The sequence below is a fragment of the Lepisma saccharinum genome, chromosome 24, assembly GCF_977018435.1.
Source record: "Lepisma saccharinum chromosome 24, izLepSacc3.1, whole genome shotgun sequence".
Taxonomy (NCBI): domain Eukaryota; kingdom Metazoa; phylum Arthropoda; class Insecta; order Zygentoma; family Lepismatidae; genus Lepisma; species Lepisma saccharinum.
This window is the reverse complement of record NC_139252.1, coordinates 20,872,122-21,016,300: the sequence shown is the minus strand read 5'-3', so window position 1 is coordinate 21,016,300 and position 144,179 is coordinate 20,872,122. Positions and strand designations below refer to the sequence as shown.

The following is a 144,179-nucleotide window of genomic DNA, read 5'->3' as shown; positions in this document are numbered from 1 at the left end:
CACTGGAATTCCAAATGATGAAGGCCCTCAGCAGCACTGAACAAAAGGAAAAAATGACGATAACTCATAACTGAAGTACAAACTGGTGGCGGCCACCTCTTTCACCGGCGGAACAATCATTTATTGACTGCAACAATCTTTACTCGCCTCCGCCGCACAAGAAATGAAAATGAAAAGAATAACGTGATTCACATAATTTTTGTCTCACTTTGCTCGAAATAAAATTATTTCTTTAAGATAGGGTGACCATTCGTCTCGTTTTGACCGGGACAGTCCCGTTTCATAGGCGTGTCCCAGTTGTCCCGTCGATAAAAAAAACACTATTTATCCCGTTTTATAAAAGTCAAGGAGTTAGCTTGAAAACCAAGTTCCTGTGTCTTGACAGAAATTCAAAAGACAAATCCCGCGTTTCGTGTTAGATATTGATAAGTGATGCAACTTTTTCAGGGAGTTCTGCAAATACTTCTGGCACTCGTCTACTTCAGCGTAGGACTAACATCAAAGGTTGATCAGAAGAGTCCAGAAACACTATGTAGTCAAACCGGGATTATAAAAATTAATAGCTCTAGACAACGAGAGCTCATATTTTACATATATATTGTTCATGATAGTAGTGTAAGTTTATTGTTTCAACGCAACACTTGGTACGAGTGCTTTTTTAGCCTCTTTTTTTATCAATTGAATATCACTTTTTGACATATATTGACAATTTTTTGTCGATGTTTTAGCGCTTAGCAATGTTTTAGCAAAATTTCCCATTTTTCCCACCTCACACTTGGTACGAATGCCACGATCTTACGTGATATAACTTAACCTATCCTTTTTTATTACGTGCTAAACTACACGAGAGCCTCTACTAGTAGTGTAGGTGCACGGATTGACCAACCTTAAGTGAGGATCAAAAAAACCTCAAAAACTCACTTTCTCTCCACGTTCCGCGCCTCGTTTATTGCGCTGACGATGTTTCGCAGCGAAGAAAACAGCACCAAAACATCAAAAACTCACTTCAATTCACTGAAGTGAGCCACAGTGTTGCAAAACCTACGAAAATTTCATCAAAACCTCAAAAACTCACTTTCTCTCCACGTTCCGTGCCTGACGAAGGTTGGTATGGTACGTTCTGGAACCATCCTTTTGATCTACTTTTTTTTAATTATTTTACGATGTTTTACGGGTTAATCTAACCTACAATGAGAGAAAAGTGGACAGAAAAAAAAAGCTCTGGCATCACTTTTTTAAGCTCCTCCTGCAAATTTTTGCTCTTATGCTACCTCGTCCTTTGACCTACACTTTTGAAATGACTTACGACATTTTCCTATAAGTCTGCTGTCTGCTCTTACTGTAAGGTCCCTCAGTGTAATCTACTACGACCTTGTGCTCTCAGCGTAATCTGCTACGATGTTTTTGTTTTTTTTTTAAACTCATGTGTGATCTTCTGCGGTGTGTGTGTGTGTGATAATCAAAATTATTTTTGTTAAGACCCTCAAAAAAGAATAAAAAATATCCCGCCAGAGAGGGGTGCGTGGTGCCCAACACCAGTTCTAAATGGTCATGGCTTCGATAGCCATGCATAGCATAAGCACATACCTCCGAAAGTAGCTTGACTACTTTTATCCGTATACATAAAAAAAAAATAATAATCGTTCTATGTAACCATATCTTGTATACTGTTTAGTAAATAAAATTCTTTGTATCATAAAAAAAAAAAAGTGGTATGCAACGTTAATTTGATCGGAGGTGCCTTAGCGGCTGGATCGTCGTCGTTTTGCAGTACCGTCGAGGTGAAGTCCAAATCGTACACGCGCTTGCCGAAATGCTTTCGTATGCGCGGAAGGGTGTGCTCGGACCAGTGTTAAAATTTATTTTTCGCACCACCACCGAGGTTGGTTGCGAGAGTCTTCGTACTCGAAGTGGTGTGCGAGGGGCTTGTTGTGGCCGAAGATGTGTCCGTCGTGCTGGCGATGCTCGTCATTGTGGTGGTATCGTTTTTAATTCGCCGATACTAAGGCTTCGATCAAAAACGGATTCAAAACAATTCTGTCGGGCTGGCGCAAATCTAAAACTAATCCACTAGGGTGGTGAATTAATTGTAAATTTGCAGCATCGACGTCGGACGACGACCTAAACCAGGCGCGGCATTTTTGGCATATTTTGTAATTGTTCGTGATGGGTTGCAACGAGGAAGGTTCGGTGCCTACGAGTATAACTTTCAAATCCGAAGAAATGAGCGTCGGGGTTGTGTTGGTCAGCGTTTGCAGGAAACACATCGTGTGGCAAAATTCGCAGCACGAGTCCGGTACGTCGCAGCAGGAGAATTCGATGCGAATGTTGCCCGGGATGAAATGGAGCAGGCACGCTTCGTTCTCCTGCATGTCGGTCTGGTCGAGGATCAAGCTGAATCCCAACTTTGGAGAAATGACCGCTTTCACGGTGTTGTTGTTCGCCTCGGTTCCAAATAATTGCCGGGCTCCGAAATTGCGATCTTTCATGTGAAAATAAGAAAAAAAAGCGTTCGCACGACTTCGACCCACGGTGCGGGGACCTTCACCCAGTTCACGCGCTCGATACGCTCCCGAACGAACGCGGAATCCTTTTTCGGAAAATAGCGTTCTTTGCTCGCGTCCAGGTTGAGAGAATCGATGTACGCGGCCCACGACCACACTTTGTGCTCGCTGCCACCCTCCACGATCTGGTGGAAACGAAAATTATCGGGCAGGATCGTCTGTTCGAAGGTTTTGTACTGGTTCGATATTCTTTTTTCCGTCCTCAGGAGGCGCAGAAATTGAGTTTTCAACGCGTCAGTTTCGGTCACGTCCTGGTACAAATCTTTCAGGACGTTCAACTTGTTTTCCAAAACAGTGTAATGCAACACCAGGTAATTAATGTTGGAGTGTATGATGAAGAACGTCGGGATGATGCAGCAGAATCGATAGATCAGACCCCAGCCGAGAAAGTAATGCGTGTGGAAACGATGCTGGGTCGTCCACGTGAATTCGTTGAGAACGTGGCCGTCGCAGACGGTGTTCGGAAAAATCGTTCGCAGGTACATGGCCGGATCCTTGCCGAAAACCTTCTCGAAAACGTGACGCCAAGCCAGAGCGTTGATGCAGTCACTCTTGAAACTAGCCAGCTGTGGGGGCTGACAGATCGAGCTTCCTCCCCAGATCGAATTGAGTCGCGTGCCTTTCCACGAACTCCAAGTAGGCCTTCGCCGTGGGCCACACGATGCTCGTGACGATCTGATCCCCCGAGAAATTGTATATAAAATAACATACCTGAAATTCTATTCACAGTATAGATTGAATTTTTTTTTTTTGAGTTTTGTAATCACCCCAAGAAATTCTATATAAAATAACATACTTGAAAATTGTATTCACAGTATAGATTGAATTTTTTTGAGTTTTGTAATCACCCCGAGAAATTCCATATAAAATAACATACCTGGAAATTATTTTTTTGGTTTTTGTGATCTGAGAAAGCATAATGGAATCCACCAGTTTGATCGAATGTGTTACTTGCAAAAAATTAATATCTAAAACTAATATTAGCAAGCACAGGGCAAGATGTAGCGAAACAGGTTCGAGAATTAATCGTTCGTTACCTTCTAAGTCTTGTGCTCGATGCGGAAAGATGATCAGCATTGCACATTTAAGTAAACACCTCAAAATTTGCAAACCATCGACCGGACAAGCATCGAAAAGAAAAATCGATAATGTAGATACGGAAGCTTCCACTTCCAAGCAAATTAAATTATCTAATGAACGCAAACCAATTAGATCTGCATTCAACGACCAACTCCAGGATTTTTCAATTAAGTCAGATCCAGGCCGTGACATTCTAAGTTTCTTGGATGAAACGAAAACATCTGTACTAAATATTTTAAAAGATAAACTTGAAAACAACTCTATAAAAGTATACGTTGTTCTGTTTTCTGAATACGAGAAAGTTGATGGCACAACGAGTATTTTTTATCATCGTACAAAAACCAGACTCTTCATTTGGCGGACGTCGAAAATTTAGACAACTTCTATTATAAAGTTTCCAACGAGCTGGTTAAGAAACATGACGGTTTCGAGGCTAAAGGGTCGGGATGGTCTCTGTGTGGAAGTCCTCACACGTTAACTGTTTACGTGAACAGATTCTCGCCTCTTCGCGCTTCCAGCTACGTTACACCAGACGTCAGATTGCTATCGAGAAACTTGCCGAACATAAAATTTATTGCGGTGACAACAGACCGACTCGCATGTTGATGCCGAAATCAAAAGACGTCGAAGAATTTAGGATGCATAAGGCATTGTTGGAGCATCCCGCAATCATCATTGCTGATTTTGAGTCTTTTCTCAAACCGTTGTCGTACTGCGAACCAGACCCCGAACTTTCATCCACAACACCGTATCAGTTGCACGAAGCCTCGAGTTTCGGATATGTTGTCGTGCGACAGGATAGGATAGATGAACCGTATGTTTACTGAGGACCAGACGTAATCAAACATTTTTTTGAAGAGATGGTTGAAGAGGTTGAGACCATTGGCAGCCTCTTACGCGAATCGAAACCAATGCTTCCATTATGAACTTCAATCTCACAATAACATTGAAACGTGTCCGGTGTGCGATCAATGTTTCACCGACGAGAACCGGAAAGTATTTCACCATAATCACTTCACCGGAAACTACATCGGTGGAATCTGTAACACGTGTAATCTAAAGATCCAAAAACCTACCTTTGTCCCCATATACCTTCATAATGGCAGTGGTTACGACTTCCATCTCTTAATACGGAATCTTGGATATGATAGACAAAAAATAAATATTCTAGCAGAGAATGAAGAAAGGTACATCAGTGTCAGCAAGCGAGTATTGATTCCGGGAACAAACGAAACTGTGGAGATGAGATTTTTAGATTCTTACAGATTTTTATCTGCGAGCTTGGACGCTCTTGCCAGCAAACTTTCGGCTGAACAATTTAGAATAACGAGAGCTAATTTTCCCAACGTAGACATAGAAATGATTAGACGTAAAGGTATTTATCCTTACGAATATGTTAGTGATAATTCTAAATTTAACGACGACACTCTTCCACCTCAAAAAGAATTTTACAGTCGACTCAGAGAGAAAGGAATCACGGACGATGAATACGAACACGCGCAACGGATGTGGGACAAATTAGGATGTAGGACACTCGGCGATTATCACGATGCCTACTTAAAACTCGACGTGACAATACTCGCGGATGTTTTTCAAGCATTCAGGAAAACGTCGGCGAATATTTACAAATTAGATCCTGCATATTTTTACGGTCTCTCGGGCTTAGCGTGGTCTGCCATGTTATTACAGACAAAAATAAAACTCGAATTGATACCGGACGTGGACATGTTATATTTTATCGAGAGGGGGATACGAGGTGGAATGGTGCAATGCGTACAGAGACATGCAAAAGCAAATAACGTTCACATGACAGAAGAATACGATCCTAACGAACAATCGAAATACATATTTTATGTGGATGCAAATAATTTATACGGACATGCTATGATACAAAAACTTCCTTACGGCGGGTTCGAATGGGTGGATACCACTTCCATTAACATTCATAATTTCAACGACTGTGAATTTGGCTTGTTTATAGAGGTGGACCTCGAATTCCCCGACCATCTACACGATTACTTCAAAGATCTACCTCCTGCACCCGAACTAAAATGTTCGCCTGATTCAAATCAACGTAAGCTTCTGTTAACATTGGATAGGAAAGAGAGATACGTTCTCCATTACAAAAATCTTCAATTCTTAATTGAGAAGGGAGTTCAAGTAATAAATGTGAGAAGAATAATGAAATTCAAACATTCCGAGTGGTTAAAACCTTACATTGAAAAAAATACGTATCATAGAACACGCGCCACGTCAGATTTAGATAAAGATTTTTTTAAACTCATGAATAATGCTGTTTACGGAAAAACAATGGAGAATGTCAGGAAACACGTGGACGTGAGATTAGTTCCCGATTCAAATAAATGTAGAAAATTGATAGCAGCGCCGACATTCAAATCACGAAATATATATGATGAAAACCTGGCCCTGTTTGTGATGGATAAAAAAATAATCAAGTTCAACAAACCAATCTACGTGGGGGCGACGGTTTTGGATTTATCTAAACTGCATATGTTTGAATTTCATTATAATGTCATGAAACCTTTCTATAATGAAAATATAACACTTTTGTACACGGACACGGACAGTTTTATTTATTCCGTACAGACATCTGACCTCTACAACAATTTGAAACAACCGAAAATGATTGATCATTTCGACACATCTTCCTTCCCTCAACCAAACAGATTTGATCTCCCTTCTCGCAATAAAAAAGTGCTTGGTAAAATGAAGGATGAATGCAACGGAGAAATCATTCTGGAGTTCGCCGGCTTACGTTCCAAAATGTATGTGGTGAAAACAGAAACCAGCATCACCAAAAAAGCCAAAGGTGTTGGTAAAAATACCGTGAAAAACAAGCTTGTGTTCGAGGATTACATCAATTGCCTCTATTCACAGTCGAGGATTCTACGTTTGGAGACAAGGATACAAAGCGTTGACCACGTGCTTACCACAAACAAAGTTAAGAAAATTGCGCTGGATCCGCATGACGATAAAATATGTATTTTGTCTTGTGGAATCCACACGTTGCCTTGGGGACACTATCGTTTAGAAATTAGTAAAAATTGTAGGCAATGCAAATAAAAAAATATAAACTTAAATAACTATAATTAAAATAAAAAAAAAACTTTAACTGTCTCACATACACAATAAATAAATAGCAAGGACAATGAATCTCTTTGGTTTCCGAAAGCAAACAATGGAGACTGTACACCGCACGACAGATCATGAATTTCTACCTTCCGTGTTAACTAAACTCAACGGTCTGTTGATCATTCACCTCAACAGCATTTGGACGAAATTGGATGAGGACGTGGGCAAGATTTTTTAAGTCTTCAATAACAATTTACATTTCTACGAAATTCCGATCGACGGGAAACTTCGGATCACCGTGAATCCCGAGAACGTAGGCGAAATCAAAATATCTACCGGCAAGAACATTTTTCGAATGAAGCACGACAAGGTGCTTTCTAACATGGCGTACGATGTTTCTGCAGGAGATTGTTTATACGTGGAACTCCTCGGAGATTACGACAAACTCGTTCCTCTCTTCGTAGAATTACGAATCGTCTATCCTATTATAAATAACCGTTAACAAAAATGCCTAACGACATTTTCGGCCACACCAAGCGTGTAGACCACGCAGAAGAGATTCTCATGCTGGACGTTCGAGTTAAAAAGTTGAGGAGCGATTTGATCGCTTTGCAGGAGACCTTAAACAAAAGTTTAGAGTCGGAGATCGCTACGCTCCAAACGCAATGTCTCGACCCCATTCTGAAAATCGATTCCGAACTGAAAACACTCATAAAAAATTATGTCGACGTACCTTCTTACGACAACGTTCAAAATATACAGTTGAGCGTGGATTCGCTTCAAAATGATTTGGCCAAATTACAGCAATTTCAATCGAAAAATGAAGATTTGGAAAAATTGAAACTCGAAATCGAAGAACGAACTTCCGCAATCGAAAAGAATTTCTCTGAACTTCAAACCGTCGTGAACGATATAGTAGATGTAGAACGCTTGCATGTCGTCGTTTCCAAATTACAAGAAGAATTCACCAGCACGTTGGAAGAAATTAAATCCAAGTTGCAGACTTTGGAAGATACAATGACAAACCTACCATCGTCGGACGAACTGCAGGTCATCGGTAAAAGCGTCGCGAACATAAAAATTCAATTGGAGGCTTATCGAGATTTCGAACACATTCAAACCACCATCGCTACGCTTCAGGCGTCTCTGGAGTTGATCAACGAAGAAATTAAAAATATTCACGTTCAAGCGAGCGCGTTGACGAGCATACAAGACACGTTAAGCACGGTTCAGCAGAAGATCGAATATTTAGAAAATTTGAACGTCGAATCCAATCTTGCTCATTTTCATCACGTACTCGACAACATACAGGGTGACTTGGAATCGTTACGGACGAGCGTGCCTTCGAGCGAAGATTTGGAAAAATTGAAAACGGCGGTGACGGCACTATCCGATTCGAGCGACATCAAAAGTTCGTTGAGCGATCTGGAGAGTAGGGTGGCCAATCTCCCCACCTCCAAAGAATTACACGCTTTGAAAAGGAACATATCACGTATGCTGAAACGACTGGAAACGGAAACGGCGAACGTGGAACAGATTCGAGACGAACTTGCTTCGCTGGTGTCGACGCTGCCCACTTCGCAGAGCGTCGCGGATCTTCACACGCAGTTTACCGAGATGCGAAGCATCGTGAACGATCTTACCGAGAAAAGTTCGAAATTGAATCAAGTCGAGAACCTTCAGAACATTGTCGTCAACATCAGAGATCAAGTTGGAGTGCTGGAATCCACGCAGGAATCGACGCTGACCTCTTTCGGTGCCAAGTTGCAAGAACTCAACGAAAACTACAAGCAGTTGAACGTGGAAGTGAAAATCAAACCGTCCTTTTCTGCCGTAACGGATACCATAGTTGAGCATTTGCTGCCCATCGAAAATAAACTCGCTCACGTTCACAGTAATCTGCTCGGCGTCGACACTAAATTCGCCAAATTGTTCACCTTGCAAGCCATCGAAATCAACAGCGTACCCAATCAGCAGAGAATCTCCACGTTCGTCGAAGGTAACAAACTGTACATGTTACATCCTTATCATCCGTACTACAAGTTTCTCCTCGATGGCACGATTCAGATAAACGAATTTTCGTACTGGTCTCACGGCAGAAAAGCTAGCGTCCCCACCATGACGTTGATATCGAATCGTGGTGTCCAGAAAGCAGGAAACATTCCTCTGGCACGTTGGAACGAAACGCGCAACATATATGAAATACACGAAGACGAAGATCTTACCGTTTTCGACGTGAGTGCCGGCGATAAGCTGATCGTTCAAAACACGAGCGAGGTGCCACCCTCTTTGAATCCCATCACGCTGGTGCTTCTCTTCAAACGTAATCTCTAAAAATGTCTAGGCAAGCCATCGTCCAAGAATTGCATAAACCTGCACGCCGCAACTACGAACGTTTGGCGGTGGTAACCAAGGGCATCGACGACCTCTGGGAAAGTGACCTCGTGGAGATGAGTAGCGGCAAGTTAAAAAATGTACATAAATTGAACAAGGGCAACAAGTACCTCCTCACCGTCATAGACACATTTTCGAAATTCGCGTGGGCTATACCTTTGAAGGCGAAAACAGGAACATGCGTCACGGAAGCATTCAAGACAATTTTTCGCGAAAGCAGCGGCAGACGACCTCGGTTTCTGCACACGGACAAAGGGAAGGAATTTTACAATGCCGTATTCCAAAAGTTTATTCGGAAACACGACGTTCATCATTACTCGACCTTCAGTGACGTCAAGGCCAGCATCGTGGAAAGATTCAATCGCACTCTGAAATCGCGCATGTGTTCACGCTTCACGCTTCAGGGAAGCTACAAGTGGGTCACCATTCTTCCGGAACTCGTTAACGACTATAATCACACACGGCACAGAACGATAGGCATGAAGCCAGCTGACGTTACCAAGTCCGACGAGCAACGTTTAATTTCTAGCGTTTACTGTCCAAAGTACACACCCACGACAAAAAAAGCTAAATACGAAATTGGAGACCAGGTGAGGGTCAGTAAATTGAAGCGAACGTTCGACAGGGGTTTCACACGAAACTGGAGCACGGAACTTTTTACCGTGGTTCGAGTTTTACCCGGAAACCGTCACACGTATATAATAAAGGACAGTGGCGGTGAAATTTTATTGGGACGCTTCTACGAGGAGGAACTCTCTAAAACTAAATACCCCGACACGTACCTTATCGAAAAAGTTTTGCGTAAGAGAGGCGACAAACTTTTGGTGAAATGGCTGGGACTTCCGGAAACAAGTTGGATCGATTCGAACGAAGTGATTCTATGAGTACGTGGAATGTCGTGAAACGTTTACCTGATTCTGAAAGTCAAACGAAGAAAAGGAACGGCGAATTGCTCCCCGATAGCATACGGTGTCTGATCGTAGGACCTTCGGGGTGCGGAAAGACGACACTGCTCATTGATAATTTTATCCTCGCACCCAATTGGTTAGACTGGGAAAACAGACACCTCTACGTATTTTCGAAAAGTCTCGAACAAGCGAAATACCAGCAACTTATGAAACTGTACGAGGGACTGGGCATTGCAACTTTCGCAACTGAAATCATTCCATTGGACGATTGTCTCGAGAATTCCGTTGTGGTGTTCGACGACATGATCTTGGAAAATCAAAACGAGATTCGTAATTTTTTCACTCGAGGTCGTCACAAAGGATTGGATTGTTTCTACCTGGCACAAACTTTTTCCAAGGTTCCGAAACAACTGCTACGCGACAACGCTAATTTCATATGTTTGTTTCGACAAGACCACACCAATTTAAAACACGCACACGATGATTACGTAGGGGCTGAAATGAATTACAATCTATTTTCTAAATTCTGCTCCCACTGTTGGAACCAAGGTGATTTCGGATTCGTGACCATCGACATGACTCGAAAAGCAAACCATGGAAAATATAGAAATAAAATAAACGTTTATCTAGACGTCTCAAAGGCTAACAAGAGGACGATTTCAGATTTGCAACAAGAAGAAAAAAATCCAAAAAAAAAATCAAAAATCGAGAATCTAAAAAATAAAATTTGAAAAAACGTTCTTTTTTTTCAAACGTCTGACAAGCATATATAAAATAACCATTACAACAAAAAGTGAGTGTTAGAAAAAGTGGATAGTCTCAAGAGGGTGACAGCAGAAAACTACGAGAACAGAACGTATAGGCTGAGAATTCGACGTTTCAAAAACGTTTCAACGTATATAGAAAAATGTCAAAACGTCAATTTCAAGAAGACGAAAATCTCAAGTTGCGAGAATACCTCGTGAAACGCTTCAAAGGTTGGAAATCCGAGAATCGCGGATCCTACGAAGAGAAGAAACGTCAAGATCAACCTGTGATCGATGCCATCAGCGGTCTAGGTAAAGAAATTAAAGGTGTCACGGAACAAAATAAAAAATTGATCAACGAACTCGTACCACTTGCAGCTAAAAGTTATGCTGTACCCACGCCCATTTCGAGCATTCCTTCGACGCCGTTCGAACTGAAGGATGTACCGGCACGACGTCGAGCCATAGGTAGCACGTCGTCGTCTTCGGATAAAATCGAGTTGGGGCCTTTGGCACGAGACTACCTGAGCACGTGGAAATTCGACAAGGATGAAGTGTTCGGATTGTATCCGAGCATGGAAAACAACGAAGGCGGTGGTGTGGTGTGGAAGATTGGAAAATCGAAGGTGACCTTCGAAGGCAACGACATTAAAGTTAATTTAGGCGAGAAGGATAGTTGGACCAGGTATCCGGGTACGGTGGGACTGTGGGAACTTGTTGCCAAAAAGCAGCCGAAAGATTACACCGACGAAGATTACCAGAGTTACAAGGAAATTTTGATCATGACGGATGCCTTGTACCAAAACAACGATGCCTCGCAGAATAGGGTGAAATCGAGCAGCGGCGAGAAGTACAGGAATCTCATCAAACCGATTTGGAACCAGGTCAAAACAGGCAGCGGCGTCAAACGCTACAACACGTTACCCAAAGAATTCGTTTGGGTGGACGACGTGAGGAAGCTCGTGGACCGATTGTTGGTGATAGCCGGCGAAGAGAATGCAGGTAATCGTAATTTCCACAACGAGACGGTTGGCATCGTGGACATGATCAGCACGAAACTTTCCAACTTCATCGTGAACGACGACAAGGGCATAGGTTACCTGATCAAAATCATCAACACGCTGCCTCCGAGATTCTGGAACGTGGCCGAAGGAAAGGGACTCGTGAACGACATCATCAACAAGTTACCTTTCGAGATGCATTTACCTGGCTACCAGTACTGCGGACCGGGTACCAAACTCGAGAAAAGATTGGAGAGAGGAGACAAGGGTGTGAATCCGTTGGACGCCGCATGCAAAGATCACGACATCGCCTACAACACCACGCAGACGGATCTGGATGCACGTCACGAAGCAGACAAGAAATTGGAACGTGCCGCTTTCGAAAGATTCGTCAGCAGGGACGCATCGTTGGGAGAAAGAGTTGCAGCACTGGGCACCACCATCGCCATGAACACGAAACAAAAATTTGGGTGGGATATATAAATAAATAACATACAGTAAAAAACAACATGGCTTGCATAATTGATTTGCCGCACGAACTGCTTAGAAAAATATTCAAACAGGCAGTAAACGGAGATTGTGAGGATATAGGGAAACTTTTGATCATAGCTAAAACGACGCCGGCATTTCGAATCCCATGTGAAATGGCTGTCAAGGACCGTCTTTGGGAGATCAGTGGCATGAGGTGCGGTGATCTCGATACTCTTCTTTCGGCCGCAGGGGAAAAATTAAACGAGAGAATGGACGAACTGCACGAGGCGAGGCAGGGGAGAAGACGATACACGGATGATTGGCGCAAGTCTAAGCAGGAAACTGAAGATATTATTACGCACATCATCGCGTTGTCGGAAGCACGGACTTTCTTCCTCTGTTAAAAAAAAATAATAATATATACGTGTCAAAAAAAAAAAACTTGATATATAAATAACACACATCGTGAAAAAGAAATAATCTTCGGTATATATAAATAACACACATTGTGAAAAAAAAATTAAATTTCTCTAACACTCTGAAATTTCTCCTTCGATATGAGTGAAAAAAAAATGACTGATCTCCAAGCATTAAAACAAATGCTAAATTTGTCAGTCGAGTATGTAAAAATTCAGGAATTGGAAGTCGGCAAACCTTACACGATAACTTCCGGTTCAATCGTTTCTACCCAGTATGGTCCCAAGGTGCGTCTGTTGCTCGACGGACAATACAGTCTATTTTTACCAGATCGATACGCTAACATGTTATCCGACGAGAAGCTAGCTATCTTAATCGAGAACAAAACTCGAATCGTGTACAAGGGGACAAAGGAACTTCTTGGTAAGAAAACGAAGCACGTAATAGAATTTGTGTAACGGTGCTGTGCGGAGTATATATAAAATAACATACCGTGAAAAAAAAAAATTACACGAAACAAAAAAAAAATCTCGAAACATATTTATATATATAAATAACATACCTTGAAAAAAAAATTACGCGAAACAAAAAAAAATCTCAGAACATATATAAATAACATACCGTGAAAAAAAAATTACACGAAACAAAAAAAAATCTCGGAACATATATATATAAATAACACCTTGAAAAAAAAAATTACACGAAACAAAAAAATCTCAGAACATATATATAAATAACATACCGTGAAAAAAAAAATTACACGAAACAAAAAAAAAATCTCGAAACATATTTATATATATAAAGAACATACCTTGAAAAAAAAAATTACGCGAAACAAAAAAAAAATCTCAGAACATATATAAATAACATACCGTGAAAATAACACATAGAGCATCAACATGAAGCCCAAGGGTGTCGTGTACCAGATACCATATTCGAATCTAAAAAATCTAGGTGCCCTCGATGGGTTACTCACCAAGAAACAACGCGAGAAGAAACGTTCTTGCTTGACGAAAGGACACGGAATGAAATTGCTGCTCAGCACACCTCAATTGAGACGCTTGCAGCGTTCGCGGAAACAGCAAAAGATCGGAGGTTTCATATTCAGCATCCCGGCCATCCTGGCAGCATTGGGGGCCGTTGGAAGTTTGGTTGGGGGTAGCGCCGCCATCGCGAAAACCGTCATCGACTCGAAGAAGAACAAGGCGGAATTGGAAGAACAGAAACGTCACAACCTGGCCATGGAGAAGAAAGGGGGGAAGGGCGTGATGAAAAAGTTTAAAAAAAAGAAACAACAGCACTCACCAACCGAGACATTGGATCTCTGATCAAGCCATTACAAATCAAACACTTCAGAGGAGTTTTCATGTCCGACTCGTTACCTTCAACCGTTAAAAATAGAGAATGCGGCGTAGTCAACTTGGACGGTCAAGAAAATCCAGGCACGCATTGGATATGTTACCACAAAAACGACAACAACAAAGCATTTGTTTTCGATTCTTTCGGAAGTGTTCCACCTACAAATTTAGTTCATTATCTGAAAACGAACAATCCTATATACTACAACGACGAACGCATTCAAGATTTCGGAGACGTGAACTGCGGTCATCTCTGCCTCTCCGTGCTCGCGTTTCTCTCTAAAATAAATAAGCCTACGATCAAAGATTTCCAGAAAGCATTGTGGAACCTCAAACATCATTACTAGGATGGGCGTGTTCCATCTCACGAGCGAATCTTCGATCTTGAAACTCACGCTGCACGACGACATCGTCTATCCTAAATCCGTAGCTCTGCGTGCATTCTACAGCATGTACCTCATACCTAACGTCATGCAGCACAACAACAAAATTAGCGTCGGAAGTGAACACATCGTCGTCACGCCAGGCCAATACAATCTTTCCACTTTGCAAGCTCAGTTACCCAAAGGCACGTACCTTTCTCAAAATTCGGTCACGCACAGAGTCGAAATCGTGTCGGCGACGGAGACCGTGGACCTGGGCACCATGGGAGAACTTTTAGGTTTCGAGAACGACACAAAACTCGAAGCTGGCATCAAGCACACGGCAGCAAACATTCCTAAATTTCTAGCCATCGAAACTCTGAACGTTCACTGCAACGTGGTGGAAGGCATGATCACGAAATCCTCGGACGGGGGGTTGCTGGGAAGTCACAAGCAGACGGGAATCATAGCCACGTTCAAACCCAGTTCCGAATTCATGGAACCGATCATCTACACACCTTCTTCGCCGATCTATTTTCCAGTATGTCGCAACCGCATAGACGACATAGAGTTGGTGGTGACGAACGAGAAAGGAGATGTGGTGGATTTCGCAGGTGCCACTACGACGGCCATCGTGGAGATCAACGTATAATAAATAACCATACATCATGGAGCAAATCGAAAGTTACGAATTGCAATCTTTTCCTCCCAACCGTCGCACGTTCGCCAATCTCAACGAAGCGAACCGGGAAATCGAATACGACGTGGACGTAGGGGACGGGTTCGTTCATCCTCACAGAGCGGACCTCTACCTTCAATTCGACGTGGTGAAGAAGGAAAGCGGAGACGCGTTCCCCGCAGCAGCAAATTTGATACTCGTGGACAACTTCGTGCCTCACCTGTTCTCGCAGGTGGAGGTGAGGAAACACGGTACCGTCATCGACAGAATCGATTATCCAGGCATCACGTCGACGGCGGTGGGAACATTGAAATTATCCAAAATGGACGCGGCATACTATCAGGCGGGAGGGTTCGAAGCGGGGACGAAAATATCGACGAGAAGTCACACGGTGCTCTTTCCCATGCGTCTGCTGCCGGGATTCTTCTCGGACTGCAAGGAGATCATGTGGAAGGGAGGACTGAGAATCACGTTTCGAAGAGCGGCCAACGACAACGACGCACTGATGCGATACGCTACTTTGGGTCCGGACGGCACCACGCCGCTGCCCAACACTTTACCCGAAGCAGCCAAGTGCGTCATCCGGAGCATGGAGTTGAGAATGCCGATCGTGGAATACGAAACAAACTACGCCCTCAAGTACAAAGCCGAGATCTTGAAGAGTCCGCAGGTGCCGATTCACTTTCACGGTTACCAGTGCGTGCAGAAGTTGGCGTCGGGAAGTCACATGGAATTCGACGTGACGACGCAGTTCAACAACATACAGTTCGACATGCCAGATTTCGTCGTGGTGCTCTTTCAGACCGGGCGCGATAAGAATCAGGAAAAAGATTCCAGCAAATTCGACGACTGCAAGATCAAGAACATTTATCTCAAGAACGGTAGGAACGAAGTGTTCCCGCGCGAGAATTACAACCTCGACATGACCAAAAATGATTACCTCAAACTTTACGAAGCTTACACGGCTTACAAGCGCGTGACCGAGGGAAACGTCGACGTGTACTACACGCCCAGCGAATTCAAAGCACGCAGGCCGATGTTCGTCATCAACACGACGAAGAGGAAGCAGGTGGTGGTCAACGATCGCACCAACATCAAGATCGTCTGCGAGTTCAACAGTCCGTTGCCCGAGGATACTCTATGCAGCGTCATCCTGGTCGCAGAGAAGTCCTTCGTCCACGACGTGAAGAACGAGAGGGTGACGGAACAGTTTTAAAAAATAATTCGTAAAAAAAAAAAAAAATTGCCACATACTAAAAAAAAAATCAACAAGATTATATAAAATACAATGTAAGTTAGTTCGATGCGCAAATAAAAAAAAATAATAACTCGTGAAACTCTACAGAGGCGTGGCTTCGATAGCCATGACCATTTAGAACTAGTGTTGGGCACCACGCACCCCTCTCTGGCGGGATATTTTTTATTCTTTTTTGAGGGTCTTAACAAAAATAATTTTGATTATCACACACACACACACCGCAGAAGATCACACATGAGTTTAAAAAAAAAACAAAAACATCGTAGCAGATTACGCTGAGAGCACAAGGTCGTAGTAGATTACACTGAGGGACCTTACAGTAAGAGCAGACAGCAGACTTATAGGAAAATGTCGTAAGTCATTTCAAAAGTGTAGGTCAAAGGACGAGGTAGCATAAGAGCAAAAATTTGCAGGAGGAGCTTAAAAAAGTGATGCCAGAGCTTTTTTTTTCTGTCCACTTTTCTCTCATTGTAGGTTAGATTAACCCGTAAAACATCGTAAAATAATTAAAAAAAAGTAGATCAAAAGGATGGTTCCAGAACGTACCATACCAACCTTCGTCAGGCACGGAACGTGGAGAGAAAGTGAGTTTTTGAGGTTTTGATGAAATTTTCGTAGGTTTTGCAACACTGTGGCTCACTTCAGTGAATTGAAGTGAGTTTTTGATGTTTTGGTGCTGTTTTCTTCGCTGCGAAACATCGTCAGCGCAATAAACGTGGCGCTGAACGTGGAGAGAAAGTGAGTTTTTGAGGTTTTTTTGATCCTCACTTAAGGTTGGTCAACCCGTGCACCTACACTACTAGTAGAGGCTCTCGTGTAGTTTAGCACGTAATAAAAAAGGATAGGTTAAGTTATATCACGTAAGATCGTGGCATTCGTACCAAGTGTGAGGTGGGAAAAATGGGAAATTTTGCTAAAACATCGCTAAGCGCTAAAACATCGACAAAAAATTGTCAATATATGTCAAAAAGTGATATTCAATTGATAAAAAAAGAGGCTAAAAAAGCACTCGTACCAAGTGTTGCGTTGAAACAATAAACTTACACTACTCATGATGTATCATTTATGTGATACATACTATAATAAATAATAAAAAAGGTAAAGTGCTCCCCTGTGCTTTGCACCATGCCATGAATGCGTATAGGGGGTGTGGAATTAGGGCCCCACACTTTCTTGATCTCGGCCGAAGCTTGGAGTGATGTGATCAGCACCACACCCCTGGCCGCCTTTACCCCCCAGAGTTTCCTCCAGGTTTCCACTCTATACAACGCTGGGTGATCGCCGGAGCCTCATGAACAGGTGGAAAAAGTCCCGGTTATCCCTCACCGGGGATCGACCCCGGGCCTCTCGCATGGTAGTCAGACGCCATACGGACTTTTTTATACGCGTATATAATAAAGGAATACCCCTATTCGGTAGTCTCCCTCGTCATTCACACACTTTTTCTCAACATTCATACATATCAGTTTTTCCCTTAATTCTCGGTTTCTCTCAAACATGCAAGTCCTAGCCGGGATTCGAACCTGGGACCCATGGCTTCGTAGCGTGCTATGCTAACCACTCCGCGAATACCGACTGAGCTACCGCGGCTACTATAATAAATTATAATTATAATGATACGTTAATGACAATTAATGACAATAATTTTATAATTAGTCCTAACCAATTTTTCAGGAGGGGGTAAAGTGACCGCCTTGGAATGTCTCGTTCTTTGGTCAAAATATTACGGTAACCCTACTTTAAGAGCAACATCAAAACATAGTTGACCATGTTTTTATGTTTAAATTTTTGCAGCTTTTAAAAATTACGATATAACTACTATTGATGAAATCCTATGAGCAATACTTGTAGTTTCCTCGACCACTATAAATTTTTAATTCACCATACTCCTAAAAACGTGTAAAATTATTGCTTTTTTATTTTATGTTATTTATTTTATTTTCTTGAAGAGTGTCAATTGTCAATTCAACCTGTATGTGGAGTGAGTTGACTATATGTTCAGGGTCGGTTGACAATACTTGTCAACTTACTTTTGAAATGCCTTAAAATTACAGATTGCAAAAATGTGATCTAATGAACAGCATAAATGTTCCAAACCAGGGTTCGAAATCCGGGAGGACGGGGGGGGGAGGGGAATTTCCCCCACCAACGATCTTGTCCTGAAATTTCCCCCAATTAGTTTGAGATTCGAATATACATGACTGGAATAATATCGACAACATACAAAAAGAATGACAACAAAGAGCCTTATCTCTAAGGACACTGAACCCAGCAATCCCCAGAACACAGAAATTGGACCGACTTGCTACTTCTCCATTTCTCATCGTCTTTCGTTAGCAACCACGAAGTATATAGATATATTAATAAGACACGTAATAGCATTTATATGTGAATTTTATACAGGAAACTATTATCTTCTTAATATCTCTTAATTCTTGTCCTTCCTCCCTTACGCAAATCATTGTTCGTCAATTTGCAATTACATTTTGAATGAAAGACAGTATATTTTATAATATAATTTGATTACTTAATAATTGACACACATTTAATGACATTATATAGTATATTGTGTGTGTGTGTCTGTTTGTCTGTCTGCTCCTTCCCCCCACCAATCTGCAGTGATTTCACACCCTGTTCCAAACTAAAGAAAAAAATAACGATTACTACTCAATATTTTACCCAGTGTTTTGACGCATATTCACAGAAATCTGCAATGTTGCCCATTCTCGTCTGGTAGGAAAAGGACACAATTTGGAAACTCACCCCAGTCTCCCCCACCCCCTACCTACTGATTGATTTCATTTTTGATTTTGATTTGCTTTATTTTTCTTCGCTTTTTGTGCCACTTTTGGCTAATTTGCGAAGATGGAGATGAGTGATGACATGATGAAATTCATGAATGGACACACTGACTTATAGAAAACACTAGAAGTGATAATTAAATGAATGAGCATTTTCTGCAAAGGCAAAACTGTGAAATAATTGGTAATCATTTTTATGAAGTTGTTTCCTGCTATAGCTGTATTTATTACGAGACAAGAAGTATTCTCATCATTGATTATTATAATAATAATCCGTTGCGCAACAGCCCATGAAGGGCCTAGGCATACCTACCGACTGCCGATCTCCCTCCCACGCTTTCCTTCGTCACCTCTAAGCGTGGAGATCTTCAACCAGTATTGGAATAGTCGGGGGGTCAGCCCGACGTATCCCCAGCCGTTATAGTAGGTCTCCGTGACCGGATTACGCTCACTCACTCATTCGGAGCTCCCCGATTTCCTCACGATGGTGGGTTGCCACCGGCCCTATACGTAGGCCGAATAAATTCCGACCAGAGCCGGATTCGAACCTACGCCGTCCCACAGCGAACGATCTCAAGACGAGTGAACGCCTTAACCCGCTCGACTACGGAGGAGGACTTGATTATTATAGTGTCAGTTATTAAATAATACCTCGCTGTCGTATCAAAACAACTCACAAAGAAAATATTACAGGAAAAGTTGTTCTCCTTGATGTTGCCTACGAGTTGAGAGAGTTCAGTTATGTTGTATTCTGCATACGTCGCTTAAACGTAACTTTAAAACTAAACTAAACTTCGCGACGCAACAGCCCTGTACCCGGTGGAGTAACATAGTGGTTCGGATATATCTTTAAACTGTAGGTCCAGTCCCGATTAGCCTACCTGTGTATAAAGTGGAGTTACTCAAACTCAATCAACAGTCCTGCTTGGGCTATGGCTGCCAGAGCGTTCTTCTGTTCATTCGCTGATGCGTGGTCAGCTCATCGAGTCCCATCCCCGCTGTTTTCTGTTATATTATTATTAATAGAAAGCAATAGTTAAATAAAATCTAATTCTTATTAAAAACATTTAACCTATCGTTTGATTTCTTGACATTTTAAACCAGTTGCTAAAGAAATAATATTACTGATTTACATGAATAAATGTACGAAATTAATTTCTTTATAAATATTTAATTATTTAATAATTGATGTATTACATGACTATACCTATAATATACATAGTTTCGGGCTTGGCCCACCTCCTAAAAAATCCTGGATACGGGCCTGACGTAACCCCTCCCTTAAGTAAATCCTAGGCACGTCACTATTCTTTACATTATGAAACCAAGATTCCTCAATGACTGCAATACGAAACCAACCATATAAGGTAGCATTTAGCGTTCCATCCGCACCGCAAGATCTGGTCCCTTTTCGCCACCACTGAGCAGAAGGACAAAAAGACTTTGATTTCTTTCTCCAACATCGGGCTTTTCTGCAACTGATGTAGGTCCAGCCAGTCAATGTCTCAGGCTTAATGAATGTCTTAGGCTAAACCCCATGGTTTCAAGTGCCGGACCCTGTGGCTGAGTGGTTGCCGGACCCTGTAATTGTAAACAGGAGAATCCACTTCACAGCAGAATCGTTGCTAGGTCTTTTGCCAAAATATTGCCTGAAGTACTTTTAACAGATAGTGTTATTTGTCCAAAACAATCAAGATTTTTTTTATTTTTATTTTAAAATTTTGGGTGCGTCAGCACTAAGGCTATTTTGCACCCGTCACACTATACGGGGTCCAGCCCCTTACCGTTTCACATAACAACTCTAACGTTGCTTAATTAAAATCATAAAATATTAAAATGTTCTGACTTTCGTTAAAAGCCGAGACTGCAAGGAACACTCAGCACAAATAAGGACAAAACACAGGACAACACAAACAACATTATACTGGCCATGGGGCCAGTCGCCAGAGCCTCGTTAGTCTTCAGTCCAGGGTGTACTAACGTGGAAGTGAGGTTGACATTTGGGTGTACTACGTGGAAGGTCACCCCTTACACCCCAAAACACTCAAGAAATTAAGTGTAATATGATTAAAGAGATTCTGTCAATCGGAATATATTTTACTGCTACTTTTCTTCATTTCTATTTGTACTTGTCTTGATCATAAATACACACGGGGTGCGACCGTACAACAGTGACAACTTTCACAGCGTGTAGAGGATATGAAGGTGAAACAATTCTGAAAATGGCATTTTGTATCCCCCATGCATGCAATCCCATTCAATAGCTTCTTGGTTGCCACTGTCATTTATTGTTACTGTAGAATTAGATTCTAAAAGCGAAAATACACCATGAAACGTTATTATGCCAACGCACACACTGCCAGAAAAATTCATTTACAGGGGTCGCACTGGCCTGAAAATCCTGGATAACTGGAGAAGACAGGAAAACAAGGCTAGGAATGAGATGATCATTGGAAACACAGAAAATTTATTATAAGCGTTCGAAACCTGGACTCGGGGGAATTTTTATTGCCATATTTGGTAACCGAAAATACATTTCGTTTTATCTTACATAGTGATTAATATATTTACAACATTAATGAACATAATGTCCTTCCCCAGAGAAAATTTTTAAATTCCACCTATGGGTCTGCCCCCTCCCTCCAAAAAATCTTGGGTACGAGCCTGACCCGTGCCGTACCTACCAACTGACTGCTGGCCTCACTCCCACCAGAAGTTGGATATCATCCAACCAGTTACGGGGTGAGGTGTGAATTGAAATTGAAATCGTAATTTTGGGTGCGTCAGCACTTATGTTATTTTGCACCTATCACATTATACGAAGCCCAGCCCCTTACCATATATAAAATATAACTAACATAACAATACTATAATGTCGGAGGACTAAAATATTCTTACTTGAGTTAAAACAGGGCAACACAGGATTTATACTGGCTGTAGGTCAGCAAAATGCGGTCCAGGGTATATTACGTGAAAGTGAGGTTGGCAATTGGGTGTACTACGTAGAAGGGGTGACGTGTGGTCAGCACGACCAACCCCAGTCATTATCGTAGGTTTTAATGACCAGGTTACACTACTCGTTCGTTCAATTTCCTCACGATTCTGGGTGGGTGACCACCTGCCACGACCGAAGGAGATGCGTCCAGCTCCAGACGCGTGCTCAATGGGGAAGGGGGCTTGGTGTTGGTGGATGTCAAAATATAGTGCAGAACTACTAAAAAAATAAGATGAAACACCTTTCGAAAACCCTGGGCACAGTGGCGCAGGAACGGGGGGGTACAGGGGTACATTGTACCCCCTAAATTTTTGAAGGGGGGTACTGTACCCCCTAAATCCGTAAATCGAGTTGTACCCCTTGTACCCCCCATGTTAAAAGAACCTATTTTCAGTTCGCCCAATAAAAAAGTGTATATTGTTTATATCAAATAAACGTTATCTTCCTTAACACAGAAATTCAAACCATTCTAAACTTATTCTACTATGGTGCGACCACAAGGAAAAAACCCTGGACGAAAAGTCCCCGCTTTCTCTTCTTCCTTTCAGCTCGGGCAGTAGTATAAAAGTATATAGGATAAACTCGAGAAATGATGAGCCCCCCTGAGGCAGATTTGGCTACACTTAAAACAAGCTCAACATGCCCATATGAGCTTTTTGCTCAAGTGTGGAACCCTGTCTAATCCAAGATTTTTGTAAAAATGCCCTCGGGAATTTCCCGTGAAATGATGACCCCTCTCAGATTGATTTGCCCACACTTACAAAAGTTGCATCAGCCAGATTGTTGTCCATAAGCTTGTTAAAAATATGCCCCTTTTGATATTGTTTTGGATACACTTGAAATTAAGCCAAGATGCTCATAAAACCCACACCCACCCACACCCACCCACACACACATACACACACACACACCCACACACACACACACACACACACATATGTTTACTTCTGGTTTATTTCTATTGCATCATGTTGTGCAACAAATTATTATCCAATATTATGCAACAAATTATAAGGCAAGAGCTCTTGCATCATGCTGTGCAACAATTTATTATCCAATATTATGCAATAAATTATTATGCATGTGTTGTTTTCTGATTGGTTAATTATGACATAATGTGATGATGTGTTATATTCTGATTGGTTCATTGTTTCAGAAGTTTTAATCCGTGCTTAGGGTATATAAAGAGATTTTGCATTACATATCAGCCAGTATTGTGAGAGTGGCTGAGGAGTACAGATGTGTTGTTACAGTGCTTCTCATACTACAGGCCTGTTTGGTTTAATATATAACATTTCTTATTATTCATATTAAATATATTTCTGGTATATTGAACAAAAGGGCTTATATTTTGTATAAAAAATCTGATATTTGTTACATTCAGCTTGTTTGTTGTAATCCACTCATATTTAGAGTCAGGCTTATATCTGCCCAGCCTGTTATACAAAAATCAATACATAACACACAGTGTTAGGTCATTGCCTTTCTAGGACATGCATGTCTGTGCAGGCATTTGTGGAAGGTCAGTGTAGATCAATATTTATTCTCTTTTTCCACTTGTAGGCTATTAGCTTTACAACCTGTCATAGTAAGCATAGAGTTTTGATTAAAACCCAAGAAATTTTATATAATAAACCGAGGATAAAAATTAATAATAATATTAATAATAATTAATAATATTAACATTAAATATATACAAGACATATACAAAGCACACTGCTGAACCCAACTTATATTTTTTATTCAGTATAAAGTTTTGAATTGAAGCCCAGGAAATTTTATATAATAAACAACAACAAAAATGCCGAATCAAAAATATTGTAATCAATGCAATAAAAATATATCCAGCCCCAATTGGGCTAGGCATCAAAATAATTGTGATCTAGATAAATGCAGAACCCCTACAACAACATGCCCCAAATGCCATAGAAAATATAGCATGGAATACTTCACTTATAAACATAAGGGTACTTGTTCTGCACAGTCATCAACATTGCCCCCACAACCATCTACATCTGGTCTGAAAAGGAAGCATGAAGCACCTGTTAATGCTAGACCGGCAAAGCAGCCGCGCTATGAACCCATCCATAGCAGTTTTAATGGCCACCTTAGGGATCACCGGTTTGTATCAGAGCAAAAATGTGATATTAAGAATTTTTTGAACAGTATAAATCCTGATGTGCAGGCAATTCTAAATGCACAAAATGGCTCTTATAAGCTGTCCCTCAAATTGTTTACACAATATAAGAAACCAAATGGCACAAAATTTACACAGCCCCACATAACAGAAACTGTAGCCGTATATTCAAATGCAAATTTAGACAAAATAATAAGCAGTTTGATAGATCAATTGAATATTAAACACTCTGAATTTGCTGGAAAAGAGTCAGGATGGAGCCTATGCGGATCTCCACACAGGCTCTATGTTAATATTTCTGAATTCAGCCCATTACAAGGATCTACATATCTGCCATTACCTGCCAATATTAAAAACAAAAGAGCCGTGGTTAACATAGAAAATACCGACCAGCAATGCTTTCTGTGGTGTATTTTAGCTGCTTTGTATCCAGTTTTAAGGAATCCTCAGAGAATAAGTTATTATAAACAGCATGAAAATGATTTTGATGAAGCAATGGAGGGCTTAAAATATCCAATGTTAGTTCAGAATATTGATAAATTTGAAAAAAAGGCCAGGGATATCAATGGTAAACAATTATCTATTAATGTATTTATTTGTTCCACTGGTCGTGGCAATTGCTTGATAGCACCTCTCAGAATCAGTACACTTGATGATGATTCTGCTGTTCCGATTGATCTGCTCTTAATTGAAAAGGATGGCACATATCATTACACTTTGATACACAGTCTTGAAGCTTTAGTCAGAAAACAACTAGACAAATCTAATACAATATTCAAGTTGTGTAGAAGATGTTTAACTGTATTTGATGGTAAAAAAATAATAAATGGGATTAGTGAAGTGAATGCAGAAATTGCTAAAAACAAGTTACTTGAGCATCTGAAATACTGTGGCAACCATAAACCTGTTCATATGGTAATGCCTAATCCAAGTGAAAATGCCAAATTCAAAAAGTTTGAAGCCTTGTTGGAACACCCAGCATATATAGTCTGTGATTTTGAATCAAATCTCAAACCCCTTGCATTCTGCAGCCCAGGCCCTGATGAATCTTCAATTACATCATACCAGTTACATGAACCTTCTAGTTTTTATTATGTGATTGTACAGGATGGTGTTGTTAGTAAAGAATATTTATACATGGGAGCAGATGCCATCAAAGAATTTGCACATAGAATAGAAAATGAGTGCCATGACATAGCATCTAATGTCTTATTAAAATCAAAACCCATGTTGCCTTTAACAAAGGATCAGATTGAAGATTTCAACAATGCAGAAAAATGCCCGGTATGTGATTGTGAATTTTCAGATACAAATATCAAGGTACATCACCATTCTCATACAGATGGTAAATACAAAATGGCCCTGTGTAATAGCTGTAATATTAAGATCCAGAGACCAAAATTTGTCCCTATATTTTGCCATGGTGCATCTAATTATGATTTTCATCATTTGATCAGGTACGAGGGGTTTGACAAGCAGAATTTTAATATTTTAGCTGAAAATAATGAGAAATATATTGCCATTAGCAAGATAATTAAAGTTAATGGTGTTCCTATTCATTTAAGATTTCTTGATTCATACAGAATTTTATCGGCTAGCCTGGCTACACTGGCCACTCAATTATCTGATGATCAATTCAAAATCACATGTGCTTTGTTTCCAAATCAGGACCTGAAATTAATTAGGCGGAAGGGTGTATACCCATATGATTATATTACAGATTTTTCTAAATTTGATGAGTGTTCTCTGCCACCACAACAACAGTTCTACAGCAAACTCAGACGATCTGGAATCACTGATGATGATTTTCACCATGCCCAGTTGATGTGGAACAATTTAAAATGCCAGACATTTGGTGATTATCACAAGGCATATTTAAAACTTGATGTCACTCTCTTAGCTGATATACTTCAGGCATTCAGAAAATCATCGATGGAAAATTATAAACTGGATCCAATGTATTTCTACAGTGCTCCAGGCCTAGCATGGTCTGCAATGTTTTTAAACACTAAAATGCAATTGGATCTCATTCAGGATCAGGACATGTATCTGTTTATGGAACAATGTATAAGAGGAGGGATGGTGCAATGTTCTCAGAGATATGCCAGAGCAAATAACAAGTATATTCCCGATTATGACCCAGCACTGCCATCAAATTATATACTTTATGTGGATGCAAACAGCCTGTATGGTTATGCTATGATGGATAAATTGCCATATGCAGGGCTTGAGTGGGTTGAAGATTTCAACATTGAAGATCTTCAGGATTTTGATGACAATGACTATGGGCTGTTCTTAGAAGTTGATCTGACAATTCCTGATGATTTACACAACACATTTTCTGATCAGCCCCCAATTCCTGAGGTTAAGTGTTCACCTGGCTCTAAACAGAAGAAATTGATGATGACTCTAGAGCCAAAACAGGATTATGTCATATATTACAAAAACCTCCAGTTCCTGATGCATCATGGTGTTAAAGTGACCAAAGTTGGCAAAGTTTTGAGGTTCAGGCACTCAAGATGGTTGAAGCCATATATTGATACAAACACAGAGCTTCGAACATCTGCAATGAGCCAATTTGATAAAACTTTGTTTAAATTGATGGTCAATTCAGTGTATGGCAAAACCATAGAAAATGTCAGAAAACATACTGATGTTAAAATAATTACTGACCCCAGCCGGAGCAAAAAATTGATTGCAAAGCCTAATTTCAATTATAGAAGAATTTATGATGAAAATATGGCACTCTTCAACATGAAAAAAACAAAGATTAAGTTTGATAAGCCTATTTATGTAGGGGCTGTGATATTGGAATTGGCCAAATTACACATGTTAAAGCTCTATTATGATGTGCTCAAACCTTTTTATGGTGATTGTGTAAAACTGATGTACATGGACACAGATAGTTTTATCCTTGATATTCAAACAGAAGATGTTTATAAAGATATGTCCCAGCCTGCATTGCTTGAATATTTTGATACCAGTGAACATACAAAGATTCAACCCCACAACAAAAAGGTGCCTGGCAAGTTAAAAGATGAGACACTTGGTGATGTTATTGTGACATTTGCTGGGTTAAGGGCCAAGATGTACAGCTTTGAAACATGTAGTGGTGCTGTTGCAAAAAAGGCCAAGGGCATTGGCAGAGTAACTGTTGACAAAGAGCTTGAATTTGAAGATTACAAAAATTGCCTCAAATCATGTAGCACAATCAGAACATCAGAATGCAGAATTCACAGTGTGGATCACTTGTTGACTACAAATGTTGTAAGAAAAGTGGCTCTGGACCCACATGATGATAAGAGATGCATTTTGTCATGTTGCATACATACTTTACCATGGGGTCATTGTGATTTGAAAAGTGGCAAACAATGCCCAATTACAGAGCATGATTTGAAATAAATAAACATGCCTATGAACTTATTTGGGTTCAAAAAACAGGCTATTATGGACCTGCCAACACCATCACCCTCTTCTGATATAATATCTAAACTAAGTGCTTTGTTAATTATTCATCTGAACAGCATACTTACAGATGTTGATGATAAAACAGGTAAAACATTGTACATATTTAACAATAATTTAAATCATTACCAATTACCTGTAGGTGGTCAATTACAATTTATTACAACCCCCGAGGGTAATGCCAAGATTTCAATAGGGAGGAATATTTCTAGAATTAAGCACTCAAACATGATTTCTGGCACTGTTTATACTGTTTCTGCTGGTGACTGCTTATATATTGAGGTCCCGGGATCCTATGACAAGCTTATACCTTTTTTTATAGAATTAAGAATTAGATATTCAATAATAAATAACCACTAAAACAAAATGCCTAATGATATATTTGGCCATACAAGGCATGAAGATCACAGTGATGAGATTCTGATGCTTGATGTCAGAGTGAAAAAATTAAGAAGTGATTTACAAGCTTTACAAACCACACTCAATGCCAGTCTTCAACTAGAAATTACAAATTTACAATCACAATGCATGGACCCTCTTCTTAACATTGATTCTGAACTCAAATTGCTGCTTCAGAAATATACTGACTTGGCCACATTGGATAATTTTCAAAGTTTAGAGGAGGCTGTAGCAGCTCTTCAAGCCAAATTTAAGACCCAGACCATCAACTCTGAGCAATTGAAACAACAATTGGAAGAGCAGATAAATAATGTCCAGACACAGCTCCAAACAATTGTCAAAAGCATAAAATCACAAGAAGATTTTGATCTAGTGATTTCCACTCTAAAGGAACAGATTCAATCACTACAGATACCTAATCTGGACCCTCTGAACAATGCCATAGCCGAGGTTAAAGAAAAAATTGAGACACTTGAAAATTTTATGAACAACTTGCCATCTTCTGATGCTTTGAGTGCTATAACTCGTAGTGTTGCCAACATCAAGCTGCAACTTGAAACATATGAAGATTTTGGAAAAATTCAAAGTACCATAACCCATCTTGAGGGTACAATAGCAGCAGTGCAAAGTGATTTGACAAATGTACAAGAATCTCTAGAATCCCGCTTGCCTGGTATTGTAGACACCCTTGTCAGTGTCCAGCAACAGATCACAAAACTTGAAAACCTCAACACTGAATCTGAGCTATCTCATTTTCATCACTTGATCGATGATATCCAAACAAAACTTGAAATTTTACAACAATCAACATCTACTCAGGCAGATATAGCCCTGCTCCAAGATGCTATGCAAAGTGTGGCTGATGCTTCTGAATTAAATGATGTGAAATTGGCACTTGAATCTTTGCAGAATACTGTATCAAATCTGCCTACATCACAGGAACTTTAAAATATTAAGAGAGCTGTGAATCGCATATTGAAATCAGAAGATATCAAGAATATCCAGACAGAGATCAAACAACTCACTCAGACAGTGGCCACTCTACCAACTAGTCAACATATTAATGAACTGCATGCCCTGTTTGAGGATATCAGAAGACAAGTCCATGATCTTACTGCTCAAAATTCAAAATTGGCAGTTGTTGAAAATTTACAGCAAATTGTAGCTAATATCAAGCAACAGCTAGGGACCATGGAATCCAATCAAGCAAATGCTTTGTCTGTTTTTGCCACGCAGCTACAAGAAATTGTGCAACAATACAAAAAACTTGTTGTGGACATAAAGATCAAGCCAGGCCATGATGATGTTGTTAGGACTATCAATGAGCACCTTGAATCTGTAACAAGTAGATTGCTTACAGCAGAAAAAGAAATAACTGGCATAATCGAGAATCCTAAACATACAGTAATTCTTGAATTGTACAGTATCCCCAACAAAGAATATGATTCACCATTTACACCAGGCGGCAAAATATATATGCTGTCCCCTGCACAATTTTATTACCAATTTTTTGTTGAGGGCACACTTAGACCAATCAAGATCAAATATTGGCTACAACCACAGGCACACCACTACCCTACCTTATCAATAACAAATGCTGATAACAAAGCAAAAATCACCAGTGTAGAGTTAGAGGATTTTACAGATCCCAATACATTAGAAACATCTTATGCTGAAGATGATGGCTCTCTGGAATTTTATATACAAATAGGAGACAAACTGTATTTAGAAAATCCTGTAGTATCAGCTGCTGAACACCCTATAATTGCAATATTCTTGTTTACATATTATGTCTAGACAGGCATGTATCCAGAGGGGGGGCTCAGGGGGCTCGAGCCCCCTCCGAAATTTTTCGGTTTACACTAGATAAAATGAGGTTTTTGGCTTGTGTATGTGAAATAAAATATTGTGATTATAATTTGAGGAGGGATATAATTATCGAGGAAAGGCAGAGAATGTTCTAGAACCCTGAGGGATAACCCTGTTATTGATGATATTGTATGTAAACTTTTCTTGCTCTTTCGGTGTTGTCACAACGAACGTGAACATTTAAAGATTTGTCAGCATTTGGAAGTTGCACAACAAAACACTGTTGAAGGTAGTGCCATGAGTCGGGCGATTCGTTGCATTACTCATTCTCTGAAAAGCTCGAGAGAGAACGTTCTTGATTAGGAGGTGGAGTCGAACTACTGGCAGTATTAACAAAACATTTTATGTGCGGAACATTCCAGAATATATTATGGATATAAATACGTGGATTCAATTTCACGGTTGGTCTGTACAACAGAATCATTCAATAAGACTTCAGGAGTAATAGTGACAGTCGATTAGTGCCCATTGACAGTTTATAAGATGTAGAGATTCGGGGGGTGGGGGGAGGACTAGTGACACATTTTCCTGGAAAGTGCTGAAGTCTACTACTAGTACCAGTTCGGGCCCAAAGCTGAAGACATTGCCGACAGTGGAGCCTCAGTGTAGTGCTAGTTTTGGGTCATGAGTCGAAGAGATCGAAGGTCTGTAAAGTGAATATTTCAGCAGTAATGGGCATTGGAGCATCATTTTTTTCTTCTTTTTTTAAAAAAAAGGAATAAGCTGCACAGATCGACTGAAAATCTAAGTTTTGAGTGACGATTTATTAGTGACCGGATCCAGTTTCGTGTATGCAGTCCGAGAGTTTCGTGGGGTAAAAAGCACTTTTAAGTCAACTGTTTTGGAAACACACTCAAACACTAACTACCACAAAGGGGCAGCCATGAAGGCCGAAAATTTTATGAATGTCGAGAAGAGAAAGCAAGAAGAAATTGCATATGTGGAAATTTTAGGGGAAAAAGCAAGCTCGACCATGACCCCAAAACCAGGGTCTCTGGCATATACCGTGCCATTCTTTGTTCTACCAAGTGAGCTACCAAGTCACCCTTGGCTTCGCTTGATCTTTTGCTGTTGCTGTAGAGCAATGTAACAGTATGCCTGGTGAAGCCTGCATTTTCAGCTAAAATTTCTGCATAGCACATCTCTTGTGTATGCCCAACCGTAAGATGTTGCCTGTTTAATTTTTTTAAACATATTTTGAAATAAATAAAGCCTGTTTAATTAACAAGCACAGAAAAAAGAGATAGAACAAAACTAAGGGACATTCAGGCCCGTAGCCAGGAATTCTTAGTAGGGGGGGCAAAGTCAGTCCTAGAGGGGGCAAATTTTTAATATATTGTGTTGCATTGACAGATATAGCAAGGTACAAAGAGGCACTTGCCTCCCCCCCTCCTCCAAAAGTAATAAGTAACAGGAAAGGGATGTTATCTTGAAACTCCAACGAACAATAAAAGTTCAAGCAACATCAAATAGCAATATTTCGATTATAACCTTTCGGACTACCAAAGAATACACAGATAAAGTTTAACATAAATAGGCTAATCGGGACTGTATCTATTTTTATATTTACAGGTCAATAATGTTAACAGATGATTAATATGTACCAACAACTTTGGGCTTCTCTGCAGAACTGATTAAGGAAGTCATTTATAAATCGTGCTTCATAATGTTTCCCACTAGTTTCCAGGATGCAAGATTTTTACGCACAAAGGAATCTAACGAGAATCCGACAACACCATTGTGTTGTGTTATGCAAGAAAAATCGAATTAATTAAATAACAATGGTTACATATTATCTAGACTTTGATGAATTGTGTAAAAAATTGTAATACATTTTTTGTAGGCCTACTTGCTAAAACATTGAAACATGGGTCTCTTACTCCACCACGGATGCTATTTGCTTCAAATGAAAGACTCTTGCATCATTACAGACAATGTTTGCCTACTGGTTACGTTAACCATTTTGCAAAATATTGTGTTGTTGAAATACATGTGTTTGACACCCGACAAACAAATAGGAATCCCTTGATTGATCAATGACTTCTTGGATTACAGTGTCATCATTAATATTTCATATCAAGTTTTATAGAGGGAAATTTTGTATCCTCTTTACATTATGAAAAATACCTTCCTTAATGACTATGGTATGAAACCGAACGATATGAAGCCTCCTTCGCCTTACCCCATTTCCGCGGCACGAGGTCTCTGGGCCGCTTATCGTCACCACTTTTTGAGCAGAAGCGTACAAACCCCAAACATCAGTTTCTTTATACTGATACTCTTCTCAGTCACTATTTACTTGTCTAATTCTACTTTCGATGTTACAAACAATCGAAATATGGCATCTTCTGTTCTTAATGTATGCAATCCCATTGATAGCTTCGCAGTTGCAAATGGCATTAATTTATACTGCCGTTTAAAATTCTGAGAGCAATATATAACATAATATGGAAACGATATCATGCAAACAGTAAGGGTTAAAACTTAAATTTTCTTTCATAAAATGGATATCATAACACACACCTATGTTGCTTATCATATTTGATGCGTTTGCATAGAGAAATGATTCATAAGATTTGAAATTGATATTTACACTCCATAAGATGCTTAGTGTAACTCTTATCAAACTACAAATTTTATAGTTTTCTAACCGAAATAATAAATGTGAAACACTATCACATTTTCATCATGTTTGATAATAATTTGAGCCAGTAAGCTGTCCCACATCTTTCATTAGCCGACCTCCATCATAACACACTACGAAGCCAGGGGGTTCCAGGTTCGAGCCTGGGCATGAGTGTTCTTTGGGAGCAGACGCGAAACCACAAATTTTTATCTGGAGAGGGGGTCAAGTACCATGACAAACGTGCCAATAATAATAATATTAATATAGTGGTGGTAGTGGTAGTAATAATAGTAGCATTAAAATATGTTATTATCGTCATAAATCATGCAAAAGGGGGTAGAAGTCGGTGCTAAAGCATTTGTGTTTCAACAAATTATGAGAAATATTAGTCCAACACGTTCAATTTCATATTAGCTAGTAATGGAAAACAAGCACGCAAACTGTATTTTTCAATGACAGAATATGCATGACGGAAATTATTCTATTTGTACATATGACACGTACAGTATAACTTCCATGTACACTTCATTCAGATCGTTTTGGTTCCCAAGGCTGACTTCCACCACCCCCTAGCTATGGCTCTGAACTTGGACTATATGAACAGTAGGTATTTTGCTTGCGAGCGAAGCGAGCAAGAAAATTTTACGAAATATACTTTTATTTGTACAAAATTTGAAATCGAAGGTGCAATTGCCCCTCTGTGCCCCCTGCAAGTGCCCTTAGCCGTCTGGAAGAAAAGTGCAAGAAAGACTTGAAAATTAATTCCATCTCGAGTATCCATTGTCCTGCTGTTCTTAGATTCTGCTAGTCATGTTTCTTTACTTCAATGTTTGCCCCCCCCTAGATTGGACTTCCGTCCAAGATTGGGGGGACAATGCCCCTGCCACCCTGTGGTTGCAACACTGTTTGTGAGTGTCTCTTCATCAATTTCACGTCATCACTCATTGTCACGATTAGCTAGATGTGGCAGAAAAGCAACGCTAAGTAACAAAAATCAAATATCCCCTACCTCTCTCTATCACATGAATCGCTATTACCAAAAGGTAGACTTGGGAAACAAAAAATTATGCAGTTCAAACCTCATAGCAACACATCCAAGAAAAACATCCAAACACATTAGGCACCTTTAATACAAGACTACTAAAATTGGCACAACTGTTCTATATACTGAAAATTGCGAAATCATTTCCCGAAGTCTGAAACTGGAAGGGAATTATTTCTCCCCAATCCTGATACGACATTATATGGAATCCACCTTCATAAATCACAAAATCAATAAATGTTTTTGTTATGTTGCTAGAGTAATACAGAATATAATTGTAAAGATTAGTGAGAATTCCAGGTAGGAATATGTTCTGTATTTTTCACAGGGGGGCAAGGCAGGCTCTCAGGGGGGGCAGTTGCCCCCCCTGCCCCCCTCTAGCTACGGGCCTGGGGACATTCCCACCGGTTGAAGATATATTTTTCTTCCGTGGTCAACACGAGCTGCCGTTTCAAGGTGACAATGAGATTGACCTACCGAGGGAAGTTTTACACCGAAGCTACAAGCCGCTACGGTGTGAAAAGTTTCTGTTGATTGGGTCATTGCAAACGACGTGTGTGTGCCTTCGGTCTGAATTCTTCCTAAATCTTGAAGATCCAAGTCACAAGGATGGAAAATTAGGATTATGTTAAGGTTACGTTTCGAATGCAGGCGACAACACCATAAAGGATCATATCCAAACCTGGGAGAACACATTCGAATGGATTGTCCATTGCATAACAGCTTCGTGAAACGGACACACATACACATACTGAGATCGTTTCGGCATAAACACAACGTTCGTACACTGCAAACAGAGGAGTCGAGTGATAAAAAATGTCCCGATATCATGTTCTGAAAAAAGAAAAACAGTAGCTTAAACAGTGGCAGATTTAGGAGACAATTGCTCCTCATTTTTGGCCCCGCAGTATGGCTTTTTAATGTTAACCTTTGTCTACCAAGAGAAAGTAAACTTTTGTTGCCCCCCCCCCCTTTTTGGAACTGGATCGCCACCATCGACCTTAAACCTTGCGAGGTTATATCTATACCTCTTTAAAAAAATTGTTTAGCCCCCCCCCGAAAGGAATTTCTGGATACGTGCCTGTGTCTAGACAAATTATTGTTGATGAATTACACAGACAAGCCAGACATAATTATAAGAGACTGCCAGTGGTTACAAAAGGCATAAATGATTTATGGCAGTGCGACTTGGTTGAGATGGCAAGTGGACAGCTGAAAAACTTAGACAAAATCAACAAGGGCTACAAGTATCTACTCACTGTCATAGATACATTTTCAAAATTTGCCTGGGCTGTGCCACTCAAATCCAAGACTGGAAAATGTGTTACAGAAGCCTTCAGGACAATTATCAATCAGAGTGAAAGATCACCGCACTATTTGCAAACAGATAATGGCAAAGAATTCTATAATTCTGTGTTCCAACAATTTATTAAAAGCCAGTCAATACAACATTACTCGAGTTACAGTGATCTCAAGGCCTCAATTGTAGAGAGATTCAACAAAACCCTGAAAAATCATATGTATAAACAATTTACACTTCAAGGTAATTATAAATGGCTTAATATTCTTCCAGAACTTCTGATAAATATAACAACTCTGTCCATTCCACAATCAACATGAAACCCTCTGAAGTAACTTCATCTGATGAGCAAAAATTGATCAGAACTGTTTATTATCCTAGATACCAGCCAACAACAAGAAAAGCCAAATACAAGGTGGGTGATCAAGTAAGAATCAGCAAATATAAGCACTTATTCAAAAGAGGCTTTACAAGAAACTGGAACACTGAATTATTTACAGTGGTTCAAATTAAACCTGGGACCCTTAACACATATATAATAAAAGATCACCGAGGAGAAATTCTCAAAGGCCGGTTCTATGAAGAAGAACTCAACAAAACTAAACAGCCTGACACATATCTCATAGAAAAAATCATCCGCAGAAAAGGCAACAAGTTATTTGTCAAATGGCTAGGACTTCCAGAACACAGCTGGATCGATGCAGACAAAGTGATACTATGAACACCTGGGATGTTATAAAGAGGCTGCCAGAACCTGAACAGCAGATTAAGAGAAATGGCAAGTTGCTGCCTGATAATATTAGATGTCTTATTGTTGGGCCATCGGCTTGTGGTAAAACTACACTAATGATTGATAATTTTTTATTGGCACCCAACTGGTTAGACTGGAAAAACAGGCACTTGTATGTCTTCTCTAAGAGCTTAGAACAATTAAAATATCAGCAGCTGATGAAGCTATATGATGGACTGGATATTGCCACTTTTGAATCAGATGTTAAGCCACTCCATGACTGTCTTGATAACTCTGTTGTTGTGTTTGATGACATTATACTGGATAATCAAAACAAGGTTAGAAATTTCTTTACACAGGGCCGACACAAAAACATAGATTGTTTCTTCCTGGCACAGACTCTTTCTAAAATACCGAAGCAGCTGATCCGAGACAACAGCAATTTTATATGTGTGTTTCATCAAGATCATACCAACCTCAAACACATACATGATGAATATGTAGGTGGGGACTCGAGCTACAATGATTTTTCTAAGTTTTGCAGTAGGTGCTGGAACCAGGACAGTTATGGCTTTGTCACAATTGATATGACAAGAAAACCCAATAATGGTAAATACAGAAATAAAATTAACAATTTTCTATACATTGAAACATATATAACATAAATAACCATGAAAAGGCCAATCTTTGATGATCTTAAATTAAGAGATTATCTTGTAAAAAGATTTAAAGGATGGAAATCAGAGAACCGAGGAATCTATGAACAACACAAGCAAACAGAACAGCCTATTATTGATGCTATTAGTGAATTAGGTAAAAATATCAAAACTGTTACAGAGCAAAATCAAAATTTGATCACAGAGCTTGTACCTGTAGCTGCTAGGAACATATTAGATTATCCAATCACCCCACTTTCTAGTATTCATACACCTAGTCCTGTTGCTCCTCGAAGAATTGAAGCTACTCAGGATCCTATTGAATTGGGTCTTCTTGCTCAAAAATATTTAAGCACACCTAAAGACAACAAAGATGAGGTCTTTGGCTTATATACTGACACAGAGCGTGATGGTAGCATCATACATAGAATTGGCAATTTCAGAGTAACATTTATGGGAGATGATCTAATTGTATATTCAGAATCTCATCTTGGAGAAAAAGGTGGTTTTGTTAAATATCCTGGCACACCTGGATTGTGGGAACTGATGACTAGGAAAAGGCCTGGCAGCTATACAGATCAAGATTATGAGCATTACAAAGAAATATTAATAAAATCAGATGCTCTATACCAGAACAATGATCCCACACAAAAAAGAGTCAAGTCTAGCAGTGGAGCAAAATACAACAATTTAATCAAGCCCATATGGTCACAGATCAAGACTGGTAGTGGAATCAAACAATACAACACCCTGCCTAAAGAATTTGTGTGGGTTGATGATGTCAGGAAACTTGTAGATAGGTTGCTGGTGATAGCTGGGGAAGAAAATGCTGGCAACCACAATTTTTACAATGAAAAGGTTGGAATTATGGACATGATAAGCACCAAATTGTCTAATTTTATAGTGAATGACACTAAGGGGATTGGATATCTTATAAAAATTATTAATACTCTACCACCTAAATTTTGGAATATCTCTGAGGGTCGGGGGTTGGTTAATGACATTATAAACAAGCTGCCATTTGAATTACATATTCCAGGTTATCAGTATTGTGGTCCAGGCACAAAACTAGATCATAGATTAAAGAGAGGTGATCCTGGTGTTAATCCCCTAGATGCTGCTTGCAAAGACCATGACATAGCATACAACACACATTCTGATCTTGACAAGAGACATGTTGCAGACAAGAAATTAGAAGAGGCTGCATTTGGTAGATTTGTAAGCAAAGATGCTTCTTTAAGTGAAAGAATAGCAGCATTGGGGACCACCATAGTATGAACACCAAACAAAAACTGGGGTGGGGGTTGTGATTATATATATAATAAACCTAGGATGAAGGCCAAGGGTGTTATGTATCAGATACCTTATGCAGGTCTTAAATCTCTTAAAACTATTGATAGTCTTTTAACCAAAAAGCAGCGCAAGAAAAAAAATTCTTGTCTTGCCAAGGGCCATGGTATGAAATTGTTACTTAGTACCCCTCAATTAAAAAAATTACAACAATCTAGAAAAAAATCACATGTGGGTGGATTTATATTTACTATCCCGCCCATCTTAGCAGCACTTGGGGCTGTTGGGAGCTTGGCTGGGGGATCAGCTGCTATAGCAAAAACAGTAATAGATGCCAAAAAAATAAGGCAGAATTAGATGAATTGAAGCGCCATAACCTGGCCATTGAGAAACAAGGCAAAGGTGTTAAGAGAGCCATGAATAAGTTTAAAAAATACAAGAGCCGCTTACAAACCAAGATATTGAAGCTTTAATCAAGCCACTGGGCATCAAAAATTTTAGAGGTGTGTACATGTCTGATTCTTTACCAGAACAACCACTCAACAAAGAGTGTGGCATAATTAATTTGGATAAGTACAAAAATCAGGGCACTCACTGGATCTGTTATCTTAAATATTTAAAAGATGAGGCATTTGTGTTTGATTCATTTGGAGGTGTTCCACCTGAAAATTTAGTAAAATATCTAAAATCAGCTAATCTTTATCACAATAATGCCCGTGTTCAAAATTTCAAAGATGTTAATTGTGGACATCTGTGTTTATCTGTTCTTAGATATCTGTCTCAAATAAATAAACCATCAATTGAAAATTTTCAAAAAGCCTTGTGGTATTTAAAACATCATGGGGGTATTCCATCTCACCAGCCAAAATTCAATATTGAAACTCAGATTACATGATGATATAGTGTATCCCAAAACAATAGCTCTCAGAGCATTTTATGGCATGTACTTGATCCCTAATATTACACACCACAACAACAAGATTGCAGTTGGGGATCAAAAAATTGTCATCACTCCAGGGCAATATAATCTGTCCACTCTAAATGCTCAGTTACCCAGAGGTATAGTATTAACTCAAAATTATGTCACTCACAGAGTAGAGATTGTATCTGCTACAGAAACAATGGATCTGGGTACTATAGGAGAGCTGTTAGGATTTGAGAACAACACAAAACTTGAACCAGCCATCAAATACACTGCTATTAATATACCTAAATTCTTAGCCATAGAGACTCTGAATATTCACTGTAATGTGGCCGAGGGTATGATCACCAAATCAAATAGCATGGGCACTCACAAACAAACTGGCATCATTGCAACATTCAAACCTAACTCTGAATTTATGGAGCCCATCATCTACACTCCATCACCAACATTATATTTTCCTGTATGCAATAATAGAATAGATTATATTGAGTTGATGGTCGCTAATGAAAAAGAAGAATTAGTTGATTTTGTTGGAGCCACAACAACTGCAATCATAGAAATTAATATTTAAATAAAAATACATACAATAAAAATGGAAAATATTGAGAGTTATGAGCTACAATCATTCCCCCCAAACAGGAGGACCTTTGCAAATTTAAATCAACCCAACACAGAGATTGAGGTTGATCTTGATGTAGGGGATGGCTTTATACACCCTCACAGAGCAGATCTGTACATCAAATTTGATGTTGTAAAGCTCGATGGTACAGATTATCCAGCAAATTCAAATATAAGATTGGTAGACAATTTTGTGCCACATCTGTTCTCTGAAATTGAGATCAGAAAACATGGTGTTGTTATAAACAGAGTGTATTACCCTGGCATTACCTCCACAGCTTTGGCCACACTAAAATTATCCAAGACCGAGGTTTCTTACTACAAAATAGGTGGATTTGAGGCTGGTGATAAAATATTATCTAAAAGCCACACAGTACTGTTCCCTATGCGCCTGTTACCTGGATTCTTCTCAGATTACAAAGACATTATGTGGAAGGGTGGTTTAAGAATTACATTTAGAAGAGCTGCCAATGATAATAATGCTTTGATGAGGTGCAGTACATTAAACTCTACAGGGGAAGCTCTGCCTAATACCCTACCTGATGAAGGCAAATGCTTTATTCAGACTATGGAGCTAAGAATCCCGGTTGTTGAATATGAAGCCAGTTATGCTCTTAAATACAAAGCTGATATCCTAAAAAATCCACAGGTTCCTTTACAATTTTATACATATCAATGTGTACAGAAGCCTGCCACTGGTGCCTATTATGAATTTGATGCTACAAATTCATTCTCCAGTATACAATATGACATGCCAGATTTTGTGGTGGTACTGTTTCAGACTGGAAGACACAATAATCAGGAAAGAAATTCAAGTAAATTTGATAACTGCAACATCAAGAACATTTATCTTAAAAATGGCAGAAATGAGGTGTTCCCTAGAGAAAATTATAATTTAAACATGTCCAAGGATGATTTCCTCAAATTATATGAAGCATTTACAGCATACAAAAGGGTCACTACTGGCAATACTGACATGTATTACACACCAGATGAATTCAAAGCACAGAGACCCATGTTTGTCATCAACACTTCAAAAAGAAAACAAGTTGTGGTTAATGACAAGACGAACATTAAAATTATCTGTGAATTCCACGATACACTCCCTGATGACACCATATGTAGTATTATTCTCATAGGTGAAAAATCATATGTTTATGATGTAAGAAATGAGAGAGTCACAGAGCAATTCTAGAAGGCCTCTGCATATTATATTGTCTTAGTATTAGATATATGAGTTGAGCCTGGTGTCCAATTAAACTTAAACCAGAAGTAAATATGTGTGTGTGTGTGTGGGTGTGGGTGGGTGTGGGTTTTATGAGCATCTTGGCTTAATTTCAAGTGTATCCAAAACAATATCAAAAGGGGCATATTTTTAACAAGCTTATGGACAACAATCTGGCTGATGCAACTTTTGTAAGTGTGGGCAAATCAATCTGAGGGGGTCATCATTTCACGGGAAATTCCCGAGGGCATTTTTACAAAAATCTTGGATTAGACAGGGTTCCACACTTGAGCAAAAAGCTCATATGGGCATGTTGAGCTTGTTTTAAGTGTAGCCAAATCTGCCTCAGGGGGGCTCATCATTTCTCGAGTTTATCCTATATACTTTTATACTACTTCGGGCCATAAGTAAGCATGGTCCACTCTCCCCCGCCCCTCCTCGCAGGAGTACGGTGTACAGGAGTCGCAGGTGTGCGCAGGTTGTTTTGCTTATGGTTCCACTATACATTGTGGTTGCTACTAGTTAGTTCATTGACCTAAGTTCTTGGGAACCTCTTTAAGGAGATGAAAATTGTTTAAAATGTGAATGGAACGATGGAATCAGATTTGCTCTCAGAAAATCACGCTGCAGACGAATGCACATTTTCTAAAGAAATCTTCGAAGATAAGATACAAATCTTCATCAGAAGGGTATATGACTGATCCATTTTCTTTTGAATATTTAAAATGGAATTTTCCAAAACGAAATACTTACACGAACGAGACGAGACACTACAGACCAACTTGGGGGGTACAATGTACTGCTGTAACTCACCCATATTTTTGATAACTTTGAAAGAGGGTGTTCGGAAACTATACTTAAACCTATATATTAAGAGATTTTGAAAATAGAGTCCCGATTAGCCTATCTGAGCATGAAGTGAATCTAGAATAAGTTTTAATGACTTCCGAGTGGAAACCGAAACAAAAATTAACACAAACAAGAACAAGAAGGACCTCGCCACACAGGAGACGAGATGAGGCTGTGACAATTTTCTACTCATTTCATCGCGATATCATTCCTAGGTAAAATGAAATTTTTCCCAGACATTAAAACAAGGTGCAATTTGCGATATTATCAGAGGGGGGAATTATTTTTACTTCAATTAATACAAGACGAATTGGATTGTTGATCATAGGAGTTAATTGCTAGGTAAGTATTGTGTTCTATTGTTGTGTATGTCAATTTCTATGGAGATAGCAGAGAACCCCAACTGCCTCTCCAAATGATGATCAATGGAGTCATCAGTTTTCTCACCTTAGAGTACAATGATGTTGAGAGGAATGTCAACAACTTGCCTCTAATGATATAGCCTACACCACCATAAAGAGAAGAAAGCAAGCAGCATGTGATTAGTTAAAGGTTGGTTTGAATGTGTTAAGCACCGTATAGCTTTATTAAAAAAAAGTATTTCGGCTACTTCTTTATCCAATGGTGAAATAGAACTTTTGTTACATTGAGGATAATATATGTGTATGTATAGCATATGTAGTATTGCTTATATTATATAATCAGAATATGTAAAAGAAGTTAAAAATAAGAAAATAGTCGCTCTGGCTACAAGGCATGTTGAGTTGTTGACTAGTAATCTCGCAAGAAAGGTTCTGGGATCGAGCTCCTGCTTAATGGATGGTATTAACTTTTGAGTGTTCCTTCTTCAATTTCATCTAATCACGATTCATCCACATCATAGTGATTGACCTAAAGAGGAAGAAAAATGACATAAAATATGAAAAGTACTAAAGAAGGCCATAATAGAAATTTACACACACATGTATTGTTTAAGGATAAAATATAGCCAATAATTGACGATCTGGTTGGCAAAAATAGAGAAGATAATTAAAACTAATAACCAATATTGATTCTTGCAGAGATAAGAATATAAGCTGACATTCGTGAGTATTTGTAGCTACTCAGACATTGCTCATCTAGCAGTATATATGTTCTATACTTTGTTTTTAACATTGGAAAGATTAGGAGGAATTATGGAAGAGGGTAGTTCGTTTCCTGCTCTAGCAGAAGAAATAAATAAAAGTGGTGTCAAATTTCACTAGCTAGCGCTTGAAAAGCTGTTATTTTGATTATCCTCGTTTGTTAATAATGACAATTTTTCCTTCTGAATTTTAATTTCTCAAATAGGTTTTCAAGTGTTTATGTGGCCACGGTGACTCAGTCGGTAACGTGTCTGACTACCATGCTAAAGGTCCCGGGTTCGATCCCAGGAAAAATCCGGGAACTTTTCTAACGTTGGAAGCGGCCTCGGCACCCACCCAGCTTCGAATAACATGGGTACCTGGGGGAAACCCTGGGGGGTAAAGGCGGTTGGGGCATGATGCTGATCACATCACCCCCACTCATGACCGGATCAAGAAAGTGTGGGGCGTTACCCCCACACCCACTATATCTGTTTGCAAAGATAGGTGAACGAAGCAACATGGATTCAGTTTTCATAATTTGCTCATGTTCATATATGTGCTTTCTTTTAGGTTGGAAAGATGTGATCAGATATTTATATATATATATTAGCACCATCTGTATGATGAAGTAAGTATTTCTTTTTATTTTATATTTTTTCTAGTACGAGTGAACCAGCATTGACCTCTATTTGCAGGAAGAAGTAGATTCATTTGTGAACAATAACAAAAGAACTAGCATTCATATTTTATATTTATATTGGGTGTCAATTCAACACAATACAACTAAGATTAGAAATTCACAAACGCAACTTTAACTTCCTCGGATATTGCTGTGTATTCAATGTCGCTGATTAGCATAAGAACAAATTTATTTACTACAAAGGGTCAGAAAGACAGCTATGATATTCAGTCAATAATGAAGACGAATGATATAATCACTCATTTCTTAGTATTTTGCTTATGCTCCATACTGTACCGCTGCACTAAATTCTTGTACTTATGTATTTTGTTTGGATGCTACACTATTACAAAGAAACACACACTTTCTTCATCATTCCTCCAGTAGTTCTCACTAATGTCATATCAGACACACATCACGTTTCCTGTCTTTATCTTCACCAGAATATCTTTTTTCAAAGGTAAAACCATATGTGCTCCTTACTTTGAGCAATGAACTAATCATACATGTTCATTCGTCGGTAATTTTTATCCTATCTCTCATCACAAGTTTTGCAATAGTTTAAGCAAAATCCAGATCATGATCCAGTTCTTCCTCCTCCTCTCTTTTTTTTGTCTCCTATATTCCTATTGTATCCCGAATTACCAAAATCTGTCATAATATATCTAGTACACACAAGATGCAAACATGAAATTTGGGGTTTTTGAACTTTTATTTTGTATGCAAATGCATATCACATTAGAATTTATCAGGTATAAAATAATATTAAAAAAATACTTTTGGGGGTTTATTGTTAAACTTGCACTCTTGGTCGTTAAGACTTCATTTAGTAATGGTACAATTGTTTCAGGTAATTTTACTGCAAAGATGGGTGTTGTCTGTGTAAAAATATAATGTTTCATATTTGACCACATTTGATAAATCTGCTGTGAGAAATATAGGAGAGAGGCTAAGATAGATTCCTGTTTGATACCAGTCATCCTGTGGCAGTATATTGGGGAGAGGAGAAGTTGTTGAGTTTGTGAAAAAAACTGTCAAATGCTTTAGCCACATGAAATAACACCAAATTTACTGCAATTCTCTTTTTTATTGAATTTAGTAAACCATCAATGACTGTAAGCAATGTTTTTGTTGTGCAGTTTAAATCACTGACATGGTTATGAATTTTCCTTTGTATAGGAACAACACATGTTGTTTTCCACATAACTGAGGATTGTACATTTAGGAATGAAAATTTTATGTATTTCAGGTGACCTAAGATGTGTGGCAATAAGAGTCTGATCATTACCAGGAGTTTTCAATCATATAGGATTTAACTTAAATTTGATCATTCTCATAGATTTCTTGAAAGTGTTGTTAAATTCTTTATGGTTAATTTAATCAGATATTTTATTTAGTGCTTCTTTTGAATAATACATTTTACTACAGACACTTCACATAATCCGAAAGGTTAGGTGGGAGAACAGCATTCGCTGAACCTCGATCGCTAAATAAGGGTACTATTATTATTATTATTATTATTATTATTATTATATCTATTATTGGGATTCTTACCACAACTTTCTCAAGTTTTGATGTTGTTGGTATAGAGATGCAAACAAAATACCTTGTGCTGTAGAACAAAGCCATTGTTAAGATTTTCTCTTGGAAAGGAAGGGGGGGGTAATGAATGTATGGAGGCAATTAAGTTCAGAGAGATAATTTAATTTTTCAAAAAGACGTTGATTACCACAGTTACGTAACACAGTTTAAGTTATCTTTTTAATAAACATAAAGCAAGAATTGACATATTCCATATTATGATTCACAAAAGGAAATGTTCAAGTTAAAGACACAATTTCAGAAACTTGACAAATAGCACAGCGTTGCATGGAGAGAGGAAAGTCCAATCAACTCTTATTGTCCTTTATTCATTTTATCCCACTCATTTATTTCCTTCCTGAGGTCTGCTTTCTATATCTTGTGCCTGCTGATTTAACTTTACTGGTTGCTGCCTCAGGTTTCTTCAACTTTCTTGTACTCTTAGAACAAACACAGTGGCCTCTTCTGCCAACTTGCTTCTCTGAGTAGTGGCTTTTTACTCGACATTTGCCTTATCTACTTCCCGTTTTGTGAGATGCTTGCAGCAGTTCACACCAGCCTTGACAAGAGTTTTCTTACTACCTCATTGTTTAAGCTGAGCAGTCCCATGCATTGTCATTGTGCTAGAAATGGAGAGTCAAGCATGCCATGATGCAATGTAGGAACATATGCTGTGAAAGCAAATCAGAAACAAAGGTGAAAAAGTGGTCAAATATGAACGAAAACTGCATATTTTGCTTGACATTGTGAAGTCCTTATCGCCTCTCTTGGGTCAGCTCCTGCTGTGGGGTTCAATTTTTATTTTCCCTCATCAGCACTATATGTAAAATTTTGTAGGAATTTAATTCAAACACTTATTGTGGAAATATTCAGTGCCCAGTTTATAAGCTTGAAACATGTAATGTGTGAGAACATTTATGAAATGTAATGAAATGTTATTAAATAAACTCATGAATTCCTTACTCTACCATTCTCTGCCTTAATAGGCAGGTTTTTCACTGCACCCTCAAGACATTTCAATCTTGCACCTTGCAGTTCGATATACTCTATAGAGCAACCACAAACAAAATAACCTTCATCTAAAGTCATTTGTGCACCTTCCTCTATATTCATTCAGCTTGGCCCATAAGGAAGCATGCTCCACTCTCCCCCTCCCCTCCTTGCAGGAGTATGGTTCACAGGAGTCGTGTGTCTGCCCAGGTTTTTTGCTGGCGGTTCCACTATATCATCTGATAGTTTCTCCTTCCCCAGAATCTTTCATCATTAACCATTCCTTCCAGTGCATCCATTAGCACCCAGTTCTTTCTCAGTCAGTGTCTCAGCCATTTGTTTTCTTTACTTGATCACTTCCAGAATTGCTCAATCACCAACTCTTTCCAACACAGTTTAATTCCTTACCTTGCCCATTTCTCATCTCGATTCTTCACCATAACAACATTTCTAAAGTATCTAGTTGTTTTCAATCACTTCTTCTTAGCATACAAATTTCTACACCATCTCAAGTAACCACAACCGTTGGGTCAACATCTGTTTTTACGTGGGAAAAGTTGGCTTCACATTTGTTGGCAAATTGACGTTGGTCTTACGTTGGACCAATGGTGGTTGCCAATGTTTGCCCAACCATGGAAAAGTGAGTCAGTCAGTTTTAAAAACAAATTTTTCATGTAAAGACAATTTTCAGGTGTATGCTGTAAATCCTAGAGTGTAAAATAAGTGACATGTAATGGTGTTTCCTTTCGAATATTTCAGTCACAGCACATATTGGAAATATAATATATTTTAATGAAATTAGAAGCTATTTTTAACTTGCAGTCACTCACCAGTCACTCACCAGTCACTTGTCAGCCACCATGGATGAAAGATGTGTTGGTGATTGCTTATTGTTTGTCTCTTTAGTTGTAGTAGAACGAGAACATTCTTACAGGTATTCTTGTGAAGGTGGTTGAACAATGTTATGTGCAGACTAAATTCCATGAAAGGTGGAAAATTAAGTACATTCTAGAAAATGTTTGTGCTACCACTTGAAGGTACGGTGCCTAAAAACAATGATACCATGTAAACTGAGAAAGTGCGTATTTTTTTTTTCATAAATAACTTGTACTATTGTTTACATTTGCCCTAACAGTAAATTATAGAGTCTATAACCCAGAACACAAACCTATCCATTCTTTAGTTTTCAGTACATTGGGCAAACGTAAAACCATACGTTGGCCCAATGTAAAAACCATGTGTTGGGCCAACTTAAGAACTACGGCCATAATTGCCATTGCCCAAAAGTATGTTTTTACATTGAGCCAACCATGGGTCAACCATTTTCAGTACAGTTGGCCAAACGTTGGGTCAACCACTTTTGAATAAATGGGATACAACACTATAAAACAAACAAAACACTTCATTCGTGTCATTCTCAGTTGTTTGTTCAAAGGTACACGAAAACACAGTTCTTCTATTAAAGGCTACCTTAAAGATTGCTATTCTCACTTTGACTTCCTGCTTGTGATACATCCCAGGTATCTGAATCTCTCAACTTGTTCAATACTTTGGTCTCAAATTCTAACATTAATTTTCCTTGCATTCTTCCCAATAACCACTGTTTTGGTATTCTTCACATTTACTTTCATCCTGCAAATTGAGCATATATGTCTCCTAACATCCTAAGCACTGTCCTAGCATATTCTGCTAACAAGACCATGCCATCCGCAAATCTTATACATGTTATTCTTGAAAGAGTTAATGGAGGTCATAGGCAGAATTCTTGTCATACCCCTCTCCCAAATCACTTCTATGTGTCATTTCTTCTCCACTCTCTCCATAGCTCCATATTTTGTGAACAAATTGTTTAAGAGTTTTCTCTCTTACCAATCTACATGTATCCTTTCCAGTATCTTTGTAAGTTTTATCCATTTTAATCTAGGTATATTTCAACAACTGTCTGCAGTAGTCCAATTTCATCTCTTGTGCCCTTTCCCTTATTGAGATCAAACTGCTTTCTTCTAATTCTCTGTCAACCTTACAGCATAAACATCTATTTAGTACCCGCAAGAGAATTTTCGTTGTGTGTTTGTAATGCTGATATTCAGTACATTTCCTGGCAATAATTTTCTTCCATAGAAGCACCAGAACCGCCATGGTGAAGTATTTCGGCCAATCGACTGATATATTTCATTACATGAATGTACAATTTTCTTCTTCCATTCACTTTGACACTTGATTAGTTTGATCAAGATTTCATCCACTCAAGTTGCCTTTCTATTCATTTCCAGTGCTTGCTGGAATTCCTCTTTCAGGATGGGCAACTCTTTCTCATCTGCAGGAAACTGTGCAACAACACGTGTTGCTTTTCGGTTCAAACAATAAAGCATATGAATTTCAAGCTGGATTTTAAGAAGCAATATGTGCTACATAATGAATACTGTATATACGCTGTATGTTAAATTTTACTCCATTTATAACTTACAAAAGACTTCTATAGTTGGTAATTTTGATATTTATGAAAATTATTGAAATGCACATATTACAACAAGCAAATGAACATATTCAATTGTACAGTTTCAGTATATGTTGATTTCTCAAACCAAAATTCATCAGTACAGGTATTTGTTTTTGCAATCAATAAATGGCATAAGTATATGAAATCATAACCAATGCACAGAGGATATTCTAAGTCTTTGTAACAAATACATTGTAATCATTTAATTTTGTAAAAAGTACATTACTGTCAGTTAGCTACGTATGCAGAATTTTCTAATTTTCTTAGATGTACATAATTACCTCCACGTAAAAGTACCAGACAAAGATGGAAAGTTCATATCACATCAACATTAACAGTATCATAATCTCCATCCCAAATTTACGTAAGAGATATGAAGACAAAATTTATATCATTTTTCACTCATTGAGCTTATATTTTTTGTAAATAACATTATCATTTCAAGTCACTAAGAAAACAAGATTGAATGTTTATCTCATTACTAAATTAGAGAAACAATATAACGAATTATGTTGTTCCTGGTTTCTCACTGACAAAATATAAAATTGTCACAATGACATGGTTACAAATTTTACATGAATGTCTTAAAGAAGGAAATAAGTATATGACAAACAAATATATTTAAAATAAGTCATTACTCATGAGCTACCACACTATGGAAATATTAATAATATATCTGGCACTTCATGACTAGGAATTAATTAATATCAATTAAAATAATAATATGGGTTCATGGACAACATATTACAAGAGAGTGATAAAGTATAAATTAGTATTTTTAATACACAATACACTAGTGAGTTACAACATTAAGAAACCCTTCTGTCCTATCTTTGATTGTACAGGAACCACTTGCTTTGCAAAGAAACATAGGAAACTCAACCAGATATAGAGATGCGCCACCAATGTTGCTGAGAGGTTAATTCTATGGAGCATGAAGACCATTAAGAAGCAGAGAGAAGATATCATCATCATGAGAGATCACTGACGTGAAAGGATAGAAGAACAAAACATGTTTGGTAAGTAATACTTTACCTCTTCATGCACTCTTACTTTCTACTTCCCCAATTCTAACATGACTTTCCTACAAGTATCTTATTCTTTATCCCAAGCCTTAGGCTCCCATCTTACCATTATCACATCACATTCATATTCACCTGTATTTTCCACGATGGCCCTGCTCCCTAACTCCTTATATCACCCTCCATTCCTTTTGGAGGCTAGGCTTCCTCCTACATCCCTCCCTACTCTTTATCTGATCCTCCATTCTCCTTGGAGGACTAGCTTCTTCTATTTCCCTCTCTACACCTTATGTCACCCTCCATTCCACCTGGAGGGCTGCTCCTAGATCCCTCCCTACTTCATTACTCACCCTACATTCTCCTCGGAAGACTCGCTTCCTCCTATTTTGATGCCTACTCCTTATCTCATCCTCCATTCTCCATATCTAACCCTGCATTCTCCATATCTCACCCTGCATTCTCCTCAGAAGACTCCCTACCTCCTATCTCCCTTCCTTCTCATTATCTCACCTTCCATTCTTGTTGGAGGGCTGGAATCCTTCTACATCCCTTCCTACTCCTTATCTCACCTTCATTTTTCCTTATCCCACCCCCATTTTCTTGAAGGGCTGCCTTTCACCTACATTACTTCATTTCTCCTTGTCTCACCCTTCATTCGCCTTGGAGGTCTTGCTTCCTCCTATTACCCTCCATACTCCTTATATCACCCTTCATTCTCCTTGTGATGGCTGTCTTCCTCCTTCATCCATCCTTACTCCTTATCTCACACTCCATTCTCCTTGGAGAATTCCCTTCCTCTATTTTTGATGTCTACTCTTCATTTTACTCTTCCTACTCCTTATCTCACCCTCTATTCTCCTAATCTAACCCTCCATTCTACTTGTTAGCTAGCTTCCTCTTACAATCCTCCTTACTCCTTATCTCACCCTCCTTTCTCCTTATAGGCCTGCCTTCATTTAACATTTCTCCTAGTCTTCATCTCACTATCCATTCTCCTTGGAGGTTTCAGTTCCTCCTATTTGTCTCCCTACTGCTTACCTCACCTTCCATTCTCCTTGAAGGCCGGGCTTCCTCCTACATCCCTCCCTACTCCTCCTTAACAAGCCTTTCTTTCTACTTGAAGTGGTGACTTCTTGTATTTCCCTCTCTACTCGTTATCACACCCTCCTTTCTCCTTGGATGGCTGGTTTTTCCTACACCCTTCCCTACTCACAATCTCACCCTCCATTCTCCTCGGAGGTCTCAATTCCTCCTATTTCCCTCCCTACTCCTTATCTCAACCTCTATTTTCACCAACCAACCTTAGGAGCTTGTTTCCTTCATACTACTATTAACTCCTGGAAATCTTCTTGCAAAATTGGTTTCCTCACATCACCAACTTCTTGTAGATCTTTCTATCTCCTTTTTCCACTTTTTTCTTCATCATTTTTTGATATTATTTTCTCCATACTTTTATACCAGTTCTCATTCTTAAAGGCACGAGAGACAGTTTCCACATCCTGCCAGTAGTGAGAACCCAAAACTGCTTCTCCTCCCCAAGATTTTCCTGTGGTAAGCTGGGGAAAGATAGATCTGTGCACTGGATGGTTGTGGGAGGGGGAGAAAACTTAGCATTATGCTTATAGGAGTATTGTTTAACTTGTTCTCTTGGGAATATCAAACTTACGATTATGTAGAAAAACACATCAACAGAAACAGGACACTTTGAAGATCATGCCTGTGTTAGGTAAAGTAGAAAAATAGGAGGTAGAGAGGACTCCAATGAGAATGAAGGAAGATATATTTTTGAAGGAGACAGAAGGTAGACGGGTCTCGAAGGACAATGGAAGATACGATGAGAAGTAGGGAGGGAAATAGATTGAAGTCGAGCTTCCAAGAAGAATGATTGGTGAACTAAAAAGTAGGAGGGAACTAGGAGGAAACAAGTCCTCCAAGGAGAATGAAGGGTGAGATAAGGAGGAAGTGAATACTCCTAGGAAAATGGAGGGTGAGATAGGGAGTAGGGAGGCATCTAGGAGGAAGTGAGTCATTCTGAGAGAAAGGAGAGTGAGGTATGGAGTGAGGAGACAACAAGGAGGAATCGAGAAATGGATGGTGCTATAAGGAGTAGGGAGGGAACTGGTAGGAAATGATTCATCCTAGGAGAATGGAGAGTTAGATAAAGAGTAGTGAGGGAACGAGGAGGAAGAAGTGAGTCCTCCAATGAGAATGATGAGGAATAGAGAGGCAACTAGAAGGAGGTGGTGAGTTCTCTGAGAATGTAGGGTGAGGTAAACAGTAGGAAAGCAACTAGGAGGAATTGATTTCTCTTAGGAGAATGGAGGGTGAAATAAGGAGTATTGAGGGAACTAGGAGGAAACGTTAGTCCTCCAATGAGAATTGTAGGTGAGATAAGGAGTAGAGGGTGTATGAAGAAGCCAGGCCTACAAGGGGTATTGAAAGAGAGATAAGGAGTAAAGAGGCAACTAGGAGGAAGTGAGTTCTCCTAGAAGAATAAGGAGTAGGGAGATAACTAGGAGGAAGCGAGCAATGAAGGATGAGAGAAGGGTAGTAAGGCAACTAATTGGAAGTAAGTCCTCCTAGGAGAATGGGGTAGAGAGAGAAATAGAAGAAAGGAGTGAGTCGTCCAAGGAGAATGGATGTACGATAAGAAGTAGGGAGGCGACTAGGAGGAAGTGAGTTCTCCTGGGAAAATAGAGGCTGAGATGAGAAGTAGAAATGCAACTAGGAGGAAGAAGTGAGTCCTCCAAGGAGAATGTATTGTGAAATAAGGTTTAGGAAGGCAACTAGGAGGGAGTAAGTCCTTCTATGCAAATGGGTTGTGAAACAAGTCTTAGAGAGGCAACTAGAAGGGAGTGAGTCCTCTTAGGAGAATGTAGGGTGAGATAAAGAGTAGGGAGAGATATGTATTGGAGAGAAATTTGGAATAAGACAGACATCCCAGAAGAATAAAGGGTGAGATAAGGAGTTGGAAGGAATGTAGGATGAAACCAGCCCTCCAAGTAGAATGGAGTGTGAGATAAGACGTAGGGAGGGAAATAGGAGGATGAGAGTCCTCCATGGAGAATCGAGGGTGAGATAAGGAGTAAAGAGTGATGTGGGAGGAAGCCAGAACTCCGAGAAGGATAGAGGTTGAGATAAGGAGTAGGGAGGGAACTAGGAAATAGTGAGTTCTCCAAGGAGAATTGTGCATGAGATACAGAAGAGTGAGGGATGAAGAAGGAAGTGAGCCTAACAAGCATGATAGGTGACAAAATTTGTAAAAAGGGAAATGGAAGAAATTGAGTCCTCCAAGGAGAATGGAGTTTGAGACAAGGAGTATATAGTGAGGGTGATAGGAGGAAACAGGATCTTCAAGGAGAAAAACAGGGGACTATGAATGTGATGTTAAAATGGTAAGATTGGAGTGTAGGATAAGGGATAAAAAGGAGATAGAAGTAGGGAAGTCGCGTGGGAATTGGGGCAGGAGAAAGTAAGAGTATATGAAGAGATAAAGTATTACTTACCCAACATATGTTGTTTTTCTAGCCTTTCATGTCAATTATCTCTCATGATGATGATATCTCTTCTCTGTTTCTTAACGGTCTTCATGCTCTGTAGAATTATCCTCTCAACAACACTGGTGGCATACCTCTATATCTGGTTGATTTTCCTATGTTTCTTTTGCGGAGCAAGTGGTTCCTGTACAGTTGAAAATTAGGAAAATAATCACTGATTTGAATCACTTTAAATAAATAATTTATAGAATAATGTACATAAGGACTCTGTAGATATCAAAATAACTTTTCGTGAAAGTACAGTAGAGCGTCGATTATCCGAACGTCGGTCAACCGAACGACCGCTTAACCGAACTGTGTACTCGCTCACTTTCAGATATCTGTAATGAAAAAAGTACGTGACTTAGCTGCTCGTAAGTGTGTAGGCTTGCTTAGACAGACCAAAATAAAGGATTTTTTTAAACGTTAATTTTGTGTACTGTGTGTATTGTTCATGCAAAATGCGTATGTAATATGTACATATTTTTGTTTAATAAACTGTACCACATACTATATATTCCTACTAAAGTTGCCTTTGTACGTTACTTTGTAATACATACTTAAAGAGATGCCTGTTTTTATGAATAAATTTACTGTACAGTACTTCTTTTTGGCAAATAAACATGTACAGTTCAATTATCCGAACAAACCAGTTTTCCGAACACCCATGTCCCCCAATTAATTCGGATAATCGACTCTCTACTGTACATTAATTTTGTAATTCCTTAATGGTGTTTATTAGGTCCAAGAAAGCAAAAGAAAGGAGACAAAATATATGTACTGATGGCGTGAAGCTCATAAAAAGGAAATGTAATATGTAAACTGTAAACACACTTACATTTCTCTTGATAATATTCTTCAATAATTTTATGGTCAAAAATAGCAAACATTTTGTGTAGAATGAAACACAAAATACTACTCATGTTAAACAGTAAATATTGTCATTATCATTAAACTAGAAATAAATATGGCAGCTGATATTTTACTAAGAAAAAATCTGAAAATATTTTAAGTTACAATTATATAGTACATCCAGAATGTTTTATTTTCACTGGAAGAATATATATTGAAATCATTATAGTTTTATTAACACACTCAACAAACATTTCCATAGTAGATTCATATATAGAGTATCAGAAACAGAAAAATGTGTATTTGCATACATTTTTTTATTTGCTTTAATCAAATTGTTCAAATATTTTACAGGGCTGTTTACTATAAAATCACTTTCTATAAAAAAATATATCTGTGTATATGTCCAGAAACCATGCATGCAATTTTAAGATCTCTTTTAAAAGAAATAAAAAAAAAATCGATTTAAATATAAGAAACCAGAATAGTGGTGGAGCCTTGTCAAGTCTTCATCTCTGTTTCTTTGCGATTGAGGTAGAAAGGGGATGATGAAGAACCAGATATTTTTCAGCTCAGTTTGACATTTGTGAGCCAAGCAGACGACAGAATTCCGCTCCTCCAGCGACAGGCAGTTTGTTGAAGAGATGTCCAGCTGTACGTACTACTGTTGCCAACTTAGTTCTTTGGTGCAAGGTTTGTCCAAATCACGAATTGCACCAAAGAACTACATCCGCTACAAAATGACTTCAGACCTCATAACAAAAGCACAAAAGATACAGAAAATTCATGTGAAAAGCTATTATTTCCATTCCGTAAAAAAAAGAACATTCCATGTCAAATATTTAGGCTTCGTTTCCATGGAAACCTTTCTAAGAATGGAAAGTTGAATCTCATTTCTAGCCATTGTTGTTGTTTCCATGAAGATGATTTGAAATAAACAATTACCTAATTAAGATAGAGAAATTATTTTATGCACAATGGATTCAGCTCGATGCCATCTATTGCATTCCGTAGAAAATTTCATTCTGTGACCAATATTTAGGCTTCGTTTCCATGGAAATCTTGCTAATAATGGGAAGTTCAATCTTATAGTTACAACTTAAATTACTTTCGAAGTCTTAGTGATTCCATGCCCACGTGCATCCAAATGGTTCTCAAAAGTAAAGGCAACATGTCTCCGTATGCATTTTTGCTGTATCTAATAGCTTAAGAGCCCGTATCACCGCTGGTGACGATACCTAAAAAGTAGGTTCTTGCATCGACCTTCTGTGCTCGAACAGTCAAGTGTGTGGCATTAAAATTTTACTGAGTTAAAGATCAAATATGAAATTAGTTATGTCGCGAAGCCTTTTTTTAAATACATTATTTATTACGTAGTTTTCCTTATCTCAAGTTCGTAAAATTCACTTGCTCGCCAATTGTACGTAATAACTTCAATCAACATTTTAAAGCACAAGAAAGCTTCAACTGTTCTTCTACAGCAAAGAAATGAGACTGATCTTACAGAATTTTCCTTAGAATGTCTGTAGCTTTTCGACGTACAGAGCAATGTATGTAAATTTTAACTTCGACTTTTCTAAGCTGGTTGCGCTAGCTGTTTCCCCCTCTGTACCGCTGGCGCTCCTATTGAAACCCCCTCCTCACTCCTCGGCCGTCCCTTGTTTCTTTCACAATCTTTCCTTCCTCAAATGGCAAGAAAACCGCATGCTGAGAGCTAGGAAAAAAAAAAGAAGGCAGGGAAAGGTTTTGGGGGAGAATCAATGGTTTGGGCGATGCTTGTAAACAGTTCTTCACTACGAGATATCCTCATACTAAATCACGATGGGGTTGTAGTGCAATGACAACAGTGAAGGACGGTGGATTTCCCCAGTATATTGTTCACAAATGGGAAGGGCTGATTGCACAGACTGAAGTATACCTTTACAAAAGGTTTGCCCGCGAAAGAAAAATTGTGCCAAATTATAACTTTTTTTGTGTGAGAACACGAAAGTTCATTACCAAGGGATTTTTTTTAGGGTGAAGGTGACTTTACCCAAAGTTTTTAGGTAAATATTGTGTAAATTCTATCTTGTGGTGGATTATCAATCAGTCACGCAAATGAATGACTTTGTAGCTGTCGATCATAAATAAGTTCAATGAACGTTCATTGTCAGTTTGAGATATTTCTGAGGGTCAATGGTAAAAAATACTTTATGATCTGTTATGGAAATAGTGCTATTTTTAAACATTTTGAACGTCCGTTCAATTTAATTTCGAATTTGACTCCTTTCATGATTTGTAAAATATATTTACTTAATACTTTACTGCATAATTTTTCACCAATTACATATATATATTACAGTCAGACCCAAAGATAAATCACAACATAAGATAATTTTGTGTCATCATATATAAAAAAGTACTTTTAGGCATAGGTCTTAGTGGCCGCGGTGGCTCAGTCGGTAACGCGTCTGACTACCATGCTCAAGGTCCCGGGTTCGATCCCCGGCCGGTTCAAATCCGGGAACTTTTCTAACGGTGGAAGCGGTCCCGGCGCCTACCCAGCGTCGAATAACATGGGTACCTGGGGGAAACCCTGGGGGGTAAAGGCGGTCAGGGGCGTGATGCTGATCACATCACCCCCACTCACGACCGGATCAAGAAAGTGTGGGGCGTTACCCCCACACCCCCTATACGCCTTCATGGCGTGGTGCTATGCACAGGGGAACACTTTACCTTTTTTTAGGCATAGGTCTTATGCAAAATAAAATACATTAATTATATGTTGTTTTTTTTCTTTTCCAAAGACATTATTTAGTGGAATAATGACAGACTTACTATTGATAATGACCATACAAAACACACCATAAAAATTTCATTCACTTTCAACTTTCTAGAGCCGGCCACCGTGGGGGAGTGGTTAGCACATCGTGCTACGATGCCAGGGCTCCTGGGTTCGAATTCCAGCTTGGGCGTGGATGTCTGTGAGTGTCAATTCATCACTCATCCCCATCTTCGCAAATTGGCCAAAAGTGGCACAAAAAGTGAAGTAAAATAAAGCAAATCAATCAATCAATCAACTTTCTGGATATACGATAAATAACACTATGTAATGTAACACTATTTCTGTATAAGGAATTTTAGGCATGCTCAGATCCTCTGATTATGGGGAGCAAGAGCCTTGATAAAAGTTTAGCTGACGAAATAAAGCCCTCATTCCATCTCACTGTTTTATTACATTGATGGGCACGAAACAGGGTCGTGCATGTCCCGATGCACCTAAAATCATTTTATTAGATGAATTTCAACTTCAGTAGCACCAGTGTTCTCTGCTGGCGCTTTATTTTCCATCTCTGTTGTTCAAATAATAATTTACGTATAAAAGTGGTTTAGTACCGCAAATTCAAAACAACTACACATAATTTATTAATGTGCAATATATGGACAATTTATTCTGCAGACACATACAGATAATAGAACTAAAGAATAAAATATGTGGAGGTGTTAATAAGAAATTTGCTAGTGGGAGAGTCCAATTACATAGGAAGTAATACATTACCCTTCTCCTACGTAGTTACTTGGAACTTTCGTCGGTTTGAAAATAGTATTTATTTTTATTTCTATAAAAGCATAATGATGTTTAAGAACGGTTATAAGATTCCTCTGCACTACATTTCTAAGTGAGACTATTAAGCAACTTCTCCCTCCCCCCCTCATTTACGCAGCGTATGCAAAGAGTGTGAATACTTTTTTGCTGAAAATGGAAAATGAACCACAGCAAGAAACTAATGAAATACGTCTGTTTTTATGAACAGCTGCAGAATTATCTAAATTAGCTTGTACTCATTGGACAAAATACATAGAGCCAGGGATGGCGCTACAAAGAGATTAGGGGGGGATGAAACACCCACAACAGATCTAAGCTCCCTGTAGCCCCCAGATTTTTATAGTACGGTAGACACCTTTCGATTGAAAATAAAAAAACTAGAAGCTATCTTACGTAATATTTTCCATTATAAAACTTCCCTTAGGGCAAGGCCATTGCAATGTTCAAGTACATTTCCTGCTTTTATAAGATTGCAAGATTATTACAACGTGTTGTACGTAAAATCGTGGTTGGAGGTGGCAGCTGCAGATCTGCATGGATCAACAATGGACATTGATTATTTAATACGTACTAAGTGATTGTTAAATCACAAGTCTCCAAACTTGCCAAAAAAATTTACAGATACTCTGCTGCCTATCTGGTAGGTGGATGTGTTCAGTGGCTGTGGGATTGCTGTTTGGTTGCTGAAGGGTCAAACGATGATGATAATACGATGCCTACGAAGCTAAATGTTAACAATTATTATCCTATGTAAATCATGTCACTATTTTTGGAACGAGTGTGAAAAATTAATTTTTATAAGTTGATTGATTGATTGATTTAGTTTATTTTACTTTGTGTTTTGTGCCTCTTGGCTAATTTGCGAAGATGGGGATGAGTGATGAAATGATGAAATGATGAAATTGATGAATGGACAGTCACAAACAACCAAGCCCGACTGGGATTCGAACCCGGGATCCTTGGCGTCGCAGCGCGATGTGCCACTCGGCCACAGGGGCAATTTTTATAAGTTGGAGGATGTTACTAATTCTATTGCGAAGGTAACACTGAGAGAACAAACATATTTTCAGTGCAAATTCACCTACGCTATGAGACAAAAGCATTGACTATCAATATCATTGACATAAATCAATGGATACAGTTGCAGCTCTCGCACTGGGCAGAAGTGATTGGTAGTGAAAATAACTACCAATAGTTTTATATGTGTTTCACATCTGATTCTTCTCCATGGAATAGTAATTGGCTACTCGGCATAAATTATTTTCCAACATCATAAATAAGAATTTATTAACATGTAGACTTAGGCTTACGAGGAATAAAACTGCCCAAGCTTGCTGATTTTTGCATTGAATTGCAATTTAGTTGCATAATGGCTAATTGGGACAAAACCTACAGCCTATAGTGGAATTCGAGCCACTTGATCAAATGTGCCTAACTGTGTATCGAACTCGTGACCACTCGATTATAAAGCATCATTATTACTGCTAACCAAGGCAGGGAGGTTCACTTATAATCTTTCCAATTCTTAACATTTAAGAGTTAGGTAGTTTCTGTAGTATTTTAATTCCTTAATGTCGTATTTTTGCCTCTCGTATGTTTTCAATAACAAAAATAGATGTAACGATGAAAGGATTGAGAAAACATCACTGACAATTATATTCATTGCAAATACTCGAATGATACTACAAATACTACAATCAGAAAAGCTGCCCTCGTGGCGGAGTGGTTAGCACATCGCGCTACGATGCCAGAGGTCCTGGGTTCGAATCCCAGCTTGGGTATGGGTGTCCATTCATCAATTTCATCATATCATCACTCATCCCCCATCTTCGCAATTAGCCAAAAGTGACAGAAAAGCAGAAAAGCAATGTAAAGTAAACTAAATCAATCAATCACTACAAACCGGAAAATAAACTTGACGGTTCTTGAGATGTTGAACGTCCTCCAACTTTCAAAAATTCATTTTTCACACTTATTCCGGAAATTGGAAACACTATTTCTAGAGGATAATAATTGTACACATTTAACTATATATGTATAACCTATAGAACCAAATAACAATCTCACTGCCACTGAATAAATCCACCTACCAGGTAGACAGCAGAATATCATGTCAATTTCATGACAAGTTTGGCGACTCATGATTTAACAATTTCTTAGTATCAAATAATCAGTTGCCATTGTTGTTCCAGGCAGATAAGCAGAGGGGCAATTGTCCCCTCGAACTTTAAATTTTATACAAATAAAAATACATTCCGTAAAATTTTCTTTCTTGCTTCGTTCGCGGTACCTGCTCTTCTTGCAGTCTTGTCAACTTCCGAGCCATAGCTAGGAAGTAGCAGGAGTTGGCCCTGGGCGCCGAACAATCTGATTGAGAAAAATTGTAAAAGAGAATGCCGTGGCATCCCATGAAATGTTTTGCACCCTATTAAATCAATGCTGTTTTCAACTTTCAAAAATTTGGATCGAAAAATTTTCTTGCTCGCTTCGCTCGGAGTTTCACAGTTGCTGCTATAACAGTTTGGTTTGGAGGAAAACGAGCACTCACATTTCAGAGACAATTTATATAATTTTTGCTGTTGGTTTGTTAAGGGGCGGATGAATAGATTACGTAATGTATTTAAATAATATGTTAATACCTAGGTATATATATTTACTGTATATATAATATACACGCGTGCACGCGAACACATCCATATATACATGTATATTACATCAATGCAAAAAACTAAAACAGTGAGATAAAATGAGTTTTTCTTTCCCGATCTGATTTAATTTTGCTGTTGCCCCCCCACCCCCCGAAACTTGTCAGAGGGTCTGCGTACGCCTATGATGTTGGTACCTTCTTCTAATAATAAGAACAAATTAAAATAACTGTAATATTAAATTAATAATATTCATTAATATTGTTATTATATGAATGGGAAAAAGACAGCATAAGAATAGGAATAAAACAGCACGTATTCATTATCTAGCTCATGAATAGTTAAGATTGCTTCAATTTGTATAAAAACAACTGCCCTGGAAAGGTGATTGTGAAACAGATAAGGAATCGAATATTTATTGAATAACGAAAAAGGATGTTAGATCCATTTGACGAAAAGTAAAGCTCTTAATTTAATATTTAAGCATATTATTTAGGTAGTGGTGTGCATAAATCTTCTTTGATACAGTCATCCAAAGTTGTATGACCCCAATGTAATCCTTCCCTTACAATACGTTTGACACCTCTCTCGATTATATGACAGATGCTAAACAAAACAAGCATATTTACATTATTTAATTCTAGTACTTCGTAAGTCTCTTGTGGAAGATTCGGACTCCCTGGACACCCCACCCCACCTCCACTAAATAGTCCTTGGCTCTATTACATATAAGTTGTATTGCAATGTTCGTCAATGTGTGTTTCTCTTTTTTTAGACACTCGGAAATAGTTTTTTCTTGTCACAGAAACTCTCTCAAAGTTATAAACGTGGGGGCTGAAAAGAAAGGTCCGTTATGATCAGACTCTGACCTGCATGAATGGGGGGAGAGTAGAGGACAGGGAACCTTGTCATCTGCTTCTTTCGACAGAGCAACCCTCCCTCCAGCAAAGTCTCAATGGGTCTCCCATGCAATAGATTTGCATTCGAAGGGGGAAATGGAATCAATATTGGTAAGACTAGGAAGAATAAATGACATTTGTCCAGTGCCTTTTTCGAGTGACACTAATAAGGGGTTTTAATAATAGCTTATCACATATATTTTTTGTATTTTTTTAATTTTTTTTGCTTTTGTTATGAGGTCCGAAGTCATTTTGAGGTGGGTGTATATTTTCGTCTTTACCTAACTGGTTTCAGTTGTAGTTAAATCCAGCCTTGGCTTTGCATTCTAGCTCTAGTTCTTTCAGAGAAATAGTATCCCATATTAAGTACAATTTAGCTCTTTTCTACGAATTGGGTGTGACAACACTTGCCTGTACTGGCAGACCTAACTGGTAACTCGACCCATTAACTAGCATATGAAGAACCCTGTAGCAGACTGTTCTAAAGTTTTCCCCCACTCTTCTCTGGCATTGGCACCCTCTCCTTTTGTCCTCTGCAATAGACTCGGATGACAACATTGTTGGTTAACGTATTTAACGATGTTTTTATTTCATTTAAATAACTTTTTAATTTATCACATTTTGTTGTTTTCTGAGGTAACACTGGTTACATGGACAACACACTTCTGGACATTGTACAGTAAGTTGATAAAATTATTAATTTTTACATCAATGTGGTATATTATTTTCAGGAGAACAACATGTGACTGTCATCTTTTTATAACATTCACAATTAAGTTGCATTAATGATAAAAATCTTTGATAAGAAGAAAGACATTTCATTATCACTGTTACTGTTCTAATTATGTATTATGGGATATAGTGTAATACATACCAATTCGTAAGTAGATTTCTGTATTTTCTTTCATAAAACAAATAATATATTTTTACTAGTTGCTAATACAAAACTAACAGCAACAATTACGGCGACCTTCAGCCAGGATTCGTGAATATATAGTGTGGAAGTTATCTTCTGATTACTTTAAATAATGGATCGGAAGCAACATTCTTACAACTTAAGAACGGGAGTTTTCTTAAGATCCGATGTCGTCGATAGTTTCAGGGAAAATGAAACTATTGAAGAAAATGCTGACCCAATGAAGAATATTATTTGTTGCAGTAACATTGAAGCAGATTCCCGTCTTGTGAAGTGCAATGGCTGCAATAAATGGGAACATTTGGAGTGCAGAGGTTTGACTGTAATGCACTGGGTAATATTTAGCTCTTCTAACGAAAGCTATTTCTGCAAATCTTGTAAACCAGATTTTGATCCATTTTTGTTAAAATCTTATACAAGTACAGTGAATCCCAACTTGGACAAGATTATTGCTGCATTTCAAGTTACGGTTACCCAAAGTTTGCAGCAAAATAATGAAAATCTTCAAGAAAAGTTGCAACAGAACATTCGCTGTGAATTGCAACAAAATAATGAAATGTTGCAAAAGGAGTTGCAAAAGGATATGCAACAAAATAATGAAATGTTGCAAAAGGAGTTGCAAAAGGATATGCAACAAAATAATGAAATGTTACAAAGGGAATTGCAACAAAATAATGAAAATCTGGAAGAGAAGTTTCAAGCCATTCGAAATGAATTACAGCAGCATAATGTTAGATTTAACGGCCGGCTTGATCATATTGAACATTCGTTACAAGATGTTGCCCAAACTTGTCAAAATGTTAGCAGTGAGTTGAGGTGTAAATTGGATGAAGGTATTAGTACAATGCATGTCGAAGTTTCAGTTATTCAAGAACAAATGAAGAGTCATGATGGAAAGTTGGCAAGGTTGGAAGTCTGCAATGAGGAAATTATGGAGAAATTTACTCAACATGAGGTTAGGTTTGAAACATTAAATGCGGAATTAGATAGAATGAAGGTAGTTCAGACTGCTACATGTAGCTCTGAAACCTTGGTAAATGACCTTAGAGATAAGGTTATTTCTTTGGAGCAAGGCAATGCCATCAGCAACAGTGTTGCTAATGAAACTTTGAATGGAAGACGAGAACTGAGCGAAGAGGATGGAAATAGTAAACAAACTGAGCATGTGGCTTGTCAAACAAATAACGCAAATTCAAATCGAAGATCACGAAATGTTAAATTTCGGGATAGTGCTCGAAGTGACAAACGTGGTGTTGGTTCTTCCGGTTATGATTCATCTGATATTGATGTACCTGTAATTACTAAACGTAAATCAGATCAGAACGCTTCTTTAGGAACTAATTTTAACTACAGGCTTTCCAATACATCTTATTTGTGGGATCCTCCATCACGTGACGAATCACCTGCTCATTTCACTACACATCCGTTGGCCAATAGGGACTTCGCACTTTCGGATAATACAAATAGAGTGCATTACAATGAACCTTGTTCTACTAACCATTATGGTTATGGAAGTCCTCTGAATGCCAGTTTTCATAATGAAACTCAGTGTTGTACAACGAAAGCTTATTCAAATAATCCAATTTCACAAATGTGTTTTCAGCATACACCTTCATGTGAGAAGCCATTATATACTGTGGCTGGTAATACAAATGCTACAACTTCAATGAGTCCGATGTTTTGTAATCAAAATTACATTCCCAGAAATGACATTTTGAATGATCCAATTAACATTGCTTCTAAGAATTCTCAGTCTCCAAATTTTGAATCAAACCAGTTTTGTAAACCTGCGCGTGCAGAATGTAATACAAATATTTCTGCAAGAAACCAATTTGGAGAATGCCCGGGTAAAGTTATTCGTGTAAATGAGCTAAGCCAGTTACCACGTTTTGGAGGTGACGTCTCGAAACAATCAGCTAGGGAGTTTATAGACCAGCTGACAACAATGTTAAATTTGATTGGTGTATCTTCTCAATATCGCCTGCAAGTTATTCACAAATGTTTCTACAATACTGCAGCGTATTGGTTCAATAGTGAAAGACGGAATTTCTCATCATATGATGATTTTGTGTGCAAGTTTCTTGAACAATTTGCTTTGAATGATTTGTTAGAAAGCCAACTGACAGTTTTGCGTTCTCGTAAATACAACACATCTTCTGGTTTATCATTAGAAGCGTACGAATTGAAGGTATATTCATCTTATTGCAACCTTGTAGAAAAGCCTAAACAAGCTGAGATAATAAGAGTAATTCTGAAGCAATTGCCAGAAACAGTTTCTAAGAATGTGGGTTGCCACGAAATTTCCAACCTTAAACAATTAACACAAAAACTCAGGGCAATAGACTTATATTCTAGTGATAAAACCAAATCTTTGTCACTACCTGGTGATTATATAAGTGGGGAGTACAACTCGAATAGGTTGGAAAAATCTAGGCATTTTGTAAGGCAAGTGTCTATGGAAAATAAGTCATGCAGCGATTCATCTACCCAAACAGTAGCTTCAGAGAGACTTATGGGCCAACCAGCTGCTAGGAATCCCAGAAACAACTATAGGCAATCTGGAGCTAGTCAAGAGAGCTATAGGCGACAAGGTAACGATCGAAGTTTGTACTTTCATAATAATAATCGAAGAACAAACACTCAAAGGAACGCTAGTAATAGCAATAATACAGATGCACCTAGATACAACAGGAATAGAAGATTTCAAAGTCCGACCAATACAGAATTGCGAGGTGACTCCATTAACACTAACTCAGAGATTTCAGCAAGGAACAATGGAAATTTCCGAAATGGAATGAATTGCAATGACATTAGTTTAAATCAAGAATGTTCCTCAGTAACTAATGCTACTAGTGGGAGCCCTCCGAGAACATTAAACTACTAAGGCGGGGAAATGTGCTCCAATTCGCCCTGCCAAAGGATGACCACATGGAGCTTACTTGTAATTATGATCCTTACCTTTTGCATGTTAAGTCTTGTCTCGGTGACTTTAATAGAGTTAAATATTTAGGCGTTGATAAAGAAGATGTTTTACCTGTTGCATTTTTGCTGGAGAGGTTTGATTCAGAGCCTGAGTGGACTCTTACAGATAAAGGAACTCCTACACCTTTACTTGAAGCACCAGAAATACAGGGAAGAATTTGTGACCTGTTTCTTAATTGTTTAATTGACACTGGTAGTCAATGTAATTTGTTGGATTACAAGGTTTGGATCACTCTAAGTTCTTTATTACCAAGTATAAAGCTGGAACCAATAGAAGGAATTCAGTTGGCTTGTTTCGCTGGTGAGCAACGTATAAAAGTTGTAGGTTTTAAATATGTCATTATGCAGTTGGGAGATGAATTTTTCCACGTGGGTTTATATGTAGTTAAACAATTACATGCCGATTTGATCTTGGGAGCACCATTTTTGTGGCAGTACAAGGCTATAATTAATTATCGTATGTCTACTGTTGAACTAATTCATTCAAGTGGTAAGGAAGTATCAGCTCCTTTTGTTCCGAGTTCCACAAATAATATTTGCTCGCTAAATTCCGTAATTGAATCTTGTAAAACTTTGACATTTGAATCTTCTCATGTTAATGATTCTGCTTATCTAGCTTCTGAAGAAGATATCCATAAGAAAGTTTATGGCAACGAATATTGTGAAGCTGGAGTTGCTGATAAGTTATTTAATTTATTACTGAAGTATCAAGATGTGTTTTCGGACAAACCAAAGGCAGCCAAGGTGGAATCTTATGACATACAGCTAGATACGAATGAACCTATAGTGGCATCTACGTACCCTATTCCATTCGCTAGGCGAGATGATATGGAGAAAGAATTAAAGAAATGGAAAACGTGGGGAGTAATTCATGAAAGTACTTCTCCATACCGGAACCCTCTCCACATAGTTCCAAAGGCAGGTGGATTGTGGCGTCCTGTTGTTGATTTTAGGAAGCTGAATGAACATATAATTTCACCCATGACACAGGTTGAACCTATATCTGAACTTTTGCCTAGGTTGAGAGGCGCAAAATTCTTTTCGACGATTGACCTAACTTGTGGATATTTTCAAATTCCACTGACACCTAGATCTTATAAGTTCACATCTTTCTCATATCGTGGTATTTTAATGGAATTTCATTTTTTGCCTTTTGGTATTAAGAGTGCTGTTAGTGTTTTTGTCGACAGAATGCATAAAGTGTTTGGCAATGATACTAGTTCATTTCTTATAGTGTATGTGGATGATATTCTTATATTTTCATCATCACTGCAAAGTCATTTAAAACATTTGGACTACGTGTTGAAAACTTTGAAAGAAGTAAATATGTCCATCAAATTATCGAAGTGCACATTTTGTAAAACTGAAGTGAAGTTTCTTGGTCACATAGTATCAGGTGAAACCATCGCTGTAGATCCAGAAAGAAATCTAGCAATAACTGAATATCCTACTCCAACAAATAGACAAGCGTTAAGAAAATTTTTAGGGATGGTAAATTGGAGGAGAAAATTTGTGGATAAGTTTGCAATGATTGCGGCTCCTTTAAACGATTTACTTAGAACGAATAAGAAATGGGAATGGAATGAAGCACATCTCCAGACATTTATACGTCTGAAGGAATTGGCTTTGTCTCCGGAGATGTTAGCTCAACCTAACTTGAACAACACTTTCCATGTAAATACCGATGGCAGTAAAATTGGAATCGGTGGAGTCTTATGGCAATATTCTGACGATGGTGAAACTTTGATTATCCAGTATGCGAGCAGAGTTTTACGAGGTTCAGAATTAACATATTCTGTGCATGAAATAGAATGTCTTGCCATTCTTTTTTCCGTGGAAAAATTTCCAATATATCTATTGGGCAGACCATTTGTAATACACTGTGACCATCAATCACTTTCTTGGTTACATTCAGCAAGATCGTTAAATCCAAGGCTTAATAGATGGGCTTTGAAATTGCAAAATTATGATTATACAATTCAGCATGTTAGTGGTTCTGCAAATACAGCCGCGGACGCGTTAAGTAGATATCCAATTAAGTCACAAAACAATTTGTTTCCTTCCACTTTACATGTAAACTGCACAGATATTGATTTACTTGAAGAAGAATACTTTTTGTATTGGATGAAAGTACAACAAAACGATGAATTATGTCAACGAATAATTTCTATGTTAGGCAAGGGTCATGACCATTTCGAAATTAAGGGAATATTTAAACTACATAAAAATATATTGTTTTATAGATCTACCAACTCGAATCATTGGAGAGTTTTTGTACCTGAAGCAGCTGTCAAGAAAGTTTTGTATGAACAACATGATTTGGCTGGCCATTTTGGGTTTTCTAAGCTTTATAAGAAGTGTTCTAAATTCTATTTCTGGCCTAAGATGAGAGGAAGTGTCAAGTCATATTTAAGTGATTGTGTGGAATGTGCAAGGACGAAACAAAAAACACAACATATTACCAAAGAGGAGCTTCACGTGATTTCTTACAAATTACATCAGTTCTTATCTTTAGACTTGATTGGTCCATTGCCATTATCTCAAGGATATCAACATATTCTGACTATTGTAGAATTAACCAGCAAATATGTTATGGCTTATCCTATCAGGAAGGCTACAACTCGAGAAATTATCAACAGAATTAACTTAGGTTATTTCCATCATTATCCTATGTGTACAGTTATGTTAACGGGTAATGGATCACAATTTAAATCCAATGAATGGGAAAATTTTTTGAAATCAATTGGTGTAAAGCATATTCTCACTTCACCATATTCGCCTCATGCGAATCCAATTGAGAGATATAATAAAGAGATCATTCGTTTGCTTAGACTCTTTTGTAAAACCAACCACAGATCTTGGTCCAAAGTTTTAACAAATGTTATAAAATTACTAAATTACTCATATAACGAGGTTGTTGGTTTCACTCCGGCTGAAATTTTTCTACACGAGGAAGTTCAAGATAAAATAACTTCTGTTATTGACTGGCCAGAAGAGATGAACGAATTGTCTTGGAAAGCTAAATATATTCAGTTAATTGAAACAACTAAACGTTCAAAATCTAGAAAGAAGATTCATTTAAACGCAGAAACCCCTACAATTGTTCAAGGTGATTTGGTTATGGTTAGGAATCATGCAAGAAGTTCTGCCTTGAACAAAACTATCCATAAATTTTATGACTTATATGTGGGGCCATTTTTGGTGGAGGAAGTGAAGAACAATTTCGTGAACTTGGTGTCTTTAGATGGACAACAGATAAAGTGTAGACACAATTTACAAAATATCAAACCCTTTCACTGTTCATTGGAGAAGAAACACAAGTTGTTGTTGAATGTTAACAAATAGGTGCGCAAGGGTAACAACGTAGTTTTGAATTGATTGTCATTCTTTGAAAGATTTGTTATAGTATTAAATGTTGTTTTGAATGTTGAATATTTTAAAGTTATGTAACTGTTCGATGTGTATATTTAAAATCTTGTATCCTTTTAAGCCATCAAAGTATGATGTCTATATTTTCTTCACCCCAGGAGGGGAGATTATTGTGACTGTCATCTTTTTATAACATTCACAATTAAGTTGCATTAATGATAAAAATCTTTGATAAGAAGAAAGACATTTCATTATCACTGTTACTGTTCTAATTATGTATTATGGGATATAGTGTAATACATACCAATTCGTAAGTAGATTTCTGTATTTTCTTTCATAAAACAAATAATATATTTTTACTAGTTGCTAATACAAAACTAACAGCAACAAACAAGAACAAAAATTGTAATGTTGAAAGTTGCTTAATCATGAATTATTATTCATCTGGAAATCGAGAAAACAAGGATCGCTTATACATTGTAGCCCAATTGAATCTACTGAAGTGAAAAGTAAAATGTAGGGGGAAAATTGGTATACTGTAACCATTTGTATAATAATTTATCCTATTGAAATGCATGGCATCACCATATAACACCAACAGGGATGAACATTTTCAAATACAGGGCTACTATAAATGATTCATTCGATTTCAAAACACTGTATTTTCCAAAGTATTGCACATACAGATATGAATGATTACATGAAAAGAACTGTAAATTCACCAAATTTGCATCATGACACACCAGTTGACAGCACGAGCCTGTACAAAATGGCGAGAAACCGAGAAAAGAGTATTTGTGTGTTGGAATATGCAAGAAGTTCATTTGTTATTGCAGTGCAGTGTGTATTCAGAAGAGAGATAAAGAAAGAACCATCATGTAAAGAAAGCATTTCGTTATGTACCTCCACTGCCGAGAGGGAATACATCAATGCTTCTTTGATGACCATTGTCAAGGGATTGCTACAAAATGTATGGACCGAAATCAACTTGGTGAATTTACAGATATTTTCATGTATCATTCATATCTGTATGTGCAATACTTTGGAAAATACAATGTTTTGAATGAATCATTTATAGTAACCCATTTACTTAGAACATGAACTTTTGGAAATAAATGAATACTAGTGGCAAATAAACTGACTAAGAAGACACATGGTGACAAGAGGTTAATGCTGACAAGGACATTTCCTATTCAATGAAATGTATCATTATCTTACCTGCACATTTCCTTTCTTTGTCATTTTGATCTAAGCCTGTATAGCTGTAGAGGCTAGGCAGTAGGCATTGTCTAAAACATGGACACTTGACAGTGGTAACACACAAGATATCACAATGTGATTAGAACAACGCATTCTTATTCTTCTTCTATTCTTGACTTCATTGATGAAATGAGAGTAGATTTTGCTACCAGTCCTGTGGTGAAAGTATTAGTAAATAATGTTCACTGATCACCTGTTCTACATTAATTGTGTGCACATAATAAGATTTTCAATCACTAATGGTAAGGAGTACAGCACAACAGTTAGATCAATTTGAGAAGAGATATCAAGTATAATCACTCTCATATCCATGGTAACACAAACAATTACTTCCTAAGGATAAACGTTACAACAATGGCATATGAAGTCAGTCGATTTTAGTAAGTTTCCTAATAATATACACTGGATATGATGCACATAATACAATAATGTAATATTAGTATTCTGACAAGACTAAAATCAACCAAATTTATATAAATTTTGAACATGACAAAAGAAAAAGAAATGAATGTAGATAAATAAGTGATTATTATACTGAGATTTTTAATAGTGATATCCGAGGTTTCTTTGAATTTATTACATTGTAAGCAACTTTAGGATAAAATAATAATAGTATTATCAGTTGAAGTTTTAGCAAAAGGGCTTGCTTCAAGTGCCATACATCACCTGTAATCAGAAAAAAATACCACCGCTGGTTACATACTTTATGGCCACATTGTATTAGAAGCTCTTCAACCTATGAAAACAGTACTGCACTATTAGCTTTTCTTATAAAATAAAAATGCTCCCAATGGCTTCTTTTTTACAATAAAGTTTTTTGTGTTCCTAATCCTTTGGTCATGATGATCCATACCTTCTAAGGGCACCTAAAATTCATTTCAACATCTTCCTAAAATTCCTCAAGGATAAAAAAAATTTATAAAAAATATTTCCCTCAAGGTCACTCATTTTGAAAATGCTAGACAAAATGCAATACATCATGACTTGATTTGATTGATTTTATTTACTTACCATTGCATTTTTTGCCAATATCTGCATATCATGACAATGAGGATGAATGGTAGTAAGATGAATAGATGTAGGGGCAATTACAAAAACACATAAACAGAACCCAACACAAGCCCACAAAGGATTTATTGTTTATAAGTCCAGATGCCAGAACCTTCCTAGTCTGTAAAATGCCATCCATGGTGTACTATGTGGAAGAGAGGTTGATATTGGAAGTCTACAGAAATGCCAACCCCTTAGTCTTGCTTGTCATGGATATGTATCTGAAATGATTTAATCAAAACTGCTTTGTATCGAAGGATCAAACTAATTTCCCAAATAATAAAAAATGTAATAAATTTTATTTGTGTATAGAGATGAGATATTTAAGAAACTGCTCTCTCTCTCTCTCTCTCTCTTCTCTCTCTCTCTCTCTCTCTATATATATATATATATGTGTGTGTGTGTGTGTGTGTGTGTGTGTGTGTGTGTGTGTGTATATATATAAATCAAAGAAGGAGTTAGGAAACACTCACCAGACAGTGGAAAAATTCAGAATTTTTGCTAACTTTGTAGCATCTTTGGTGTGAGAAGAAAGAGACAGAACCAGTTTTCACTGTCCGGTGAGTGTTTCCTTTCTCCTTCTTTGATTTTTATTTAGCACTTTTGGCCCTCATTGCATTTATCTGTCTCTGTGTGTAAAATACATAGGGGATGAGAGTTGGACGAAAGCAGTTCATGAATTCTCCCTCGAGAGAAGATTGTGTATTCCAGATTACCATTATTTCTACATTCAGGTCAAATTTAAGTAAATTATACATCTTATCAATTCAACACATTTTTGCAAAATATAACAAAATGGAAATTGATAACAAAAAATATATGATACATAATTTGTATTAAGCAAAATTAAACAATCAACAACAAATTTAACTAACAACTTAGTCACACACTGATGACAGATGACCAAGTGGAGATAATTCATCTTTGTATACAAGAGGAATGGATGATGAGGAAAGTGGTACCAAGTTCAATAGGAGAAATTGAGAGAGTTGTGTAGTTGAAAAATTGCTAAATATATTGTGAAACAGGATCAGTTTACAATATGCAGTGTTGTAGCGAACAGTAAATGAAGGACCAAAACTGCAGTGCTTGCCAAGATTCCTACCCTTTCTATGAGATCAGTGAGATGCACCAAAGCATGCTGCAGATTTTGCAAGTAAAAAATTCCATCTGTACAAGTTGCAGATTCTGTAGCATCTAATGGAGGATGAAGTTGACCACAGGGTTCAAATGTGGGAATTCTTCATGCACAAAATCGAAACATAGCTGTCTTTCCTGGAAGGAGTGATGTGGTTCATGGGATGTGAACAACTTCGAATTGACTGCTTGCAGAGAAAATATTGGGTGATGAAATGGAACCAGGCCTTGTAACTGGCAGCCATTCTGAATGGTTTATGCAAGACTTGGCACCACCTGATTATGCAGAAAGTGTACATGACTGGAGGGACATGAAGTTGGGAGAAAAGGTCCTGTGGAATGGGTACCATGGCCACCTTACTGTAACTTTGCCATATGGGAAATTTTAAATCAGGGGTGTATACTGTAAAAATCTGGGATCTGCATAATTTTCAGGAAATAATAACCACTACATTGGCTGTTCTGGGTCCTCACATTTTGAAGAAAACTCAGAAATGTTGAGTTGGTGTTTTAAGTCCACTTTATGCACAGTAAGGCTAATTGGGACTGGACCTACAGTTTAACCTTCCGTAACCATTTTTAAAATTTTGATTTTTTTCTTACCCTTACCAGTGCAATAATTGTCAGGAAAGCAGAAGGTATCCTATCTACATGATTCCCAAAAAAACATAGAGGCATTCGTGCCTTTTTTCTGGCATTCTTTCAGTTGCTTACACGCCTCTGAAGTGACTGGTCCTCCCCTTTCGCTGCACGCAGTACCGCATGTTGGAATTTTTCCTTCCTTAAATCATAGCACTCCAGCCATGTACTTGGCGGAAATAAGATAAATAAAATTACAGTATGTTGTTCGGAATGCAAATTATTTGTATGCAGAAACCATTGCAGTACACATACGAAATCTCAGACTTGTCAAAATAACGATATTGGAAAGTGATAAGATTCGGTTCCTTTTATTTGAGTCAGCATTTGCTTTTTTATTTATGTATACCTCATACAAGTAGGATATTTGAACATTTTAAAAATATTTTGTAAATTTCTTCGAGTTGTATTTCATGCATTTGATTGCTTTTTCTGTGAGTCAGTTAGATCTTGACATAGAAATTTGGAACAAATAGCTCCTTTCTAAGGCCATATAAGTTGTACAGTTTCAAATCGTTTTGGAAAATACGTTGAATATTTTTGAAAAATGACTTACTTTGACTTATTTCCTGTTACTCTGCTATGGAGCATAGGGCCTCAATGAAGCATCGCCAATGGACTCTGCTTCCAGCCATCTTCCTTATCTCGTTGCAGGTCTTTCCTGCTTCCCATATTTCTTGCTCAATTGTCCATCTCCAACTCATTCGTGGTCTTCCTCTCCTACATTGTCCTTGTGGATTCCAGCTCAATGCTTGTCTCTCTATTGCCGATGGATATTTCCTCAATGTGTGGCCAATCTACTTCCACTTTCTTCTTTTGATCTGTATTGCCACCGTTTCCTCTTGTGTACGTTTCCATAGATTTTCATTTGAGATAATATCTGGCCAATATATTCCCAGAAGATTCCTTAGGCATCTATTTATGAATGTCTGTAGGCCTTTAGTAATTTTCTTTGTTACTTTCCAAGTTTCACATCCATAAAGGAGAACTGACTTCAAATTAGTTCTAAAAATTCGCAGCTTAGTTCTTATTGAAATTTCTCTGGCTTTCCAAACTTTATATAGCTGAATAAATGCAACATTTGCTTTCCTAATTCTTGATCTAACATCATCTTCTGTTCCCCCTGTATTTGTCTCCAAACTCCCCTGATATGTAAACTCCTTAACCTCTTCAAAATTTTCCTCATTCAAGTGGAAATGTTCCATCTTTTTTACATTTGTGCTTAATGATTTCGTCTTTCTACTTTTTATCTTGAAATCAACTCTTTTCCTTTCCTTATCCAAATCTCCTAATTTCTTTTCCATATTACGGTATGTGTGAGACAGCAGCCAAACATCATCTGCAAAGCACAAGTCTTCTAGCTGTTGGGTGAGACTCCAATTTATACCTCTCCTTTTTCCTTCTGTTACCCTCTTCATTACTTTATCAATTACCATCAGAAATATTGTTGGTGACAAAATACATCCTTGCCTTACTCCTGAAATAACTGGTATTGAATCCGTAAGTATTCCCTCATGACAACTTGGCATGTGGAACCATCATAGGAGTTTTTAATAAGATCAATCATATGTGCTGGAATGCCATATTCTTTTACAATTGTCCACATTTTCATTCTATTTACAGAGTAAAATGCTTTCTGGAAGTCTATAAATATAAGGTACAGTTTAGAGAAGTATTCCATACTCTGTTCTATAATAATACGCAGTGTATTTATATGATCTATACAGGAACGGTTGCTTCGAAAGCCTGCTTGTTCTCTCCGGATCTTTTTCTCAACACTTCCTTTAATTCGGTTTAAAATAATTCTACTTAGAACTTTACTAGGAACTGAAAGTAGTGTTATGCCTCTCCAGTTATTGCAGTTAGTAATATCTCCCTTCTTAGGTATTTTTACTAGTAAACCTCTTTTCCAGTCTTCTGGTATTGTTTTTGTTTTCCATATTTTTGCAAAAAGTGGTTGTAATATTTCTATTGTCATCTCCATGTCTTCCTTAAGAATTTCTGGTGGAATGTTATCAATTCCAGGTGCTTTACCACTCTTTTGTTCTCTCAATGCTTTCTTAATTTCTTATTTTGTTGGTTCTTTAGTAGTTATTTCATCTTCTATTTCATATTCTGGCATTTCTTCCGGTATTTCAAGCAAATATTCTGTCCCTTCTATGGTTTGGTTTAATACTTCTGAAAAATGTTCTTTCCATCTATTGAGCTGATTTTCCTTATTCGTAAGGAGTACTCCATCTCTATTTCTCACTGGGCGATTCCGTATGGTTTTCTTTTGAGACAAGATCTTTGTAATTTGGTATACGTACTTCCTTCATATTTCCCTCATTTACTCCTTTTTGTGCCTTCCCGGCTAACTCTCTGGTCCATTTTCTACGGTCAGCTCACGCACTATATTTCACTTCATGATCCTTTTTCCTATATTCTTCTTGTAATTCAGCTTTCTTTTTCCTAGTTTTACACATATTCATCTTCTGTTTCATGTGTTTCCTTTCTTCTATTTTTCTCCAAAATGCGTTGAAAATTTTTGTAGAATACTTTAAATTTTTTTGTATTTATTTAATTTTTTACTTCCTTCATTATATGGCAAAGTTCTAATTATTTTTAGAATAATATTTTGGTGCATTTGCTTCAAGAGTATAAGCTTGTAACTCTATGAGACGCTTTCTTTCATTTCTTAGTTTATTTCCTTTAATAGCTAATAAAAATGTCAAAAATGGACGTGTTTTTGTTCATATATATTTCGCCTGATTTCCAGTACGTGCTAGTGTAAATCAACATCGATTTGCATTAATAATTCATGTAAATAATTTTGGCTTTGATAGGGCGGCACTGAGTGCCGCACGCAGGATATTTGTGCTACTATGAGGGCACGGATGATGGAGCGTTAAAGTGGGATCCAATCCACTATGTATGTTCCTCCATCAGGAATCGAACCCAGGACCCCTTAATTACAAGGCGACAATGCTACCACTGCACCATCGGGGAGGTTGAGACTGATGACAGACATTTGGTGAACATTTTGTATGAAGGCTAAGCTACACCTTTGGCCTATGAAAGGATAGCTGTTTTCAAATTTTCAATTCATATATATATACCGGGTGTTCCGTTCAAATCTCCCTAGTTTCAATTAATCGTAGAAAAGAAAGTATGAATGATAGAGCAATGAAATTTGAGAGAATTGAAGAAAAACTCATAAATTTTATTTTCCACACACTAATACACCTCCACATGTGCCCATTGGTAGCACGAACAATATCCAGTCTGTATTCAACTTCTTGCCATGTTCTCTCCAACATGTCCCCTGTTACTGTTGCAATCGTATCACGTATACGGGTTCGTAAGTGAAGTCAGGTCCACCGTATCGGTCCATTGCGTCCAATCCAGCGGTTAGGAAATGTCGAATCGAGGGACCTCCGAACATCTAGACTCCAGTGTGGGGAGCCCCATCTTGTTGGAAGATGATGTCTGCTTGTAGAGCAACTACCTGGGGGTACACAAGCTGCTCCAACATGTCCAAGTACACAGGACCTGTTACTGTATCTTCATTGAAAACGAACGGACCGATGATCCTGTCCTTCATTAGACCACACCAAACATTCAATTTTGGGCTATCGCGGACATGTTCTCTGTACACATGAGGGTTTTCAGATCCCCAGATCCGTACGTTATGCCGGTTGACAATCCCCGACACGTGAAACGTTGCTTCGTCTGAAAACAAGACGTGGTCAATACGCTGCAGAATTTCCATACCAAATTCTTTGCGATGCAGCTTATCGTCTGGCTTTAATTGTTGCATAATCTGCACTTTATACGGATACAACCGAAACCACTTGTACAGAACTCGATGCATTGTTCTTGGAGGCATATTGAATTACCTAGATGCCTGGCGGATGGATTTACTCTGGCTTCTCTGAAACCCCGCTCGAACATCTTCCACCTTTTCCTCAGACACACGATGGCGAGCTCACCAGATTGTTTTAGGACACTGCTAGTTGTTAGAAACTTCCTAAACCACAGCCTAATTGTTTTAGCATCAGGTGCAACTCCTCCATACATTCGTCTGAAATTTCGTTGCGTTGCAATCACAGATTTTGTCTCAGCATACCACACCACTGCCTGCGCGCGTTGTTCAACAGTCACCATTTTTATTTATGCGACCATGGCGATGCGTAGTGAGCAAACGGATAACTTCAAGTCATGAAAACAAAACTTGAAGATCTGGCCTTTCATTTGATGATACAGTTATTTCACAATTCATCGTACTTCGTTCACAGTAATTAATTGAAATTAGGGAGATTTGAACGGAACACTCTGTATATATAAAACTCTATGACATTCCAAAATCTAAAAGAAAAAAATACATATCCTTAGAATTCCTTCTAGAGCATTCATCTGAATCTTCGTGTGGTTTACTTTTGATGTTGCCTATCATTTCTCAATAGATTTTTGGCTATATAAAACTATTAAACAATTGTTGATATCTAGTGCACATTGAAAGCAAACCATATGAAGATTCAAGCAAATGCTCAGGAAGGAATTCTAAGCACATGTAATTTGGAATGTCACAGTAGCTTCTTGAAAGATGTGGAAAATTTGAAAACAGCTCCCTTGACACTGGCCGAAGACATTAGATCCCAATATTTAGTCTTATATTAATTGATGATTTGGAGTGAGTTTCAGACATCTTACGTGTGATTATTTACTTTTAGATCTTGGGTAAGCAACTTATGCTAATGTTAAAGGATGAATTATTCTTACTTTTAGATGCTTTGGGAGCAACATTGTACATTGCATGTATATACTTTAATCTTGTACTTTTTGATACAAAGTGATATATAATATTTCATATTTAAAAACTAGTAAAACAACAACAACAAAAAATAATAATTCAAAGAGCATCTTGTTATACACAGTTGTTACAAGTCTCTATGTACCAAAGAAAGTGACATGAATGGTGGGAAAGGCAAACAATAGTTCCCAATCCAAATAGATACAATGAAATGTTTCTTTGTCTAGAATATCAGTGTACACCTTTCCATCAAAGTGATCTATCCGTCTCATGTTCAACAATTCTTGCTGCCTAACCATTTGCATCCCATTTCACCTCTTCTGAGTGTTCATTTAAGCCATGCAGATAATAGAAAAATTAAACATGCACGAGGGTCACTATTTATATTTTGAGCTTTGGCAACACTGATTGAAGTTAGGCACGATTTGACGTTTGCACGGAATCGTCTGGCATTATTGACCATAACGTACTTCAAATGTTTTGTCAATAGCTTCATTTGTGTTGTTTATGTTGCCTTGGAGATTGCGCGACAACAATAAAATGGAATTAACTCGTGAACATTTTCGTGTGATGATTTTTTACGATTTTCGACGTGGATTATCAAGACAAGAGTGCATCGATCAACTTACTTCCACATTTGGCGATGAAGCCCCATCCTTTGCCACTGTGAAACGCTGGTATAACGAATTTAATCGTGGCCGCCATTCGCTCACCGACGAGATTCGCAAAGGTCGTCCAAAATCAGTTGTTGTTCAAGAAAACATTGATGCTGTGCAAAACCTAATACTGCAAGATCGTCATGTGACATACTGTGAGATTGAGGCAACCATAGGCATTAGTTCCACCAGCATATATAAAATATTACGTGATCATTTAGCTGTGAGAAAGGTATGTTCTCGTTGGATCCCTCACAATTTGACAAAAACTCAAAAAGACGCTCGCGTCAATTGGTGCAAACAAATGCTCAATAAATACAATCGTGGTGCTTCAAAAGACGTATATAAGATTGTAACAGGTGACGAATCATGGATATATGCATATGAGCCGGAACGTAAACAGCAGTCGACTGTATGGGTGTTTCAAGATGAACCCAATCCAACAAAAGTTGTTCGCGCTCGAAGCACATCGAAACAAATGGTCGCCTGTTTTTTCTGGAAAACTGGTCATGTGGCAACTGTGCCTTTAGAGGAACGTAGAACGGTCAACTCTGAATGGTACACAACAATTTGTTTGCCAGAGGTCTTCGGTCAAATACGGAAAACAAACAAACGCCGTCGGATCATTCTTCATCAAGACAATGCCAGCTGTCACACATCTCGTCTAACAACCGACTTTATGAACAGTCAAAAAATCGAATTGATGCGTCATCCGCCGTACAGTCCTGATTTGGCACCCAATGACTTCTTCTTGTTCCCGAATGTCAAGAATAAATTGCGTGGGCAACGATTTTCGTCGGCGGAAGATGCCGTTGATGCGTTCAAAAACCATATTGTGGAGGTGTCTCAAGAAGATTGGAAAAACTGCTTTGACAAATGGTTCGAACGAATGCAAAAGTGTATTGACCATAAAGGAGAATACTTCGAAAAACAATAAAGCAGTTTTCAATGCCAAATTCCTGTTTTTTCATTGTTAGGCTCAAAATACAAATAGTGACCCTCGTATTAGAACTCTGGTTGATTGATTGATTTAGTTTATTAATAAAATATAATAAATCTATATCTAAAACTAAATAAACTATTGGCTGCAATTTAATACATTTCAGTCTAATAAACCTCTTGGTTCCAAAGGTGCCTCAGTAATAGTCCAAGTAACTTTTTGACAAAATTCTAACATTTCGCAGGTTCAACTTGACGTTCAAGATTCTGTTTATTAGAATGCAACACTAAAACAACAGAGTAACACATAGGAACTTCCATTTCTGCTTGTGTAAGCCTTGGAATTTTGCGTCCAGAAGTTCATGCAGTGTCTAGCCTGGAGGGAAAGTATCTGAGAAAGAAGAGAAGGTCAGGTGTTGGATATGTTCAATAGCCACAGTTGCCTCAGATACTGAGGAGTTTAAGTGCTCACCATTAAAGGTTTTTGGATCTGAGTCCCAGCCTGAGCATGGATGATACTTTGTCACTGTTCTTTCATTATTTTCATCTAATCAATAATCCTTCATCAACACTGTCACAACTAGCCCAAAAAAGGCAACAAAAGACAAACATAACAAACTACAAAGAACGATATGTGAAGATATTCTTTGTATGCATGGGTATCACCAGAATTTTTTGCCGGGAATATTAGGCAATTCATAAAACCTGAATAGTAGAAACAATAATAATAATTATTGTTATTTTTATGCTTATGATTATTATTATTAAAAATAATAACTATTATAAACTAATGAAAAGTAATTTTATTCCAGATATTATTATTACTATCATCATCATCATCATCGTTGTTGTTGTTGTTGTTGTTGTTGTTATATCCTTGACTAAACTTTTCTACTCAATTTACCAAATAGTGATTATCCAGCAGAACTGTTTTCCTTATGTACTTTTTTTTTTACATTTCACATAGTTAGTACCAAAATGTAGTTATTCCATTTACTTATTAACTTTTACAGAACTCATTCAAGAAAAATGAGCTTTAAAGGTAAGGAGGAAATTTTAGCCATAGTGTTCATGTTGTTTGAACTCTCTCATTAATTTTTAATTTGGAATTTTGTAACCATTTATTATTTTGGTGTAAGTGACAGAAGACAAAAGAACAAACTGGTCCCTGTATTTTACACCAATGTTTTTCCATGTAACACATTTATTACTTCATTATTCTGTTTGAATATTAACTAAGTGAACTTTATTTCTGTTATTAACAATAAAGGTAACAAAGATTTTTTATTTACAAGTAACTTGAAATGAACAATGCCAATTTCCAGGAGGGTTAATGGACATATTCAACCCCTGCTCTGATGGCTCATACTGTATTGAATTAGGTAGAGCACTGTCTAGCATTAGTGGGGGTGATCAAGGTTCCATAGACCATTAATCATCCTGGGCAGTGTGAAATAGAATAACAGTCAAATCAGTCTATCATTCACACCATATGTCACCACAGATCTCAATCCAAGTTGTACTTTTCCTGGCGACGTGATTCAAACAGCTGTTCTTAAGTTACCAAACAAGTTAAGTCAGCATTAGCATCCAATGTTTCAAATTCATACATGCCTCTCATCATCTGAAAAGGTTGAGTGGAGACCAAATGCACATTTAGGTATTTATGAGCAGTGGAGCTTAGACTTCATCTTTGGAGGTTCTCAATGGTCATTGTCCAAGAAAGAAATGAACAAACCTCAAACATGGGACTCTGCTCAGTCGCTTCTGGAATCCACTTCTATGTAAAAGCATAATCATCCAATGAGAACAATGGGATCTACAGACCAATCACAAGATGTTGTCTAAGCTCTACCTCTTATCCATGCATATTTAAACTTCCACTTGGTCTGCACTCAACATTACCTGATGATAAAAGCAATATATCGGGTTGAAATATTGGATGTAAATGCCTGCTAAACCAGGCTGCTTATTCAAGAACACCTGTTTGAGATCACAATATTTCTCTTTTCTCTCAACATGGAGACAGTGGACCTTTGACCAATATTACATAATCCTAGACAGTGCTCTCATTGGAACTCACATCTGTGTGTTATGCAGATCACTGCATCTATATCATTGAATAGGGGCTCCTCAATGGCGAAGTGGTAGCGACATCACCTTGTAATCAAGGGGGTTTGATACCCGGTGGAGGCACATAGTGGTTCGTAATTCACTTTAAACTGTAGATCCAGTCTCAATTAGTCTTATTGTGCTGTTGTAGTAGGTTATCAATGGTCTCAGTTGACTTAAAACACCAACTCAACTCAATTTAAAAGATATCATTGAATCCCTGAAAAATGGATGCAAAACAAGTCTGGAACATCAAAAGTCAAATGTGGTCAAACGTTTAGCTCGTTACATAGATGATAGAGTTGTTTTAAGGAATATGCCACTTGACTATGTAGGGGATATGTTAATGAAAATTCACACAGAAAATTAACATTGTTGACCACTAATCTGCATTAAGCTCTTACCTTTCGTGCAAATAGTTCTGGGTTCAATCCCTGGTAGGATTCAGTATTGGCATATTATTGTGAGGACAATGAGAGAGCTACTTGAAAGCAATCATAGCAGTCACTGCTCTTGAAAGCCAGAAGACAGCAGAGAAGATCGTGGAAGCTGACCACATGAAAACCACCAAAAATTCACTTGGAAGGTCCCTGGCAAATTCATCTGCATCATTGGTATCAATTCTTGTTTGTTGCACATTGTTAAAGAGTTCTTTTGTTCTCATTATTACATGTATAAGTGAATGACATATATCAGAAAAAGTTGAGGTTGAGGAGTTCTAGCCTATTTTATAATATCTATCCCATAATACTCAGAAAGAAACAAATTACTTTTTTGAACTCTATTTGTTAATGACTGTAACAAAGGATTTATTCCTTTCTAATTCAATTATGTCATACCTTCATATGTTTAAGAATGAACAAAATGGGCAAAACTGAAATATCACATAGTTTTCAAGAAATGGCATGTGAATTGCTGCCATGTGGTGCTCCATCCATTCTCAATGGATTTCACAACCATGGTATATCCCATCTGCCCACTAAAGGTTAGATAACCAATCCAGCATATTAATTAAGGGAAATAACATTACATACCTTTAATAATACACATAGAAGTAATATTAAAATATCAAGGCCAGACTGTCAAGTAATCAGCTAAGCATTTGCAACATCTCTTCTGATAATGACTTCCCTGTAGTGAGGAACCACAGCTGAATATCCTAAGATGCTTTCCCACAACTCTGGAAACTTCAGCTTTTCTCAATTAGTGACCTGCAGCTTTGAGTTGATGAACACCTACAAGATAGAGAATAATTTTTATTGTTACTAAAATAATAATATTAAAATGATAAGCAGTACTTCCATCTTAGCACTTTTATAACCTTTTAACAGTTGGTGAAGATGAGATATCATGGGTCTGCCAGTGCCAATGACCAGTCAACAAAGACATCAACACTGAAAACCTTGATAGGGACAAATTTTTGATGCATTTTCTGATTACAAATATGATTTAAAATGACTATGTACACAAACTATTTACCTAACTAACTTCAGAAATAATGATTATTGTTCAATTATAAATATCTAACAATTATTTTCTATTATTTCTATTTTTAGAAAAGTATGTAATTACTAAACTGAAATATATACAGGGGAACTTAGATAAAATATTTTTCGGAGAACTAAGACAAAAGAACTTATAATGAGAAATACAGGAAAATATTATATAACACATTGATTTATTAAGACCTGGAATGTAAAATGTGTATTGTGAGAGAAAATATAAAATCTGGGTATATAAACTAGGATTTCCACTGTAACTACTAGAAACTATATGTCTATAGAAGACTATAGGTACCAGCAACCATGTAAACAATGAGGCTATTGCAGTTCTCACTTCAATTCCTTCGATATTCACTTTGAGCACATGCTTATCCATGTCCAAAAGAACCAAGGCTTAATCCCTCCTAATAATCGCTCAAGGATAATAGTGCAAATTGCCACAAACATGTCCATTGTGGATTTTAGATTGGGTCAGAGCTCGAGGACAGTTGTGTGTAATATATTCTTCATGAAGATATTCCAGATCTTAACATTTGTGAATAGCTTAAATCAAGAATGGACTGGGAGTAAAATTGTGTATTAAACTCCCATCCCTAATAGAATATGACATAGAGAGAGAGAGAGAGAGAGAGAGAGAGAGAGAGAGAGAGAGAGAGAGAGAGAGAGAGAAGTTATAAAATTCTCGTATTTGCTTTACCATCTATCCTCAACCCCTCTCTATCACATGCTGCCTGTGATGAGAGTAGCATGGATATATTTATGATGTAAGCAGCACAATATTCTACATGTACAAGTGAATGTGTGTGTGAGTATTATAACAGTATTCAGAGATCGCAAGAGTTAAAATTTTGAACATGAAATAAGCTGAACTCTACTCTCAAGATACATAATCCAACATGATGGGCAGGAAGATAAGAAGTTGTGTATGTTCTTAAAGACAAGTTCTTGATATGTGAAAGTTATTTCTTGTATAATTTTAATAAGCAGGAAGCCAAAAGAAAGAAGTGAGGCTATTGCCCTTAAGGGTAAAATTGAATTTTTCAGTTATATTGTATTACCAACAGTTCAATGTAAAATTTCAGAAGAGTTAAATATCATTTCTAAGGCACACAAGCAGAATCTCTTGATATTATGGCTGCATGTAATCTCTTAAGCTGGCTTTAGATGAAAGCATTTCCTTTAGCATCTTTGCTAGCATAAATGCTATGTAAATGTTTCCAAAAATCTTATAGCAGTTAGTACTTTACATGCAAATTTTTCATATAACTTTTTGGCTAGCTTTTGCGATTACAATGTATAACACATACAGCATGAAAAGCATGTCGAGTAACACCATCTATGCTGAGTGCACTGTGTTTACATTTGAAACAACTAAAATATTATGTGTACAGTAAACGTTGTAAGGTATGTATTTAAGCAGCACCATTGCTCTGTACCTAATAACGTTTTATGCAAAACGTTATTCCTCTCGGTTGAATAGTTATTGGCTTTTAAAAATGTGAATTGATACATTGTTTACATCTCACGTGGCCACCATTACAACTGCACTCGTGACGTAGAGGTCGCTTCTGATTGGTTAAAAAAAAGTAAAGTGCTCCCCTGTGCATAGCACCATGCCATGAAGGCATATAGGGGGTGTGGGGGTAACGCCCCACACTTACTTGATCCGGTCGTGAGTGGGGGTGATGTGATCAGCATCATGCCCCTGACGCCCCCCAGGGTTTCCCCCAGGTACCCATGTTTTTTGACGCTGTGTGGGAGCTGGGGCCGCTTCCATCATTAGAAAAGTTCCCGGATTTGAACCGGCCGGGGATCTGATTGGTTATGCTATGAAAAATGCTACGGAAATAGGATGGGTTCTATCCTTGAGAAATGCCATGAAAGATGACATGCCATCTGAAATGCAATAAGATTTTTCACTTTACACAGTAGCATTTTGATCATGACATAAACGTTAAGAAAAATGTTAAGGAAATTTTTTTCATCTTAAGCGGGCCTTAGGGAACGCTCTCTCCATAGGAATGTATGAGCTTCGATTTGATTCACTTATTGAAGTGATGAAAATTCGTGCCAAGTGGGGAATTTCAAGTGAATTTTCTGACAAAATAATCAAGAAATGATAGAAGCATTTTGACAAACTCTGTCAGGATCAAAGGCTTTCCAATCAAGAGAACTGGTTCGCCCTATCAAAATGTTACCCAATGATAGACAAAATTTGCTCACAACTGGACAATCATTTCAAAGGAATGGAAGCTGTTGTAGATATCTAGAAAGTAATACATTATTTTCTCATGATGAGTGGATAGTGAGCTTTGTGGAGAACCTTAAAAAATACTACAATATTTATAAGCCTTTCTTTCAATCACAAATATTATCAGTTAGATGTTCCTTCAAGGAATGTTCTTTGCTGATCTCATTGTGACACATTCACTTTCAGTTCTCCTTATCGTTCAAGGCTTTTTTTATGTAATTTACTGCCCTCTCACATTAGCAGCGATTGATTTCAAATTGAAAATATAAAAACCAATTTATGCAGTACGAGTCTGGATTGCCATTATTAATCTTAATTTGTTTATGAGTAAAGAATGCACTGTATTTCACATTAGCTATCTATTTTATTAGTTATTTTGCACACACTCTTATTTTTGGAATAGAGCAGTGATTCTCAACTTTCATGAGCCAATGGCCCAGTAAATTGGTTTTTCTTAAAATTTGATGGCCTGATCCCAAGAATTTTACTCGTAATCAGCTTTCTGATTTTTTTAAAACTTTATTGGATGACAAAGACTGGATCAAATGGAATCTTTTAGTTTTCTCTGGCCAACATCATTATGCAAATTTGGTAAGTGCTGATTTTCTTTTGCATGTTCCAATTGCAGACACCGAAAAATTCCAATTAATCAGAATATTTTTATTTCAATATGTTTGTTAATATAAATTACTGCACAAACTAAATTGACCATTGTGCCCAATCATCAACTTCCAAATTTGGAGGCAGGAAGCAATGCATGTTCCAGATTAGATTGTTTCATCACTCACCACCACCATCGTAAAAACATTTCCTGTTATCACAGTCGAACCCAAAGCCAAGCGAAAAGTCAGCATTCATGGATGCTATCTTGGGCTGCAAGTCGCTCCACCATCCTGGCTCTAACTGAAGAAATACACAACCATTAAAATTAAATTGTTTCAAAGGGATGGAAACAGTTGTAGACATCTAGGATGTAATACAATATTCTATTTTTCATGATGTACAGACACTGAGACATAGGTACATAAAGATTTAATAGAGAGTTTAAAAGTCCAAAAAGACTCAAAATTAAAATTCAATTTTGCAGACTGCATAGCAAGCAGCTTTGTTTTCTCAACAGTATTGGCCAGAAAGGATTTCCTGCTATCGATGGTGAACGCCGAATGAAAGGTTATCTTTCCAGGTGGTTGCCAGCTTGGGCTGTTATTTGCTAACTTCAGGAGAAACTCTCATGGTTTGGTATAACCTTTCGCAGCTCAGTAATGGACTGTCTCCTGGTGGTTGAGAGAAACTGGCATAGAGTTCCTACTGTGGGCACTCTTTGTTATTAGTCTCTACCATTTATAAAAAAATAAAATAAATAAATAAACACATCTTTAATCATAATCAAGAGAATTTCATTTTTTTGGTATTTGTAGATCCAGTCACTATAATAGCAGTATCTGGGGGTAGTATTCTGTCCTGGGGTTGCCATGAGTGTCAATCATCATGTCATCACTCATCATCATCATTGTGATTAGTCAAAAGTGGCAGAAAAGTGATGCTAAATAACAAACATTAAATCAACAAAATCAAAGAAAAGGGAATATGCAAACAAAGACTAAGTTCACTGCCATAGTCTACCCTCTTCTTGTCATATTCCAATTTAGCTAATTCATATAATTCAATAGTGCGGCAGCTGGAGTACCCTTACAGTATCATCACAAAGAATCACGATGGTGCCTGTGCTCTCTCGAATAATACGTTTTACAACAGGTAATTGTTTAATTTTGTGCCACAAAAAAGTGATTCAACTGTGTTATGGTAGACATTTTCATTTCATAGTATCGCTAATATAGGTTCCTTTTCTTTTCTTTCTTCTGCATTAATGTGATCGCTTTTGCATGAGAAATGAATGTGAATAAAAGATTCAATTGTATTAAGTAAATATTTTGGAAGTGCAAAGAACTTTGTGACGTCACATCCTAACAATGGCACTGACATAACTTAATATCAGTTAAATGTTATTGTTGATCAGAGAAGCTAATTGTTACGCATACTTACGAAGCAAGTTTCATTGTTGTGGTTGGTAAGGATACTATGGTTACACAATTCACAGAGATTATTCATGAGATCAATGACATGAAATTATCTGAGTTCTACCGCTTACAAGTCAGAATGAAAATAACCTAATCGTAATGAAGGGAGCATACAATGCAATCAGCAGTAGCAGACAGCACTTGAATTTAAAGGTTTGATTGATTAATTTGATGTTTTAAGTCTCCTTTATGCACAGAAATGCTAATCGGGACAGTACCTATATTTTAAAGTGCAATCCGAACCATTGTGCCATGTGCCTCCTATGGGTATCAAACGCAAGTCCCCTTGGTTACAAATTTAAATTATATCATGTAATATTAATTCACATAATATTTGTTTGCTTTAAATAGCAGAATATACATATTGCATTAGATGGTTATCATTATTATACAGTTCCATGGCTTTTCATTGAAGGATGAATGATCTTCTAGTGTACATGCTTCGAAAAACCAAAAATACAAAGAGAAAATTTTTATCACACCACAAATCTTCCTTGACAGTTAAATGATAAAATAAAGAACTAGAAAATCTATTTAATATTTGTTGTAAAATATCCATTTTTTTTCTAGAATCAATTTTTGTGGAGTAAAAGTTAATAAGACACTTTTACATTATATACTATAACTAATGAACAAGACACACCTATACAAATGTTAAACAAAAATGAACTAATGTATTAATGGATATTTTTCAATTCACCATTCGTAAAGGTAAAAACATTCAAATGAATCAGAACATAATCGTAACTTGGGACTTAAATTTGGGGAACATATTCGAACTTGAGGCTTCACTTTTTGAAGTGAATCAGAAAGTTTTCAATCTCAAAAAAACAGCATACATATTATTTGCTAAATAAGTTACATTTGTGAAATCACAAATATTACTCCTCTATCACTTCACTTCTCAGGTCCCAAGATGTTAACACTCTTATCTCTTAACATCTAAATTTTAATAAACTGAAAATATTGCAAGATCAAGTGCCCCTGCTTGCATTATTCCAAATTATGCCTATGAATCACAACTGAACCAACATTTTGACTTAAAAATTTCTGCATTTGAACTTTCCCATACATTGCTTAACACAACAATGGAGTTTCTATATAAAGGTGCAGCACTAAGATAACATGTGTAAGCGAACAAGATATTTAAAGATGCCATAATATATATTTGGGACATTCCATGAAAAGTGGTCCTATTCCACATAAATAATGAAATGAATCAATATTGATAATATTGCTTTTAATTGCACTGGGTTTAAATGTTTGTGAATATACATAATTTTTATATTTTGGTAAAAAAATATTAGTGTATGTATCCCATAAGCTTCACAGACAAATAAAGTCAAACTTTGCTACATTTTTAAAATGTCACACATGAAATACATTTCCGCTAATGCTTTTCATGCATTCATTTCTATGTTACACAAATGCACTTTCTATTTTTCAATTGTTAGTAGACGCCACATCATTAGATTATAATTTTTAGAAATCAGTTTATTATGAATATATTAATCAATCGCATGTTTGAAACCCTAAATTTTGCATTTCAGTGTTATACAGGAAACACTGAGAGCAACTTTAGAATGTTTCCTTTTGTTTTCTTTTGTTTCTCAATCATGAAGTATGGCAAACTTTGTGTTGAAGTCTGTTACAGTATCTTTCAACCCAATATATGTAATTGCAATTCTAATTTTATTATTTTAATGTCATTTTTCTGTCACTTTTCGTTAATTGTGATATGAGGATGAGTGATGATTAGATGAAATAGATGAAGGGACATGCAAAAAGAACTTCCATGCCAGGCCAGATACTTTGGTGATTAGATCAAAGTTAACCAATTAACATTTGGGTCACAATGCAATGGCCAACCTTTCACTTGTGTTTTTCTCGGCTCATACTTTTGTGGGTTATCAAGTTTTACTTATGAATTGCTGAACTGTCATGATATTAAGTGTCCTTATCCTTTCAATCATGTAGAATATATTGAATGGAAAGAAACTCTACTCAAGAAATATGTTAAAGATATAGCTCCACAAACTGTTGTAATTCATTTTCACATGAATGAGTAAATTAGAAGTGTTTCAATTAAATTAAATAAGGGTAAATATATATATGTACTAGTGTCAAGAGTACGAACACAAATGTTTTTTAAATGTGAATGAAACTTCAATAAAACAACATTTTTATATTTTTTGTAGTTACATATAATGGAGTAGAGTAGTATGATTTTTCGGCATCTTTCTTGATGATCCAAAAAGATGCATTATGTGTGTAATATTGATGTATTTATTCACTATGTCCCAGCATAGATGCCTGTTGGGAGTCCCGTTGTTTCAGTGTTGACCTGACATTGACAATTAGGAAACTACTTAGAAGGAAGAATAAAATGCAAAAAACGGAAACAAAAATAACTTCCACTGATAGAATAAAGGAGTAATAACTTGAACATTGAAACCTAAAACTTTGAGGGGCCAGTTTTTCATTGGGTGATGAGTTATCAGCACATCAGGTTCCATCAGTTGTAATTTTGGTTTTCTTGACTGATATCTACTACTTCTTCCTTTCCAGTAGTTTCCTTATTATCTTCTGAAATAAAGTATTCACTGTGCAGTTCATCTGTACACCAATATACTGTAGCTTTCAAAGGGGACCAAATTGTGAACAGCTCACGTGAAATGCGAGAGTGCTGACTATTTATCTGCATGTAAGCTCATGACGATCAAATGCTCTTTAAAATGCTGTCAGTGCTCTGAACGGTGGAGGAGAGTTTTGGTGTAATCTGGTGTTATGAAGACATGTTTTTACATGTTCTTCAGATATTGGAAATTTAGAAATATGTAGTTTGAAAAAGACTGTTTCAAGTAAATTTTATGCACACATAAGATCAGATAAGATTGTGGAATATACATAAAATTTAAAAAGAAATAGAAATTAATCAGCATTGCCCTCACTGATAATCCATTAATCACCCAAGAAGGTTCTGAAAATTTCTGAGGCAAATAAATTAAAACTGAACATAATGCATATTAATAACAATTTATTCTGCATAAACATCACCAGTGTGTTTGATTTGTACTTCCTATTATGTAATTTCTTACTTTGTTCTAGAGAATCCATTTACATTCCAAGAAGAGTGGAAGAAACACAGTGCATCAGATGTTGGAATAACTAAACAGTTACCTTCCATCACTGAGTCAAGATGGGAGAAGAACATGTTGAGGTAAGACATTTCCTATACTCTCTCTGTTTGTTATTTTTCCCATTCCTCTTTTTTAGTGGATTTGCTTTCTACTCTTTTCCTCCATTCTCTTTTGTGGATTTATTTCCTTCTGTTCCTCTGTTTCTCGACTCAGTTCTTCCTATCTCCCCTACAATAGGATACTCTTCCTCCAATCTCCTACCATTCTCATTCAAGGACTCAGTACAACAACTGAAACAGATAAATAATAATCATCACAAAATCTCCTCCATCAGTGAACTCACTTCTTTCCATCAACAGTTTCCTGGATGAGCGCATTAAGTGGTAGATTTAAGATTGCCTTAGAAGATTCTATGTTTGATTCATAGCCGGGGCATTGGATGTTCTTTATGAGTGCCCCTTCATGACTCATCATCATTGATTCTCATCAATACCAAAACTGACAAGGAATCCGCCAAGCGGAACCAACCCCTCCACCACCTATGGCGAAAAGCTCTATGGAATGTCATCCAGCGAGTGCTCAACGTATACCCTTGGTTTTTGTTGATGGAAGAGGAAGCGAACGAAGCCGTTGAGAACTTTATTGAAATTCTGCATGCCACGATACAAGACTTTGTACCCACTGTGAGACCGAGATCTACCAAATACCCCATCTGGTTCAACAGAGAAGTTCTCTTTGTGTTAAAAATTAAAAAAACAGGCTTGGTACCTATGGAAGCAGCACCCTAATGTTCACACCCAGGGTACCTATTGTGACATCTGACGTCACTCAAGATACCAACTCAAAAAAATATAGTGAACATATAAATAACATAACAACCGAATGTACTACAAACCCAAAGAGATTCTTCACATTACTAAATTCAAGAAAACAAAGCCCACGTATACCTAAAGAAATTATTCATAATACTGATATTGCTAGTGGAGAAGAAAGAGCCGAACTTTTCAATGCTTTTGTTCTTGAGAACTTCCCTCTCTCAGTTTCCGACCCTCTCCCCCACTTATATGCTGTCTGCCCTCACACACTATCTTCAATCAAAACTTCCCCTGAGGAAGTAAAATAACTTCTCTCTTCATTGCCCCTCCACCGGTCCCTAGGTCCAGATGAAATCCCCACAATATTCCTTCGTAAAACTGCTGACTCCTTGGCTCTTCCTCTGTCTGCCTTACTCAACAAATGTTTCTCTAAGGGTGTGTTTCCAAAAAACTTCAAACGGGCCAACATTGTGGCCATTCACTAATAAATAACCCACAGCGCGACAGCCCTTGAGAGCCTTGGCTTACCTACCAACTGCTGGTCTCCCTCCCACAATGTTCCTCCCTCACCTGTTATAGCGTGGAGATCTTAGACCAGTATTGGGGTGACGGGTGGTCAGCCCGACAAGCCCCCAGCTGTTGTAGGTTTTCTCGACCGGGTTACCGCTCACTCATTTGGAGTTCCCCAATTTCCTCACCATGGTGGGTTGCCACCGGCCCTATACGTAGGCTGAATAAATTCCTACCAGAGCCATATTCGAACCTACGCCATCCCGCAGCAAACGATCTCAAGACGAGTGAACGCCTTAACCCGCTCGGCTACGGAGGAGGACAATGTGTAAAATCCTATAGACCAGTCTCAAATCTATCGCCCCTATCAATTATTTGTGAAAAAATCATCAAAAATAGGTTACTTCAGTTTACGTCACCATATATCAACACAGCACAACATGGTTTTCTTCCAGGCAGCTCTTGCCTAACAAATCTGTCTTACTTTCGCATACTGTCAGAGCTATTGATAATAACTCCCAACTTGATACTATATATTTGGATATTTCGAAAGCCTTTGACAAAATTAATCATAAATTTCTTCTTCAGAAATTAACATCCAGATTTAACATCCATGGCAAATTTCTCTCTTTACTACAGGACTACCTCCATGAGTGTAAAAAACATGTTGTTCTCTCAGGTACCTCTTCTAACTTTCTTCCCGTTTTGTCTGAAGATCCTCAGGGGAGTGTCTTAGGCCCACTCCGATTCCTTCTGTACATGGATCACCTCCCTGAAAAACTGTCCTCCCATCCTATCAATATACTTTTATTTGCGGATGATTGTAAACTCTTCAAGGAGATCTCATCGCATCATGACGTGACAATTTATCAAAATGCTCTCACAGAACTTGTTAAGTGGTGTCATCAGTGGAATCTAGAATTAAACCCTCAGAAATGCCCTTTCCTTACTTTTCCCTAAAATAGATCAAAGTGGTGTCTGCTTACGCTATTGAAAACAATCCAATCCAAAAAGTTTCCACTCAAAAGGACCTAGGTTTGCACTCAAAAGGACCATGGGTGAAAAACTCACTTTTAATTATCATATTATAGCTACCACTAAAAAAGCCATGCATCTTCTTAGTCTTCTATACAAATTCAGTGAAATTCAAAACCCATCCATCATCTCTTGCTTTATTCTTTAAATCTTTCATCTCGCCCAACCTTGAATACTGGTACCCAATTTGGGCAATGGCCTCAAATACCAATCTTACCAGAATACATTCTGTTTTCAGTTTCTTTCTTGCCATTGTTTGCCATAGAATACCTTCTTTCCGACATGTATCCAAATCAGACACCATGGCTGCTGACATGAAATTTTTATACAAGATAATAAATGTCAAAATCCGAACTGATCTCCTAATCAGTGAATTTACACTTAGGGTACCCCAAAAGCAAATGCACACCCTGCGACTCTTCCACAACCCAACTACTAGGCTAACTCTTCTACAACGCTCCTTGTTTTACAGGCTGCCAGAAATCTACAATTCTTCATATTTTCCACTTTTTTCCCTTGTGGATTCCCTTCATTCTCCTTCCAGGAATCAGATCTTCCAATTTATTATTTTACTCCTGGTAGATTCCCATACTCCTTTCTCCTTCCATTCTTTTTGTAGGACTCAGAATTTCCTATGTTCCTCTCTTATCCTTGATGATTTATATCATGCTATCTCCCTCCATTCTCCTTGTTGGCCTAAATTCTATAATTTTCCACGTTTTGCAGTGCCATATTCGTTTCGTTCAGTATCCATGGAGGACTCAGTCTTTCCAAAAACCTCTCCATGCCTCTGGTGGATTTACTTCCTACTGTCTGTCCCTTCACTTTAGGGGACTCAGTTCTTCCTGTATCCTTTCTTTCCTGTGGTGAATTCCCTCCCATCTACCTCTTTCCATTTTCCTACAAGGACTAAGATCTTTCCATCTCTCCTCTTATATTTGTTGGATTATATTCCTCCTTTCACTGTTCATTCTCCATGGAGAACTAAGTTATTCATATATCCACCCTTTATCTATTGTTCATTTATTTCATGCTCTCTCTCATGCCCTTATCCTCGAGGGATTAAAACTTGTTCCATCCTATCACCTCTTTTCAACTTGCAGGATCCCTTTTCTCTTCTCTCCTTCCACAGTTAATCAACGACTCAGTTCTTTCTCTCTCTCCTCTTCTCCTTGGTTGACATCATTCCTCCTATCTTCTTCCATTTCCCTTGGAGAATTCAGTCCTTAATATATCCTTCCTTTGTACTTGATTAATCTATTATTCTCATTATCTATTGGTCTCATTATGATTCTATAAAGGCATCAAGATCTTAAATGACCAAGGAGAGGGGAGATAGGAGTATAATACACTTTCGACAAGGAAAGGAAATAGGAAGAAACGAATAATCCAAGGAGAATGGAAGAAGATAGGAGGATACAGATCCACCAACGGGAAAAAGAGGAGACAGGAAATGCCGAGTTCTCCAAGGAGAAGAAAGAGAGATGAGATGAGAGAATGGATTACAAATGTACAAATGGAGGATGATGATGAAGAAGACCAAGTTTCTTCTATCTTCCATTTTCCATATAGTGGATTGTATTCCTTCTCTCACCTGCCATTATTCATGGTGGACTCAGATTTTCTTATCTCACCTCTTAAAATCTTCCTTCTACCACCTTCATTTCTCCTTTGAGGACTCGGTGTTTCCTGTCCCTTTTCATCCACTTAATGGATTACTTCCTCCTACTTTCCATTGTTGAATAGAGGAGGAAGGACCCAGTACTCCCAATTTTCTGTCTTCCATTTGTGAATTCCTTTCCATCACTCACCTTCCTTTCTCCATAGAGGACTCATTTCTTCCTGCATCGCCTCTTCAACTTGGTGAATTTCCTTCCTGAAAGAGAAGGGAAGGAGATAGCAGGAGATAAGTGTTCCAAGAATAAGTCTTGGCAATAAGGAGTAGATTTTTCTAGGAAGGAAGAAATGGATAGGGAGAGATGATATTCTACAACTAGGAGGAGAAGAAGGGGGTAAGGAGAAACATATTCTCAAAGGAGAAGGAAGGGAAATATGAAGAGGATGCAAGTTCTCCTAAAAAAGAGACAATTAAGGAAAAATGTAAACATATTAGAAGGGAAAGAAAGGATGCAAATTCCCCAATGGTAAAGAAAGATGTTAAGGGAGGTAATCATCCAAGTAGAAGACAGAAAATTAAAATCACACCAGTTCTTCATTGAGGGTGGAGAAAATCGTAGGTGGCAATCCTATTGAGAAATAAGAGAGAGAAAGATAGAGGAGGAAAAAATTCACAATTTACAACAATAAGAGGTAAAGGTAAAAGGAGACAAAGAAAACAGAGGCAGATAGCAACAAGCAAGTCCTCGAATGATATTGGAGGAACAAGTGAACTCAGACAAGTCTTCCAAGTAGAATGGGAGTGTAAAGCAAGGAATATTTCCTACTAGTAGAAGGAGGCAAGTTTGCCAAGGTAAAAGGAGGGAGATATGAGGAGGCAAGTCTTCAAAGGACAAGCAGAGGTCATAGGAGAAGAGAGGGATATGATAAGTACCAAATTCCTTCAAAAAGATAAGAAGAGACAGCAGAAGTATCAAGAAGGAGAATGGATGGAAGTAAAAGGAATGAAAATAACATGTATTTGCTGGAGAATGAAAGCTGATATAAAATATTGTGTCCTCCAAGTAGATGGGATGAACACAATGGACTGTAAATTCACTAAGGAGAAGGAGATAGATAAAGGAAATTGAGAAGTAGATAGAGAGGAACAAGCAATATGACGAAATCGCTTTGTTCCCACTTTTGGCAAATTGCAGTGAAGACAATGAGTAGTAATTTGATAAAATAAATAATGGTTCACTCACTTGGAACTTTGGTGACAACATGGAAAGTTGACTACTAAATACACTCACCCTCTGAACAGGCGTATTACATAAGTGAGTGTAATAAGAAACATGTTGTCAAAAGGGAAGGAAAAGAGATTAACTAATTCCAAAGCGATAGAAGGAAACAAGAAGCAAGTTCTCTAACCAGAAGGAAAACAGACAGAAGGAAATCACTTACCAAGGAGAAAGGAGAGAGAAAGAATGGTCTTCTTCAAAGAGAAGTGAGGAAAATTAAAGGAAGATAATCCACCAAGGGGAAGAGAGAGAGAAAGAGAAGGAACTGAGTGCAGCAAGGAGAAGAGACAGAGGCCAGAAGAAGTGAATACACTTAGGTGAAGGACGGGAGGAAATATAAAGTAAGAAAATAAAATCACTCACTTACGTTAACAAGTTGTTCTTCTTCTCCTGGTCCAGTTGAAGTATGGCATCTGTTAAAGCTATTGTGTCTCTTTAAGCTCACCGATTGTCTGTGTTGTGGAAATAACTTTTTACTTACTCAAAGATCTGATGCACAGGCATTTCTCCTCCTCTTCTTTGTGAGGCCAATGAATTATCTAGAATAAAATTTGATTGAATGTTCTTTATAGCATGGACATATTAGGACATAAAAATCTATATGTGATTGATATCTGTCCATCAACACATCATGCAATATGAAGATTGGCCCCTTAACTTAAACATAAATAATATAAATATGTTTTGCAAAATTTCCTTATTTAATTTCTAAATATATATACTCATTACCTCAGTATCTAAATATGTACTCGATATCTCAATATCTATTCATTACTTAAAAATAACATAAATCACACTATTTCAGGTGACTAAAGTGTACTAACCAAATTTAAATGCAGAGGTTGCACTCAGCAGACAAGGGAACAGACACAGGACAACACAACTGCACAAAGGATTATCCTGGGCATGAGTCTAAGCGCCAAAGGCTTGTTGGCCTGCAAGAAGTAGTTACTGGGGTGTACTATATGGATTGAGGTGAACTTTTGGGTGCCTTGCCAAAAGGTCGACCCCTGTAAAATTTGAATTAATACAGAAACATAATAGAAAATATAATAGCCAATCAAGTTGTATACATTGAATAAATACACTGCTCAAAAGAATGAGGGGATAATGCGATATTGACAGAATTCATCACTGACATGCACAAATCGTTACTCTGTGGGTCAACGTATGTATCGTGGTGTTATGTAATCATAAAACTCGGTTGAAAAGAATATGCACCAGGGGCTTCCGACGTTCCACATCACATGACCTGAGCGTAGAGTGGAATGGGCAGAAGTACTGCTCTGTCTGTGTCATCCTGTTCACTTGGAACAAGGCAGTGCTGCTGTATGGTCATTACATGATGCCTCCGCAATGCGAATTATGCGAGTCCACTGCTTGGAGAGCAATTGGACGACTGGAAGCTGGTCAAACACAGCAAGTTGTGGCAGCAGCATGTGGTGTGTAGCAAAGTGTCATCTGTAGACTGTGGAGGCATTTCCAGGATACCGGAACAATGCGAAGATGATGTGGGCAGGGTTGGTCAACATCAACAACCCCACAAGATGACCAGTATTTGATATTACTAGACCGCCGGAACCGCCGAATGAATGCTACCGAACTGCAACGCAAGTTCACCGTGGCTGCGGGATATGGAATCGCCTTCATCAGGTATGCCTGTATGCCCATCGACCGATGATATGCGTGCCCCTCATGGCACATCACCGGAGAGCCTGCAGAGAGTGGGCTGAAGAACATCATGCGTGGAACCATGAACAATGGCGATCGGTTTTGTTCAGTGTCGAGTCTCGGTTCAGCACGTATCCTGATAATCGACGACTGTTTGTGTGGCAAGAAAGAGGAACACGCAACAATCCACAATTTGTGCAAGAATGACATGCGCTTAGTGGTGGTGGAGTTCTCATGTGGGCCGGCATCAGTATCTGTGGTTGTACAGACCTCTACAGTGTCCGGAATGGATTGCTGCCAGCAATGCGATACCGTGATGAGATCTTGCGACCCATCGTTGTACCTTACGCTGCAGTGGTAGGAGACACATTCCTTTTTATGGACGATAACGCTCGACCTCACTGGGCACATTTGTTGGATACAATGCTTGACGAGGAAGGTATCAAGCAGATGGACTGGCCAGCGTACTCGCCTGACCTGAATCCTATTGAGCATGCGTGGGATGCACTAGGGTGATTAATTGCAAGTCTGCAAACACCTCCCCGGACTCCTCAGGAGTTTGAACAGGTCCTCATTGAGGAGTGGCACAGAATCTCCCAAGACCAGTTGGATAACCTGATTCTCTCTATGCCACAGTGATGCGCAACAGTTTTAGAGGTTGCTGGACACCACACACCATACTAGAGGTCCATTTCCATGCATCAGCATTGCTCTCTCAGAGTCCATCGTTGGTGAGTCCCATGTAACATGTTGCTGTTGACCACTAATTTTGCCTTCATGTTCCACAAGTGGCCTTTGCCTTGCCTGTTTGGCATGTGCTAGCCTCCCATTGACTGGCATTCATGGTTTTCATACCTATCTATCATCTGGCTGTCCATGCAAAGTCTAATCTCACATTATCCCCTAATTCTTTTGAGCAGTGTATTAGTGGTTACAATTAATATATTATCTTGGTAAATATAAAAAAGGAAAATTTTCCCCTGTGTATTGTATCACATCATTAAGGATACAATAAATATAGTGTTAGATAAGAAAATTAGAATCTGTATGTGATTGTGTGAGTCTATCAACTCATTCCAACCATTTATCTCATAAAGTAAGTGTAAGATATTCAGTTTGAAGGAAAATAATTCATTAAGATTGATTAGTTATATTGAGCATTATCAGAATGTACAATTCAATAATATATTTCTTGATGTTGAAAATCACAAACTATAAAACCAGAGAAACACGACTAGTGTAAAATATTTGTAAATCATCATAATAAGTACTTTCCTTATCCTGTTGTATGCAACTATTGCTTGAATTGTAAAAGTTCTCTCTTAATTTGCAGATGTTGTGATCAAATAACCACTTTTCTCGGTATAATGTTTCAACTGATTCCTTTGTGATATACTTTAGGAAAGTATGCAAGAATATCAAGTTTTGTTTATGGTTTAGTTGCAGACCTCTAGAAACAACAAAATACACTCTAGTTTCTACAGCTGAGCTGTTCCTGTCACAGCACTATGTGACACTGGTTGTTAATAGCCATCAGAAACAAACAGTGAGAGTGTGCCTAAAGGCTACCTTCTCATGAAGGAATTGACTAGTTTTATTGTACATTTTTCACACATATTTTGAATCCAACAGGATCAAGAGAGGAGCAAAGACACCTCAATATTTTAGTTGTAGAGTTTGAGTTTGAGTTGGTGTTTTAAGTCCACTTTATGCACAGTTAGGCTAATCGGGACTGGACCTACAGTTTAAAGTGGGATCCGAACCACTTGTGCCTCCACAGGGTATCGAACCCGGGACACCTTGATTACAAGGCAATGACGCTACCACTGCGCCATGGGGGAGGCCCTTTTTAGTTGTAGAACCCAATATGTAGTTATCCAAAGGAAAAGAAAATGTGAAATTTAGTGAACACAAGAGAGAAGCATGAGAAATGTGTAAATAATAAGCTGTGAAGCCAGAAGACATTTTGCTTTTGAAAGACATTTTATGGCATCTAGATTACTGTTTCCACAATGCCCTTCAAGATATGTGGGTTAGATAAGGGAAGAAAGTGTACACAATTTACAAATATTTTGATAAAGTCAAAACCTCGAATGAGTTGTCCCCTCAAAATTATGATCAATGTCAAAATCTGAGAGTTTGCTTAATTATCTTGTCAAATAAATAAATAAATATTTAAAAAAGAAATTGACAAAACATCAGAAAATCATCAATGTTGATAAGATATTTATAATTCATATGTTACTTATTTGCTACATATGCTTACAACAAAAACCAAGTGTTAGGTAATAATCAAAATTTAACTATTGATAACAACTAACAACTTGTTTGAGATGCCAAGTGAAGAATGCTTTATTTTAAATCTGTTTGTAGCACATCATGCCATTTACTTAAATTTGAGTTTCATCATGTGAATTGCATTACTTAGATTTTAATTTTGAGTTTTTCCTTATCTATATCTCTCACAATTATGATTTTTTGTCCTTGTAGAAAACTTCAGCTGTAAATAGACTACATATAAGTAGAAACTTCACAATTGGAAATACATTAAATGTACTATATTTAATTATTGGAAAGTGCACAGAAATGTAAAGTCATATTCCAAATTACAAGTATACTTATATCTCAATATGTTAGAAATGTTTCTATATGTGTTAGTATGTGTGATTGTGAGTGTATATTTCTGTTGTGACATTTGTTCTGAATTTTTTAACTACGTTTTTAATGATAATGAAAATGAATGGTGATTAGATAAAGCACGTGGATAAACATTAGTAAAGGAGCATGCACTCAGCCACTAAGTATTTACTGTCTTGTTTTTAATTGCTTTTGTCTTTACCTTTATCTGTTCTTATACAAGGGCTGTTCAAAAAGAAACCAAACATTTACAAAATTGAGAAAATGGTAATATTCACCAGCTATTTTGACCTGTCTCATTAAAAGTACTCCCCTCTGCTGTGCAAACACCACTCAAAGCATCTCTTCCAATCCTGGAATGCCTGCTTGAACTCCAGTTTTTGATTGATTGATTGATTTAGTTTATTTTACTTCGCGTTTTGTGCCTCTTGGCTAATTTGCGAAGATGGGGATGAGTGATGAATTGATGAAATGGATGAAAATGGACATTCACAAACAACCATACCCGACCGGGATTCGAACCCGGGACCCTTGGCGTCGCAGTGCGATGTGCTAACCACTCGGCCACAGGGTCGGGCGAACTCCAGTTTTTGAATGGCCTGTTGGCCCCATAGTGAATTCCCCCTTGATCTCTTCTATTGTCTGGAATCTGTAACCTTTGAGGATTGATTTCAACTTTGGAAAGAGGAAGAAGTCTGCTGGTGCCAAATCAGGGGAGTAGGCCAGTTGAGGAACAAGTGGTGTCTAGTGCCTTGCCAAAAACTCCCGGACAACAAGTGAGGAATGAGCACATGCATTATCGTGACGAACCATCCAGGACTACCATGTCTGTGGCCTATTGTGCTACACCTTTTCTTGAAATTGTTACATGATGTTAAAGAAGAATGGTGCATTCACTATGGAACCATCTGGCACAAACTCCGATTCCCAAGCAGTCGAAGAACATGATCAACATCACTTTAACATGGGATCTCCTCATTCTCAAAGGAGATTCGACCTGATCTGAAATGTCTGTATTATTCGGAACACTGTGTTCAACTGAAACATTCCTCGCCTTAGGCTTCATGTAACATCCCGTTCGTCCCTTTGAAAGTTTCCTGCAATTTCACATATACTCGCTGTTTTTCCCTTCCAGTTACTTCATAGTAGGACAAGTGAAAATTGTGGCTGGCACTAAATACATTTGCACTCAAAGCTATCTACTGCAGTACTGCAGTTAGCAACGGCTTTGAAACGGGACCAAGTTAATAACCAAGGACACCTCTATTACTTGACAAGTTTAAAAACGAGATGCTGCAAGTAGCTGTTGCACACCTCGCACCACATTTCCCCACTCCCTTCTCTGCGATGAGGTTCGTTCGCAGTGTTGCAACCTGGAGGGAGCTGAATGGTCTGAGTATTTTTAACGAAATTTGAATGTTTATGTATTATTATTTATGTATTATGTATTTATTTTTATGTTTATGTAACTCCTTCTGATTTTGCAAATATGTTGCAACATTGTAAAGAATTTCTCTGGCAGGTCCTCTAAGGTGCTTTCCAGAGCAGATTGTGGATTCCGTTTGACCCAGCTTGATTTTATTTTCAGAGACAACAGTCACATAATTCGCCTCACACACTAACCATTGTTCTCACATGCAAACACACACACGAAACACACCACTTCAACAGCAGAGAAACGCCTCCGAAAACAAGAACCTCTTCCACATGAATGATGGGGTCAGACGGGGGGTGAAAATAGTACCTGCTGTTATGACGTAAGATAAAGAAAGATACGGTTAAACAACTGTGAAATACTGTTCGCATACTGATATCGATAAGATATAAAAGAGGAGCTTAGATTTCAAAAATATGCAGCCAAGAGTAAGGAGCATGAACATTTAAATGCTTTAAAAAAGAACACAGGCAAGCATGTTATCAGATTGTCTTCTCGTATTGATTGTTGTACCATCAACAAAAGAACCCCTACTCCACTCGGCTTTTTTTAAAAAAATAGGCCATTGCTCGATCTCGCATTCAGAAAATGTTTTGTCCTGTAGTGTCTCTTTTTTATAAACCTTAACGCAGATGCGTAATACTACAGTGTATGATCTGCACACCACACACATTTTCAAAGGCCGGATTAAATAAAATGAACCACTGATATAATATGAGCTGGCACCATCACGCTAAACAGTGAAAATCGTTTGTCATATTTCTTTTAGCTTAAATTTGCTGAGTTGGCACCACTGATACTCTCAAGGCCAGACCACTGCGTGGAAGAGTGGTGGGGAGGATGACATAATAGGAAGTGCTCCGCAGTGATCTGCACATATTGGGACTTAACTCTCTATAGGCACCACCACTGTTGGTATTCTTCAACAAATTTATATACACACTTTACAAAAGAAGTTTGGTTTCTTTTCGAATGGGCCTTGTATGTATTCTCCTGAACATAGGAAGAGTGCTTCTGAAGTAGATATGTTTAAATTACAAGCAAAGCTTTTCACTTTGCTAGGTATGCAAAGAGCTTAACACACATAAAACTAACCTTCAAAAAGTCATGTGATTCTTCCAATGGCATTATCGATTCTCTTCGTTAGTCATCCTTCTTATCCTCATTGTACAATGAAAGCCGAGGAAACTGATAATTTTGTTGAAATCATTTTTCATCCTTAGGGACAGGTATTTGTGTATGTTGTTTCCATAGTACCATTATCTACAACAATGAAACTCATTATTTAAGTAACAATTAACTCATCCAATAATAATAACTGAAATTGCTTCTATTTACATATAGTGAAAGCTTAATTCATGAAGACAAGACTCAAAGAGATGTTAAGTGTGGAAAAATTTAAACGGCTTAAATATATCCTAGTTAAAGAACAAGTTTTATTAGTCAGCTGTATTAAATAACCACTCATTTCTTTTAGAACATAAATGCTTAAAGAATAAAATGAACAGATTCTTCCATGTAACATCTGTGTGAAGCCCATATTTTCTAGATATGAGAATGTACTCACTACTGCACCTTAATCCCCTGTGTTGATTTAAGATAGACAAGTTCCTCAGAAAAGGAGGAAAACCCCCTTATCTAAAATGTTTACATGAGCGTTAAAATAGGGGTGTAAAAAGCACCTTGAGGAAGGTTAAATGCTCAGGTTGTAAAGGGACCTCCACAGGACATACGAACATATTAAAAAGGAAAGAACATACTAGAAATTTCCTCAGAAACATGGGAAAAGACACGTTGTTCTCATAAAGTTAAAAACATTTGTTAAAGCACTATCATCATCTCCCAACATGGATGGTAAAAATGATGAATATGTTAACTGAAGGTTAACTTAGGAAATTAAAATTGGCACATTCGAGAAGAATATGCCAATCATTTAGACATGGTGCAGTGGATGGTCTACCCTTTGCAGCAAATGACAAGGTGTGAGACAGCTGTGAAAATTTCAACCATCCTAGGTAATATAATAACTTTGGATTCTAAAAAAAAAGTGGTAGAGTTGAGAATATCATTAGACATTAAGAAGGAATTCGAAATTCTCTCCCTATAGATTATTTCTACCAATTAAGATATTCCTGAGTCATCACTATGTCTTAAATACACATGCAAACAATTTTTTTGTTTCCTGTGTTTCAGTTTAGGTTATATTACTATTCTCATGCATACTAGATCACACAAGTTCTGGCTTGACAGAATTTCTAGGGCGACTTATAAATCTATGGTTCATCATGTTCATTCGTGCACCACATAAAGAGTACAGTTGACTCTTCTGGAAATTACAGTGCACTGGAGCCTGCAAAACTTCTCCAATGTTCAACCTCCAATGAAATTTCTTGGGAATACCATGCAACAGGTTTCAATGCAAAATGGACTCAGTGGTTGATGTCTCTCTTCACATCCTCTAAGGAATTTAATTATCTACCCCTCAATTGATCGATTGAGTTATTTTTAAGTCCATTTTTATGCACAGATAGTCTAATTGGGACTGGACCAAAAATTTAAAATGGGATCCGAACCACTGTGTGTCTTCACTGTGTATCAAACCTATGACCCCTTGCTTACAAGATAACGACACTACCACTATGTGATCAGAGATGCCCCTCAAGAAGCATGCAATGGAACAAAACAGTGATAATCGGATGGCACAAGGTCAAGGCTATAGGCTGGGTGTGGTAGTATTTCCAGGCTATCAAAGTCCTGAATTTTCTTTCAGACTAAACATGCCCTTTAGCATGGGACATTGTCACACTGTATGAGGACTTTCTATCGGTTCACCATTGCAGGGTAAATCTAGAGCAGAACATTTTGCACTTGCTGCAGCTGGTTTGCATATGGGTTCCCATTGAATTCTGAACCATGTGGTAAAAGCTTCCAGTGGAGAGGACCTTCGAAGTTCTAACATACAAAATTTCATATTTAAACCACCATTTGAACCACATCCACTGGTTTCCAGTCTTTGGATACCACAAAAGACTCACTTGTCATAATTGGTTATGAGTCACCACCAAAACGTGTTGTAGTGTGGCATGTGGAGCAACTTATAAAGGAAGAGTGACAAGTTGTTGAGCTTGACATGAGTCACGTGATGACCAAGCTAGTGCAGGTAGCAAATGTTGCTAATTGTCAGCCACTTCTTCCAGGGTGCTTGGAGTAGGATTTTAGTAATAGTGGTAACTGCTCATGCACACCTTGGCTTATAGATAAGAGTGTTGTTTTCGGACTAAAAGAGTTGGATTTTTTTTTTCAGTAGGGTGCACTATATAGATTTTCTTCACTACAGCTGTAGTATTCACCCCTTATCAGCAGTGGCACACAAACAAGTTTCTCCTCAAACATCCTCATCTCAATTGTTAAACCCACAGGTTTGACCAGATGATGACCAGTACCCACTCCACTCTACTACACATTTAACACCTGTTTGGAGGACCATTGGCTCTGTTCTGCAAAATGCTACAAATTTATGATCCTTCCTGATATTTCTATTTGTATTCTGCACCCATTTAGATTATTTTACTCTGCTTTTCTGAATGTCTAGGTTATTTCTAATGATGAGAATGAATGACAAAATGCCTTAACCAAGATACACACATAGAACCTCTTGGCTTCAAGCTGCATTACACAAAACCACTACAATACATGTTCATCACTTCATCAATTGCTTACACATCTTTTATCCATATCATCACAATTAAACTATATAAGTACATATAAGAGAATTATAAGAATAAAGAAAATTAAGAATCTTCCACTCAGGTAAACACAAGTTTTTCAAATTGTCTTCCTATTACTTTTGAAGACCATGTAGATCAGTGGCGACTAGTGGTCTGAGTTTATGAGTGTGTATGTCAGCCTTGCATTCAGATGAAGAGCTTTTATTCTTCAATCACTTTCACCTGTTTCTGCATACATATGATGGTATCTGTATTGGCAGTTCAAGTGTTACAGGCTTAACAGTAACAATATGATTTTCGAGAGCAGGAGAGGTATCCTTGTTGTTCATTTACTCTTTAACCAGGAAACTTTATATCTTCTTTCATCTGCTATACATATCATTAAATAATGAAAATATATTCGGATTCAATTCTTTTAATTTCTTTGGTATACACTACAAGTAAACATTATAATATCATTCTGAATCTCCTTCAATATATCGAGAACTAAATTTTGGTCATGAGAAGCTTAAAGAGTAGTGCGAAGGGACAGTCTCCAAGATTTTTCTTTTCAATACTGAAAATAAATTAAATAACACTTTCTTCTATGTATAAGGAAATATATGTACAATCAAATCACACTATTTCTTAACACAAACAAAATTATCAACACTTTTCAACATCAATTTTGTAGAGGGAAACAACTTTATCAGCTGTACTCCAATGCCTAGTACACGTGAGCAGTGGCGTCACATGCTGAAATCCAGATGTGCTCCTTTTCAATGGCAAATACATTTTTTTCAGTTGAAAAAACAGTTAATTTCATTTTCAGAAAATTTCCACAAAAATTATGCTACATTTTATAAATACGAGATACAATTAACACCCTTTCAATTACATTATTTATAATTAGTATGCTACTTCCAAACAAATAAAGATACTAATTAGTGTATCATGCAATCTCAGGTATGTATCACACTTTGCAATCTACTTTTATTATTATGCTTGTTGCTAGTCATACCGATAGGATTATTGGGCGAATTAAATTTCAACCTTCCAATCCACATGGAAACAATTGAAACCTGCAATGCTCTCAAGAAAGAACTATACAAATACTTACTGGTACATTGCTTTTACTCAATTGATGAACATCTAAGCATGCAATAATATAATTTTATATTTCTTAAGTAATTTCTTTCACAACTTTAACTAACTCAGATCCCATTAAAAATAAAAATGAAATAGGTATTGTGCAATATAAACTACATTATACTATAATGTAGTTTATACTATATTATACTAATGTGTATAGTTTAATATTGTCTATTGAAATGGACACACTGCTAAAATAATGAACAAGATGCAGCATACAAATACAAACAAATGATTCATTAATCAATTTAGTGCATTCACACAAACTACACCAGAGCAGTTTCTCCAACCATGGTGCCATAACTGGTATAAGGTGAAATTTCTAATTGCAGTGTTTCATTACATTATGTATCTTTCATTCCATGATATTTAATTATTATCCACTGTAAACCTGCATTGTATTATAGAATTGTAATATCAAGGTATTGAAAACACAAATTGGTAACATTTCCCTTGCAGTATTCCTTCACATTATACTATACTTCACTATATTTTACTATATATCACTGTCTCCATATATTGCATTTCATTGAATTATTATATTGTAAGATTTATGATATTATAAACACAAATTGACATGTCTGATATCACAAAGTATGCAAGAGCAAGGAACTATTTCATTGATGAAATAAATCTATCTATTTTACAAAAAATCTAATCTCTAAAAATGTTTTATAGTAGACCAGCCAAGAATAAAAAAAGCTTTAAAGAAACTTTCATCTGCATGAAATATTAATAACAGGCATCCATGCTAAATCAATAAGTCATAGGTCTGAAAGAAATACAAGGGTGGATGCCACTAAAAATTTTGCTCTTATAGGTTATTTCAATGACATATTGTGACCCAAAAGGTCAAATCTCAATGTCATGCAAATATAGTCGTGGATTACATCAATTGAAAAATATGGACGAGACAAATGGTTTGGTGCTATTTCTAAGTCAGAATATTGATCTCAGAAGTAGCTCATCTAGCTCAAAATGAATCAGACTAAATTTATATATAGTGACAGAACGATTAGTGTATAAAAAAGTAGAATTTCATAACCCACTTCTCAAAATTTGTTCCAAACCATTTGAAAATATCTACATAGTGAGAAATGTAATTAAGCCGAAGCAGGAGACTATTAAGACAGATGGATTTTTTTTCAATGTATTTGAATACAGTGAGTGGGGTAAGACAGTGGAAGTGATAAACATGAAATATCACCAATCCCACTCTCCTTGTCAAACTCTGGAGGAGAGATTAATTCATCAAATAAAGCAGATCTCATGCTGTTTTGATTAACAAATTTCAAACTATTTCAGTACCTACATATTCTTTCTGACATGAAGACTTGTTTTCTCATTGATGGTCATGTACTCATCCAAGCCATGGGCAAGCCTCTTGGATGTAAGACACTTGGAGATTATGCTGCTGCTTTTATTTGTTCAATGGCATATTACTTTGGAGATAAAACTACACAAGTTGACATTGTATTTATTCACTATCTGACTAAAACTCAATCAAATTGCGGTCAGATCAAAAGTAGTTAACAAGAAGAAGCCTATTCGAAAGATGTTAGATGGACCACACATTTCACTGCCTCAGGTTTGGAGCCAATTTGTTGTTATGGATAAAAACAAGGCAGACCTAGCACATTTCCTCTGAAATGATCATTGAGAAAACCAAAGATCTTCCAGAAGAATTAGAAGTAATGACTGAAGGTGGATTCATGGACCACAGTGGGGCAAAATCAGTCAGGAGAGACAAAGCATTAGATATGTACTTTCAACAAATTCTTGTGATGTGATGATATGCTGAGTCTTTTACACTTCACGTCCCCCAAAAGCAAGTGAAGTGTGGATGGTTTCTGGGACTGCAAAGAAGCAGAAATACATTCCCATTCATCAAATAGCAAAAAAAATTCGTGATGCTGTGAAAAATAACCTATTGAGTTTCCACACACTCACATGTTGCCATACAACCTCTTCATTCAGAGGATATAAAAACGTAAAAAAACTTCCTGGAAAACTTAAAAAATAGAAAACACCTGGTAGAAGGATTGGTCATGATGGTGAGCTTGGCCCATTTGAAGAGTTTGTTTCCAACCTCTATGGAAGTCCAGGGCAGCAAACAGTTAACATTGCAAGATTGAACATGTTCTGGAAAAGGCCAAGACAGCCCCGGAAGTGCTTTTCTAACACGTGATGCTCTGGAGCTTCATGTGCAACATGCCAATTACCAGTCAAAAATTTGGCTTCAAGCAGAGATGAAAACTATGGTTGTGATATTGCCTGTGGATGCTTGGAAAAGGAAGTCAGGCTATCTCATACCTCACTGGGCCAGGCTACCTCCTCCAACAATGCCCTGCGTCAAATTTGTGACCTGCACTTGCAAATGAGGTGCAAAACTGTAAAATGCGCCTGCTTCAAAATCATTATGAAATGTGTGCTGCGATTCTAGAGAGATTGTTGTAATCCATCAAACAAAGAATTCATTTATAGATTGCATGCACAAAAGTTTCTATAAAATATATTTTATTACTTGAAATGATGCATTAATATATTAATTCTTGGGATTATAAACAAACACTACATTAAAATGGAGGTATTTTTCTGACTAGACTGTGAAAAAAAATACCTGAATGGAATGTTAGTCAATGTGTAATAGGTCTGACAAGGCAAGTTTGCCCTGTATGAGCTACTTTCGAGATCAATATTCTGACTTAAAAATAGCACCAAACAGTTTGTCTCGTCCATACCTTCCGTTTGATATATTCCACAACTATATTTGGATGATCTTGAGACTTGATCTTTTTGGGACACTATATGACCTTGAAATGACTTTTACCTTCAATTTTTTTAGTGGCACCCACTCTAATATTTCTGTCGGACCTATGATTGATTGATTTAGCATGGGTGCCTATTATTAACATTCCATGCAGTTAATTTTTTTTAAATGCCTTTTTGCTTCATGACTGGTATACTACATAGGACTACAGTGTATATAAATTTAACCTGATTAATTTTATATACACTGTAGTCCTATGTAGTATACCAGTCATGAAGCAAAAAGGCATTTAAAAAAAATGTTCTGACTTAAAAATTGCACCAAACAGTTTGTCTCTTCCATACCTTCCGTTTGATATATTCCACTACTATATTTGGATGACCTTGAGATTTGATCTTTTTGGGACACTATATGAATTTGAAGTGACCTTCAAAAAAAGGGTAAAAGGTAAAGTGCTCCCCTGTGCTTAGCACCATGCCATGAAGGTGTATATGGGGTGTGGGGGTAATGCCCCACACTTTCTTGATCCGGTCTTGAGTGGGGGTGATGTGATCAGCATCATGCCCCTGACCGCCTTTACCCCCCAGGGTTTTCCCCAGGTACCAATGTCATTCGATGCTGGGTGGGCACCGGGGCCGCTTCCAATGTTAGAAAAGTTCCAGGAATTGAACCGGCCGGGGATCGAACCCGGGACCTTTAGCATGGTAGTCAGATCCATTACCGACTGTTTAATAAAGCATGGTACAGAAACAAATTTATAATTCCATAATATATCACATCGTTTGTTCATCATAACTCACTGAACTTTAAAAAAATTTAAAAAGCAAATTTTTCCTTTGTTCATTCAGATCTATAGGTACATGAAATAGGTTTCACATCTGACAAAGTTTTCACAATGGCCATCGTATTTCTCATTTTATGGAACTTTTTCATCATGTACTGGTTGTTTCTTCCCTCCCTTGACTTTTACCAAGGCACATATTAAATTTTGAACCCCGGTTTGACTGTCAGTTGCTCTCTACTGGCAATGACTTTATATTTTACATTCAAACAAAACACCAAGAGTTTTTCCTCTTTGTTATAGAGATTTGTACCATCTAATTTCCCTTTTCTGAGAGGAGGAAAAATATATATGTAAGTTGCAACACTATGATGAATAGACAGGTGTCAGTGCATGCCTGGGGTAGTTGTTCACAAATTTTGTATGCTGAGAGAGCCCTTGGAAACACACTGAAGGGAGTTGAGTCTCAGTCTCTGCAAGAGACCAACAACAGACTGTGAAGTAAGGAAGCAAATGGAATGTGAAGTGGCATGGTAATATTTGATATTTTGAAGGAGATGGCTCTCAATAAATAAGAACATTAAAAGTTAATTGGTTCGTAGCTTTATTTCTTTCATTGATGTAGACAATGATTATTGCTAGTCCACACACACACATTTCAACTTTACTTCATAGTTATGGGGTTGTGAAGTTTTCATTTTAACAATAACACCAGAAAAGCTGAGGAAAGCTGTATAAGGTGTGTAAATATGTTTGGGAAGGTTACGGAGAGACACTTTTTTGCTTTCAAGCTTTCAAACTGCAAAGTATGTAATTTTGGTATTTTCCCAGATTAAAACTGCATTTTACATGTAGACATTAAAAACTTTACATATACATATACTATATGTTTTTTCTACTTGCCTTTAGCAGTTTTCTTAGTGCAAGAGTCATGTTTCATAGTTACAAAATTGTGACTCAGTGCTTCATTCATTGTTACCATTGTTAGAACTGTATCGATAGCAAATTATTTTAAACAATTTAATGTTCCATAAATATAATTTTACTCTTTTAACACCTATGTGTTCTATGATTTTCACACATAGTAATACCATTGACCTATTGAATTCTGTTCCTAGGTCTGACAATGCATCAGGAATTATAGTGAGGACATTTTTTTAGAAAAGCAGATAATAGGATAAATGTGTGGAGATATATTCTATTGCAGATATGTAGTTAATTATGGTGCTGCCAGATAATGAAATAATTTTTCCATGATATGAATAAATGTGTAAAACTGGAAAGTTGAAAAAAAAAATAATTGAATTTTATTTTAGTATTGAACCCCTCTTTCCACACACAGGCACACACATATATCTATTCAAATATCTCAGATTTTAAAACTGTTTACCCTTTAAAGGTTTTCACATCTTTCTGAAATCCTGTGGCTGGTTTCTGATACTGACATTGACATACGTTTAGATTTCTGTTCATTTACAGTTATATACATTCCTACAATTTGCTCATGTAACAGTTGGGCTGAAAAGTACGTAGGCTAATATAGTAAAAAATATTTTTTTGACAAAATTCGATTTTATTATTCAATATAGTTGCCTTTGAGGGCGATACAACGATTATAGCGGTCATACAATTTTTCGATGCCATTTTTATAGTACGATTTCTCTTTAGCCTCAAAATAGGCCTCAGTTTCGGCGATTACCTCTTCTTCAGTGCTAAATTTCTTTCCAGCGAGCATTCTTTTAAGGTCTGCAAACAGGAAAAAGTCACTGGGGGCCAGATCTGGAGAATATGGTGGATGGGGAAGCAATTCGTAGTCTAATTCATATAATTTTGCCATCGTTTTCATTGATTTGTGACAAGGTGCATTGTCGAATGTGAGCATGCGTGGCACCCATTTTGCACACAGCTTTCGCATGTTCAAATATTCATGCACAATATGTCCAACACGTTCCTTTGATATTTTTAAAGTCTCAGCTATCTCGATCAACTTCACTTTACGATCATTTAAAATTATTTTGTGGACTTTTTTGATGTTTTCGTTGGTAACAGCCTCTTTGGGGCGTCCACTGCGTGCATCGTCTTCGATGCTCATTTCGCCTCGTTTAAATTTAGCAAACCACTTCTCAACGGTTGATTTTCCTGGTGCAGAGTCCGAATAATGTTCATCAAGCCAAGCCTTGGCTTCAACAATATTTTTCTTTGCCAAAAAGCAATGCTTTATTAACACACGAAATTCTTTTTTATCCATTTTTTCACAATGACAAAAGCTGCTTCACTCACAATGCTATATCTCCCGAACTAATTATCCGGCAGCTGTGAAATTTATACACGTATCTTTTGAAGGTTAGTACTAAGTAAAAATCACATGGATTTAATTCTAGTAACGCCATCTATGAGTCAGCCTACGAACTTTTCAGCCCAACTGTTATTTCTATTACTCTTTTCATTTGATTTGATTTGATTTAGTTTATTTTACTTCGCGTTTTGTGCCTCTTGGCTAATTTGCGAAGATGGGGATGAGTGATGAAATGATGAAATTGATGAATGGACATTCACAAACAACCAAGCCCGACCGGGATTCGAACCTGGGACCCTTGGCGTTGCAGCACGATGTGCTAACCACTCGGCCACAGGGTCGGGCTATTACTCTTTTCATGTATCATGTTATAAGTACATACACTTATGTGACATGTTTTATTGAAACTTCTGCTTTCTTGAAGCATTGATGGGGAAAATAAAATTATGACCATATATTCCCTATATATTTACAAAGTAATTGAATATGTACTAAAACACCGTAAATTAGATAAGAATTCGACAGTCCATCAGCACAACACATGTCAAAAAGAGAACTTCCACATGCAAGCACACAGACTTGTTCTCTCAGACAAATCACCTCATGTTGCAGGAATAAAATACCATAACAAACTTCCCATACACATCAAACAAATTACAGAAACTCACAAGAAACTGAAAGCAATTAAACAGTATTTAACAGATATACCTCTATATAATCTCAATGAATTTCAATAGTTAAACTGGATTAGTAAATTGAAGCATTTAAATTCTTTTGATATTGTATGTCTCCTACATTTGGATTTTCTCTTTTACAAGTTTAGTATGTGACACTTATAACTGTTTATGTTTAACCCATATGATTTATTTGTATTTTTGTGTTTGCATTTTGTTCTTTTCATTGTAATCCTACTCCATTTGTAATATTTAGTATTGTATGACGTTTTCCACACCCATGGATATGTCTGGTCACATGGGGAGAACATTCCCACTCAGTGGCAGCGATTGGTTGCCAAAACTGGGGGCAAAGACAGTATATTTATCTTTGTAGATATAAGGATACTTTCGATTGTAATTAGTGAAAAATGTGTTTTATTATCCTTCGAAAGATGTGTGAATATTGAAGTTGTAAGGAAGATCAGAAAATGAAATGTGTTGAATACAAGTGAAACTCCCATGATAAATATTTTTATTCCATAATCAGGAGCTAAGTACTGCAAAAAGAAACTGATTAAAAGGTGTAGTTAGAGATTGGTTTCATCACACTCTCCAGACTAACAATTGCCTATTGTGTTGGAGCAGGAAAAGTTTTTATAATATGTAAAGAGAAACTGTGATGTTACAAACATGAGTTTTTCTTGTTACGCATATGTATTATATACAAAAATGGCTTGGCAAGATTGCTAATAGCTTACCATGCGAAATAACCATATTTTAAATATGCATTGTTATATTCATAAATTACACAGGCAGCAAGGTAATGTTGCAAAAAAGTTGTGGCAACGTTAACCCCTGACATACCTAACGTTGCTACATAATGTTCAGTATATGTTGTGACAACGTTGTGAACCAACGTTGCAGCAACGTTGAAATAAAATGACCCTTAAACGTTGACACAACGTTTTCACAACGTTGTATCAACATACATTCAACGTTGTAACAACGTTAGGTATGTTAGGGGCTAACGTTGCCACAACGTTGTGGTAACATTACCTTGTTGACTGGGAAGATTTAGCATAGTGCGGAGGCAAAAGTAGCAAAAAGTGGGGGCAAGAGCCCCCCTAATCGCCGCCACTGTTTCAACCTTAACGAACTTAACAAGTTTTGCATAGTCAACTTGAAAGCATTTTCAGGAGAGATCACCCTCAACAAACATTAACATAAAGGAGAATGGTGTCCTCAAAGACATTCATTCACATTAAGCCTGCCAATCATGCAGCGGCGTGCACTTGGGATACACAACACAACACAGTAACAAAAAAATAAACATTCTTTCCTCTTTCCCGAACATGAAAATTCAACAATTATCGTTCCGGAAGCAGTTAAAATGCAAGAAATTACAATTTCCACACGAACACGCTGCTGCCTGTCTTGTGTAGCCTAACCTGGCCTTCCTGAAGGCAGTCCCAAAAGATCCCGATTGTGACTTCGGTAGCCACCCGATCCACGTTCCTGCCGATTTCTGCAGAAAAACGCTGTTTCCTCTGCTTGGTACCCTAGAAATTCGGAGGGTAACCCCATTCGTTAAGATCAGCCCCGACCACATGTTTGGGTCTGCCTGCGCTCACAATCTCTCTCACTTCTTTCCCTTTTCTAAGCATTGAGAGAACCAAAAATTTTGAAAACGTATGCAGTGTTGACAGTAGTCAACATATATTTTTTTCTGAAATGCTTAGCTTACTAGCAATTAGCAACCACGCGTAGATAGATCACTGTGTTGGGTTGCAATAAAAATACATTATAAAAAGTGATACAGGAATCAGAGAGGAGGGCAAGAATATGTAGTGGTGGAAGATCATATTTAATATACGTGTAAACTATCACATTTAAAATATTTATATGAGGTTAAAGTTACACTAGCAAGTTGTTTTTTTCGTATAGGGAGGTGAGGACCAGAATGGACTGTCACTGTGATGAGGGGAAAATATGTGAACAATTTGCAAGTTTCGCACAATTCTCAGAGTACAAGAGTATCTGTTTATCTTCTTTCCGGATCAACATTTTATTTGAGTTCCATAGCATGGGTGTTGATTGTTGACCCGACGATATGAATGAATGATAAAAGAAAAATATAATAAAACACAATGCTTACAATGGGATTCAAATGAGCCCCCTCTCTCTCCCGCCAGACATTGCAAAGTGATGTAATTTATATTGTGCCTATCATAATTTAGCTTTTGAAGTGTTCTGGGATGTATGCTAACATATTGTCTACTTGTCCTTAATTATCTTCCTTCTACGAAATACTTTGTTGACTGATAACTCCGATTCATTCATCCACAAAAACGCGCGGCTTTCAGGCATAGCAGACTGGACACACCATACCATGGGAGGTTGACTTTTGCTTTCTTCTCTCGTGTGAAATTTGCAGCGAGTGTTTCATTCATACTATTTACATTACAGGATCTCTATTGTTTGTCAGTGCAGTGATGTGATAAAATAAGGGGACCGGGAGTTATTGATGACATTCTGCAGAAGGCATTTATGAAAAAAGGGTAAACAATCCGAAGTGGAAGGACTGTTCCTGATTTGGAAGAATTGTTTCAGGCAGGAGTTATGAAGGATGGTAAAGCAGTATATTAGGCATTTTGATTTTTGAGAAAAAAATAAATATATCTCTACAGAGTGATTGACTGAGTAGAAAAACCATGAAACTTTATTGTTGGCCTTATTTGTTGCTTTCCTCTGCAAAAGGTGTTGTGAAATAGTAAAGGATACTGAGATTTATCAAATTTATTATATGAAATTTGAAAGGATGGAAAATGATTGTGCCATTTCCTTCCCGTTCAATGTTCATCACACTGCATGAAGGAAATAATCGAAGTTGAATTGTTCGACTCTATGTAGCTACTATCAAAATATATTTGTGAATATAAAATATCATACATATATTTTGCCTCGTAATATTTGGATATTGATAGAACGATGAGAAATTTTCCATTATAAAATTTTAGAAAAAAAGTTATTTTCTGAATAACATGATGGCCTGGGGGGGGGGGGGGTGCATTCTGGCCTCCATAATCCATTTCAGTTGGCCCTTGTTGCGTACCCTAGTCTAAATGTCACTGCACGCCACTGCAATCATGTTCAGTATCCATACTTTAACAGCTACCATTGCATCACACCAAAGAGGTCATACCTAAATCATTCTAATGCTCCAAAATTTTACAGTAACCATGTAGGAAATGCTTTATGAAGTTGAGACTTTTAATCACAAAATCACATAGAAAATGATACCCACCTTCAAGATTCAAAACGTCAATGTGTGATCCACTCCCTGTTCTTATCTCTCAATTTCACCCAGGCTTTGGAAAACCAAACTACACCATTCTATGTCTTCTAATCTGAACAAGGATCAGTTCAGTTTTAAATACTAAATCTTGAGTTGTCTTCCAGGGGCTGAGGCACATTAGTCCACACTAACCTGGTTGCTATCCCTTCTTCCAAAAGTACACACCTTTTATTTATACAATGCTATATTCAATAATCTATCTACAATGGACATTCAAGTCAAACAAGGACTTTTCAATTTTCAGAATAACAGAACACAGCTAGAAGTATATATAAGACTATTTCTGCATGGAGTACTAACATTGCAGGCAACACGAGTTATTAAAACAAGATAGTAGACCAGCCTGTGAGTACAAACATGGAATGGAATATTATGATGAAATTTCTTGTGAATAAAAGTGAGTGATACTCACAGAAGACTTGCAGAACAGTACAGTGATGGGACTTTCAGCCACAGTAAAACATTTAAATGGTGCAAATGGTTTACAGATGGCCATATATCAGTGCAAGCTGATTCCAGTCAAGGTGGTTCAGTGCCCGCTGCAGTTGTTCCCATGAATATTCATGCCTGATCCTTTAAAAATCTATGAATAATATGTCACTAACTTGCAGAACAAAAGCAACTTTCTGTAGACAGTTTGAACACAATCACAAAAACAGCCTGGTTTCATTACTAAACAGCTTTCTGTTGCTTCAAGACAATGCATGACTACATACTGGTCACACCACAATTTGTACACTACAGGAACTCAACTGAGAGTTACTGCCACACACCCCATTAATGCAGTACTGGTCTTGCTCCAAATTATTTTCACACATTTGCATCCTTAAAGATGTTCCTCGGAGGATATCATTTCAGCAGTGACAAAAATTCAAGCCAGCAGTCCAATCATGTTCCAATATAATGATAAATATTTCTATGCTTCTCGTATTCAAGCACTACTGAAAGTCTGGGGTAAGTGTGTATTTGCATAGAGGAAAATTACAATGAGAAATAAGTATTTTAGAAGTTCAAAAGTGTTTCTTTATTATGAAAAATCAAGTTCTAGTTTGACTTGAACACTCGTACATTCATATCATAGAAGACAGTAACCCAACCACCCAATAAAGTGTGTCATCTGTGTTAAGGAAAAAGTAAATGCATTTTTTACATTTGTGTTTGATTGCTGTGATGTTGATCTTGACATGAAATGAGGACTAAAAGTGGTAAACGTTGTAAATGCCAAAAGCAAAAGTGTTGGGAAATCACATCATTCAACACACCAGCCCGTAAGAACTTTCACACTAGTGACCTCTTTACATACCCTTTGAACTACTAAGACAGCTACCAGCCACATTTCACATTTACCACATTATAAAGCATGGTACATTTCATAGTTTAATGTGGAAAGCAGTGTTTGAATTATTGTGGCACTTACAGCGTTTACCAGTGGCGTCTCATGGCCTTAAATTTGGCCGGGGCTTATTTTTTAAAGAATTTAAAATATAATGACAATTCACATGAATTACAAAAAAAAGGTATTTATCTTCTTCTAAACTACAAAACTGGACTTATTTTTTTAAAGAATTTAAAATATAATGACAATTCACATGAATTACAAAGAAAAGGAATTTTTTTTTCTAGACTACAAAACTGACTTACTTTTTTGAAAGAATTTAAAATGTAATGACAAATTACATGAATTACAAAAAAACGGGTATTTATCTTCTTCTAAACTACAAAACTGGACTTATTTTTTTAAATAATTTAAAATATAATGACAATTCACATGATTACAAAAGAAACAGGTATTGTTGTGAAACATTCCTTTCTACGAACGTTGACTCCTGTTCTTCTGCTCAGCAAATTTTGTTATTACTTTTTCGTTGAAGCTTAAAATGTATTCTATCTCTATTGTAAGCAAGTGCCAAGGCATTTGGTCTCTCTTGTCCCATTGCATTTCTTAAGCAGGTTTTAATACGCTTCAATGTGCTGAAACATCGTTCAGATTCAGCTGTTGCCACTGGAGTTATTAAAACTATGTTTGTCATTTTTACTGTTTCTGAAAAGGTACCCTCTAAATAATTTTAAATAAAAAATGAATGCAATCTACTGATAGAGTTTATGTTTTTCAACTCTTCACTACAATAAAGAACACGAAGTTCCCTCTTTAGTTTTCAATCTTCTATGAAGGGATAATAAATCTGGGAAGATGCCTCTGTTTAAAGATTGTTCTCTTTCATTATGTCCTCTTAGAGCAAGTTCATGTCGACCACAGAATTTTAAGCAATCGATAATTCTATTTATTATATGCCTATTTTTCCGGACGAATTCATTGTGTCTTGTAATTGACAGTCTATGTCCTTCATCAATTTGTGTTCGAACATCAACCCTGCCAAACTCATTCAAACATAGCGAATGAAAGCCACCAAAACACTACAGAACAACACGCGAGATCGAACGCGACGCAACGGAGCTATCCCTGAATCAGCACTCAAATCCATTGCACTCTTCCCTCCTCTCTCTGCTAGCATGTGACCTTCACTGAAGTGTAGGTGGGTGTAGGCCACGCCCAGCGTTGCCAACCCCTCAGCTACGAAAAGTGCTGTTCGAACTGTGAAATTATGCTAGAACGCCACCCAATTGTGCTAGGGCAGTATTACTATTGTTGTTGTTGTTATTATTATTATTATTATTAACAATATATTTTATTACTATTTTTAGATGTTATATTGTATCCGACTCTAAGATCTATTTATTTTAAGTCGCTCTTTTGCCTTAGGTTCTCTGAGAGTAAGTTTATACGACAATGAGGGTGAATGAAGAACAGATGAAATGGTCTATGAACTATGTGATGGAAAAAACATAATTACATGTCCATACCATGCCAAGGGTCGAACTAGGGCATGTGGCTCAGTAAATTTGTAAAAATACTTCACATATTTTTTTTCTAGCAGGTGGGGAGACGGAAGATGACATGACACAGTATAAGCGTCGTTACCTTTCAATTACGGGCGGGGGCGGTGTATAATCCACAAATATCTTTCGTATACTACTGCATTTTTTTGCGTTATATGGAAGGACGTATTAATCCATTTCCACCTCCAACAACACCCCGCTAGACACACACACTGTTGTGTATAGTTTTTTACAACGTTCAAATCCTCATACAATGCATTTCTATGTAAACTAACAACATTTCCAAATAAAAAAAGGAAAGGAAAAGAAAAAAAGGTACTCACCAAACGAACAAAATAAAATCCGCCTCTTTCCCACTCCTTTCTGTATTTCTGAGCATACGACTCCCATTTCTGGTTTAAATCCCCATGTTTTTTTTTTCTTTTCGGGAGTTTCACAGTTACTTCGTTTGCTATTAGCATAGCTATTAGTACTCATTTTTCGAAATTGTTCCAAATATATTTTACAAAAAAATATTTAAAAAGCAGGGGAAAAACACTCACAGACACACTCAAACACACGCCCAAAAATACACTGAAAAAGGCAAGCACAAAGAATTAAAATCATACAAGAAGACGGCTTGCGGCTTGCGAAATGGTAAGATGCTGACCGAACCGAACCGAACACAAGCTGAAGACAAAGATGGTCAAAATTTGCCGACAAAGGAGGTTGACATGAGCTTTATTTGTCAATCCAACTTTCTACCAAACATTCCTTGCGAAAATACAGGCACCTCAAATGGCACCCCTTGTGTCGGTGCTGAGAAAGGACAAACTATTGAGGGTGGGCCGCCCCAACCCTCCTCTTCGATTTTATGGCAGGAAGATGTGGAAGACATGAAAGGCGTTGGTGGGAGACGGGATTCCTGGGCTGGTTTACTCTCTTTTGTTGGTTGGAAATATGTCCGCTCCTGAAATAGAGATGTGCAGTTACTTTTACTTTTACTTCTTCAGAGCACTTTCCTTTGAGGTCAATATCTACCGACGGTTGCAGATTATGCCACAGACTAAGATTATGCTAGATTTGGTTGTTATGCTAAACACAGGGTGCTAGGTGCCAAAGACGGTTAAATTATGCTAGGTTTAGCACCATTATGCTAGGGTTGGCATCGCTGGCCACGCCTTCCTTTGCGATGTGCCCCGGAAAACGATAATTGACATCAATACCGCTAGGAGCGCTGTCGTATCCATTGCAACAGACGAATGCGTTATGGTGATTGATAATTACGTGAATACGTCCGTTTTTCTTTAGGGGCTAAGCCCCGGAAGCCCCAAGGGACGAGACGCCACTGGCGTTTACCAATCTTAGTCTTCAAATATTGTCACATGCAGGAGACATATTACCACCTATAAAAATATGTACTAGAATATTTGAATTTGTGGGAGCCTTGCTGCAGTTTGAACACAGTGACAGCCGCTTGTTAAACATTGTACAAAACACACACTTTCCCAACATGGTCAAATTGACTTATCATTTGTTTTTGCTCTGTAGTGAGTAGTCTGTGGAGAATCCTCTCCAAGAAGTTTGTATTGTACCAAGAATGTAGCAATGTACATCGCGTCGCGGTCGGTCGCGTTAGACACTAATAAAGTGTTAATTAACTGTTAGCACGTGTTGTTACTTCTTGTACCAAGTTACAGAAATATCTGCGCTGAAGTTCAACAGGTTATGGGCCCAGATACGTTCCCACTGCGCCCGTGAGATTTGGTAGTTTGTTGGAGTTCAACAGTAAGTGTCGTTGTTCTTTGGAGTACAACAGGAAGTGTCCCTTGTCTTCCTAACCGGACTAGTGAGAGTTTTACACTTTCGGAAGAAGCGTGTTTCGTTTGCTGCCGAAGATGGAGTTCAAGACAACAGTAGACAAGCTGGAAGGTGCAAAGAACTGGCCGAGATGAAAACGACAAGTGGAGCTGCTTTTACGACACCACAATGTCCTAAAAGTTGTGGATGGCACGTGTACTTCTCCACAGGAACTTGGTGCTGAGTGTACTACAGAAGATCGACGTAAGTATGAAGCAGAGTGTAAAACGTTCCAGAAGGCGGACATTATGGCACAAATGATATTGGTGAATAGTATGGATGATGCAAATTCGGAACTTACCAGCACGTGTAATACGTCTAAGGAAATTTGGAACAAACTAATGTCAGTATATGAACAAAGTTCAGCACAGCGTTTGGATCGATTGTCAGAGCAGTTCTTCAATCAATCCAAAGATGCAGCGGAAGACATTGCAACATACGTGTCCAAATTACAGAGAAATTTTCGTGAAATGAATGATGAAATGGAACGTCTCACGAAGTCCAAGGTTCCAGAACTGCTTCTAATGAGTCGAATCATGTCTACCTTACCTTATGAATATTTTGAATTCAAAAGTGTATGGGAATCAGTTCCAGTGGAAGAGCGTACTGTAGACATGCTAATTGAACGACTTAGGCTAATTGAAATGAGACTTCCCAACAAGAGTAGTGACACAACAGCTTTTGTGGTGAAAAGTGATGATCCGAAGAAACACAAGAAACGTCCAGAAAAAGCGAAAAAGTGTTTTAAATGTCACAAGGTAGGCCATTTTGCCAAACAATGCAAGTTGGTGTTAAATAGATCTTCAACCAGTGGAAGTGACCATGTTCCAGAAGGAGGAGCATTTGTGAGCTTTGAATCGAACTGTCCTGTTTCGGAAGTTTGGATTGCAGATACTGGTAGCACAGCACATATGACTAACCGGAAGGACTACTTTCTACAGTACCAAAAATTCCCAGCACGAAAGGAATTACAGGTGGGAAATAAAGCCATCATATTAGCACATGGCAGTGGTATAGTGAATGTGGAAATGTTGGTCAATGGTAGGTGGGTGAAAAATCATCTTCGTGATGTGTGGTATGTGCCAAACATCAGTAGGAATTTATTTTCTGTGAACTCCACTACAAAAAGAGGTTTTCTATTCTGTGCAGACTCCATGAAGTGTTTACTAAAAAAGAATGGTAAGGTACATGCATGGGGAAGTGTTACTTTAAGTGGTTTGTACCAAATGCACATGCGTACATTACCCCCCAAAAATCCTGCTGAAGTGTGCTTAGTGTCAGCTTCCGATACATTGCAGCTGTGGCATGAAAGGTTGGTACACCAAGGTAAGCAACATGTTCGGAAGTTTCTAGTGCAGCACGGAATTGATGTAAAAACTGATGATCAGTTTTGTGAAGGCTGTGTGGTTGGCAAGCAACATCGTAAAAGTTTTGGACAGCGGGTTACTCGTGCAGAAAAACCAGGTGAAATAATCCATGCTGACATGTGTGGACCAATGCAAACAAAATCATTGGGTGGTGCACTGTATTTTGTTTGTTTCAAGGATGACTTTTCGAAATCCCGACGTGTGTTTTTTCTGAAACAAAAATCTGAAGTTGCTGCAAGACTAAAACAGTAGAGAAGAAGACACCATATGAACTTTGGTATGGAAAATACTTACCAAGTGTAGATCATTTGAAAGTTTTCGGAACAGAGTGTTTTGTTCATGTACCAAAGCAAAAGCGACAGAAATGGGACAAAAAGAGCATTAAGGGTCTTCTGATTGGTTACTGTGATGAAAAAGATGGTTACCGCATCTGGAATCAGAAAACTGATAAAGTGTTGCTCAGTCGTGATGTTATTTTTTGCACAGAAACAGTTTTGCCAGTAAAAGAGTCTTTTGAAATTGTTTCACCAGAAAAATCAGTAATGTTTGAATCTACTGTGGAATAACCTGATAGCCCTGGTAGTGAGTCTGCATACTACGATGATACAGGAAACAGATGCATCACAGAAGATGTAACAGGTGGAAGTGAACCACGTTATGAATTGCGAGATCGTCAAAGGGTGCAGAAACCAGTGTGGCAAGATGGTTATGTGTTACAGGTAGATTGCTTAGAACCGAGCTCATATAAAGATGCCATGTCATCAAGAAATGCTGCAGAGTGGAAATTAGCAATGGAAGATGAAATGCACTCTTTGGCTAAGAACCATACTTGGATACTAGTTGAACCTCCAAGCAATAAGAAAGTTATTGATAATCGGTGGGTTCTAAAAATAAAGACCAAATCAGATGGCAGTATCTACAGACTTAAAGCAAGACTGGTAGCAAAGGGTTATCTACAGAAGAGTGGGATTGATTACGATGAAACCTTTAGTCCAGTGGCTCGATTTGATACTGTACGAACTGTGCTGAGTGTTGCAGCTTGTGAAGGGTTGAAGTTAGCTCAATTTGATGTGAAAACAGCTTTTCTTTATGGTGAACTTGATGAGGAAATCTACATGTGTCAACCTGAAGGGTTTGATGATGGGACTGGTCGTGTGTGTAAGCTAAAAAGGAGTCTTTATGGACTGAAGCAAACACCTCGTTGCTGGAATAGACGATTTGTGAATTTCATGTCGAAGCATGGTTTTACATGCAGCTAAGCTTATCCCAGTATGTTCATTCGTAAGAAAAATGGAAAGAAAATGATTGTAGCCATCTATGTGGATGATGGTTTGGTTGCTGGCAATAATATTGAAGATATCAACAGTTTTCTCGGAACTCTAAAAGAAGAATTTGAAATTGTAGTTGGGTCATTAGATTGTTTCTTGGGCATACAAATAACACAAAAGGAAGATGGTTCTATTTTTGTATGTCAAGAAAACTATACAAAGAAAATTCTTGAGAAATTTCGCATGAGTGAAGCAAATGCTGTGTCAACACCTGCTGAAAAGGGAAGTGTAAATGCAGGGGAAGAAAACACACAGCAGTTAGTAGACACTAGTGTGCCTTACAGAGAAGCAGTTGGCAGCTTGATGTATCTGGCTACAGTCACTAGGCCAGATAGCTCCTATGCTGTTGGATTAGTGTCGCAAGCATTGGACAGTCCAAGACTATCTGATTGGCAAGCAGTGAAACTAATTTTCAAGTATCTACGAGGAACCACTGCTTATGGAATATGCTACAATTCAAATCATAATCCTGGGATCCTGGAAGCCTTCAGTGTTGCAGATTATGGTGGAGATCCAACAACAAGACGCTCAACAACTGGAGTTCTATGCAAGTATGCAGGCGGAGCGATATCCTGGATGAGCCGGAAGCAGAAGTCGGTTGCTCTATCAACAACAGAGGCTGAATTTGTGGCAGCCAGCGAGGGAGCTAAGGAAGTGATATGGCTAACAAGTGTATTGGATGAGATCACTCATCTGACAGGAATGCCCACACTGCTGGTGGACAATGCTAGTGCTATTAAGTTAGTAAAAAATCCTGAATTTCATAAACGCTCAAAACATATTGCAGTGCATTATTATTTTGTAAGAGAAAAGTTTCAGGAAAAAATGTTAAATGTGGAACACATTGAAACTGAAAGTCAGGTAGCAGACATTCTCACGAAACCATTAGCAAAAGTTAGGTTTGCTAAATTATGTGGCTTAATGGGAGTGGGAAATGAAAAGTAGTGTACTTATTGTTATGTTAAAGTGTAACAATGTTTTTTATAAAGGGAAGCTTGTGAAAGTTGTTTTTGAGGGGAAGTGTTAAACAAAAGACACACTTTCCCAACATGGTCAAATTGACTTATCATTTGTTTTTGCTCTGTAGTGAGTAGTCTGTGGAGAATGCTCTCCAAGAAGTTTGTATTGTACCAAGAATGTAGCAATGTACATCGCGTCGCGGTCGGTCGCGTTAGACACTAATAAAGTGTTAATTAACTGTTAGCACGTGTTGTTACTCCTTGTACCAAGTTACGGAAATATCTGCGCTGAAGTTCAACACCGCTTAATACATGCTACTATGCCATATCATGTTATTCAATTTACTGAAATGAAAAGAAAGAAAAGGACAAATGTGATATATTTAAGAAGTTCAATAAAACGCTGAAGTGAAATGAAACTTCTGACATTAAGAGACTATGTACACTGCTGTTTGTGAAAATTGCAACACCCAGAAATAATGGCCCAAATGAATCCAAACTCGGAGGATGTGTAGAACAGTGTACCAGCAATAAGTGATTAGGATTGCAGAGAGATGGCATGCATGTAGGCCCAGCAGTGCCCTCTCATGTGTGACCGGAAAGGTCAGTGTTACGCCAAGCTCAGTCAGTGAAGAGCCATCAAACGAAGTGGAAATGTGAAAGCAAGTGCTGGTATGCCTCGTCGACATCAAACGGTGCAATATCAGCATGTGAGTGTGTTTGAACGGGGAGAATGAGCGGTCTCTGGGAAGCGGGTTTCTCATACCGTGACATTTCGGCTCGTACAGGGCATGCTGCTACAACAGTGATGCGTGTGTGGAGCCAGTGGATAGAAGAGGGTTGTACACAGCAAAGAGCAGGTACTGGACCACGCAATGTGACCACAGCATGGGATGACCGCCATCTTGTTCGCATGGCTGTAACGGACCGTACAGCTTCGTCTACAGTGTTGGCTCGACGCTGGAGCACTACAACGTTTGTGGACCTGTCTGCGTCGACGGTACGACGATGTCTGCTGCTGGTTGGGCTGGTGGCACGCATGCCATTGCTTCGGCTTCCATTGTCCAGAAACCACAAACGCCTCAGACTGCAATGGGCATATGAATGCCGTCGCTGGCATGCTAAGTAGCAAAATGTAGTGTTTTCGGACGAGTCTCACTTAAACTTGTTCTACAGTGATGGCCGCATAGGTGTTAGATGCTACCATGGTGCACGCAATCTGGCAACCTGCATTGTTGAGCGGCATAGCGGACAAACGCCAAGTGTGATGGTTTGGGGCACCATTGGACACAACATGCCATCTCCCCTCCTACGTATTGAAGGCAATCTGAACAGCAACTGCTATGTCAGAGAGGTTTTAGAGCCTGAGGCACTGCCCCTCCTTCAGGCAACTCCACATGCGATATTTCAGCAGGTCAATGCCTGGCCACATGTGGCGAGGAATGTGCAAGCCATCTTCGAAGAATGACAGTTACCACTGCTTCACTGGCCTGCACGTTCGCGTGACGTGTCACCCATCGAACTTGTCCGGGATATGGTTGGTCGGCAATTTGTTCGTCATGATCCTCCAGCAACCACTGTTGATGCTTTGTGGACTCGCATACAAACCGAGTGGGGGGGGGGAGATTCCCCAGGAACATATCCAGGCCCTCCTAGATTCCATGCCACGACTGTAGAGGCTCTGTTTGCAGCACATGTGAGCTTCACACCATACTGAATTTTCAAGGTCAGAGATCATATACAGGTCTGTAACCCTAATCATTTGTGTATTGGCATGTACGTAATCTATGGTATGAAGTTCATTTCAATCATACGATTCCTTCTTGGTGTTGCAATTTTCACAAACAGCAGTGTATTTTCTGCATGCTGTTAATCTATAATGAATTCCATACTGTGTTATTGACTTCATATAACATTTTTGCCACCTTGTGGCATGCATGAATACTTCCCCATCATGCCTCTTGGTTCTTATTTGTAGCGTGCATCTTTGAGAAGTCATGAGCCACCAATGGTTGAACAGGCCCAGGGCAAGTTGAACCAAATATACTAACTAAGTAACTCTCTAGCCTTCTTGAACCCAAAGGTTCATGGCTGCAGCAACACAGGCCTTTCATTTGTCCCTATCCTCTTTTCCATCCCTACCAATTTCCTTTAGGTCCATCTCAACATTATCCCTCCATCTTTATCTTGTTCTTCCTACTGGTCTTATAACGGTCAAATATTGAGTGACAAGTAATTAATCTAATTGCCCGTTAGAGGAATTAATTGCAATTGGTAATATTAATATCCGTCGCGAATACAGGTGTCTAGCAAACTGTCTTAGCCAGCACTAGCTTGCTCAACCACCGTTTTTCGCCCGAATTCGGATTTACATGCATTCTTATGGGAATAGCAAGAAAAATGCAACTTCTAAACCAATGGACCGAATTGGATGAGATTTTAACCAGCAGAAGACCACATCATGAAAGTACTGATTCCAAGATTTGAGCCTAATCGGAGCAGAACTACGGGTGTTATGAATTATTAAAGATTCATTGCTGTATTGAATGGGAGACGGAACCCTACGGAGTTGGCCGCTCTGAACGTGTCGAATACAATAGAGGAAGAGTTAACCTAATCTCTGCGCGAGGGGCTGCTACCAGAGGTTAAGGACCGGAGTGAGCATTGACCAGGATAGGAGGACAACGGTCAAAGCAACAGAAACAATAAACAAGCACCTGATCATAGAGGGTAGGGCGTCACCACGTTCAAATCTGGAATAAAAGGGATGATTGGGAATATCGAGACACAGTTTTGCCTAGAATCGCCACCGGAGTGTGAGCTAAGCGCGACCAAGCTGCGAGCCGCAATCAGACCCGTGGTCTGGATTTGTTTTCCTCGAGTGAGTGTTTCAGAGCCATGGAGTAGAGCAGAATAGAACCAGGGGGTCGTTTTCCCCCTCGCCGTCAACGCATCCGTGCACATACGTGTGGTTATGTGAGAATAACGCCAGATACGTCCACCTGTGTCAATCGTCCGAAACAACGTCCTAAGTAGTAAAAGTTAATAACATTTGATATCCATGTGAAACCGCGAATGGCTCATCGCGTATGTTCATCTCATCGCCCAAGTCACATATCTGTACTTACGAGTGACCGCGAAGAACTGACCTATTATTGCGCAAGTTGTCGTATGGAGTCGACAGTGAACGTGTACCATCCTGGATGTCCCTGCGAAGTGATCGAGTGAAGCCAGGATCCGATGATGCCAGATGAAGCTGCCGACTGATCCACTTTCGCCAACCAGAATAACCACGAGGTGCAACAATGGAGTGTGGAGGCCTTCCAAAACTGTAGGACCACTTTCACCCAAGCCAGGTCAGAGGGAATGCAGCGAAGGTAAGATCCAACCATGTGCATGTGTGAGAGAGATGATGCCTATCTACCGCGAATCTGCGTAAATCAAATCATTGCATAACTTAAATCAGTGCTATGGCATCCCTAGACATCGGTATTCCGACGGACAAACAATGTTAAAGATCAGAGTTAATGTTAACGGCAAACAATAGTTCACTGAATTATATTTGTACCTTCAGAAAAGATAGAAGGGGTTCGCACAAGGAACAATTATTCACTTTATACTTAAAATCCTAATTGGTAAATTGTAATAGGCAATGTAGCCAAGACATAGCAAGAGTATGGTCAAAGTAGTACTTAATCTAACCTTTGTAATTGTCATATTGTCGACATATGCTATGGAGTGAGAGTATGAATGGGAGATCGAGTGAAAGAGGGCAAGATGTAATGTGTATTTATCTGTGCTTTAATATATGTGTATATTCAGAAACACCGTAGTATTATGTAACGTCATTTCAGGTATTTAAAATCAAATCCTCCTAGGTTTATTCTCGGTAACTCCGACTGTTAGGCACTTATCCTGACCGTATTATATTTCATGTAATGTTTAATTCGCCCAGGAGATGAGGCGAGCGATTCTTCGTTGTTGCGTTGCTAAGCTCAGCTCAGTTGAGTCAGTTGAGTTAGTTATTTATTAAATTAGCAGCCCGTGACAGTCTCTTACCATCAGGTTTCCTAACAAGAATCTTGTAAATTCTTCTTTCCTCTCACATTCGTGCCACATGGCCTGTTCACCTAAGTCTTCTTGATTTAAACATTCTAATAATGTCTGGATACAAATACAAATTATGTACTTCTTAATTATGTGCCCTTCTCCACTCACCTGTCTCCTCATCGCTTTTAGGCCCAAATGTTTTCCAAAGGATCTTATTTTAAATACTCATAATTTATGTTCCTCTTTCAATTTAAGGGACCAAGTTTTGCATCCATATATTATTACAGGCAAAATTATTGTTTTGTGTATTTTAACTTTTAGTATCTTAGATATTAAACAAGAAGACAAAAGTGTATATGAAGAGAAAAATAACATGCATTTCCTGAATGAAGCCTGCTTTTTATTTCCTCTTTAATATCATTTTCATTTATTAGTATTACTCCAAACTACTTGATTTTGGAAACTCTTTCAAATGAGTTCTTATCAATAATTATATTTTGATTATTACCTAACACTTGGTTTCGGCCTGTAAGCATATATTTAGTTCTCTCTTTGCTAACTTCCAAAAGTATCTCTTTTGCTGCTTTGAAAAATATTTTAGCATTACATTGTATTCTTAATTGTATTTACATCATCCCCAGGAAGGGGTACGTCATCTGCATATACTAACAGCTGAATCACACCATTTAATTTTAGTCCTTCGTTAGTTTCTTTTACCTTCCTAACAGCGTATTCTAAGGCAAAATTAAAGATCAATGAAGATAATGCATCTCCTTGTTTTAACCCATTATGAATTGTAAATTTGTCACACATATTAATATACACATGAATCTTATTTTCTGTTTCACTGGTGCATACTTTTATCATATTAGCAAGCTACTTAGGTATTCCAAACTCTACTAATATATTATATAATTTATCTCTTTTGACTGAATCATATGCTTTTTTAAAATCAATGAATAGATGATGGACATTTTGATTATACAAACCAAATATACAGAGTTCAAATATGTCTCCTGCATCCATGTTATAGCACATATTAAGTTTAACATGAAAAGTAGAACTGTTTCTTTAACACTACCAGCAGGCATTACTGGGTGAAATAGAGTATTTTATTGTATTTTATTTCCACTTAACTATTAGCAGTATATACACATGATAATTTACATTCAACTAGGTATAATATAATTTGAATCTGATTGTTGATCAGAGGAATTAATTTTTAGGTAAGCAATGTGTTCTATTGTTATGAATGCTAAGATTGCTATGGAAATAGTAGAGAATTCCAACTGCCTCTCAGTATGATAATGAATGGGATCAATGAAATCATCAGCTTTCTCACATTACAGTACAGATATATCGAGAAGAGTGACAACAATTTGACTCTAATGAAGATGTCCCAGTCCAGCATCAAAAGTCGAATGCAAGCAACACATGATTTGTAGAAGGTTGGTTTCTAATGTGTTGAGAACTCTGTAGTTTATTTAGAAAAAAAATATTTCAATGGCAAAATCAATATTGTAAAGCATTGATCATTTAAAAATTCTTTGAACATGCCCTTTTAATATTAATTAATATTATATTCAGATTATTTACATTGTCAAAATACAGAAATGTATAGAGGACACTAAAACAAACAACTTTTCTCAGTAACATTTTTGTCATTTTTCAGTGCTACAAATGTTTGTTGCCTGTATGCTGGCAACTCAACATAAGTTACATGTTTATTTTTTTTTCAAAGTCTTACCTAGGGTTTTAGGGTATATTCAAACTCGAAAGGGGCCTAATAGGGTTTTGGTTTGTGGCAATTTTCAACCCTTTGCTGATGCAATTAGGCTATTTACTAGGGAACAAACACTACATATCTTGAGAAATTATTACCGTTATTATATGTCTCCAATTTTTAGATTTTTTTTGTCTTTACTTGCTATCTTTTCCTGCTCTTGATGTTCTCTCTCTTAAAGAATACTGAACCAAAGGGAGGTTATGACCCCCTCAAAGCTGCCCCTCCTTGGGCAAGTTACTGTGTTGTATTAAGTGCCTCACATGTCAGTGGGTTGTTATTAGGCGAAAGGTGTACATGCCATGAGGGAATGAACATATATTGTGAGGAAGAAACAGGAACGAAAACTAAATATCTTGCTCGATAGTTCAAGTTTTTACTTATACCAAGGATGATATTGGTGGAAGATGTAAACAACCTTACCAGTTCTCCTGGACCTGCCCTGTTGTGGGGTGCAATTTTTCTCATTCCCCATTACCACTATATTCAAAATGTTGTAGAAATTTAAGATTCTTATTGTGTAATTCTTCAAACCTAGTTTAATCTTGAAAACATGTGATGTGGCACAACATATTTTTTTTAATGTTTAATGTGGATGCTCATAAACAAAACTCATTAATTAATTCATTCATTGTTTACTGTCTCAATAGGCAGATTTTTCACTGCTACCTTGAGAATTCCTGAACTTTCGCCTTGTACCTCATGTTAGTATATTAGGGTCATTCAACGTGAAATCAACCAATTGAAGAACAAAAAGTTGCTTCATACTCATGGATTTGCTTCAATTTTTTTTAACTGATAGATACTTGGTCCAATATGAAAAATGTATAATATTAGACTTGTCCAATTAATATGTCGAACATTACGAATTTTTGAAAATATGAAGATTTTCAGAAATTGGGTGAACGAACGAGCATACCATGTGACACAAAACATGTCATATGTCGGAAACTGTGTGCAGTATTGTGATGATTTTATGTATTGTTGGAGAGAAGAAGGACAGTCCTAACAGAAAATGATAATATTACCAGTCTTACCTACTCAGAAAGTAGAAAAATCTTTAAATAAAGTAATATTTTGTGATGAAAAAGACACTCCACTTCAGGTAATTGTTTGATAGGGAGTCCCAGGTTTTACCACAATGAAAATTGTTACACAGCATAATCAATAAATGTCAAGTATAATATTAAAAATCAGAAAGGTAATATCTTTCGTAATGAAAATAACACATGTTACAGTATAGGTTGTGTGAACCAATCTTTCACTGCCATTCAGCTATATTTTTTTAAAAATGGCCCTAAAACACTCACAAATTACCACTAATATGAGTACACATAATATTTCTTGAAATGTTGAATAAATGTTACTATGATATTAATCCACTTTTACTTCACAGAAATTGTACTCTGACCAGAATTTTTGTCCAGGATGCATATGGGTCAGTCCATACCAAATGTTCCAGCACTGGTTGCTTGACCATATTTAAAATTTTCAATTTTTTTGTTGTTCTAACACATATGCAAGGGTAGTTCAAAGCAGGCATTATTTTCCTAAAACTTGACTTTGTTTACGAATGGTGGCTATTTTCTTGTTTCACGACTTCAGGTATTTTTGGCTTTTGCAGACAGTTGAGATAATTATGATAGCTTAGCTAAGAAAATGATAGAATGATATATAGCTGTGGTAAACAACATTGTTTTCAGTACATTTCAAGCATTATTTTATGTTCTGTGTCTTTTTGCAACATTTCCAATGAAAATGGCTGAAATTTAAGGCCAAAATAGATGTTCGATTTTGAACAAAATTCAAAGTTTAGGATTTTTTTAGTGTGGAAGTAATATAATATCACAGATATATATATATATATATATATATATTACATAAAACATACATCGATATTTTTTGCAGAAAATATTTCAGCTCTGCTAATAGCTTCTTCTTTTAGTTCAAGCTCTTTGAAAGTGCTCGATTTTAATTTCCTTTAAAATTTAAGCCCCTATATATCTCATGGGGGAACTAAAAACATTAATATTTATATCTTAAAGTGTACTCTGAGAAGTACCTCTAAATAAATCAAAATTGATATTCATTGATAACAAAATTACAACAAGAGGAATTTCATCCTTCATCCAAAAAACTCCTTCAAATATATGTTATTAGTTACAAAGAAATATTAACTCTTTAATAAACTATCATGTAATTACAATTATTGTATTTATTAATAACATAATGCAAATGGCATTGTAAGTCTGTTAGTAGCTATGATGAATGAAACAATGTATAAGGCAGAGGTTTGTCTGAACAGGTTCAGACATGCAAGCAGAGACCATTAGTGGAAGGATGCAACTACTCCAGTTGCCAGTCTTGATCTCTTGATTGAAGGAATTGTTCCAAGTGCAGAGAAATTCCGAATTAACGATTTTGGAGGGACTTGCAAAAAAAAAAAATGTTAGGGTTCCGGAAAAACGTTAAACCTGATATCTAACATTTCACAAAATATCTTTGTGATTCTTTAAACAAAACAATCTATTCTAAGAAAATACAAACTACGTTTGATGTCAAGAGAATTAATAACCCGAACCCCAAATGGAATTGTTTGGCACACCACTAGATTTTCATCATCATTTAAAGTTTCAAAGTCATGCAGCTTAGAAAGTAAGCAACACACCTACATCCGTGTGGTATTTCAAGTTGTGAAAGAAAGGGATTCTCTTTTCAATTCTACAAATTGCTTGTTTTGATACTTAATGGAAATCTTTTATAAGAAAATCGATTCAAAACAAACACAATTAGTTTTTTTGAATGTGACTCTTCTAATGTAAAAAAAAATGTAAGAGAGAAAGGATACTAGCACAAGAGGGAGGGGATGAAGCACTAATGACATTACAATTGAATGCCTTAAACTGTTCTGACAAACCTTTGCTTTCCATATCTTCTCATTCATAATAGCTACTAACAGACTAACTATGCCATTTGCATTATGCGATTGGCCTCTTTGATAGTGCAGTGGTAGTGTCATCACCTTGTAATCAAGGGGTCCCAGGTACGATTCCCGGTGGAGGCACATAGTGGTTTGGATCCCACCTTAAACTGTAAGCCCAGTTCTGATTAGCCTTACTGTGCATAAAGTGGACTTAAAACAGTAAATCAATCCAAACATTAAGTAATTAATAAATACAAAAATTTTACTTCCATGATAATTCATTAAAGGCAAATATTTATTTGTAACCAATAACGTAAATTTACTTTTTTTGCTCAAAATTCCTCATTATTCATGGACTATCAATCTCGAATTTTTTTAGAGGTACTTCTCAGAGTACACTTTACACTGCAAATATCAATTTTTTTAGTTCCCCCATCAGAGATATAGCACTTTCAAAGAGCTTGAACTAAAAGAAGAAATTATTAGCAGAGCTGAAATATTTTCTGCCAAAAACTTTTGATGTATGTTTTGTGTAATATATATATATATATGTGTGTGTGTGTGTGTGTGTGTGTGTGTGTAGCTTTGATAACAACATAACATAATAAATAACAGAACAAAATAATGCTTGAAATGTACTGAAAACAATGTTGTTTACCACAGCTTTCTTATTTCTTATTCTTATTCATATTTCTTAGCTGAGCTATCATAATTATTGCAGCTGTCTGCAATGGCACACAACAACACACCATATGTGTAATGAGTTGTGGTTTTCTGAAGCAAAAAGATGTCTTGAATATGTTGACAGTCATTTGAATTTTTCTAACATTTATAACTTACTGAGAAAAAATTCTCTAGTCGTTTTAAGTGCAAAATTATTGAAATGCATATATAACAACTAACCAAGAAACACATTCAATTGGACAGTGCTGCAATAGATTGAATTATCTAAGCAAAATTTCATACAAAAGGCATTAATGGCTCAAAAGTTGACATGAGTATATAATCACGAGCAACTTTTCAATCATAAAAATACTCACTGTAACATATAGCAACTGTGCATGGTAAATCTTACAATTTCATTATATTATTTTACTTCTTTATTATTATTATTATTATTATTATATTCCTTCTTCCAGATTACTGAATATATTTAAGTGTTAAAGACAAAAGCAACAAACATTAGATACCTATGTTCAATAATTGATAAGTAATATTATATATACATATACATGCACACATATATATAAGTATGTATATATAATAAGTATGTATGTATAATTGTTATTATTTGCATTGATTTGTAATCCTTTTCATGTTTTTTATCCAATGTATACCCTTTATTCCATTGTATCCCACACAAGGGTATGTTGTAAGAATGGCAGTAGAGACCAAAACAGACCTGCTCTAATAAAGACGATTTTATTATTATAATCATTATTATTATTATAAGAATGCAACCAATGCACATGGGCATTATAGAATTTTTAAGACAAATAAATTATAACCATTACATTTAAAAGAAATATTAAAGTCAGTAAATAACAATTCAGTTTCAATTATAAATTTGCCAATTTACTTAACATGAAAAAATAGTATAATATTCTCCTTTCCTTAGGTATACAGGAGCCATTGGAGAAGAAGACCAGATAAGAAAAGGTTCGACAACAATACAGCATTGAGGTTAATTCCACACAACATAACCTGACAGAAGATACCATCAACAAGAGAGATCACAGGTACGAAACCTCCCAACTCATCCTACACACTCACAGTTTACGACGAGCCTGGGGACGAAACAGTGTTTTTTTCGTTCTACGCACCGCTTCTTCTTCAATGGGGACCTGGCAACTCTGCAGGACCCCAACTTCCGGTTCCGTCTTCTGTTTCTTCTCACACCGATGATGCTATAAATTAGCGAAAATTTTGAATTTTCCTACTGTCCGGTGAGTGTTTCCTTTTACCTTACTTGATTTTTACTTAGCCCTTTTGGCCCTCCTTGCTTTTATCCAATATATATATATATATATATATATATATATAGAGAGAGAGAGAGAGAGAGAGAGAGAGGGAAATAGAAGGATGCAATGTCTCCAAGAAGAGTAGGGTGAGATAAGGTGTAGAGAGGAGAGAGGACAAAGCCAGACCTAAAGGAAAGTGGCAGGAGATAATGTATATGGATAACATTATCAGGAAGCTCAGCCTCCAAGAAAAATAGCAGAAGTGATAAAATATACGGAGAAAGATATAAAGAAGCCAGGTCTCAGAGGAGAATGGATAGAGGGGTACAAAGTATGAAGGAAGATAGGAGATGAAATACCTTAATGAGAATAAAGAGAGAGACTAAGACTAAAAAAAGAAAAGAAGGAAGCCAACCTCCAAGGAGAATGGATTATGATTACGAGATTAGGGTAGGAAACAGAAGGAAGTCAGTCCTACAAGGAAAATGAAGAAAGAGATAAGGAATATTAAGAGAGAGATAGGAGGTGTGAGGCATCAAAGGAGAATGTAGAGAGAGAGGTAAGGAGTAGCAAGGGAAGCAGATGGATGCAGGGACTCAAATAAAAACAGAGGGAGACATACGAAGTAGGATGAGAGATAGGAGGAAGTCATGTCCCCAAGGAGAATGATGAGAAATATATATGAAATATGGAGAGAGAGAGAGAGAGAGATAGGAGAATGTGAGACTTTGAAAGATAATGAAAAGATAGATAAGGAGTGTGGAGGGAGACTTATTGATGCAAGGATTCAAATAAAAATAGAGGGTGTGATATGAAATATGGAAGAGAGATAGGAGGAGGTCAGCTCTTCAAGAGTATTAATGAGAGAAATGAGGTATATTGGGAAAGAAATATCAGGATATGAGGCTTCGAAATTTAATGGGGAGAGAGGTAAAGAGTAAGGAGGGAGGCCAATTTAAGCAAGGACACAAATAAAAATAGAGGGAGAGGTATGAAGCAGGAAGGGGGATAGGAGGAAGTCAGGCCTCCATTGAGAATGATGAGAGAGGGTAAAATATATGGAACGAGATTGCAGATTACAAGGTCTCAAAGGAGAATAGAGGGAAAGATTTAGAAATGGGAAGGGAGATAGGAGGAGGTCAGCTCTTCAAGAGTATTAATGAGAGAAATGAGGTATATTGGGAAAGAAATATCAGGATATGAGGCTTCGAAATTTAATCGGGAGCGAGGTAAAGAGTAAGGAGGGAGGCCAATTTAAGCAAGGACACAAATAAAAATAGAGGGAGAGATATGAAGCAGGAAGGGGGATAGGAGGCCTCCATTGAGAATGATGAGAGAGGGTAAAATATATGGAACGAGATTGCAGATTACAAGGTCTCAAAGGAGAATAGAGGGAAGCATTAGAAATGGGAAGGGAGATAGGAGGAAGCCATTCCTCAAGGAGAATGGACAGGAAGTAATAACAAATACATTAGTATGTAAAAGAATGCAATGTCTCGAAAAAGAGTGGAGGGGAGATGAGAACTAGGGAGGTATGTTAATGGATGCAGGAACTGAAAGGAATATAGAGGGAGGCATAATTGGAATTAGGAATAGAAAGAGGAGAAAGCCAAGCTTTGAATGAAAATGGAGAGAAAGAGGAGGTATAGGTATTAGATGTCAGAAAACTGAGCCTCCAACGAGTATAGCAGAAGCGATAAGGGGTATGGAGGAAGATAGGAAGAAGCCATGTCTCCAAGGAGAATGGATAGAGAGATATGAAGTACTGAGAAAAATAGTGGATGAAAGACCTTAATGAGAATAAACAAAGGGATGAAAACAAAAGAATGAAAAGTAGGAATTCAAACTCCAAGAGAATGGATTATGATAAAGAGATTACAGTTGGTAACAGAAGGAAGTCAGGCCTACAAGGAGAATGGAGAGAAAAATATAAAGTATGTTGAGAGAGATAAGAGGATGTGAGATCTCGATAAAGATTGAAGAGGGAGAAAAGTAAAGAGTAGGGAGGGAGGCAGATTGATGCAAGGACTGAAATGAAAGCAGAGGGAGAGAGATATGAAGTAGAAAGAGAGACTTCCTCCTAGAAAGTCAGGCCTTCAAGGAGAATGACGAGGGAGAGTAAGGAGTTTGGAAAGAGATTGCAGGATGGAGAATAGAGGGATGCATTATAAGTGGGAGGGGAAATATAAGGAAGCCAGGCATCCAAGAAGAATAGAGAGGGAGTTAGTTGTAAATAGTACATTTGGAGGTATGTCTTGAATTGTTTGATTGATTGATTTAGTTTATTTGGTTTGTCTGCCTCTTGGCTAATTTGCTAAGATGGGGATGAGTGATGAAATGATGAAATTGATGAGTGGACATTCACAAACAACCAAGCCCAGCGGGATTGGAACCCAGAACCCTTGGTGTTGCAGCGCAATGTGCTAACCACTCAACCACAGGGTCCGGCTGCAATGTCTTGAGAAAATGTGCAGGGGAGATAACGGGTAGGAAGATAGATTGATGGATGTAGGAACTCAAATGATAATAGATAGATATATTACAAGTGTGGATGGAGAAAATGATGTTAGGTGATAAGAGAAGAAATGGACTAAGGCTAAGGTAAAGAGAGAGATAGAATGTTAGAATTGGGGAGGGAGGAAGCAAGAGTGTATAAAGTGATGTAGTTTATTACTTACCTCCCATGGGTTGCTCTTCCATCCTTTCATACCTGTGGTCTCTCTGTTGTTGATGGTGTCTTCTGTCAGTTATTTAATGCTCTTCATGTTCTATGGAATTAACCTTTCAGTAATATTTTTGGTGTACCTTTATATCTGGTTCTCTCCTATGACTCTTTGCAAAGTAAGTGGATCCTGTGAAGCAGAAGATATGCAAAACAATGTTATTTAGTGTTGTAATAAAAAGCAGAGATAGTATAAAAAGCACTAAATTATGTTGTAACATCTTGTCATATCTGAAGAGAATTTTGAAAAAATTACACAGTTTTCACAATGTTTTCCATGGATCCAGTCTATAATTATTTTTGGTAATAATTACTTCTTAGTTATGAAGTGTCACACATATCAATATTTTCAAATCTGCATTGCATAAACTGATACCTCGTGAGTGATGTAATTTCTTGAATATTAGCTTTTCATGTGGGTCGAGGCATCCCTGATGCTTTAAAAGAGAGAAGGAAGCTTGTCACGTACATAAATTATTCTTTCAGAAAATCATATTAAAAAATGGTAACCAAAAATGTGTTATTTAGATAGTTAAATTGTTATCTTTTCTCTGTGAAAAGGCAGGCACAACATATAATAATTGCAGTAGCTAGATTGTGAAACATCTATGATGTTATTATATCTTTGAATATAGATGTTCAATTGTTTTGTTGATTTGGATTGTCAAGCATGGAGTTAGCCATGTTGTATGTATATTCTTAGTTATGGATTAAATGATTATTTTGTATAAAATCGAACCCACCTGATTTATTATATCATATTACCGTGGTTGGTAATACAACAATTTGGCTACTATGTATGGGATTCAAGGACATATTCTGGAACCTTTCGATGTGGATAAAGGTAACATTGATTCGTATTTGGAGCGGTTTGAACAGATTTGTGTTGCTAATGGTATTCCAAAGGAAAAGCAAATTAGTCATTTTTATTGCATTCTGTGGAGGAAATTTATATGATGTTTTAAGGGATTTAGTTACTCCAGATTCTGTTGCTAGTAAAACATACGAAGTAATAAAAGATGTATTGTTGAATCATTTTCAACCGAAGCATAATGTTGTTGCAGAAAGATACCGTTTTCATCTTCTGAAGCAAGAGTTAGGTCAACCTGTGTCTGAATATATAGTTTCTCTTAAACATGCAGCTACTAAATGTAACTTTGGAGCATTCTTAAATGACATGCTAAGAGATCAGCTGGTGTTTGGAGTTAGCAGTGAAGTTACAAGAAAGAAATTGTTATCAGAAGGCGACGTTTCCTTTCTTAAAGCTTGCGACATTGCCGTGAATATGGAAATGGTTGAGAAAGATGTACGGTTATTCCATCAAAATGAAGGTTTTGCTACTGATTATAATGTACACAAGCTTCATGAAAGCAAGTCTAAACCTTTCCAAGCTTTTTCCAATAGGAAAACTAACTTTAATAATCAGTTTGAGAAGAGCATAGTTAATGAGAAATCTGGAACTTCAAGACAATGGATTTGTTATAAATGTGGAAAGACGCATGAAAAAGGTAAATGTTATTTAAAGCAAGTTAGATGTAATTATTGTGGATTCTTAGGACATATTCAGAAATTTTGTAGATTTCGTAATAAACCGACAGATAAAAACTTATCAAGTTTACAATTTAAATCCACTGAATCTAACAGTTGCTTAAGTAATGTGTCTCTTGATGTAATTTCGAAAGAATGTAAAGATGCTATCGAGTCTAATACAGAAAAGGAACATCAAGAATTGTTAAAATCACGCGAGCCCTTGCACACTTTTCAGTTACCGTTGTACAAGTATGGTTCTACTAAAGAACGGCAATTTGAATTTAACTCTGTAGTTGGAACTTTGCATAATGCTGACAAATGTACAATTGATTTGAATTGTGATGGTAAATTAGTTAATTTTGAGATCGATACTGGAGCTTCTGTAAGTGTATTTGATAAAAGATTTCTCGATCAATCTTTTCCGTATTTAAAGATTCAACCTGCAAATATCAATCTGAAAAATGCTGATGGAAGACCATTAGTATTAGAAGGTCAGGTTATGTTGGATGTATTGTGGAAAGATAAGAAATATAATATGAATGTTTTTGTTTGTAAGCAAAATCTGCCACAACCGATTGTAGGAAGAACTTGGCTGGACATTTTATGGCCTAACTGGAGGCAAAATTTTATGTTACAGCAGATAGAAGTTCAGAGTTGTTATAATAAGGAAGTACTGATGAATAAGTTGTTGTCTGAGTACAAGGCAGTATTTTCAGATGATCTTAAGGAGCCTATTAGATGTTTTAAAGCTGTGATTCCGGTTAACCCTAACAGTACACCAATCTTTAGGAAAGCTTATGAAGTACCTTATAGTTTAAGTGAACAGGTTAAAAAGGATATAAGTAAATTGGTTTCCGATGGTATACTGTCAGAAGTAACTTATTCTAACTGGGCATCACCACTGGTAGTAGTTGTCAAGAAGTCAAATGATCTTAGGTTATGTGCTGATTTTAAGACAGGACTGAATACTTTACTTGAGAAAGTAACTTATCCATTACCAAAAATAGATGATATTTTGAACACATTAGGTGATTCTGATACATATGTGGTTCTTGACATGAAGAATGCATTTCTACAGTTGGAAGTAGATGAAGATTCGAAGAAATATTTGGTAATAAATACTAATTTTGGTTTATTTGGTTACAACAGATTACCTTTCGGTTTGCAGTGTAGTCCTTTGATATTTCAACATGTAATGGATCAGATATTAACAGGAATTCCATTCGCTAAATGTTACTTAGATGACATAATTGTCTGTGGTAAAGGACTAGAACAGTGTTATAATAACGTGAGGAATGTACTAGATCGTCTTCAGAAATATAATGTGAAGGTAAATGCTAAGAAGTGTCAATTTTTTGCTACGGAAGTTGAGTATTTAGGATTTTGCATTTCTGGTGAAGGAATTAGACCATCTGTGAAGAACTTAGAAGCAATATTAAAATGTGCTGTACCTAGTAATGTCAGTCAACTCAAGTCATTTTTGGGAGGTATTTCATTTTACCATAGGCATATACCCAACTTGTCAATGCATATACCTCATTTGCATGAATTGCTGAAGAAAGGACATAAATGGGAATGGACTGATATTCATCAACAGGAATATGAATTAGTAAAGGAAATGGTGAAGAGAGCAGATGTTATTTTTCCTTTCGATCAGAATTTGGAAGTTGTGCTAATTACAGATGCAAGTCCTGTAGGAATAGGTTGTCAATTATGTAATGTGTACAAAAGTAATTTACGCACAGTAGCTTGTTCATCAGCAACGTTAACTGAAGCTCAGAAGAACTATTGTCAGTTTGAACGGGAAGCTTTAGCTCTTATACATGGCGTGAAGAAATTTCACAAATATTTGTATGGTAGAACCTTTACTGTACATAGCGATTCTCTTCCTGTGAAATATATCTTTGGAGAAAAAGCTAAAATTCGTTCTACGGGTAACAGTAGACTTCAAAGATGGGCTTTGCTTTTATCAACCTATGATTTTAAAATTGAGTACACTAAGCATGTGGAAGTGGCAGATCTGTTATCAAGATTACTCTTAATGGAAGTACCTGAAGATGATGTTTCCAGCGATGAGTATGTATTTCACTTAGAATGTGAACCTGTCTTGTTACAAGGCATTAAGGAAGAAACAGCCAAAGACTTGTTATTGCAGCAGATAAAGTTGTATGTTACTGAAGGATGGCCAGCAAAGCTAAATAAAGATCAACAAGCTTCACCATTTGCACATTTTTTTCGGAGAAGACATGAAATAGTGATTGTAAAGGAATGTTTGATATGGGGCAACAGGTTAATTATTCCAAGATCGTTGCATAATGCAGTCTTGAAAAAACTCCACGCTAATCATCTAGGTTTGTGGAAATTACAACAATTAGCAAGATCTATGTATTGGTGGCCGCAAATTCATATTGACTTAGAAAGAGAAGTTATTAATTGTCCACAGTGTCAAGCACTTCAGAACAATGCTCCGCAAAATAAATATGTACCTTGGGAGCAAACAGATAAGCCATTTCAAAGAGTTCATTTGGATTTCTTTCATTTCGCTGGTCGCACATGTTTATTGTTAGTTGATTCATGCACACGATGGATAGAGGTTTGGAAAGTTAAGTCCACGTCTAGTGAAGAAACGATAAACTGTCTCAAAGAATGTTTTGAAAGATATGGATATCCTAGTGTAATCGCATGTGATAATGGACCTCCATTTTCGGGAAAGAAGCTTAAAGAATTTTGCACTAAGTTAGGAATACGAATTATTCATTCACCACCATATCATCCACCCAGTAATGGTTTAGCCGAAAAGTGGGTCCAAAACGTAAAAAGTACTCTGAAGAAGAGGTGGTTAGAAGATTGCCATCTAGGAAGAAGTTTCGATTTCAGAGAAGCGGTGGAAGGTGCGTTAAGAGTAGCCAGGTTTACACCTTGCCATGCTACGGGGAAGACTCCTGCAGAGTTGTTGTTGTCATATCAACCTCGTAATATCTATAATTGGTCCTGGTCGCAAATAATGGAGAAGGAAGTGGTGAGAAGTGAGACCAATAAGAACGAAGAATTACCATCAATCGGAAGTACAGTGTGGACAAGAAATTATACATCCAGATTTCCAAAATACGTACGAGCTACAGTTACGGGTCATTTAGGAAGACGCTTGTTATTGGTCAATGCCGGTGGAACAACGAGAAGGGTACACTTGCATCAAGTGAAGTTTAAATCTAACAGGTCGGATACCGACAGTGGAGAAGATGACTTTTGGATCTTTGATGGTTCCGTGTCAACGCAGGACAGGGCGTGTGAGGAGAGACCGCAGACTTCGCGAGAGGAAGCTGTTACCGCCTCCGCAGTGAACAGTCCACGACGATCTTTTAGAAGGAGGAAACCACCTGACAGGTTGCAACTGTCATTTGGAAGAAGGGGAAAGTTGCAGTAGCTAGATTGTGAAACATCTATGATGTTATTATATCTTTGAATATAGATGTTCAATTGTTTTGTTGATTTGGATTGTCAAGCATGGAGTTAGCCATGTTGTATGTATATTCTTAGTTATGGATTAAATGATTATTTTGTATAAAATCGAACCCACCTGATTTATTATATCATATTACCGTGGTTGGTAATACAACAATAATTACATTAGTTCTTTCAATTGTGAATCAGTTAAACATTCAAGCTTGCTGTCTTAGTGATTTCCATTAGATAATGTTGGAAATGAAATATATTAACTTACGGAGTGAAACATTGCACAAATTTTAACTATGTTTCTCCAGTGTAAAGTTGTGATGACAATTCTATTATGTATGTTTACGTGAATTTAATTAAATACAGTATGAGTCAAAGCCGTTGTAAACTAAGATGACCTTAATTGAAGTCATAGGTCTCTAATGGAATCATTACAGAACAAGGGAAACCAATTCAGTTTCTATCCAATTTCTCGCTTCTGCACATGCTCCTTAAACACTAAAGATTACATATCCTTACCATGATTACAGGATTATTATAGATCTTTGTTGGTGCAAGTTATCTTTTCCAGAAAGCACTTAAATGTCAATCTCTCATGCATTTTCTACACCCTGGAAATGGAGTTTTGCAGGACAATGGGACTCTGGCGTCTTAATGCACAACCTATTAATCCTGTGTGACGTTTGAAATACTCATTATTCTGTCTTGTTATCATGATTAACCAAAAGTGAGAGAAAAACAATGTAATGTAAAAGAAATACAAATGCAGAAATACACCTTTAAAATAATAAAAAATATTTTCCAGTTGAAAACCATGACTAACTTACTCAATGATTTTTAATTCCATGTGAATCATCTTGTCTAGGAGCATTGCATTTTTTTCTTATCTCTCCCTGATATACTATATTTCATTCATGTGCACTTTTCCCCATTTGAGGGTCTCACCGATGACATAGTAGAATCAATGTCTTTCTATCAAGGAGTCCTGGGTTCTACACCTTATGAAGGCACATAACGTTTCAGGTCCCACTTTAAACTTTAGATCCAATCCTGATTAACATTTATATGCATAAAGTGGATATAAAACAAAACTCCAACTCACCTTTGTTCTCCATTTGTGATGTCATAGTAAGTTTCCATATAATTCATACCTTTTGTTAATAAGCATTCACTAGTCCATCTGTTGGTCAGTCACCCCATCATAAATACAGCTGCCATGCTATTTAAAAGTTGGCAAAGTTCAATATTCACATCAACTTTTAAGAAACTAATATTTAGGAGTCATGTGAAATGTGCCTTTTATGACAAGAATAGTACAGTTGAACCTTGAATATATGTTTTTCAAGCAACTGTAACCAATGAATTTTTAATGTGGGGAAAATGTAAAATATGAGAAAATTTTCCAAATTTTAGTTTCATTGGGACCGCAAACATAAAATTTGTGAAGTAGGAAAATTCAAATTCTGGTTGTATTTTCATTTCATCTTCAACTTCTGGCACTTGTCACTTGGAAAAGAATCTTCAGAAATAAATGCAACATTTCATATCAAAGTCACACGACAAGCTGCACATGATGTTTGCATGCCATTTGGACTGGTCCATTTATTGATTTAAACATCACTTCTTTACAAATTTAAACATTTACCTTACAGAATTTTCACATCACATTTAGAAAATTTATCAAAGATCTGTTCCAATTATGCTAGCAATGATTTTAGCACCACTACAAAACAGGGTCGGCATCAGAATTTTTTGACCGGGTGTGCAGAAGCTGCATATTGAAAAATTAGGGTGGGCAGTACAAACGTAAGGCATTAGGTGAGTTTCAATAACACGTATCCCCCTTTCTCTCACTCGATATTTCCCCCTTGCCTTGTGTAGAAAGCGATTTGGACACAAGCAATTCATCAATCCTAATCATTGTATCTTTTTTACAGATCATTTGGGCTGTAAGTATGACCTTTGGACCACACTCAAATGTCAACTTCCCTCCTGAATAGTACACCCTGGAAACTGTATTCTTATAGGCAAATGATTCTCTGGCGCCTGTAACCGCAGTCAAGATAATCCTCTTGGTGTTTTGTATCTCCTTGCGTGTTTGTGTTCGTCCCTTCATGACGTTCATCTAATTACCATTCAACCTCACCGTCACCATTGGTCAAAACTAGCAGA

General features: G+C 37.5%; 1 protein-coding gene across 1 annotated transcript; it reads left to right on the top strand.

Annotated features, from left to right (window-relative positions):
• Nucleotides 1–120,179: 120,179 nt before the first annotated feature.
• LOC145978135 (uncharacterized) lies at nt 120,180–122,557 on the top strand. The gene is made up of 2 exons (XM_083110576.1): nt 120,180–121,006; nt 121,873–122,557. Exons 1-2 carry the CDS (start codon nt 120,180–120,182, stop codon nt 122,555–122,557), a joined length of 1,512 nt encoding a protein of 503 aa, XP_082966702.1.
• Nucleotides 122,558–144,179: the final 21,622 nt, after the last annotated feature.

Excerpts from the sequence above, each read along its gene's own strand:
- LOC145978135 (XM_083110576.1), top strand. The coding sequence starts at position 120,180 with ATGGCACAAATGATATTGGTGAATAGTATGGATGATGCAAATTCGGAA. Across the intron at positions 121,007-121,872 it reads AATCATCTTCGTGATGTGTG|CCCTGGTAGTGAGTCTGCAT; the intron begins GTATGTGCCAAA and ends ATAACCTGATAG.